This window comes from Metopolophium dirhodum, chromosome 2 (assembly GCF_019925205.1).
Source record: "Metopolophium dirhodum isolate CAU chromosome 2, ASM1992520v1, whole genome shotgun sequence".
NCBI lineage: Eukaryota > Metazoa > Arthropoda > Insecta > Hemiptera > Aphididae > Metopolophium > Metopolophium dirhodum.
The window spans coordinates 42,375,816-42,484,686 of NC_083561.1; the positions used below are offsets into that span (position 1 = coordinate 42,375,816).

General features: G+C 27.4%; 13 protein-coding genes and 1 long non-coding RNA gene across 30 annotated transcripts; 6 read left to right on the top strand and 8 right to left on the bottom strand.

Moving 5' to 3' along the window:
* Window positions 1–3,662: 3,662 nt before the first annotated feature.
* Window positions 3,663–6,517, bottom strand: LOC132938112 (putative aldehyde dehydrogenase family 7 member A1 homolog). Its single transcript, XM_061004787.1, has 7 exons — window positions 6,343–6,517; window positions 6,069–6,285; window positions 5,789–6,006; window positions 5,498–5,713; window positions 5,058–5,420; window positions 4,774–4,980; window positions 3,663–3,959 (listed from the first exon to the last, which is right to left on the bottom strand). Exons 1-7 carry the CDS (start codon window positions 6,514–6,516, stop codon window positions 3,747–3,749), a joined length of 1,608 nt encoding a protein of 535 aa, XP_060860770.1. The 5' UTR covers window position 6,517; the 3' UTR covers window positions 3,663–3,746.
* A 32-nt stretch (window positions 6,518–6,549) lies between these two features.
* On the bottom strand, window positions 6,550–11,257 carry LOC132938113 (U4/U6 small nuclear ribonucleoprotein Prp31). The gene is made up of 10 exons (XM_061004788.1): window positions 11,020–11,257; window positions 10,288–10,417; window positions 10,024–10,221; window positions 9,754–9,958; window positions 9,262–9,431; window positions 9,040–9,197; window positions 8,828–8,968; window positions 8,611–8,760; window positions 8,308–8,532; window positions 6,550–6,926 (listed from the first exon to the last, which is right to left on the bottom strand). The coding sequence occupies exons 2-10, from the start codon at window positions 10,415–10,417 to the stop codon at window positions 6,816–6,818; spliced, it is 1,488 nt and encodes a 495-aa protein (XP_060860771.1). The 5' UTR covers window positions 11,020–11,257; the 3' UTR covers window positions 6,550–6,815.
* A 126-nt stretch (window positions 11,258–11,383) lies between these two features.
* On the top strand, window positions 11,384–16,873 carry LOC132938117 (alpha-ketoglutarate-dependent dioxygenase alkB homolog 4). Of its 2 annotated transcripts, none has more exons than XM_061004796.1 (4): window positions 11,384–11,402; window positions 15,827–15,928; window positions 15,988–16,206; window positions 16,265–16,873. In XM_061004796.1, exons 2-4 carry the CDS (start codon window positions 15,827–15,829, stop codon window positions 16,829–16,831), a joined length of 888 nt encoding a protein of 295 aa, XP_060860779.1. In that variant the 5' UTR covers window positions 11,384–11,402; the 3' UTR covers window positions 16,832–16,873. The 2 variants fall into 2 exon arrangements, with proteins under 2 accessions (XP_060860779.1, XP_060860778.1); XM_061004795.1 differs by lacking the exon at window positions 11,384–11,402 and adding an exon at window positions 12,648–12,671.
* LOC132938110 (DNA helicase MCM8-like) lies at window positions 12,614–15,826 on the top strand. Its single transcript, XM_061004784.1, has one exon. The coding sequence runs from the start codon at window positions 12,614–12,616 to the stop codon at window positions 14,942–14,944; it is 2,331 nt and encodes a 776-aa protein (XP_060860767.1). The 3' UTR covers window positions 14,945–15,826.
* A 141-nt stretch (window positions 16,874–17,014) lies between the features above and the next one.
* Window positions 17,015–23,922, bottom strand: LOC132938118 (CD63 antigen-like). Its single transcript, XM_061004797.1, has 5 exons — window positions 23,629–23,922; window positions 19,892–20,080; window positions 19,610–19,780; window positions 17,486–17,710; window positions 17,015–17,412 (listed from the first exon to the last, which is right to left on the bottom strand). Exons 1-5 carry the CDS (start codon window positions 23,689–23,691, stop codon window positions 17,347–17,349), a joined length of 714 nt encoding a protein of 237 aa, XP_060860780.1. The 5' UTR covers window positions 23,692–23,922; the 3' UTR covers window positions 17,015–17,346.
* Window positions 23,923–25,584: 1,662 nt separating this feature from the next.
* On the top strand, window positions 25,585–58,238 carry LOC132938116 (uncharacterized). 6 transcript variants are annotated; one of them, XM_061004791.1, is made up of 6 exons: window positions 25,585–26,071; window positions 28,122–28,231; window positions 28,392–28,795; window positions 35,454–35,624; window positions 50,361–50,567; window positions 50,632–51,085. In XM_061004791.1, the coding sequence occupies exons 2-6, from the start codon at window positions 28,138–28,140 to the stop codon at window positions 50,713–50,715; spliced, it is 960 nt and encodes a 319-aa protein (XP_060860774.1). In that variant the 5' UTR covers window positions 25,585–26,071; window positions 28,122–28,137; the 3' UTR covers window positions 50,716–51,085. The 6 variants fall into 6 exon arrangements, 4 of the variants coding, with proteins under 4 accessions (XP_060860774.1, XP_060860775.1, XP_060860777.1 ...); XM_061004792.1 differs by lacking the exons at window positions 25,585–26,071; window positions 50,632–51,085 and adding an exon at window positions 57,961–58,238 and having other exon boundaries at window positions 27,953–28,231; XM_061004794.1 differs by lacking the exons at window positions 25,585–26,071; window positions 50,632–51,085 and adding an exon at window positions 54,535–54,719 and having other exon boundaries at window positions 27,953–28,231.
* Window positions 37,099–41,279, bottom strand: LOC132938108 (transcription factor SPT20 homolog). Its single transcript, XM_061004782.1, has 2 exons — window positions 40,921–41,279; window positions 37,099–40,829 (listed from the first exon to the last, which is right to left on the bottom strand). Exon 2 carries the CDS (start codon window positions 40,760–40,762, stop codon window positions 37,640–37,642), a length of 3,123 nt encoding a protein of 1,040 aa, XP_060860765.1. The 5' UTR covers window positions 40,763–40,829; window positions 40,921–41,279; the 3' UTR covers window positions 37,099–37,639.
* On the bottom strand, window positions 43,781–47,217 carry LOC132938122 (uncharacterized). Its single transcript, XR_009663874.1, has 3 exons — window positions 46,963–47,217; window positions 46,713–46,897; window positions 43,781–44,175 (listed from the first exon to the last, which is right to left on the bottom strand). It is a non-coding gene; the product is annotated as an uncharacterized LOC132938122 (long non-coding RNA).
* On the bottom strand, window positions 53,153–55,679 carry LOC132938119 (zinc finger HIT domain-containing protein 3). Of its 3 annotated transcripts, none has more exons than XM_061004798.1 (4): window positions 54,631–55,679; window positions 54,494–54,567; window positions 53,633–53,772; window positions 53,153–53,499 (listed from the first exon to the last, which is right to left on the bottom strand). In XM_061004798.1, exons 1-4 carry the CDS (start codon window positions 54,655–54,657, stop codon window positions 53,324–53,326), a joined length of 417 nt encoding a protein of 138 aa, XP_060860781.1. In that variant the 5' UTR covers window positions 54,658–55,679; the 3' UTR covers window positions 53,153–53,323. The 3 variants fall into 3 exon arrangements, with proteins under 3 accessions (XP_060860781.1, XP_060860782.1, XP_060860783.1); XM_061004799.1 differs by having other exon boundaries at window positions 54,494–54,548; window positions 54,631–55,658; XM_061004800.1 differs by lacking the exon at window positions 54,494–54,567 and having other exon boundaries at window positions 54,631–55,472.
* LOC132938106 (kinase D-interacting substrate of 220 kDa B) lies at window positions 56,727–77,225 on the bottom strand. 7 transcript variants are annotated; one of them, XM_061004776.1, is made up of 31 exons: window positions 77,025–77,225; window positions 72,471–72,759; window positions 69,730–69,861; window positions 69,561–69,659; window positions 69,360–69,458; window positions 69,095–69,292; window positions 68,938–69,036; window positions 68,657–68,848; window positions 68,482–68,586; window positions 67,617–67,715; window positions 67,110–67,551; window positions 66,795–67,002; window positions 66,584–66,715; window positions 66,349–66,497; window positions 66,146–66,278; window positions 65,856–66,081; window positions 65,604–65,783; window positions 65,324–65,518; window positions 65,003–65,267; window positions 64,775–64,940; window positions 64,431–64,710; window positions 64,182–64,352; window positions 63,941–64,114; window positions 63,722–63,878; window positions 63,526–63,611; window positions 63,278–63,428; window positions 59,008–59,078; window positions 58,802–58,924; window positions 58,609–58,743; window positions 58,267–58,529; window positions 56,727–58,208 (listed from the first exon to the last, which is right to left on the bottom strand). In XM_061004776.1, the coding sequence occupies exons 2-31, from the start codon at window positions 72,741–72,743 to the stop codon at window positions 57,950–57,952; spliced, it is 5,262 nt and encodes a 1,753-aa protein (XP_060860759.1). In that variant the 5' UTR covers window positions 72,744–72,759; window positions 77,025–77,225; the 3' UTR covers window positions 56,727–57,949. The 7 variants fall into 7 exon arrangements, with proteins under 7 accessions (XP_060860759.1, XP_060860758.1, XP_060860760.1 ...); XM_061004775.1 differs by lacking the exon at window positions 77,025–77,225 and adding an exon at window positions 73,888–74,037; XM_061004777.1 differs by lacking the exon at window positions 77,025–77,225 and adding an exon at window positions 73,380–73,517.
* Window positions 77,226–77,335: 110 nt separating this feature from the next.
* LOC132938111 (uncharacterized) lies at window positions 77,336–81,842 on the top strand. 2 transcript variants are annotated; one of them, XM_061004785.1, is made up of 9 exons: window positions 77,336–77,623; window positions 77,689–77,716; window positions 78,032–78,176; window positions 78,384–78,655; window positions 78,711–78,892; window positions 78,957–79,131; window positions 80,406–80,610; window positions 80,678–81,651; window positions 81,713–81,842. In XM_061004785.1, exons 1-9 carry the CDS (start codon window positions 77,520–77,522, stop codon window positions 81,776–81,778), a joined length of 2,151 nt encoding a protein of 716 aa, XP_060860768.1. In that variant the 5' UTR covers window positions 77,336–77,519; the 3' UTR covers window positions 81,779–81,842. The 2 variants fall into 2 exon arrangements, with proteins under 2 accessions (XP_060860768.1, XP_060860769.1); XM_061004786.1 differs by having other exon boundaries at window positions 77,338–77,623; window positions 77,689–77,787.
* LOC132938121 (cytochrome c oxidase assembly protein COX16 homolog, mitochondrial) lies at window positions 81,790–82,364 on the bottom strand. The gene has a single exon (XM_061004801.1). The coding sequence runs from the start codon at window positions 82,161–82,163 to the stop codon at window positions 81,864–81,866; it is 300 nt and encodes a 99-aa protein (XP_060860784.1). The 5' UTR covers window positions 82,164–82,364; the 3' UTR covers window positions 81,790–81,863.
* A 149-nt stretch (window positions 82,365–82,513) lies between these two features.
* On the top strand, window positions 82,514–88,454 carry LOC132938109 (NFX1-type zinc finger-containing protein 1-like). Its single transcript, XM_061004783.1, has 8 exons — window positions 82,514–83,041; window positions 83,134–84,832; window positions 85,139–85,222; window positions 86,306–86,571; window positions 86,636–86,770; window positions 86,844–87,108; window positions 87,165–87,360; window positions 88,182–88,454. The coding sequence occupies exons 2-8, from the start codon at window positions 83,140–83,142 to the stop codon at window positions 88,282–88,284; spliced, it is 2,742 nt and encodes a 913-aa protein (XP_060860766.1). The 5' UTR covers window positions 82,514–83,041; window positions 83,134–83,139; the 3' UTR covers window positions 88,285–88,454.
* A 5,660-nt stretch (window positions 88,455–94,114) lies between these two features.
* LOC132938114 (A-kinase anchor protein 10, mitochondrial) lies at window positions 94,115–98,139 on the top strand. 2 transcript variants are annotated; one of them, XM_061004789.1, is made up of 8 exons: window positions 94,115–94,293; window positions 94,520–94,739; window positions 94,807–95,125; window positions 95,239–95,362; window positions 96,470–96,609; window positions 96,673–97,047; window positions 97,610–97,686; window positions 97,748–98,139. In XM_061004789.1, exons 2-8 carry the CDS (start codon window positions 94,610–94,612, stop codon window positions 97,897–97,899), a joined length of 1,317 nt encoding a protein of 438 aa, XP_060860772.1. In that variant the 5' UTR covers window positions 94,115–94,293; window positions 94,520–94,609; the 3' UTR covers window positions 97,900–98,139. The 2 variants fall into 2 exon arrangements, with proteins under 2 accessions (XP_060860772.1, XP_060860773.1); XM_061004790.1 differs by having other exon boundaries at window positions 94,267–94,399.
* The last annotated feature ends 10,732 nt before the right edge of the window (window positions 98,140–108,871 follow it).

The window sequence follows — 108,871 nt, forward strand, 5'->3', positions numbered from 1 at the left end:
ATAAGCACTTCGATAATTTGACCATAGTTTATTAAGTACATATTTAAATATAATGTACCTCTGTAATTTTTAATGCAACAATAAAATAAATTATAATAATAATCATCATCGTCAGATGAAAACGTCATAATTTTCAGATAATTTCGATGATTTTTATTTGTAACTTTGTTTTTAACAATATAAAATTGTTTAGAAATACAGCTCGAGGGGGCCGTGAAAAATAAATAATAAATAAAAGTAAATAACAAAATATTGTTTTAAGCAATACAAATTATAATTTATAATAATTAATATGAGCATGCTGCATGCAATAGGTGTAAACTATAAGAAGTACCTTTTGAATAATTTAGTTTAAGTCAATCTTTTTCTATCAGTGTACCTACCTACTATCTAAGTGGCATTGTGGCTATGCTGGTGCCTGACATATGTATGAGTATATGTAGGTACATACTAACGTCTAACACTAGTAACACTAGCGCCTTGCTGAACTTATGAATTATGATACCATTCTACCATATAGGTACGTAAACAATAGCACTGATAAGTTGAAAATTGTTAAAATAAATTAGAATTATCCATACCTACATAACAATAATATTGAAATGTCAAATGATTTGTTGGTAAACAAGCAACGGCATACTTATATACAGCCTTTGAGCTTTACAACTTACAAGAGTCAATATTTTCCTATATTAGACACTGACAACAAAGCCTTATAGTTGCCGCCTTGCAAGTAAATAAAACTCCATCATAGATATGACAATAATGTATAGTTATATACTTATATAAAATAATAAATTTAACTCAATAACTAATAAGTAGTAAGTGACATGACTCAAGTTAAAAGAAATAATACACTGTTGACTGTTGTGCTTATCAAATAAAAATCATTGGAGCTTAACCCAGTATCATATGGCCATTTACCAAGAAGCAAGGATTCCTAGATATATGTTTTATCCGACTATCATTGCAATTTTTTAATCCCATTTTAATTTCTGAGCCTCAGAACGAGGAATGTATTGATTATATTATAATAATGATGTGTGTTTGTATGTATTTTTTAAGTTCTTCTTTTTCCTTTTTGTGCCTCATCACTAGAGACCGGAGTTAATCACAATTGTGCTAGAGTCCTAGAAAACCAAAGTGTAAAATACACCGTGGGGGGAAAAGCCCCCCACACCACCCTAATTAGCGTCACTGAAATTTAATAGTCACAAAAACTTAGCTAAAATCAAGTATCTATACTTCAAATACTCACAACAATTTAATTTGACTTTCTTGTAGACATTTTTTTTTTGATAAAAGAAGACAAACTTATGAGCAATCTTGTATTAAATTTTCAAATCTTAGATTTAAAAAGAACAATTTTTACGAATTTATAACTTAAAATAATTTTCACATTTTCGTGTATCATGTCAAAATACGAACTTTAAATGCTTATAAAAAATAAAATTGTGACATGTATTTTTAATATTTTTCAACTGAAATTGTAACAATATAATAGGAGCCTTGTATTATGTTTTTAACTAACAACATTTTATTGATATTTATAGAAACAATTGAAAACTAAAGATGTCCGTAAACAGCTCAAAACAAGTTAAACATTTTGAAAATTGTATCGTGTAAGGAAAATGCTAATACAATGCTAAGGTATAAACATTCAGTGAAAATTGCATGTACTTCATTCTACAGCCATTATCGATTTTGCTTAAAAATTACCGTTTTTTCCCGGTGCTTTTGAAAACTACTGAGAATTTTTACTTTTGATCACACAGTACGATGCAACTAATATAACTATATTATAAGAATAGGTAGGTACGCCAATACCCGTGCCTATTGAAATATAATAAAATAATATATAATATTATGATGGGCCATAGCCCATAGGGGCGTTATATAAGCTTGAAGCTAATATGCAATAATCAGATAAGCTATAAACAGCACGCACATTTCTTCCGCGAAAACTATGACCAATATTACGATAAATTCGTACCTACTTGGTACATCCACGTATATTATATTATTATAATATAATAATCATTACCTATTAATTATTTTAAACATTTTTTTTTCTTTGTGAGGATTTTGGTTTTAACTACGAGCCGATAAGGAGGGGCTGAAGAGTAAAACCTCTTAGGGGGGCTAAATACTAATACGGGAGGGCTAAGCCCCCCCTAGTTACGCCGATGTGTATATGAAAATTTCAAAAATTTCAATTAGCCATAACTTTAAAATAAGTCTGGGCTGCCAAATTCAGACTTCCCCATCGTTTTCAGCATGCTTAACTACATAGGTACGTAAGTACGTTAAAACAAACAAAATTGAAAAAAAAGGTTGTTCAGTAAAACAGAAAAGTTTCAAACACACGATAAAATATTGAGTTGTACGAATGCGTGCATAAAACACCGAAAATCGTTAACTCTGTAAGGCTATAACTTAAAAACTAATGATTTTCGGCAATTAATTTTTACAACATTGTTCTTATTAACTCGTTGCAATACATAAGTTTCCAAAAAAAAAATTTTAAAATTAACGTAGATTTGTTCCCAATAAATTATTATAATTATATGTAAGTACATAATATTAATATATTATATTCGTAGTGTCCATAGAGAGGGGTTGAACCCCCTGACCATCCCCTCCTGGAGCGCGACCGTCGACTATGAACCAAGGTAGTAACCACATTATTATTTCTTTTCTTTTCTTGAAGCAGTATAGACGCATAGTTGTTATAAATACAGACACACAGTGTTGAAAACAAAACTATGTTAAACAAAAAAAATATAAATTTCTGTGATTGTTCAAAGTTAATATTGATCAACATATTATTAATCCTCTAAATCCTATAAATTTTAAATTATTTTTTATTTTTGAAGCAAGTTTAATTTTCTAGATCTTTTAATTTAAAATCCATATAAGCACCTCTTATAATATTTATAAGATTCATTTTACAATAATCAATTTGCTTCATTAACAGGACATTAGAATAGTTTTTAATTATTATGCTATGTTGTGAAGGCCAATTTGAATAGCTATTGTGAGCTGAAATTAGTCTACTCATGTGTTTGTTTTAAAAATATTAAATATTTATACCTTAAGAATACTTTATCTGAAAAATTTGTAAGAAGATATGTAGGATTTGGAATGTATTTTAGAGGATGTCAGCGCACTATTTGTTTTCTCTCTGGCCCACACGGAACATAGACAAAACGCATTTACGCAGAATCATTTTTTTTATGTTTTTAAGTAATCTTATAGTAAAATCACCCATTACAAAAAATATAAAGAATAATAGTTTTGAAAGAATGACATATCGAATAGTCTAAATACTGTCTAAAAACAATTTAAACATAATTTAAATTTACATCTTTTTGTTTATTTGAAAGTCGAATACCAAGTCAAATAACAATAAAATATAAAATTTGTCATTCCCTCAAAAATATTATTCTCTATCTTTTTTTTTAATGGGTGTTTTACTCTAACATTACTTAAAAACAGAAAAAATGATTCTGCGTTAATGTGTTTTGTTTATGTTGCGCGTGGGCCAGAGAGAGAAAACAAATAGTGTGTTGATATCCTCTTAATATAAATAATATCAAATTAATATATAATTGGAATTGGAATAACATATTATGCTTATCATCTATACAAATAATATCATCTTGGTAATTGAAAATTAATTATAATTAAATTATTAGTTAACATTTTAAATTTAAAATTAAAATACATATATGTATTCAATTGTATTATTCAAATTTAATGCCCTGAGCCAATGTTAATCCAGATCCATGATTAATTGTAATTGTTGATCTTCTCATATACTGTTTCCAAGAATCTGAACCAGACTCTCGTCCACCACCAGTATGCTTTTCACCACCAAATGCACCACCTATCTCTGCTCCATTTGTTGGTATATTAACATTAACAATACCACAATCTGATCCTTTGTGGCCTGTCCACTAAACAAAGAAATTAATAAATTACAACTATAATTTATTAATTTGTAAATTGAACAGTTTTAACTCTTATAAGATTATATAAATATACAAGATGTTCAGTGTTCACGCTAAGAGTTATCACTCAATATTTCAACTGGATGACCATAGATTGGAATGAGGTTTTCACATAAAGAAATTCAAAATACACATTTTGAGAAAATTTCAAAATTTTAATCCCTGATATAAAATTTTTTTTGAACAGTAATGCCAATTTTTTACTTCAGATTTTAATTGATAAAGTTAGAATAAATGGAAATTTACAAATAAACAGTAATAAATAAAATATTTACCATATTCATTTTACAATCGAGACGAGATATCACTAATATACTATTTATATTTTGGTAATTAAACACGTTTATTAATAAAAAAATAAAAACATTTTGAATGCGTTAGTTTTAATAATTTCCATTACCTTTAACTGTTGTTAAACTTATCTATCATGATAAAAATAAAGAGTAAAATTGGAGTACATTTTGAAAACTAATTAGTGTTAAAAACAGATAATTTGTAAATTAAAATTCCAACTTATTTAATTAATAACCATGTCAATTTTGCAATAAAAAAAAATGTACACGAAAAAGTAAATAATGGTGAAACATTTTAAATATTCTCAAAATATATAATATACTATTATCTCTGTTCTCCCTTTTACCACCCGTTTTAATGCAGTCATCTAGCTTAAATATTTTATCACAAACACTGTATATTTTTTTCTTTACATACAAATAACATTAATATCATATATATTTTAATGTAGGTACATTATACATACTTTGAATACTGTGCCAATATCATTAGTGAAGATACTAGATGATAATCCTTGATCTACACTATTATTCCAAGCAATAGCTTCTTCTAAAGTATCATACTTTAATACATAAACAATAGGAGCAAATGTTTCACGGCGTACTACAGGTGAATCATACTTTAAACCTGATATAATGGTAGGTTCAACAAAATAACCAGATCTATCTAAAACCTATATTTAAAATTTAATTTTTAAAACTATATTACATCATTGTAATGCTAATACTTCATAATAAAACAAAACATTACTTTTCCTCCAAATTCTATTTGTCCTCCAGCCTCAATAGCATCAGATATTGTTTGCTTAAAATTTTCAACAGCTGTTGATGAATGCATAGGACCATAAAGAGTAGTTATATCAAGCGGATCACCTAATCTTTTTAAAACATTAGAATATGCCTTAACTAAGTTTACCAAAACAGTGTTATAAATCGATTTATGCAAAATTAATCTTCTAGTAGTGGTACATCTTTGCCCAGCTGTTCCACAGCATGCAAAAACCACAGATTGTGATACCATTTCAAGATTAGCATCAGGAGTAACAATAATAGCATTATTACCACCTAATTCTAATAATACACGACCAAATCGTTTCTGCACTTCCACACCAACCTGAATTAATATATTTTCAATAATATTATATAAATATAATAAGGACCAAAACTAATAAAATTAAAATAATCACTAACTTTTTGGCCAACAGAACTACTTCCAGTAAAAGAAACCAAATTCACCCTTTTGTCATTAACCATTGATACCCCGATATCAACATCACCAGTACATAAAGATAAAACAGCTCCTGGAATATTATTTTTTTCTAAGACTGATGCTAATATTTTTGTAGTTGCGATTGAAGTAAGAGAAGTAGTTGGCGCTCCTTTCCATATTACAACATTACCACATATCTATAATTTATGATAAGTAATTTTAATTTAAATATAATCTAAAAAAAAAAAACTATAACCTAAAATAAAGAATACCATGGAGATAGCACTATTCCAACCATAAACTGCAACAGGAAAATTAAATGCACTAATAATCCCTACTAGTCCCAATGGATTCCATTGCTCCAACATAATATGATTTGGTCTTTCAGAAGGAAATATCGAACCATTAAACATTCTTGACAAACCAACGGCATAATCACAAATATCAATATACTCTTGAACTTCGCCGATACCTTCTCCCAAAATTTTTCCTACAATGTCGATAATAAGTAATTAAATGAAACCATAATAAAAACCATGTTTATGATTTTACCCATTTCCAATGATACCAATTTTCCAAGTGGCTCCAATTTTTGTCTAAACGCACTGCCAATTTGCCTAACGACTTCACCACGTTTTGGAGCAGGTATATCAGACCATATCTTCCAAGCTTCAAGAGCATTTGACACACATCTATCATAATCTTCATCATTACCATTACGTACTGAAGCTATTGGTAGACCATTTGCTGGACAAAACGATGTAGTAATCTGCAGAGTATTTTATAGACATTTTAAATAATTCTTAAACACTAATGTTATACTAACATTTCCATTTGCATCCCATTGTCCGTCATACACACCTACATTTTCTTCGTTTAAACCAAGTTCTTTGAGAAATGAATATTTACTGTCATTTATTAAAAAACTACTGCTTTTTCTAAGAGAGACATACTTCAGAAACTTAAGATGTTTTAGAGGACTAGATTTTAAATAATTCATGGTTATTTAAACTTTTAAAGGTATACAATAATATAAATGTTTTATCTTGGATTATATTAACAGTACATAGATAATTAAACACTGTTGAAAAATAACTTATTTGCTAAACTTGTTACATCGATATTTGTTTATCTTATCAAAAACAGGTTATCAGTAAAATATCCTCTTAACCTTTGCATGAAGAACACTGTTTATTAAACTCATAATTATTTGATATTTTCACAATTAAGAGATAATTTAATAAAAAAAATAATAATAGTAATTTATATCATACATGAAATGACATCTTTTAGGTTATATTATTGTTTATTATGTACGTTAACAAAACTTGCAGTATTGGAAAAATATCTAGCTGAATTTATTCCAGAATTTTTTGTTTCAGCTGCTTGTGGATTCACTATTTCTAATCCCTAAAATAGAAAACACAAAATTATAATTTAACTATTTATACGAATTTACATTACTTAAACAAAAAAAAATGGCTAAAATATTAAAGCAATAATTGAATTCATTCAAGACGATTTATTAGGCATGACTTTTTATAGAAAATTTTCATTAAATATTAATACACATTAATAAAACATAACCAAATGCTTTTGAGAGTAGAATAAGAAAACATAACAAATGTTTATTAAATTACTTATAATTATAATGACTAAAAAAAATTGACAGTTAAAAGAGATACCAAGAAAAGATCTGACATATTTATTATTCAAGACCCTGTTACATGATCAAGTTTGAATCAATTATTTACCTATAAAGCGAACAAAAAAAAAACATAGTGGTTCACCCTGTAAATGCAATAAAATTATCATACTATCTTATCTTAAATTATTGTTTTTTTGTTCTTCACAGTTCATCGAGTAATACACAGTATTTTTCTTCAACTTTTTAGAGGACAAAATACAATTATTTTCATTTTAAATCATCTGTGCATTATCAAGAAGTAATTAATGTATTTTTGACTTTTAAGAGACATGAATTGGTTCCGTCTTACAAACACTTAATATAGCAAATTGTATGACAGTTAATTTGACTCTATTATGTTTAATTTTATAGTGAATTCACCTAAAACCAAATTTAGAAGTAAGAATAGTGGATGGCATAGAATTTTTTTAAATATTTTAATATCAATTTGTCACCCCACCGAGTCATCAATCTATAAATCTGCCGTGTATTATTGGCACGCCCCTGCACACAAGTCGGCCGCTGTTTGCATATCTTATTGTGAAGTATAGTTATAACTTATGAGCGTTTTAAAATATTGTAAATGCTCATAACTAGTTTTAAAATTAAAATATAAAAAAACCTACGTCATCCACTAGATAATATTCTTAGTTCTAAATTTGGTTTAAGTAAATACACTATAAAATTAAACATAACAGAGTTAAATTAACTATTCAGAATGTACAATTTGCTATGTTATGCGTTTGTAGGATGGAGGTCGGAGACAATGCATGCGAGTATGACATCCTCTTAAGGGGATTCCACCCGACACACTGTGTTAATGATGCACGGTGAATAATAACACTTAAATGTATGAATTAAATCAATCTTTATTGGCACAACTAGGGGGGCTTATTCCCCCCCCCAAAAAAAAATAAATATCCCTTATTGATTTAGATTTAAGCCCCTTATGGGTTATTTTAAATAGTTTTGTTATATGGGCTGTAGCTCCCCCCCCAGAATTTGAACCCTAATTGCGCATATTTCAATCTTATATCCCTTGGCATCTTATCATAATATGCAATCTATTTTAAAAATGTAATGGCTATTTAAAATACAACTTACTTGAAGAGGAGTGAAGGCCACACTAGATGCAGTACCAGATACTTGTTTTTTAACTGAAGTAGCACCACCCCATGCTTGCTGTTTTTGTAAATTTTTTTGAAGTGTCTTTGAAATTCGCACTTTTGTTTTTTCATCAACTTGTGCATGACGAATTCTACCAGTTCCAGACTTTCCAATGGTTCCTCGAGTATAACCTAAGTCTTCTTGATATGCATCATCTTCAATCTTAATTTAAGAAAAAATATGTATGTTATAGATGTAATTAAAAATGAATTGCTTTTAATATTTTTTTGTAATATTTACATCTGCAAAATTCATTCTGTTTGCTTGTTTACGTAGCTCTGTGACAGCATAACGTTCCTTCATTTTGCGTACTCTTTTTCCGCCTCGCTTCTTTCGACCCGGGTCTATAGGCTTGGGTAGAGGTTTGATAAATTTAACTGGAGGTGGTTCCTATACATTTTAAATAATATATAATTTTTTATTTAAAACAAACAAATACAAAATATTATAAGACAACCGTTAATTTGTCCAATTTTTTTTCTATATCTTCTTTTAATGTCATTCCTATATGTCCATCAAGACTCTCATGTGCAGCATCAACTCTTGCAGCTAATGTACTTTTTGTTGCAACAAGCCTAGCTGCTTTTCTTCGTAAATCCTAAAGAATAATTAATTTAAATTAAGTGTAATTTGTTAAATTGAATGTATAATTTAATAACTATTTCTTACTGGTGGATTATTTTGTACTAAAGAGCAATGAAAAATAAAACCCGTATGTGGCATTGCGTTGACTTGTGAAAAACCAGATAAAAGTCTTTTTTGAGAACCTAATAATAAAACATTACATGCTGGCATTTTTGATAAATTTGTCAAACCTCCAGCTACACCTAGAAAAATATTAAAAAAGATATTACTGATCTAAAAAAAAATATAAAAATGTATATATATTACCCATAATTTTTGCAGCTGTTGATGCACCAACAATAACAGAAAGATTAGGCGCTATGTATGTCATTCTACTCTCTACGTATTCATAAACTTTCAATTTTAATTTATTAAGGTCAATAGCCATATCACAAGCTTCACGGACTTCAAATAGTTCATTTTCATTTAAAAATTGTCTAAAATACACAAAATAATTAAAAATTGTATACAATTTAGGCTGAATAAAAACAACCTTAATAATTAATAATATATAACAATATTCTATAGTTTGAGATTTAAAATAATGTAGAAATTGTATAAATAATAAACATGCAGAAATTGTACCTTGCACAAGATAAAGAATTACAACCGAAATAGTATATAGTTTGTCACATAAATAAATACAGCAATTTGTTTAATTTAATAACAAAAGAGATTATGATATTATGCTAACTAAGTCAGTTTCTTATAGCTTTAAATAACAACTTTAAATACATAGCATAAAGTTACTAATTTTACCCTTGTGTAGTTGATGCAGTAACAGAAACAACCATAATAGTAGCTTGAGTAAGAAACGTTGGAAGTACTTCATTGTTTTTAGATTGTTCAAGAGTATTACCTAGTTCTTTAACTGTCTGTACATATTCTAATGGGCCGACAACTAAAGATTCTAACTCTGGAAATCGTTTTGAATATTTATCTCGAACAAATTTATGTATGATGACTGAAAAAATTGTAACAATTAGTTAATATACGTTTCTCAGTACATTAGATTTTCAAATATCTTACGAATTTCATCATCAATCTCTACAATCAAATTGTTTGCATCCACAATTAAGAGGTATTCGGGATCAGACTCAACAGGTCCTAATTCATCCTCAGTTCTCCTTTGTCTGCTCTGAAATACATCAATCTGCTGCATTATATTCACTAAACGCACTGAATCCCGTAACTTTGCAAGATCACGGATTTTGGCATTTTTAAAATCTACAAAAGGATTCAAAAAAATAATAATTTCTATATTATATGCACTATATATTTTACAAAAAATACCAGTTTGTTTTGGAATCAAAGCGTTATCTGGAAGATTATGAGGAGTCTCCTCTTGTATGACCACCATTGGCTCACTATCATCGTAGCCATCTTCTTCCAAATCAGCAAGTAACTCTTCTGCTAGAGACATCTTAAATTGTTTTTTAACATTAAAAACTGAAGAAAAACTTCAATATTAATTATTAGTTATAACAACTCATGATGTATTATAAGATAAGTTTTTAATTATACTCTATTCAAGTACACGGGTTTGCGCATATGCTACTGACTGCTGCATGTTGCCGGACCCCCAAGATTGATCATTCGGAAACAATCGTCCTTTCCGTTGTATGTTCAGAAACGATTATTACCGACCGTCCGCCGACGTGTACAGTGTCAATATTACCGCCGCTGTCGCTGTGCATAAGTGGTGGGGAGCCATGTGCGGTCATGACGTGTTTTCCTTTGGCGATTTGATGTACTCTTAAGTTGAATAGAGTATAGCATTTACTTATTACAATTATATTTTTGAATTTTTCCTAAGTTATGTTGGACTTCTGAACTATACCCTACTATTTTATCATGGCTGATTCCCAACTATTTATATATGAATATGAACAAATGTCAACATTTCCTACTTTATAAACAGCGGCCGACTTCGACATCGGTCACAACATTCACAACTGTAGGTAGCATAAAAACAGCTACCTATATAGTTAAGTTGTTGTATATATATTCTAACATGGTACTTACTGCTTGTAGTTAGTAGGTTGCTAGAGAGGTACACGTTGATTGCTACTTGCTATAATTTATAGTATAGCAATAATGCTCTGCGGCGGAGTGGTCCATTACTCCATTGTTGGATTATTATGCGTCGGCAGCGTCGCTGCCCGCTGCAACAATGCGTCAACGCGTAAAGTGCAAACTGCAAAGCCGTCAATGGCGTATGCAACTGGAAATTGGAATAAGCATGGAATAGCTGGTATTTGTAAATAAATAAATTATCAATGTTTTGAAATATTCTTATCGCTATTTATCATGGAAAAACCACTTGACCATAATAATTGTAATCCTATTTTTTTTTTTTTTTGAAATTATCCGAAATTTTGAAAAAACACGGACTACGATTTGAGATAGTTAAGTATAGTTAATATAGATAGAATCTTAAATCGTGACACGGACTTGAGTATAATAGATTAATTAAGTCAGTGATATAGAATATAACAAATTACGTAATTGTAGCCTGTAGTGTACTAGTGTGTAGTTACTAGATTGCAACATATTACATTAGTCTGAGTCAGTTAATACTTCATTCATATTTCTGATTTCATTTCATAGTACCAATAAGGATATCCATCTACTCAGTATTCAAAATAACTTTAATAGAACATTTAACATTTTTGCTACTGGTAAATATCGAATAATTATATGGTATACAACATAACATAAGAGCACTGTAAAGTGTAAACTACTTACTTCTTTAGAAATGTTAGTTTTTATGTCAAATTAATTTCTAAAATACTTTTTTTTTAGATAGTAATTTATAAATTGAATTTGTGCTGTTTAATTCCAAAGTAAGTATACCTATTAAATTAAAATATGATGTACAGAGTTTTTTTGAAAAAAAATCATTTCAGAGGACGTTGCATCCGCAACTGTTGTCTCCGTCTTACACATGTAAGATATGGCAAATTTTCGTTCACCAGTTTCAAAAGCGTGTTGTTAGTTTTGATAGAGTGAATTGATCTATTATCAAACTTTAAGGTAAGAACATTGTCTGTGTTCTCTTGTTGGTATTTTACGTTATTTTAAAATTTAAGTGAATTATGAGAATTTTAAAATATTAATATTTTACTTATAACTCACATTAAAATCAAAACATCGTAAAAAACCAACGAGAGAACTCAGATAATGCACTCACCTATAACTTTGATAATAGGTCAATTCACTCTAATATCAAAACTAACAGCACAATATTGAAACTGGTGAAGTATATAACAACATAATTATGCGGGTGTGACGTCCTCTTAAATTGTCTATTATATTATTCAATATTTATTGATATAAATGATTGGTATTTTTAACTGACAATTAAAATGTACATAATAATAAGTTAAATTAAAACTACATTTTTATTAGGTAGATAATATATATTTTCATTATTAATTTATATTGTTTAGTGATTGCATTTAATTTTATATATGTCGTAAGATACCTAATTGCTTTCATGTATTCTTAAAAAGCTTACATAATGAAAAATAATTTTTATAATTTGTATTCATATTTATGAAGATTTGTAATTAAATTAAATTTTGATTACTTTCAGTTTATTTTGTGGAATACTGTTATGAGTAATCCTAATCAAAATAAATGGAGAGGTGGTGGACATTGGAAAAAATATAAAAGTAAAAATAATCAACAAAAAAATACTAAAAATATTGAACCTGATATGAATATTAATAATGAATATTTTCAAGAGTGTCCATTTCACGGATGGCAGCTTTATTTTCCAAATGAAAAATATGATGAAAATAGTATAGCCGTAAAATGTATTTTGGCTAGTGTATCATTTTTAAACACTCATGAACAAAATATTTCTATTGAACAACTTGTAGAAAATAAATCATATCTTTTAAATGTAGATTCTTTAAACCAAGATGAAGATTTCACCACAGTCTGGTCACATTTTTGGGATGATTTAACAAACCGCCCAAATTACACATTGCAGTGTTTAGGACTTGCTATTCATCAGTATGCATTGGAAGAATTAAATAAAAATATTCGTGATGACTGTACTAAGTTCAAAAATTTGCCAATTATTCATCCTAGAATTATAAATTTTGGTCCAATTTTTCATTTGAAAAATTTAAGAGCTGATACAGATGGAAAACTAATTTTAGTTCATGGAACTGTAATAAAAGCCAGCAGTTTAAAATTTCAATGTTTGTGGTTGGGATTTTCATGCAATACCTGTGGCTCAGTTCAAAATATCAAACAACCTGATGGTATATTTTTAAAACCAAAACAATGTAGCAATGCGGCATGCCGTATACGTTCATTTTCTATTTGTAGAAATTCACCTCTTACTCAAACTATTAACTGTCAAACTATTCGAGTTCAAGAATTACAAAGCGATGACCAGAGAGAGAGTGGTAGAGTACCCAGAACCGTTGAATGTGAACTCACAAATGATTTGGTTTATACTTGTATACCTGGAGATGTTGTTACTGTAACTGGTATTGTGAAAAAGAAATCATGTAATACTAGTAAACAAAATGCTCAAAGTAAAGAATCTAACATTTTTATGCAATATGTTGAAGTAATATCCATACAAAACAATAAAAACCAGTCTAAAGGAAAGGTTACTAGTACTGCATTTAAATTTACAATGAGAGATTATTACTGTATCCAAAAACTCCATTCAAAACCATATCTCTTTGAACTTATGGTAAACTCATTATGTCCAGGGATTTATGGTCATGAAATGGTGAAAGCTGGTATGTTGCTTTCACTATTTGGAGGAAGTAACTGTAATTTCAATCAAACACGTGGAGATATTCATATTTTAGTCATTGGTGATCCTGGTCTTGGAAAATCACAAATGCTTCAATCTGTGTGCAACATTTCACCACGGGGTGTGTTTGTTTGTGGAAGTACATGTTCATCAGCAGGACTAACAGTTAGTTTGACTCGAGAGAAAGGTATTGATTTTTCTTTAGAAGCTGGAGCTGTTGTTTTAGCTGATCAAGGTGTGTGTTGTATTGATGAATTCGATAAAATGACTCAAGATCATAATACATTACTAGAAGCTATGGAACAACAAACAATAAGCATTGCAAAAGGTGGAGTTATTTGTTCCTTACCTTGTCGTACCACTATAATGGCTGCTGCAAATCCTATTGGTGGACACTATGACCGAGATAAAAGCGTATTAGATAATTTGAAAATGAGTCAAGCAATGTTATCTCGTTTTGATTTAATTTTTCTACTTATAGACACACCGGATGAGTTGACTGATAGACATCTTACTGAACATGTGCTTAATATACATACAAATAAGGTGAATCAAACCCAGAATATAAACAGTTCTTGTGAAATTCATAGTTCGCTGAAAGAGCGATTATCACAATTTAGTAAAAACAGTGACTATATTTCTCAATCAGAATTACGTAAATATATTGCATATGCGAGAAAATATGTTTCGTCTCCAACACTGTCGAATGAAGCCAAAGAAATGTTACAACAGTTTTTTATTGAACTACGAACTAACAATTTAAGCTATGGTATTCCAATAACTGTAAGACAATTAGAGTCATGTATTAGACTTGCACAAGCACGTGCTAAAGTAGAACTTCGAGAAGAAGTGACTGCAAAAGATGCATATGAAATAATTGAACTGCTTAATTTTAGTCTTGTAAAAACTCAATGCGATGAATTTAGCGGATTTGGATTCAAGAAAAGTGTGAAAAAAACAGGGATTCGAGCACAATCACGGAAATTATTAGCTGAGTTACAAAGACATGGTAAAACAGAACGAATGTTTAGTATAGATCAAATGAAGTTATTTTCAAAACAGTTAAACATTGCCACTTTAGATTTCTACAACATTGTAGACTTATTAAACAATGAAGCAATTATAATTAAAAAAGGAAACAATATGTATGAGTTAAAAGTTTAATAGATATTGATATTGGAATAAGTTACGGCCTTTATATTTTCTAATTATTTATATATTTTTTGTCTTATTATTAGCTTACTGCAATTAATTACTATGTTTAGATTAACAAATTAAGTTAAAATCTAAGATAAGTAAATTGTATTAAATAGTTTTTATGTTATTTTAATTTATATTATATGCAATGAAATATGTTAATGGTTATAGCACTTTCTGAATCTGAATTCTTGATAATAAAAAATAATGTATTCATCTTTAAACACTATATTTGCTGTTAGTACCTATTTTATGTTAAACAATATCTGTTTGGTTTTTAATTTTTTTTAATATTTAAGTGTACAATACAATTTAATTTTTATCTAGTTGCTATTATGTTTTAAATTTAAGGATTATTTCCAATGTGTTCAATAAATAAATTAAACTACATAGCCACATAGGTATAAATTATTAGGGACATTGGATAGGGTGTACTCATATTATTGTACTTGAAGATACGGTAAATTAGACTTATATTTATTACCATCGCATTATAAATTAATATTCTTCAAACAAGATAATTTTTAAATTACTAATTATGTTAAGTTGAAATTAAATTATATTGTATAATTGTTTTTCAAATTTCAATATTAATGTCTATAAAAAAAAATGGCGATTGGTGCTATAATGCAATAGACAATGCAATAAGTCTAAATACTTAATATAAAACAACTGTTTTGATGAAATTTTTATACTCTAGATTTTTTATTAATTGTGTAGTAATTATCTATCTGAAATACTAAGATGTACAATTTGTATTTAATTTATTATCCAATTGTATGTTCAATAGTTAATGTAAAATACAATGACATAACAATTCTTATGTTTACATTTGCTATAATGTTATAGATGGACAGATCAAAACTGTGTGGATGTAAAGGAGTTAGAACTTGTTTTGTATGTGAAAAAAAATTTAATTTAACACCTACTATCAATTCTGACAGTTTAAAAGTTAGTTACTATACACATCTTTATTTGTTATTTTATTTATTGCATTGTTTGATTTTTAGAAGTTATCAAATGCATCATATTGTTCTTACTGCAATTTACTATGGAGTGGTTGGAATGCATATGAATATAAAAACCATCCAAATCATACTGGTACATCATACTATTTAGATGGCATTTTTATTGAACATGAATTTATCACGGAAGAAGAAGAAACAATGCTAATGAAGAACTTAGATGCTATGCCTTGGGATGTATCACAAAGTGGTCGAAGAAAACAAGTAAATACATTTTGTTTTATTACTGTTAATTTAAATAAAATTATAAATATATTTTTAGAACTTTGGACCTAAGTGTAACTTTAAAAAGCGTCGTTTATCAATGGGCAATTTTAATGGTTTTCCATTGTCCACAAAGTTTGTTCAAGATCGTTTTGATAAAATTCCAATTATGAAGAATTATTTTACAATAGAACAGTGTTCATTGGAATACAGACCAGAAATGGGTGCATCAATTGATCCTCATGTAGACGATTGCTGGATTTGGGGTGAAAGAATTATAACATTAAGCTTACAATCTGATACTGTACTTACTTTAACTCCACACAACATCAAATATAGTAATCAGTACAACATAGACTATATACCAAATGTCAAATGTTTGCCAATTCCAGTAAATCGTGTTAATTATCCAATTGATGTTGTGCGAATATTAATGCCAAGAAGATCACTTTTAGTTTTATATGGAAAACCTAGATATTTATGGGAACATTGTATACTCAGAGAAGATATTCATGAAAGAAGAGTATGTATTGCTTACAGAGAATTCACACCACCTTATTTAAAAGGCGGAGAAAAGTATACTGAAAGCTGTGATATATTACAAAAAGCTAAATGTTTTTGGTAAAAATGTAATATTTTATTTAAATATAATATGTGTTTTTCATGATTTTAGTTTATAATTTATTATCAAGAAGTTAACAAGAATCAGTAAAACATAATATTATGTCTTACAAATTATAATTATTATAGCCACTAGAACACCCCTCTACATTCCAAATCTATGAAAAATGTAATTGAATACAACTTACATAATATGATATTATAACTTATAAGTAATTAAATTAATAATTAATTAATTTCTACAAAATTCAAATATCCATCGACCATCTTATACTAAAACATTTTTAATGTAAAGATAATAGTTATAAACTCTCATTACTGCTTGATATTTATTATTTTAAACTTATTTATACATACAACACATTTACATATATTAATAAAATGTATATCATTGACAGATAAATATAATATCTTCTAATGTATATATTATTTATCTCTTAATATTTTTATAAAAAAAGTATTTATTAGTTGAAAAATAGATGCCAGGTTGGCATTATTGTTTCAATGATACGCATGATTTTAAACTTGTTTATAACTTTTTTGAATAGACTTTGACAATGAACATGACAGCATAATACCTACCAACTAAAAAAATGTATGTTAATGGGTCGAATAATATTGTTTTATTATATTTGTTAATAAATGATATTCATCAAACCTGCAAAAACGCTATTCCTATAGTAACACCACTTAACGTACTGGCATTTTCTTTTACAATTTTTGATAATGACTCATAACATGGTTGCTGGTAAACAGTTGGTTCAGATGCTGTACAATTCTGATGATCTATTGCTCCATCATATGATCCACAACAAGACATAGGTAATTGGTTTTCAAGTATGGGATACCAGTCATCCAATTTCTCAGCTCCACAACAATGTAACTTTTTTTTAAACAAAATCATTAATTAATTATAAAAATAATATCATTGTTTGATCTTCAAAATAACTGTAAGTAGGTATTATTGTTTAAAAATGATCAAATTCAATTTAATTTCTATAAAAAGGCGTATTTAATTTCAACTTTCCATGCATCTTATTTAGATGTTTAACCCCTAGAGCTTTGGCTCTGTAATCGAACAGGATAATAACTGACTAATAAACTACAATAATATACTATTTCTGGATATATACCTACCTATCTATATTAATAAAAGGCAATGATTGTGTGTGTGTGTAAGCTATTCATAGCCAAGTCTATAGGCTATCGCACTTCTGAAACTTGATACATAGATAATCATATACCCGAGGATGTACTCCTCGGAGCCAAATTTTAAATTTTAAAGAGGGGCTCACAGGGATTTATTGGTTCACGAAAAGTATAGAATGAACATTGGTTACAGGATATAAAATAGTTAGGTATCACAATTGGATATAATTTTTAGCCCGTATTTTATATTTGGTCAAAATAACCTAAATTAATGTGTTATTGAGTTGTTTTGATTTAACGAAGTTTAAGACAGTGCAGTACTGGTCACGGACTAGGTACGTTGTGCATAATCAGCTATAATTAATAAATATATATACTGTATAAAATCATGCCTAAAACTAAAGGCTCTCATTCAAATCCATAGTTTTAGACAGATTTTCTTCAAATGTTCGTATAGATCCAGCAAGATCCACGCGTAGTGTCATGCTCATAGGCTACTTTTATTATTTGTTTTTTTACTTTCCAACACATAAATGTTGAATATAATTGACCTACGAAAAACTATTGTTTTATATATATATATTAACAAATCTGTGCAGTACTGTAGCTTACATTTAACAGAGTTTAAGTGGGTAAAATCCACGGGCATTTAATTTGTCACTGGTAGGTATCGACGCGTTCAGGATCAGCTACTATAGCTAGCATACAGATAATATATTTATATATTTGTAAATTATAGTCGTTTTACTACCTACCTTAAAACTAATCCATAGGAAAAAAAGAAAACAGCATTGTAAAACCTTAACATTTTTTCAATTCACGCAAAATTTAAAAATATATTTGAAAAATTTGTTTTTATCAAGAATCATACTGAAAAAATAAAACGTTTTGATATTTAAGTTTCATTGATATCGATTGATTTGAACTCTTCAGTCGACGATTGTGAATAAATATACCTTTGTACCTACCTATAATATTGGGAATAATTATGGGACATTAGGACCTATATAGTATATTCAATTATATTCATACCTGATACCTACTTAATGTGTACATATTTGTTGTACTTAGTAGTAACCACTAGCTCGAGTAGGTCATAGATAGGTTCTTACAAGACGTGTACTACTCCATCGTCGATTTTTAATTATACAAAAAATCTAAAATTTTTACTTTATAGAGAAAAAGAATCTAATTTGTATTGTATTATTGTAAATGTCAAAAATAATAATTTAAAAATAATTACGGTTGAGAAATAAGCATATTAAGACCATAGACCTTATACTCAGTATAAGGTCTATGATTAAGACCAAGAACTACTATAGCCATAGGTATATATCTACTAAAAATTATTCAAAATAAAAATAATAGTGTCCTATATTAATATAATATTATTGAGATTATCATAAAATTAATATTTGTTATTTCAATAAGGGTGGGAAACTGGGAAATGATCATTATTCATTAACTCACTACGGAAGTGAACACTATATCTATTATTGTCATATATTTTAAGAATTTTAAACTGCAAAATTAATTTAATAATTGTCTAAACAATAAACATGGTAGGTAGTTTATATACCTATACGCCTTTTCATTGTTAAGCGTAAAAATGCATGTAAATGTTTGTCATTACAGATGTTTGAAGTCCGTCCCATATATGTGTTATGTGCGTTGTTTTGTTATAAAACATCATAGTTTCGTGTAGTTTTGATGTCACTACAGAATGAGTTTTTTCCAATAATATAAACCCAGCTAAACCGCCTACGATTTCCATTATAAAACACGATGCTAAAAGAAATCCGAACTAAAATAAATAAAAATATTATATTAATGAAAAATTAGTATAAAATACTTATACAATTTAGACTACAGCAGCATGTATTAACTATAAGAAATAGGCAACTATCGCACTTACGGTGATCATCATACAATTGTTTTCCTTAAATGTGCCACAGCATCCAAAAAATGATACTGTTAGAACTGCGAGACCAACGGCAATCAACAGAGACGGCACAGTAAAATAGTGCTCTGTTAAAAATTGTTCATATTGGTTGTAAACGTTACGAATTGATAATCCAAGGGTTAAAAGTAAAATTCCACTCAACTAAAAAATTTAAAATATTTTTTTTTACATAATATGTGTTTTTACTTTTAATTATAGTTAAAATTAACTTTTTCGATCGCCACATAACAATTTTAAATTTTTTTTTAAATCTATTGTCATCTATGAGTAATGAATAATATGGCATCGCATACCTAACTAAAGTTTGTTTCATTAAAATAGTTCACTAAATATTACTTCCGAATAAACTAGATTGAAATAGGAATTATTGAGGAAAATGGAGGATACTAAAATACTGGGCCAATTTCCAATATTTTAACCCTTTTAGAACATAATTATAATTTTTATTTTTTGAATAAGTACACAATAATTAGATACAAAAAAAATATTTTTTCAAATTTAATATTAAATATTTTTTTTCAGGCAACTGATGAGTAATTACTTTTTCTATCTCAAAAATTGATTGACTCAGCAGCTTATGATTTAAACAAATACGTGTTTTTCTTAATTTTTAAAAAATTAAAACCCCTTTACTTGGTCATATATTTCATTATTTTTAGTAATAATTTGATTACATGTACGAGAACAAAAGTAGAATTGTAATTATAATCCTAATCGGTCATATCTCTTCAACAGGATAGCTGATAGGTTACATCCCACATGGAGGGGGAGGGATAGAAAGTTTATTTAAATACATCTGTTTTAGGTAGCTTATGCACATTATGATTTATAGATACTATAAATTATAATACTGCTATATAGTATCCACAGCCGTGTCTATAAATCAGTAAATTTTTGAGATTGAAAAAAAGTTTATTCATCAAAATTGCCGAAAAAAAATGTTTTTGAACTATAAGTAATATAATAATAAGTGTTACAGTTAAAAAATATAAATTGTATTGTGCACGTGCACACTGAGAAAGGGATAACAATTTGAAAATTAGCCTTACATTTTCATTTAAGTATTCTCAATTCTCCATGTTCCTCAAGAGTTCCAATTTCAATTTAAAGTTATCCAGCTGAAATATTAAGAATATAAAATGCACTAAGTGAAACACACTGTATACCTATACAAAAATAACATATATTTTGACTATAGTGATACGAATAAAATTAGGTATTGATTTAATTGTTCAATCCAATTATAATTAGTAATTTATAATTTATATTATTATATTATAGCTACCTAACTATAAAAGTACCAACTACCAATAATTGCAAAAACACATAAAATACAAAATAGTATTTTGAAAATAGGTAGGTACCTACTCAAGATAAATGTGTAAATATAGGTACATTACTAATACCTCAGTAGGTAACTACTAACTACGCCCTACCTAAATAGTAATTATCGCCTATCCAAAAGTCAAATTAGTTATTAGTTATTACACATATCAAAGAAATTAAATTAGAAATCATTAACTTTCAAAATATTAATTTACCTACGTATAACGTACGTCAGATACAACCATAGACTATAGTATACATTCTTGATAATATCTTCTTTTATTTTGATACTTAATGATAGGTAATTATTTCAAATCTTACTGATAATTTTGGCAAGACTACGTGTTAAATATTAATGCATTTTGACACTTTTAACCTTTGAACAAATGTGTAGATATTGTATTTATGTATCATGTATGCTTTGAGTGCGTCTAAATATTTAATTTGTTATTGTTATTAGTAAAATTAAGAAGTTAATATGTTTGCAATCCGGTAATATTTGTATTATCTTATACAGATTGCTTTAGTTTAAAATTATAAATATTGCAGCGTAGGCACCTTTAATCGGTATTGCGCATTGGCACAGTGATCCGAACGTATATTTATAGATCATTTAAACGCAATTTACTTCATAATAAAAATCGTATACATAGGTAGATTAAAACGTATTTAGGTATGATATTTTTATTACATTTGTATTTCAAAGGAATATTAAAAATAAATTATGCATACCATAATGTATTAATAACATATGTAGCCTCGCTACATGTAGGTAGGTATATAATATATCCTACTATATTAGTATACTATCTATACATTACGTATTAGTGGTATTACCGGCAAATTGTATACGGCAAATTAGCTATTATAATGTACCTATGCACGTTTTGTTGGGCAATTTATTTACAAAATACTAAAACAAAATAATTAGGTTACAGATATAAATAAGAATAATCTATATGGCTATTTATGGCTTCGTAAAAAAATTTAATTTGTGATTTTTTTAGAGAAAAGTGGTATAATTGTTGTATTACTTTAGATGGCAATTTCTATTTTTAGTTAAAATTTTTGACACAATACTTTTTTTTAATTATTGATTTATAGCAATAACGTTTATTGTACGAATACAATATACATGTCTATTAATAATTATTTTAAGTTTAAGTAAAAGAGTGCATATTATAATTATAGCTGCAGGGGATTGCCGTACTGCATTACACCATTTCGTCAAAGTTATTTCACATAATATATGAAACTATATTATATTTAAATATATTTTCATACATTATGTGGTTATATTATGGTTATAAATATTATTAAGTAGCTAGTTCAAACGTTCAATAATAATCGATAAATGTCCAAAAAAATATTCTTTGCCAGAATATGAAATTATAAACAGTGGTTTTCGTTTGAAAAAAGTATTCAATTTGAATAAGTAGTTCACATAAATTGGCTGACAAGCGATGAGTGTCCTACATTTAAAAATTCCTTGTACAAATAATATGATATTATAAGCATAGACTATATAGATGGACGCGGAGAGGATAGGAAGTAGATACGTGAGGTACCCAAATGAGTACCCTTAAATAATTAAATATATATTGGAGTTGTATAGTATGTATAATAATTATGATTTATGAAGGTAACCTAACCAAATATATATTTATATTATGGTATCATATAAGTTCTAGGTACATATAGGTTAGGTTAAATACCTATTTATTGTATATTAATTATAATAATTGTTTTAATATAATTTACTAATAGTTCTATTATAAGTACTAAGTAGTATTATTAGTACCTACCTAGGTAGTTTACAATTAATTCTATTATAATATTCGTTGTATTATATATTTATATTAGATTATGTACATAATATGATCACATATATATGTGTGCATCAAATACAGTGTACACCAGTGGCGGCGGACCCATCAGTCAAGGGGTTACCCTTCTTTTAATGGGTGGGCGGTGGTTCCATTGTTGGGTGTCAGAGCTCAGAACCTCTGAAAAATGAGGTTGATTATAACTCATAATAATATGAATTATAAATGGTTTATTTTTTAGAATATTTTAAGTTGTAACTTGTAACGGTAGAATTCGTCTAAGCCGTATGATATATACCTATACTCTGTACACTATAACATTAACATAGTGTTTAAGCCACGATAAAATATATACATTTATCATTTATTTAATAAATCGCAGTTTAAACATCCGTTTAAACATATTATATGGTTACCTAACTATAATAGTAATGTACAATGTACACATTAATTCATAAGCTACATATATAGGTACAATAAAATATAGATTTTTTGCTATCACAAAAGTTTTAAATCAAAAGTATAAAAAAAACTCACAAATATTATCAAATTGAAGACAAATAACAAGTATTTGATTGCTAATGACGCTTTATTCAACATGATTTTAGTAATCCGGTGATATAGATAAATATAAGATAATTTATTGACTATACATAAATATAATTGTAATGTTTAAAAAATGGTAGGTAACTTTCTAAAGTATAAAATAACACAGAGTTTCTTTCATACAATAACGATAAACAATATGAGTATATGACACGAAAAAGTGTTATCGCATGGCACGTTATTCCTTCTGTTTTGAGTATTTAAACAAGTGTCATTCGCCAACTGCATGATAGTATTATAATATTATACATCATTAACTTGCATCTAGACTCATTGCAGCTGCCAACAAAATAATATATTTTTTTTTGTTTATTACGTACATAATATGTACATTGTACATACGTACTATATCTACTTAATACTTATACATAGACACACTGCAGTTACGTATATTATGTAACATATTTACGTGTAGACGTGTAGAATTGATTTCAATGTCTACTGCAGACAAGTATCGTTGAGTACCTACATTATAATTTATACATATTTTATAATGTTGGCTACTCGTCATTAGAAATAGGTATATACGGGGTGATTCACCAAGAAAAATCACTCCTAATTTTTCCTTTAATAATGAATTTATTCAAATTCTGATTTTTAAACTCAAATAAGTAACACCATATTTCTAATTCTTGAATTTTATTGTATTACTTAAGATGATGTAGTAGTGTCGTACCCGCATGTATTGACTGCCTCCTACACACGTACATGGCAAATTTTAGTTCACCAGTTTCAATATAGTGTGATGTACTGATGTTGGTTTCGATATTAGAGTGAATTGACCTATTATACAATTTAAAGTTAATATTATTATCTAGGGCCACACGTAGGCTTTTATTAATATTGTTATTTTTAAGGGTCCCGGTGCCGGTTTTTCAAATTTTCCACAATTCTATAAAATTTGAAAATTAAATTTTATATTTTAGTTGCCACCTCAATTATAATACTTTCCCACTAAACTACTAACCGATACCTATTTAAGGGGGGTGGTTAATAGGGTGTATTATATAAAAAAAAATGACTTTACGGGCATAACTCTCAAGCTTAGAATCGTCAGATTTTGATGACTATTTTTTTATCTGAATGAAGAAGACTTTCTACAGCCCGCATCGATCTCTGATTTTGTATTTTATTTTAAATAATTGTGTTAAAAAATTTGTAAAAAAATGCTTTTTATCTTGTATTTTTTTTAGACATATTATAAAGTTTGAGAATAAAATATTAAAAAATAGAGATCGATGCGGGCTGTAAAATATTTCCCTCTAGCAATTAAAAAAAAAATTGTAAAATTTGGTTGATTCTACAAGGCGGTATCGTTATTCCCGCTGAGTGTATTTTTGAGGACAAAATGGCATCGGCACCGGGCGTCTTAAATAAGTTATGATAATATGATCATTTAAATTTTAAATGTACAGTTTCAAAAAGGTCATAATTTACTACAAAACAATAATATCAATAAAACGTGGGGCCTACGATAATCATCTTACCTTTAAATTTTAAAATAGGAGAATTCACTCCAGTGCTTGGAAAATTCCTTTAAAAAGAAATTAGTTCACGTTCATCTTGTTAAAAAGGAATTAAATCGTTTGTGGCTTAAATAAAGAACATTTTTCGTTCCTTAATAATTGTATATAATTTGTAACAGTAAATTGTTTAATTATGTCATTATTATTTGTTTTTAAAAGTTTTAATTTGTTTATTTCATAAAGTTAAGACCGATCAGACCACCGTAACTCAGTGGCGTATAAAAAGGGAGGAGGAGGAGGATAGAAAAAAAATATATTTAATTAATATTATAAATTAGTCGCAATAAAATGCCGTATACCAACAATACATTGGGGGGGGGTTGAACCCTTAACCCCCCCCACCCTATATACGCCACTTCCGTGACTGACTTGACATTTTGTAAACATTGTCTAAATTATCCTATATTGTCAGGTATCTTAAGGTATGTATTGAATTTCCCAAACGGCCCAACCGCATTCCAATCGCATAAACTCGTCCAAACGCAAATAACATATGATTGGAATGTTGTTATAACTTATAGTTACTACAGGTACATCATATGGAGGGATTAGGGAAGATAAACGAAATATTGTATTAATAATCCTCATTTAATTTTATTAACATTATGAAGGTCCCGCGCGTATAGTAGGCGTATTGCGTATACCTATAGGTATATTATACATTATATATTTATATGTATTACATTATGTATACAATGTACCTACATACCTATTTAATGATTAATGACTATAATAATATATAGGTATATAAAGAAGAATGAGTTTATTTTCGTAGTACACTAATACCTGCTATACCTGTATGATGGGAGTCGGACGTTAGTGCGTGCTTAGATAAATTCGCAGGTCATGTGAGTACAATTTTTTTTTGCAGCATTACAAATTAAAATTCTTTATTAGTTTAAGTTAGGTATCACTAAATATGGAATTTATAAAAAAACAGTTACAGAATTTGAAACAACGTATTTGATGTGTCAACCACCAATTGTTCAACCATATTTTATAATGTTGGGCCTGAATTATTGTTATAAAATAAAATAACCCTATTTCACCAAATTTAAGTCAGAACTTATACCTATATATTAGCAACCATAATAGTGACTATACTATAATAATTAATGGCGGCAGCCAATTACTAATAAAATCTATAATATATACCTAATATAATATAATATCATGTAATAAAAATGAAACTATGAAAGGCAGTTGGTAATCCATTGTTAATCGGATCACTTGAGAACGGCTCCACCGATTTGGCTAATTTTTCTTTCAATATTCGTAGTAAGGTTAAGGTTTTTATGGAAAGAAAAATTGGAAAAGTGGTTTAGGAAGAAGTGTTCACGCAAGAATTTTGAGATTTACGATGGAAATCAAATTTTTTTTTATATTTTATGAATTGTTTGTTTTCATTGGTTACATATATGGGTTGTATACTTGTATTGTTGTAATAGTAATAGTAGAAATAATTAGTTATTCTTTCTTTTACGTTTTGTATAATTCATAGCCCATAGGCGGAAATAGCGTTTGAGATTTGTGGGTGTTAAAACCCTACTTTAATTTAATTTTCTTTATTCATTTTTGGAGGGCTTTAGAGGCTAAGTGTATTTGGGCCTGTGTGTATTACAGTGAAACCTCTGAAAACCGGACACTCTCGGTCGCTGAAATTTTGTCCCCTTTTTCGGAGTTGTCAGCTATTGGGAGGTGTCACTGTCTATCTATATAATATGTATTATGTATAAATGTATTATAATTGTATATTATTATGCGTTTGTGCGTAACTGTGTCAATTTGAAATAATTGTATCTTAGAAAAGTAGAAACTGATACGTACAATATTTTTTGTCAATCCTGCATGCACCGATAGTTTAGTTTTCGATGACGGTTGAAGCGTTGGAAAACGATGATTTTCCGTCCAGCGGGCAGTAAAGTGGGAATCCCCAAAAATACCGGGTGGTAAAGTGGAATTCCCCAAAAGTACTGGGCGGTAAAATGGAAATCCCCAAGAATACTGAGCTCAGATATCACGGGTATGCTCTGAACAAACAGACACTAAAATCTATACTACGGTCCTCATAAAACATAAACTTTTGGTTACATCTTATATTCATAATATTATTATAACCTCCTTGCATGACGCGTAAACATTTTTCATTCATGAAATTGTTGTATATAGTATAATATAGTATAATAATTTGGTTGATGCATAGATCCCCGCATAATGCATTACCATTGCCTTGATCACATTTTTTTATTCTTATTTTATTTTAATATAATAATTATTATTATTTATACTGAAATCTATACCACGGTTCTTACAAAACATAAGCTTTTGGTTACATCTAATATTCATGTTATAACCTCCGTGCATGACGCTTAAAGTAAATAAAATCCAAACCGTTTCTTTCATGAAATATTGTTTTCGTAGAATAGTCTGGTTGTTGCATAGATCCTAGCCTGAATTACCTTTGCCGTGATGGCGCGATCAATGAACGCAGAGGCGTGTCAAAAAATAGTATGTGTGGCTCGTGCGGGAAGGCAATTTTAGTCTTGGACGAAATGCGGCCCTCACCCGCGGCTGAAATAGCTCACTTCCCGCCCTTGCCACACAATAAACTAATTAATAGTTGAAAAACTTATTTTGAATTTATCATAATTATATTTGTAATAATAATATACATAATATATTATAAAATATATAGTGATTTAAGTAGGTATTATATGTTACATTACCTATTCGCAATATAATGCTTATGTACACAAGTAACTATATAATATAAAATGTGTATTTTTATGTTTCTAAGTAACAAATAAGTATTATAGGTGCCTAACCTAGGTATATATAATTATTAGTCTCCTAATAAACAATTTAGTTTAAACTATATATTTTTTAATTGTTTACTAGTATATCTAATATTATCATGAGTGATGATGATTCAAAAACTTTAGCCCAAAATGACGATAATAATACAAATGACATAAATCAACAAATAGACACCGGTTCTGATCAAAATGGTAATTATAAAGTCTACCTAATTCTTAATAATGATCATATCAAATGTATACTTATATTTCTTACAAATCCAAACTAATGATCACTCGAAGGAGTAAGTAGGTAAAATAAGAGTCGTCGATGGTCGAAATATTTATAAATTAAAATATTTTTATTTCTCAGTTTCACAAAATCCAAATGACCCGCCAAACCCAAGTCCGCAATCATCCACATCTAACGTTGTCAATCAAAGGCGAACTAGTTTACATCCATTAGAAGAAGTAGAGCTCAATAGAAGAGTTAAAAGAAAGAGGACCTCGTCTGCTTACGGCGGACAACCTTTATCTGCGGAAGAAAACAATAATGAGGAGAATCAAAGTCAACGATCACCACAGCAGTCTACAGCCGATAATAAAAGTACGCATAACATAAGTAGATCCTCGTTGTTGTATGAAGGTTATAGTTCAGTGACGTCGATCGATAGCAGATACTTAGATAGCCGTCGTACAAACGAAAAATGGAAAGATATTGTTGTGTTCATGTACACTGAACCATCAATAATGTTTTATTCCAATATTTTTTTAATGGTAAGCATGAGCAAAATTATAGATATTAATATATTTTGTATAGATGAGATAGCTATAGGTAATCTTTTACGTTAGGTAAAATTACTCGAACAATGTCATAGTAATAATTTAATTCTGAGGGGATGGAATATTTGCAAATAACGCCCTCACACAGTGGCGTACGCAGGGGCAGCTAACAGCTGGCCCCTCCCATTTCCCGTATTATTATTACTTTAAAAAAATAAATATATTTATCAAGTTTCAACTGTCAACTAATAACTATAGTAAGCAAGACGTAAATTTCATATACGTCTTACCAGAATGAATTCATTTTTGAAAAAACATTGTATTTGCATATAAATTTGCCTAAAATTATCCGTAATTTTTCGGTAAAAGTATGAACTACTTGTATGAAAGACCTTGTATTACATTTTCTAGGATGGTATAACCAAGCTGGTTATCAAACAATTTTAACAAATTTTCATTTTTTTTCTCCAATTATTTTATTTTTCTACCGGAAAAGTTGAGAAGTTACAAACATTTTAAAATACCTAAAATAAACGTCTGAAATTATTAGACTGGACAAAATAAAAATAAAATTGTAACTAATTTTCAACTTATGAGGGATCTTGTATTACAGTTTAAAATATTAGATCCAAAAAGATAATTTTTTATGAATTTCTAACTCAAAATAATATGCACATTTTCGTAATTTATACGTATTTTGTCAAGATTTGAATTTAAATGCTTATAAAAAATATTGTATTTATTGATTTTTAATATTTTTCAAATATCATTGTGCCTAACAATATATTAGGAGCCTTATTGTGTTAAATGTTCAAGTTTTTTTATTCAACAAATACAATTTTATTGATAATCATAAAAAAAAATTGGAAACTGAAAATGTCCGTAAACAATTTAAAACAAATCAAAATTGTATTATGTATAGAAAATGCTTATATATAAGCAACCGCAGTGAAAATTTCATATATATACGGTCATATTTTGTTTTAGAGTTCCTACACCAAAAACCAAAATCAATTTTGTAGAAAACCTAAATTTTTGTTTTGTTTTTCCCTGCGTTACTTTTTATCCCTAAAGTACCAACTAAATCCAATTTCGTATCAGAAAAGATACTTTTGAAGAAAATCTAAGCACTTTTACTGTCCTAAAAGGTGATGACAGACACACAAAAAAAAAATCACACACACATCATTGTAAAATCAATACATTCATCGCTCCGTTCAGAAACTAAAATTGTTGGATATATATTATGTGCAAATATCCAATGTCATCATAATTTGAACTTACTGAGAAAAAATTATTACCTACGGATTTACGCTCAACTTTGTTTTATAATTCCAGTAAAATCAGCTTAAGAACTTATATAACTAAATAACTAATAAATTAAACTTTCAATTTTTTTGAATTGGCCTACATTTTTAGATTCTGAGTGGAACGATGAATGTATTGATTTTACAATGATGTTTTTTTATTTTTTATTTATTTTTGTGTCTGTGTACACAATTAGTAGTCGAAATAATGCTTCGATTTTCAACTTCAGTATCTTGTTTGATGGGAAAGTGAATGTAGTTGGTACTTTTGGAAGGTCAAAATTCCCAATAGTTTTCAAAAGCGCCCGGAAAAACAAAATAAAAATTAAGGAAAAACGTGATTTTTTACGCAAAATTGGTTTTCGACAAAATCGATTTTGACTTTTGGTGTAACTCTAAAACAAATGATCATAAATACATGACATTTTCATTGAATTAGCCTTTTCTATACATGAAAACATTTTGAAAATAATTTTACTCTCTTTGAGCTGTTTACGGGCGTTGTCAATTTCAATTTTTCTTAGTTTTTTTTTGTATAAATATCAATAAAATTTTATTTATTGGGTAAAAAAGCGTGAAAATTTAATGCAAGGATCCTGATATATTGTTGCAATAGCAGTTGAAAAATATTAAAATACATAGGCACAATTTGTTTTATATGCATTTAAAGTTCGAATTTTGACAAAATTTATCAAATTTCAAATTTAATAATTATTTAATCTAAATTTGTCTACTTTTATCAACAAAAAAAATGTTTACAAGAAAGTCAAATTAAATTTTTTTGAGCGTTTGAAATTCATATTTTTACAACATTTGATATTTAAATATCAATAATTTAATAATTATTTTGTAGTTTTAAATTTATAAAATGTTCAACTTTTATAGCTAAGGATTGAAAATTTAAAACAAAATTCTACGTAAATGTAAATAGGTTATATATAAATTACTTTATTCACAATAATATCATTAAATATACTTGGTAATATCATAGGCTGACTGACCGTTTTCGCTCAGAATCGTTTTTCTTATACAATGATATTATATCATTGAATTCAAATTTAACACGATCCATTACAGTGACCCACTTTTAACCTACTGCACAGCAGAGTGACATCCACTTACCCACCTTTTTTAAATTAATATTTCTAGAAAAAAAACTAAAAATAGGTGGGCAAACAACTCTGCCATACAGTAGGTGTTGATAATTAGGTACATTTAATTTGAATTCCATGTTAAATCATTGGGTACGACGTACGAAAAACGATTCTGAGTGAAGAATAGTATAACTTATGATATTATTGTTATTCAAATAATTTAGTTTCCTACTGGTAATATTCAGTAGGTTGAATTAATTTTCGTCTTAAACATTTCATTTGAACATTTCATTGTACCTATACATATAAATATAACATCATTGTGTGCAATATACAATTATAATATTATACTTTAAAAGTTTCAAGTACCCCGCGAATAATTCATTAAATATTTCGTCCAAATGTGAACTTGAGGTATCTATGAAAAAAATCTGACATGAAGTAAAAAACTGTTCTTTAACATATTTTTATAAATTGTTCTAATTCTTAAATTTTTACACTCATATATTATTCAGTTTATAATTCTTAGATATTATTGTTTTTTGGTAAGTAATTGTAAAGAAATAGGTAAATACATAATTTTTTTTATTATGCTTTAGGCATCATGGCTTTGGCATGTTTCTTCACAGATTAATTCGGCTTCTTTACGATCACAAAAATAGGGCTAATAAACACCTTTAAAAAAAAAAAACGGATATTCTCAACTATTTTCTAATTCGAGTAAATAATAAATATACACAGCACCAAATATTAAAATCAATATATTTCTTCTATAACTGATTCTCCTCCATTGTGTTTCAATTTGTTTAGATATTGCAACATGTTTGCTGTAAATTAACTAGGCAAGTGCTACCTATTAACAATCAAGCCAACCGAATTCGTTGGCACTGATAGTGAGGAATACTGTGGTACCAAACTACTGTTGAATCATCATGAAAAAAACATTTTTCGTTGCATTCACAACCAAACCGTGTTTGGAATTAATTGTAAAAAGCATGATTAGTATCAACACAATTATTGCTGTTTGCGCATACTCATAAGTCATAATTTGAATATATATTCTCGTAACTACACCGTCTATAAAGAAGTTTCACTTCAAAAATCACATAATAAACATCATATTAAACTAATATAAAATAAATATTAATCTAAAATATTCATAGACAATTTTTCACAGAAAATCAATATTTATACATCATACATGTTTTTATCGGATTTTGGAAATGAATACTTAATTGTTACTAAAATTACTGTAACCAATTTTAGATTCTGAGCGAAGCGATGAATGTATTGATTTTACAATAATGTGTGTTTTTTTTTTTATTTTTTTTTTTATTTTTGTGTCTGTCATCACCTTTTAGGACAGTAAAAGTGCTTGGATTTTCTTCAATAGTAACTTTTCTGATAGGAAAGTGAATCTAGTTGGTACTTTAGGGGGTCAAAAGTAAAAATTTCCCAGTAGTTTTCACAAGCGACGTGAAAAACAAAAGAAAAATTAAGGAAAAACGGGAATTTTTACGCAAAATCTGTTTTTGAGAAAATCGATTTTGGTTTTTGGTGTAACTCTAAAACAAATGACCATAGGGACATGAAATTTTGACTGAATGTTTATATTAGCATTTTCTATACACCATAAAATTTACAAAATATTTTGACTCTTTTTGAGCTGTTTACGGCCATTGTCAGTTTTCAATTTTTTTAGTTTTTTTTTCTATAAATATCAATAAAATTTTATCTGTTGAGTAAAAAAGCTTGAAAATTTAATAGAAGGCTCCTAGGTTATTGTTTCAAAGGCAGATGAAAAAAATTAAAAATCCTTAGTCACAGTTTTTAATTATAAGCATTTAATGTTCAAATTTTGACAAAATACGGAAAAATCACGAAAAATAGCAAATTATTTTGATGAGAATTCATAAAAATTTTTCTTTTTAAATCTAAGATTTGAAAATGTAATATAAGATTACTCATAAGTTTGTCTACCTTTATCAAAAAAAAAATGTCTAGAAGAAACTTAAATTTTTATGAGCGTCTGAAATTTATATTTTTACAACATTTGATATTTACTCGATTACTCATGTAACAATTTTCTTATTTTATTGTAATTAAAAAACGAATGACTGTAGATACTTGAATATTTCACTGAATGTTTATATTAGCATTTTCTATACACCATAAAATGTTGAAAATATTTTGACTCTTTTTGAGCTGTTTACGGGCGTTGTTAGTTTTCAATTTTTTTAGTTTTTTTTTCTATAAATATCAATAAATTTTTATTTGTTAGGTAAAAAAGCGTGAAAATTTAATATAAGGCTCCTGATATATCGTTCTAATAGCAGTTGAAAAATATTAAAAATACATAGGCACAATTTTTTTTTATAACCATTTAAAGTTCAAATTTTGACAACATTTATCAAATTTATAATTTATTAATTATTTTGTGGTTAAAAATTTATAAATTTTTAACTTTTATGGCTAAGGATTGAAAATTTAAAACAAGGCTCCACGTAAATAGGTTATATATAAATTACTTTATTCACAATAATATCATCAAATATACTTGGTAAAATCATAGGCTGACTGACCGTTTTCGCTCAGAATCGTTTTTCTTATACAATGATATTATATCATTGAATTCAAATTTAACACCATCCATTACAGTGACCCACTTGTAACCTACTGTACAGCAGAGCGACATCCACTTATCCACCTTTTTTATTTTTATATCCCCTGTTCTGAGAAATATGTACTTAACTATACTTAAAAATATGTTTATGATAAAACTTTCTGAATAGGAAGCTGGTAGTTAGATATATCATATTGATATTATATAAGATAAACAATTCTATAACTAAGATAGTTTTAATCAATATTGTAAGTTAGTCACCAATTACGAAGAAACATAAGTGTAAATATTATTTATTATTTTCTTTTAGATATGTTCAATTATTTTAATGAAAACATCTGACAAATATCTATCAAATTTGGATATCACAAGAACGTTTCTCAACTTAGAAACAAATAAGACAATATTTTTTTGTTTATATAGCGGCTTTTTAACGATGTTGTCATGTATTTGTGCATTATATACTGCTTTAACTATACGAAGACAACTTTGCTATTGTGTAGGCAAATTCACAAATTAATATAATAGTTAAAAAACTATTTCATTATATATTCATATTATATCAATGAATAAGGTACCTACTGAATTAATTAATCAAATCATTTAATTTATTATGGTAGTGTATATAGTATACATTTATGTATAATATACATATATAACTGTTAATAAGTAAATAATTTTTAATAAGCAAACAAGTTATTTATTTAGTTTATATAAACATCACTGACATATAGTGTCAAAAATTTATGATTAATTTTATGCTATATTTAATGATCAATTAGTACGATTGTAATGAAAACCGTACAACATATTATATAGATTGAGGTATGGATTTTTCTTATATGTAGGTAATAACGTAATATTCAATCTACATCAAATCGATACAATGAGCATAGATATGTAATATGTGAATAAAAAAAATCATAACAAGAAAAACTCAGAAAAGTGATAAAAGAAGGTAGGTTTTCCATTGATGGAATTATCTATTACCTATGTGGCTATGTGTCAATGTATGTTTATTAATCATTATTCATTATGGTTCTGATCATGGTACTATTTACACTTCAGGCGTATATGAGGATTACCAGGAATTGATAAAGTCATAAAAAGGATAAGTTTGGAATTAATGGATTTGGATGAGATAATAAACTATTATGTAGGTCATTTTTATAAAATTGACTTCTTTGTTATATTATAGTTTTTAATTTTAGATTTGTGTATAAATGTATAATGTTAAGTTTGGTAATATGTAGGAAGCCAGGAAGGGGCATCAATTAGATATTCGAATGCAACGTTTTGAAAAGAGTGAATTTCATTTGTATTTTATTTGTTTGCATTCCCCCAGGCCACAGCTGAAGATTTAAGTCCATATAAGACCAAATGGATAGCCTCATAGAAGAAGTGATAACTCCCCCCCCCCCCAAAATCATACCCACAAAGATAGAGGTAGACCATTTTTTTAGTTCATACATAATGCATATACTTATTACTTTTCAGCTTTCATTGATTTTGTTTTTTCATTAGTATTAATGATTATTATTTAGTAGGTACCTATTACCTTTCCTATATTGTTATTAATAACGGTTAATCTGCATTAATTTATACTTGTGTATTTTATTTAAATATAGATTAGCGGTGTTATGATAATTAGTGCAATATTTCAGCTTGGACTTGGAATAACAATGATCAATAGAGTCATCGATCAACATACTATGGTAAAAAAAGAAATGAAGTTGAGTTTTTTAAGTTATGGCATTCAATCAGATGTCACACAACGTTGGAATTCATTTCAGTCGGAGGTAATCATCTTGAAAATCTATATCTAAGTTAAATAGTTAAAAATAATATTAATACTCAGTTTTTTTTATCATAAATTAGTTATTTATTTATTATAATATATATTGTCTAGTAGGAGTATAAAAAGAAGATCATATTATATTCTTGAACTGAAAAGGCAAAAACAAATATCTTCAATACATAAATATTAGGTATACATTCACAAGCCTTATCAATTTTGTATATATTGAAACTATCACAATTCATAATAATTGAAACAAATATAATACACATATAAATCTTTGCACATTATACAGCAAGCTAATAAAAATATTATTTAAAACTATATTGACGCCTAGACAGCTAATATAAAATAAATTGTCATAGTGATATTAATTACATGTTAACGGTCATAATTACATATTTTAATAATTAGGTGTTATACATTTCTGGTATTAAATAATATGTAGTAGGTAATGAGTAAAATAAATAAAATAAACAAGTACAACTGTAAGAATAGGTATTTAGGGTAAATACTCAAATATTTAATATTCTTAAAATATAATTGTTTAAAACACATCACAAATGATAGTTGAATAAGTTTAAAAAATAAACCTACTTTAATCACAAACAGTATTAAATGTTTTAAAGTATGATTCTGGTTTAATTAGTTCTATTTTAAAATATGATTAAGTAAATGTTTACTTAAATAATTAAAATACATTTTAAATAGTATAGTGATGTTTAATTAGAAGAATATTTGAGTATTTAATACAACATTTTATAAATAACTACAGACTATATTTTTTATACTACCTGTCAACCTGTATCAAAAATTTGAGTTTTTATTTTTAATATAACACTCAGAAAACCATAAACATGAGCAATTTAGAGATATGAAGAACATTTAAATTGTAACTTATAAGACTAAAAATGATCAACAAGTTAATACGTTGACTGCAACAATGTTGTTATTGACTACAATTGTGATTAGAATATTAGATGCCAGCGTGTTTGTGTAATAGAAATAGGTAGACCGACTATTTAAATTTAGTAAAAATATCTTATGACAGAGATAATGATAACAAAACTGGTTAATGGTTATAGCCATTTCCAAGAAAGAGTTTTATACAATAACATATTGTATTTTACTCTCTTATTAATTGTATTATTTATAAAATATATTTATTCTCAAACATGTCTCTAATAAGAGAGTATACACATACATATTTTTATACTCTGGGTAATACTAACAAATGTCACAATGATATGTTTATCATGTAGAATTTAATTTAATTTTTGTATTTACCTAAGTGTTGCTTGTTAGTATAGTAATTTTATTAGATAAATTATATTTTATTCTAATATACAATCAAAAAATGTCTTTTATACGAGCTTTAATAATATTATACTGGGTATTATACAAAATAATCAGTTGGAGTGTATATTAATAATTATCATTATTTTTCAGCACACCTAAAAAATTATCATTAACAATTTAACCAATTTTTTTTTATTCAGTCAGTTCCAATCTTAAAGTAAAGTTTACATTTAAATTCGCAAACAATTGCACATCACAAAGCAAGGACATAATGTACCTCGTTAAGTCGTATACCATAAATAAAAAAAATAATCAGTATTTTGACTTAAATTTTGAATTTTTTTTAATTATACACAGTCTTAAAAAATAAACACATTGAAAAACAAATCATCATTATTTTATGAAAAGTATAAATGAACAAAATATAATATAACAGTGTCCTTCTGATTCATAATCTAAAATACTCAACATTTGAATATTTTTAACTATGGGCTTATTTGATTTGAAATATCATCATACTCAAAAAAATATAAAAGTACATACCTAGCTACACAGTTAGCTATTAAAATAAAATGATTAAACTCAAAGTCTTTACTAATATTACATTGTACAAATCAAACTAATAAAGATAACAATCTGTACACATCACTGTTTTTTTTTATATATTTGGCCTAACATATTAGTATTTTATGGTTTACCAAATAGTTAAGCTTAAGCCTATTGATTATGAGTAGACTGACCATTTGTAGATTTTTGTTTTTCACGGTTATATTGTTCTAACATGTCTGGTGGTACAAGCATCCTAAGATTAGAGTTTTCTGTTTCTAGTAGTCCAACTTTATCCATTAGCTCTGCAATCTTCTCTTTTAATACTTCTACTTCTTCACGCACAGCATACATAAGATGGCTTTTGACCAAATCCATAGCTTGTTCAATTTTGTTATCGATTGCTACAGTGGTAGTTGCATTATTAGTGGTTCCATTATCAACATCTTCAGTGTTATTGTCTTCTTTTTTTTTGACAGTTTCTACAGTTTTCATTGAAGGTTTGTATGGAGCCATTTGTTGTTGGGAAGGAATGTAACAATTTTGCATACTGTTAGCATAGTTTGGGTTAATAGGCACATGTTGTTGCAGTGAATATGTCATTTGTTGTTGGGACATAGGAATTGGTTGTATGTTATTTTGTGGTATAACAGAAATTTGAGGTTGCTGCATCATATTAGATTGACCCACTGGCTGTTGCTGCTGTATATGCATTTGAGTAGACGTAACAGTATTGGTTGGAATTTGCATTACGGCTTGATTAAGTTGCATAGCGTTCAAACTTTGTGCCTGTGAATAACTTGGCTGATGCATGATGGGTTGATTATTTTGCATTGGCAATTGTTGTGACTGAGATTGCATCATTTGTTGAGGTTGTTGATATTGCTGCCCAGCTTGTTGCATGTGTTGTGGCTGAATTACTTGTTGGTTTTGAGATTGAGATACAGACATTTGGGAATTTGATTGACTTATTCCCAACTGCTGATTTAGTACTTGATTTTGTTGAGGCATACTTTGATTTGGTTGTAGAATTTGTTGAGACATTGGTTGACTAGGTTGGCTAGTTTGTGCTAATTGTTGTTGTATTTGTTGTTGGGGTTGCTGTTGCTGTTGCTGTTGAACTTGTTGGTTTTGTTGATTTAACTGTTGTCCTTGATTAAGAGTTTGCTGAGGAATCATTTGCCCTGTATGATTTATTTGTTGATTATTTTGATGAATCATTTGACTCTGACTAATCTGTTGTTGTTGAGGAATCTGCTGTTGTTGAGGAATTTGTTGAGACTGAGGCTGAATTTGAGTTGTTTGCATTTGTTTAGAATGTTGTAATTGTGTCTGTAGAGGTATCTGTTGGCTCTGTAGTGTAATTTGTTGAGGTTGATGTGAAATTTGCTGACTCTGCTGAGCTATTTGTTGCATTTGATTTGACTGAGGCATTTGTTGCGGTTGATTGGTAATTTGAGTAAGTTGATTGATATGATGAGTTTGCTGAGGCAATTGCTGCTGGATTTGTGAACCTTGTGGTCCTTGTAATTGTTGTCCAACTTGTTGCATTTGTTGAGGGGCTTGTTGTTGTTGCTGTTGCTGTGAAGAAGATACTTGCTGGACATGTGTTTGTTGGGGTTGTGGTGTTTGTTGCGGCTGTTGGATATGTTGCTGAGACATTTGTTGACTTTGTTGAGGAACAGACTGGGTTTGTTGAGGTTGACTAGGCTGAGAAATGGTTGGTTGATGAGACAATTGCTGATTTTGTTGGACCATTTGAGATTGCATTTGATTTTGTTGTACCATATTTTGCTGTGGACTAGGCTGTTGTTGCATTTGTTGCACAGGGGGTGGCAATTGTTGTTGGTTCTGTTGAAGTTGTACGTGATTTTGAATAGGTATTGACTGAAATTGCTGTTGGCCAATATGTTGATTGGACATAGACACCGTAGTTGAAGATTCAGAAGTAACATTTTGAGACTGGACTGGTGGGGAGTTATAATATTGAGGAACTTGTTGATTAATCATTTGATTTACTGATTGCTGTATAGGTGCACAGTTAGGTAAAACGGATTGATTCTGTTGAACAAATGATTTTTGAAATTGTGCTGGCATGTTATGCTGCATAATTTGTTGTTGTAAATTTGCTTGTGACATAGGTTGATATTGTTGTGGCATTGTTTGAGTGACATTCTGGTCTACAGAATTTATATGTTGAATAGACTGTGGTTGTATTGATGGATTTTGATTTTGCATAACATTGATAACTGGTTGAGTTTGTTGTAACTGAGATTGCATTACTCCGGCATTTGCGATCACTTGTTGTATCTGCTGAGACTGTAAGCTGGAATGTGGTGGTAGACAATTCTGATTAATATTATTATGCTGGGCTGGTAATTGAACTTGGGTAAGACTCTGTGGCTGTGGTGCTTGCACAGAAGTTGAAATTGGCTGACTCGTTAAAACTGGAACTTGCATATTAGTTTGTAAACTTTGACCAGGAGATACACAAGCACTATGGATAGGAGTAGTTACACCAGATGATACAATATTATAAGTAGAAATTGGATTTTTATAATTATCAGAGTTATTACAATTACTGGTGTAAGTACTGACATTATTAGTACAGACTCTGAACTCAGGACTTTCATTATGGCCATTGTCCAATGGCTCAGTATCCAAGTCATTTGCCTGAGAATAAGCCTTGTTATCACCATTTACCATGATTATTTTATTGGTACCTGATTGTTGTTGATTCATTGAATGATCTAAAAAGTCCATACACACCCAACGACCGCGTTTAAATGGTTCTGTACTTTCAATTTTCACCACTTTGAACCTCTCATTTCTATTTTTGTTTTGAAGACCATTCAAATCGCACTCATTCTTTTGTGAATTAGCATCAATGCCATGCATATCTTCATTCTTTATGGAACCTAAAGAATGGCCACCATCTGAATTGTCAACAATAGCCAGACCATATTGTGAGCTAGTCGGTATGACTGGAGCAGAACTGCCTAGATCATTAGAAGACGTATTGTACATAACCATGTTGTCAGCATAATTTTGCAATTCAGCTTCATGCCTGTTATCTACTGTTCTGTGATCGTGAACATGTGAGTCGGTGTCTGGTGAATCTTCATCATTGTCATCGTTATTTGGTTCTGTGATACTAGTGATTTCAAATGACGTCTTTTTGGCTACACAATTATCACTTGAAGGTGGCTGTATGGAATTTACATTTTCCACACAATTTTGTTTGAGATCAGACTGCACATCATTGGCCTTTTGATCCACACTACCGTCATCCATAGCGATATGGTTCAATAATCCTACAATACCCCTATAATGGAATTACCTAGGCTGGAAACGTGGCCGCCTAAACACGAATTGTTAACAATGTATCGGTATATGAATATATTATTACAACGATTTTAAAGTGTAAAATACAAAATATGTGCGTTACATACTTTCATTGAGTTCATGTGCAACATTGTGTGGCGGGAACAACATACGTCTGCGACAAGTGTGGAAAAAATCCGAAAAAAATATCAAATCGAAACGGACACGAACATACGCGTACCACCGTTGTCTACGGCCGACTGGTTTCGACATCAATCGGACACTACGGTCTGCGGCGCGTACACTGCAAGCGTCAACGTTGCGATCGAGTGCAGCGGATGATAAACTGACGGCATCGAGAAACGAAACGGCAGAATCGTAATTATTCGTAGATCGTCGTCAATTTAGACTTTTTCGCGTTTCACAGACGCAGACGTACGTACTGCAGCATATTTCCACGAAAACACGCCTCATCGATGAGGAATGTGCGGAAAAAAACAACCTCGACCTTGCGAACATATGGCTCGACGCTTATCAGATACGGCGTACGGTTTTTCATGGAACCGAATTCTGTGATGGAACCATACGTCATGATAGAATAACAGTTATTTTATCATGGAATATTAGAACAATACACGGAACCGTTTATAGCACAGAACAATAGTGAGAGAGAGAAAACAGTAAAACGACAAAGATAACATCATTTTCAGAAATAGATTGCGACCATAGATATACCTATACTAGTATAAGCCATAAGGTCTATGATTGCGGCTTAGGCACAAATCACGGTTTCTATCTTAAACCGTGGCACGAATGCACGATTATAAAGAAGGTTTTTTATGATCATAAATCGTGACTTTGGAGTTTGGATCATTTATAATATTAATTATTATACTTGGTTTAATATATATAATGTAGGTAATTGGCTGGGCCTGAAGATTATTTAACATTTTTTGGATATGATTGGATGTTTTTTAATTTCCCTATTACCATCCCTTAATAATATTATCGACTTATTGATACCTGAATAAATATATTTATTACTTATATTAAATGTATGATCATAAATTCCATCATGTAGCCATGTAGGACTGCAGTAGCAAAGAACAATAGTGGTAGTGCAGTGGTCTCAAACACGCGGCTTGTGGCCCGCCAATTTGTTATATTTATTATTATTAGGATTGTACTATATTCAAAATTGTAGGATATACCAAAAAATAAAATTATAGTAAAATATGGCCCTACTTCCTACTAGTGCTTTACGCGTGTGGGGAAAATTTGAACTACTGAACCGTAACGACCTGACCGAGTGGCGATATTATAATATAATAATTAATAGGTATTTTAAATCATTGTTTTTTGCCGTGTTATTATATTAGTTTATAATCAATCCACATTCCACCTTGCTCCTATCGTGTGGTAGTGGTATGTTCAGGACCTGGTTTTTCGTACATGTTGAGTTTTAGCAACCCATTGCAGAATATTGCCGTAGGTACTAAATGTCTAAATCTATTCTGTGGAACGGGCATTGATTAAATATGTTTGTATGTTTAATCAATATTATGGTACTATCCTACAGCTGTGGTCCATAATATTATATTAAAGAATACAGCTGATTTATAAAAACATTTAAAACATCAAAAGAAATAAAAATTTCGTTATTTAATTTATCAGGCCATTGGGAATTTGGAAGTTTTCCTGGTTAGCCAATTCTTCAAATAACTATTTAAAAATAGTATTTTATGTCAATAAAATTATAAAAACAAATTATAATGATAAATACATTTTCGATTTTGGTTTTTGGTGTAACATTAAAAAAAATAAACGTATATACATGAAATTTTCACTGGTTGTTTATATTTGCATTTTCTATACACGATCAAATTTTCAAAATATTTTGATTTGTCTTGAACTGTTTAGGAACATTTTCAGTTTACAATTTTATTAGTCTTTTTTTCTATGAATATAAATAAAACTTTATTTGTTGGGTAAAAAAGCTTGAAAATTTAATACAAGGCTCCTACTATATTGTTACAATGACATTTGAAAAATATTAAAAATCCTTAGTCACAGTTTTTTTTATAAGCATTTAAAGTTCAAATATTGACAAAAATATGGAAAAATCACGAAAATTAGCAAATTATTTTGAGTTGAGAATTCATGAAAACTTTTCTTTTTAAATCTAAGATTTGAAAATGTAATACAAGACTATCCATAAGTTTGTCTACCTTTATAAAAAAAAAAATGTCTACAAGCAAATCCAATTTAACTTTTATGAACGTTTGAAGTTCATATTTTTACAATATTGGATATTCACTCGATTTCCTTTTAGCGGTTTTGTTATTTTATTGTTATTCAAAAACAAATAACTGTAGATACATGAAAATTTTACTGAATGTTTATATATTCATTTTCTATACACCAATACTATTTTGAAAATATTTTGACTCTTGAAGCTGTTTACGGACATAATTGTCAGTTTTTAATTTTTTTAGTTTTTTTTCTATAAATATCAATACAATTTTATTTGTTGAGTAAAAAAGCGTGAAAATTTAATGCAAGGCTCCTGATATATTTTTACAATAGCAGTTGAAAAATATTAAAAATACATAGGCACAATTTTTTTATAAGCATTTATAAATGTAATAATTATTTTGTAGTTAAAAATGTATCATATGCTCTTTTATAGCTAAAGATTGAATATTTAAAACAAGGTTCCACGTAAATAGGTCAATATATAAATTACTTAATACACAATAATATCATCAAATATACTTAGTAATATACTAATATCATAGGCTGACTGACCGTTTTCGCTCAGAATCGTTTTTCTTATACAATGATATTATATCATCGAATTCAAATTTAACGCCATCCATTACAGTGACCCACTTGTAACCTACTTTAATATAATTTTATATTTTTATATAATAATTAATATAAGGCACAACAGTAGATATAACGTGTTGAATCGCACATTTGCACATTTATTATTATGAAAACACTTAAACATGTTTTCGCAGTATCTATAAATATTATAATATCATATTCGATATTATTTTCGTCGTGTCGTACAATTCGGACGGCAGCCTATATAATACTTTCGGCAGCGACGGCTGTTGTGGCTTTATTATACTATAATATTGAGTATGTGATGATTTCTATCGCACAATAATTCGTGCGGTCTATTGACTATTTATAATAAAATTATATTATATTATTATTACTATTATCAACTAGGGGGAGGGTGTTAAAGGCGCCAAAAAATAGTTTCTCTCAGGGTGCCAATACTTCTAGCGCCGGCCCTGCGCCTACGCCACTGCATATCAGGTAGGCATACTACCTACGGTAAACAGCAAATGCATTACATAGACCCAGGACCCCTGAAATTTTTAAAAGTATATTAGAACAAGAGTTTTTATATTTTTACGTAAAGTGTCTGTAGGTATATAAGCACTGTTATCGACAACTTTGATTTGCTGTGACTTTTGAATGTTAAGTTTCCTCAAATTGTTTCAATCACTTTAAATCAGTATACTAGTACACTTTTTTGGGGGGGGGGAAAAATTGAAAAAAAAAGGTGGGTAGGTGGATATCGCTCTGCTGTACAGTAGGTTACAAGTGGGTCACTGTAATGGATAGTGTTAAATTTGAATTCAATGATATAATATCATTGTATAAGACAAACGATTCTGAGCGAAAACGGTCAGTCAGCCTATGATATTACCAAGTATATTTGATGATATTATTGTGAATAAAGTAATTTATATATAACCTATTTTAAATTTTCAATCCTTAGCCATAAAAGTTAAACATTTTATACAATTTTAACTACAAAATAGTTAATAAATTACAAATTTGATAAATTTTGTCGAAATTTGAACTGTAAATGCTTATAAAAAAAAATTGTGCATATGTATTTTTAATATTTTTCAACTTCTATTAGAACGATATATCAGGAGTCTTATATTAAATATTCACCCTTTTATACCCAATAAATAAAATTTTATTGATATTTATAGAAAAAAAAACTAAAAAACTTGAAAACTGACAATGTCCGTAAACAGCTCAAAAAGAGTCAAAATATTTTCAAAATTGTATGGTGTATAGAAAATGCTAATATTAACATTCAGTGAAATTGTCAAGTATCTACAATCATTCGTTTTTTAATTACAATAAAATAAGAAAATTGTTACACGAGAAATCGAGTGGATATCAAATGTTGTAAAAATATAAATTTCAGACGCTCATAAAAATTTAATTTAAGTTTCTTGTAGACATTTTTTTTTTGATAAAGGTAGACAAACTTATGAGTAATCTTATATTACATTTTCAAATCTTAGATTTAAAAAGAAAAATTTTTATGAATTTTCAACTCAAAATAATTTGCTAATTTTTGTGATTTTTCAGTATTTTGTCAACATTTGAACGTTAAATGTTTATAAATAAAAACTGTGACTAAGGATTTTTAATTTTTTTCATCTGCCTTTGAAACAATAACCCAGGAGCCTTCTATTAAATTTTCAAGCTTTTTTACTCAACAGGTAAAATTTTATTGATATTTATAGAAAAAAAACCTATAAAAAATGAAAATTGACAATGTCCGTAAACAGCTCAAAATATTTGGAAAATGTTATGGTGTATAGGAAATGCAATCATAAACATTCAGTCAAAATGTCATGTCCCTATGGTCATTTGTTTTAGAATTACACCAAAAACCAAAATCGATTTTCTCGAAAACAGATGTTGCGTAAAAATTCCCGGTTTTCCTTCATTTTTCTTTTGTTTTTCGCGTCGCTTTTGAAAACTACTGGGAAATTTTTACTTTTGACCCCCTAAAGTACCAACTAGATTCACTTTCCTATCAGAAAAGTTACTATTGAAGAAAATCCAAGCACTTTTACTGTCCTAAAAGGTGATGACAGACACAAAAATAAAAAAAAAATAAAAAAAAAACACACATCATTGTAAAATCAATACATTCATCGTTTCGCTCAGAATCTAAAATTGAAAACTGACTATTTGAAAATATAAACATTCAGTAAAATTGTCATGTCTCTACAGTTATTCGTTTTTTAATTACAATAAAATAAGATAATCGTTTTATGAGAAATCGAGTGAATATCAAATGTTGTAAAAATATGAATTTCAAACGCTCATAAAAATGTAATTTGACTTTCTTGTAAACATTTTTTCATTGATAAAGGTAGAAAAACGTATGGATAGTCTTGTATTACATTTTCAAATCTTAGATTTAAAAAGAAAAGTTTTTATGAATTTTCAACTCAAAATAATTTGTTAATTTTCGTGATATATATTTGTCAATTTATGAACTTTAAATGCTTATAAAAAAAACTGTGACTAAGGATTTTTAATATTTTTCAAACGTCATTGTAACAACGTAATAGAAGCTTTGTATTAAAATTTCAAGCTTTTTTACCTAACAAATAAAGTTTTATTGACATTCATAGAAAAAAAACTAAAAAAAATGGAAACTGAAAATGTCCGTAAACAACTCAAAATAAGTCAAAATATTTGGAAAATGTTATGGTGTATAGAAAATGCTAATATAAACATTCAGTCAAAATTTCATGTTCCTACTGTCATTTGTTTTAGAGTTGTACCAAAAACCAAAATCGATTTTCTCAAAAACAGATTTTGCGTAAAAATTCCCGTTTTCTCTTAATTTTTCTTTTGTTTTTCACGTCTCGTTTGAAAACTACTGAGAAATTTTTGCTTTTGACCCCCCAAAGTACCAATTAGATCCACTTTCCTATCAGAAAATTTACTGTTGAAGAAAATTCAAGCACTTTTACAGTCCTAAAAAGTGATGACCGACATAAAAAAAAAATAATAATAATAATTGTAATCATTCATCGCCGTCACAGAACAATATTATTACTTATTATTAGATACATACCTATAGCTTCAAAACTTTGAGAAGAGACTTCTTGTAAAATTTCTTGGTCGTCCCCACAATTGGGGCGTCAGATTCATCTGTGACTTATCAGTTGTGGTAACCGTTGTGATTATTGCCATTTGCCAATCGTGTTCTCAATTCTCAATCGGTTTTCTCAATACTAAAAACTACTGCTTCGGCGGCTCCTAAGACAAGAAAATTATAAACAACGATTCAAAATTGAAATTAATTATTTTGCCTTAATAGTTACTTGAATGTTTTCGTATTGTTTCCGATGTGCAATTATAAACGCTACGAAAAAAAACGATGACTAAAAATACCCGTATGCCATATAACCGTATTAATGTCATGACTGTAAATTGTAATTACCATATTTGGAAATCGTTATTTTTTTCCGTTCAGAAAATGTAAGCACATACCAATATACCATTTATTACGCATATTGCATTGTAGTGTTGTACACAAATTTACAGCCGCTATTGTTGGTTTCACTCAAAATTATGAAGTTCAATATACGTTTATCAGACTTATATATGTTGTACCGCATGTGTATGTTCAACCCGTTTCCTGATATAATATGCAACCCTATTCGGGCCCCCCAAATGTAAGAAACATTTCGTGGGCGCTGGAGCAATGCACTAAGCACCACTGAGTACTGTGGTGCTTAGTACTGACTAGTGACTAATTATTTATTATTATAAATATTACAATATCGTTGTTTTATTCAACGAGAAAAAAATTGTGTTCTTTTTTTCTCATAAATTCTATACTTCTATTGCATTTAAACAGGGTGTATTATAATTTTAATCTTTGTAATAGGTATTAGTACATACATTTACTAATTAGGTACGACTACTAAAAAGTAAAAATAAATACTAGGAATTCGTGACTATTCTTCTACACTAAGTCACAGTACCTACACGATACATATTAATTATAAATGAATACAAATATAAAACAAAAACAATTTGTTATTGAATATAAGACCACAATTATCTACCTACTACCTACATATTGTATTCAACATTTTTATTTTTATTTTCCTATGAAAAATATGTACCCAGTAAAATTTAATGTGAACGCTTAGTCTTTAATTAATGTAAATTAGTATACAGCTTATTTTTAATGATCAACAATTTACACTCAATTAACCTTATATAAAAGAATGTATAAACTATAAAGTATAGACATGTAGTAATTATTGGGATAATATGTAATATATACTGTTGTATAAAATATAAAGTTAGTTGGCTTTCGCCCTTTTGACTTAAAAAATGTGGCCTATAAATAAAATATGTATTATAGTAATACGCAATTACATTTTTTTATGATAATTCATAATTCACTCGAATTACCAAAAAAAAAAAAATTGCTTCATTAAAATGTGCAATAGGTACTTACTAGTTTTATATCAAATATTGAACTGTCATTTTTATAATATTATAATCTATATTATGATGTACTTATAGATACTTTAATTTTATGATAAATTTAATTTAAGTACTTTATTTGTACGACTGTACGAGTAAATTCCGTAAATAGTATTGTATTCATATTATCATAACTAAAAAATAAAAATTTTAAATATTATATTCACAAGACATATTTTTAATTAAAACAGGTCCTTGATTTTTTAATATCTTTTTTAAAATTGACAGATTAATTATTTATAATTACTTATAAATAATATATTACATCAAAAAATCTATATTACGAAGCCTTGTATGCACCAAAAAAAAAAATCGTATTATAGAGAATTTTACTAAACATAATTAAATAAATATGGTTCTACTTCGGTTCTCAAAAATATTTCGTTAAACAGAAAAAATTTGTTGATTGAAAGTTCGTAATATGGACGTTTTACTGTATATTTGTGATCCTACCTCAACAGTGTTCCCCTATGGCTACTTAATTTTATGAATTATACATATACGTATAAATATTACGTTTTACTATATAATATTATTTAATATTTTTTAACTGATATTAATATATATTAGTGGTGTGCCCAGTGAGTGGGGGTTATGCTCCACCAATTGTCCAAACTTATCCACCTATATTTGTGTCTTTGGCATTAGCACCACAATCAATTTAAATGTATTATTACCAAGGATTTTGTAGCATTAGCATAATTCTTATTAAATGCCTAAGATATAGTATAGAGTAAGCTTAACATTTGTTTCATAATTCAAAACTGAAATTAAACATTTTACTTTGCATATTTTGATTTTTTTTAGATTTGTTATTTCTGGACTTTTTTAGATATTTTTTGCATTTTGACCCATTTTTAATTAAAATTGGTTATATTTAATGGAATAATCTTTTAATAAACGTGTTTTTGATTATTGAATAATTTTAAATGTAAATACCTTAAGATTACGTAAAATTTACTGACTACACTGACGCGCTGACGCATCATTTCGTAACCATTTTGGTTTTAATTTTAAACTTCTGTGACAATCTGCTGATTTTGATGGGCCTCTTTTACGTCATTTTCGACTGCGATTATCATCGAACGAGTGTTGAAAGCGTCAGCCGTCAGCCGTTAGGTAAAATGTATAATCTTTATTATAATAGGTACAGTCGACTAATAGTGTACTCGTACAGTCGTACCTACTACCTAGTGGCTAGTATTTACAATCTACTAATTAGTAATTACTATACTAGTTGTGTTTTCGGTTGAGAGTGTTATGGTTATTCTTTGTCTTCTTGTGCTTAACTTTGTTTTAAAATTCCATATATTGTTTTTATTGCATATATTTAACGAGATTTAAAGTAATATTATAGCGTGTATTTTTTAAATTTTAAGTGTTCTAATAACTCTGATTATTACTTATAGCACCCCTCTCAGTTCCCCCCCCCTCATTGAAAATTCCTGGACACGCCACTGATGTGTATATTCCTGCATAAAAATGTCTGTAGATTATGGATTTTAAAAAGAATAGATTCTTTTTATAGAGTAAGTGCTTCACATCTATAAAGGCAAAGCTAGAAGTAGTGTTCAGAAATATGAGTGTAGTCTTATGAGGGCTTTTTTTTTATTAAATTTGAAAAAATGCACTTCTAAATTCAATAAATGTATTGAAATAAGATTTTAACATTTTTAAAAACTGCGTAAATATTTTTCTTTTTAAATATAAAACAGTTTATTTACTGCCAAATCCGTATAGATACCAGAAAAGCCTAGAAATGCCTGACGCCCTGACAACCTCTTCAAAGCCCTCAGCCCAATCCAAAACAACACCAACAAAATTATCGAATTTCTATAACTTATTGATATGTTCAAATCAATCCAAAGAAACTATTGTATTATTTATATGTAACTAATATATTTTTGGTGCAAGCTAATAACCTAGTAGTTAATAATGTACCACGAATAAAAAAAATATTAAAAAATTAAAAACTAAAATAAAATAGTTACTATTTTTTATTCATATTTAGTTGTGAAGCTGGGTTGCCCTTAAAAGTTAAGACGTATATTAAAGCAGCCCTTTCATTGAATATTATTAGGCCATGGCTAAGCCTAGTTATTCATAAAACCAACTTCCCAATTTTTGCAATATTAGATAGATGTAAGTGTTGATATGTTCAAAAGTTTTGTTTATATTATTTATTGTATTCGGTATAACTTATTAAATCTTTTTTTAGTTATCATGTTGTGGATTACATGGTGGGAATAGTTACAAATCAAAACAATTACCAATTCCAGAATCATGTTATAAAGAACAGCGGAACCTTAAACAGTATGCTAAAATAAATAATTGTCATATGGGTTGTTTTGATAAAGTGAAAAAACTTGAGGAAAAGTTTTTGGATCCAGTCATCATTCTAACATTTTTATGTTCGTTTCTACAAGTATGAAAAAATATTTATCAATTTATCACTTGTAATTTTAACATAGGTGCATTTGTTAATGCAGATGTCCAATGCTATTTTGATTTTGAATTTGTTAAGACCTAAACCAAACCCAAGAAGATACCACGTTGCTTATAGAATGACATAATCTAGCAAATAATAAAAATATTTTGTTTGTTAATATTTTGGGAAATAGAAAGGTTAGAAACAAAAAAAAATTGCTTTCCAAGTCAGGGATCGGCATGTAAACTTTCTTGATTTTTAGTTTTTAGAAATTTATTAACTGATACCACACCCAAGCGGCCAAGTGGTATAACAATTTGAATCCAGAAAAATGTCGGTGTGAATAGCCATTTTTATTTTCATTTAGTGAGATAGATCTCCGAAACCGGAGAGTGGATTTCGTTGTTTGGATTCTTATTAGATTCACATTGGTTATGAGAAGTACAGTGAAGATTTTCAGAACTTTATCTTTAATAATTAATTCACTACAGAACATTAAAAAAAATTAAAACAAATTTTATTTGGCGTTTTTTGATGTTTTTCAGCTTTACAGCTTTATAGTGAATTAACAATTGGAGATAAAGTTCTGAAAATCTTCACTGCACTTCTCCTAGCCAATGTGAATCTAACAAGACACCAAACAACAAAATCCGTTCTACAGTTATGGACATCTAACTCGCTAAATGAAAATCTAGCAAAAAATAACTCTTTTTTTATCGGTAAAAAATCAAATCATTTTTTAAAAAAAATTTTAACCTTACATTTAGTATCTACTTGATAATCCCTTTTTAATGAGTTATCAGCCAACTTTCTAGCTATCATAGTTTAGGAGAAAAGTTAAAAAATAGAAATTTTGGGACTGTTCACGCCGACGTTTTTGTGGATTCCAATGGGTATACCACTTGTATGTGATATCAAATCTCTCATTAATATTTTATATTAAAGCTAGCTAAATTACCCACCTACTCATCATTACTGAGTTACATTTTTACTATTTTCCTATTAAGACAAATTCTTGAAGTTTTCAAAATTCAAATTTTTTTTTATTTCAATTACCATATTTACTTGATTAAAAATCAAGGAGTACATGTTTATGTCTTGTAAATTTAATACATTCATGGCTACCCTAAAAATCTAAAAAAGTATAATGAGGTTGCTATGGTAACCTAATTATACCACAGAATATATGAAATATATAACATATATTCTGTGATTATACTAACCTAGGTTGCTAGGTGCAACCTAGAATTTTATAATATTAATTTCATCTTTGTTCTTATTTGTTGTCATGGCAGCTTTAACGTGTAATCGATCAGAAAAATAAAATAATATTTTTGGCTCCCAACCTCGACACGATGACGTCACAGTAACGCTTTCCGTGTTGCACAAAATTATAGAATGACCCGTAAGACATATACATGTCAAAATTATAAATAGTCAACTATAAATATTAATGAAAGAGATAGCGCTTTAAATACTATATATATATAATGATTTATAGATAATATTAACTGTATCTTTAATGGAAATTCAAGTGATGAAAGACCACCAATAACATTTTTTCTTTTAGATATCCAATAGAATTATATTGTAATACAAGATTATTTACATCAAAACATGAAGAAAGTGCTACCCAGCCATTAATAGTTCCATTTTGTATTTTTTCTGTCTTTAATTATTCATTAAGAGCATCTCACAGTCTACATCAGTTCCTTTTCAGTCTTTATGGTTTATTCCCAGGAACTGTACTACTGACTAGATTTTATATTAGATGTTTGGGATGAGAAAGGAGTTAAATTACTTGTAGAATGTTATTGCTTCTGCATGACTGCATGAACAGTTTTAGTTTGTAAGTCTGTGTGTAAATTAAAATTGGAAATATAATATGGCACTAGTGATAGTGCATAGGATTTTGTTTTGTAAAATTTGAATTTTGTTTGAGATTAGACTTCTTGCCATCCATTTAGGATTATGCTACCCTTGGTACACATTTTTTTCAATGGCCTTTTCCCCAACGGTTTTTTATAGTGAACATTTTTCTCAACCATAAAAACACTTACAACACATGTGTCATGTGTCATGTGATATAATGGTAATAGTATCATGCAGGTATCGTAAGTACTCTCAGAAGCAACAAATAACAAAATAATCAAAGCAAACTGTAAAATGTTTTAATTTATTTTTTATCTATTTTTAAGAGTTAACATAACATTAGAAACAATATTTCCTGAAAAAGACATTGATAAGGGCCGCATATTATAAGATGTAGAGATTGAATGCACAGAATAGCTTTGTTTATATTAAGATATTAATAGAATGTTTTGTTGAACTTGATTTGCCTAAATCATTATAAATCTGTTTTCAAAAAAAAGCTCCCACAAAAAGTCTACATAGCCTTAATTAAAGATCCATAAATGAATAATTTGATATTTATTTCAGCGTGTTTGTTGAATATTAATGTTTTGATCAAGAGGAGATGCACATCTAAGGTGTATTTTTTTATTCTTTTAATTTTATGGTGGTCAGACGAGACGATGAGCAATGGTTAGGCTAACTCAACTTATAATATAAATTGAATACAATTATTACATTTAAAAATTCTATATTATATTATTATAATAATTACAGTTTTCAGTCAATTTTTTCTTTGTGAGTAAAATTATTAATTAAGTAAACAAAATATGTTCTTAAAACTATTAACTTTTCAGTTGTTATAATTTTCCAATGATTTATTGATTATTTAAGTTTAAACTTCAATTTACATTTTCGTCCCTTACAATTTCCAAACATCTTCTAGCAAATTCTTCAAATATAGGTTCAATCATAGCTTTTTCCAATTCTTCATTAGGATTAGTACTGTTGTCTATTTTTTCCAATAGTTTTTGTAAAAAAGAATCAGAAACTAATTCTTTTAGGCGATTGTCATAACCTAAACACAAAAAAACAATAAATAAAATATAACACCCGAGGGTACACCTAAATTAAAGTTTGGTTAATCCTTAAATGGTTAAGCCTTAAATATTAATAAGAATTAGATAAAAAGTAAGTTAAATCATACATACAAAGTAAATTTAATTTTTCGGATGGAATTGTGTCTTCAGTTGGATACAGTTGTACATTTTTTAACATTTCAACCGATGCATCTTGGTTGCTTGTTGTACAATCACCTGATAGATGATTTTGGTAACATGCAACAGAACAACTGGAAAATAAGAACATTTTTGATTGGTTTATAAATAGCAATTATTCAAATACATGACACAGACATTTAGAAATGGCATTTAGTAAATTGGAAATATCACCACTATTTTTTATATCATGTTTTAATTTATTTTTGGTACTACTGTTCTTGATCTCTGGTGGACAATTATCCAATGGTACCCAACTTATGATATGCTTTGTGTCACATAAAGTACATTTTTTAATCACTATTTGCAAATAATATCCTAATTGTGGTAAATTTAGATAAATATTGAATCAATTTTATTGAATATTGAATTTTTGAATACCTAATAATAAATACCGTCTTACTATGTATGAAAATCGATTGTTCCATTAATATTAAAATATACGATAAAAAGTAACAAAAATATGTAATAAAATAAATAAAAATAAATCCAAATGATATTTATTAACGTATAACATATTTGTATCAAATTAAATTTTAAATACACTAATTTCTTACAAATATGGATTGCACAAAGTTCCAAGCAAGTATAAGTACTAGTTACTATATCATACACATACCACATAGATATATTGACATATTGCAGTGTACACAGTAAGCTGAGCTAGTGAATTTTGATTATATTTTAGCATATACTTGCAGTACTGACATAAATATATTAAAATAATTTAGTTTTTAGTATTTGGTTTGGGAATATAAGTATCCATCTATTTTGACCAAATACTGTTTTACCTACTTATATTCGGCAAATATTTTCTTAACAATTGATATTTCCAGGATGAGCGAGTGATCTAACCCAAAATCAAGAAACTATATAAAATATATTGAAGATAAATATTTTAGAATTATTTAAAAGTTAAATTTGATACTTACTACTTGACGTTTCTGCATTTTGGACATTTATATTTGGATTCATTAATTTCGCAAATATGACACTTCATTACAATTTTAAGCTTAAAAATGTGTATTAAGTTAATCAGGTATTACTTAGTATTTTAAATATTAATTATAAACAAAAACTAATAATGAGAGATATCTGAAATAAAGAAACATAATAAACAAATAATATTTCCTTGAAATGCCTTGAATCTCAAAAAAAAAAACGTGTTTAACTTCATAAAAATTATTCTTATCTGTTACTTCTAAACGTGGATGATAAGGAATAACGATAAGAAATTGTGTATTGGTATTTGGTATTAGATAAGTAAATATATTAGCATCATAATAATTCTATCATTATCCTTACTCCTTTGTCTATAAAATTATCTAATTAGATCATGGCTCTAATCATTGCAGTAAATCGGGAAGCTTAGCCCCCCTCAAAAGTCCGTTAATCTTCCTCCTTTTTCAGTTTTGTAGGATCGAAGCTCCCCTGCTCACATTGATGTTATTAACGTTAGCCCCTCCCCCTGAAATTGTTTAAATAGTAAATATCTACTATATAGAATAATGTATAGTATATGAAGTCAAGAATGTCTGAATGATTGACAATCGTTGTTCAGCTTCAGTACTTTTAAAGGAGTAGTATCGTAGTGATTAGGGTTGAAGTGGGGAATTATTCAAAATTAATATTTTAAACTTTTTTTTGAAGACTTCATTCAGCTTTGAGCAATGAAAAACTGCATTAAATTTGAACTTTGTAAAAGCTTTATAGTAGGTTATCATAATTGCATATAAATATCGGTTTTCAAATTGAGGATTTGATGGAACAATAAAATTTAAACATTTTAAAGAAATAAAACAGTTTATAGTTTCTATTTATTAATACTTATTTTTAAATTAGTTGACATTAAGAGGATACATGGAAATAAGTCACCTTAAATAAACATTTAATTCATTTAAACACCATAAGGAGTATAAATAACACAAAAATGAGTTTATTGCTTAGAAAATCACATATAAAATATCATTATATAAGCTAAATATAAATACAAGGTGATGTTTTTTTTTATAAAAAGTCATTACACTCATTTATTTGAAACATTTAAATTAAGGTACAACTCTTAAGTATTATATTTTTGAAGAAAATTGTTTTTTTTTATTGTAACCTATATTTTTAATTTCATAATTGAAATGTGATTTTTCTGAACAATTAAATTTATGAATAAAAAATACTGTAATATTTTATGTGTATATAATATATGTTCAATTATTAAATCAAATATTTTTTTAATGATTTATGATAATTTAGAACTAAATGATCAGTATGAAAACAAAATAATGAAAATTAGTTTTTATGCCAAAATGTAGTGTTGTAATACTTTAATTTATGTAAAAGTTTACTCAAATGGGACTTCGAAAAAAGAATCACCTTGTATTATATAACGTTTATATAATGTTCCTAGTTTTCTACAAACTTATTTAAACAATACAATACATTAATAAGTTATAAAACTATAATTAAATACATTCAATTGTTTCAATCTAATATGAGAAATTACAGTTTATTTTATAACTTTGAAATGGTAATATGTTACCAAAGTAAAGGAACATTACAATTTTTAACAAAAAGGAATAAAAATAAATAAAAATAAAATATCTTTAACAGAGACTCGTGTTGTAATAATTTGAATAAAAAAAATTGAATATGTATTGTAAAAACTACAATTTTTAATTACAATTTAATAAATTTATAGATTTAAAAGGCACAATAATTTGTCTACTTATACCGAAGTATAAGATAGCCGAAATTCATTTATTTTTCTATTAATAGTAACTATAATACTATTTTAAAATACTCATAAAATCAATTTTATATTAATTAAAATTAAAAGGAAATTCATAAATTATAATAGTTAACTAGTATCACAATGATTTTATACTAAAAATATTCAAAGATCTAATAAATATCTTAAGAATTATGAAAGAAATCACATTAAGTATATCTCACAACTAATGTAAACAATTATTAATGCAGATTTAACAATGGATATGTTTCATAAGCCCTAAAATCTATAATTCTTTTTATTATGGAATATAATCTAATACTAAGACAGTCTAGAGTATTATTTTAATGTTTAAATGATTGAATTTGATATTGCAGAATAAATTATTATTAAGTAACTATAAGTATTTTATAAATGTGAAAGGTTTGTAAAAATATCCCAATAATCATAAAAGATTTTAACTTTTACTAATTTTTAGTAAATTATCTAAAAAAATTGATCAATTAAGAAAAACAATATGAAAACTCTTTTTTTTAAAACGTGTCTATAGTCATAATGTAATTATATACATATATAAATTTATATATATTTAGTAGATATAAAAAAATAAACAGATATAATTGGTTCATTACGATTATACACATTTGAAGTATAGCAGTTTAGTCACGTATACTAAACCTAAAATTAAATTTGTATACTAGGCACATACATTATTTAAAGGAATATTTAATCTAATCACAATCAATATAAGTTATAATAATTTCTATTTAAAAAGAATGTCAATCTTAATAATGAATTATGGTTTTTAGTTTCATACTTCATTATTATTTCTTGTTGGAAGTTATAATAACATTTTAATATTTGATGGTATTTACAGTTGATAAGTTGATAAAATATACTTTTCATTTGCTCAATTGTATCTACTAAATGTTCCAATATTTTTATTTTAAGTTTTTAAATTAAAATTTCAAACAATAAAATCATTATTTCTGGTGAACTGAAATTTTTCATTATTTAAATTTATGAATGTAAAATACCAATTTAAAAAAATTCTAATATGTTTATATTGTACAAAATGACAATAAATAAATATTTTTTAATTTAGCCTCAAAAATAACATTTGCTAAGACAGTTCTACAAATGTTTCTTTAAGGCTACATCAATGATTTCTTTACAGAATTTAAACTTTTAAAGTATAGTTGAATAAAATAATAAATAAATAATAAATTGAATTAAATGTTTTTGGTAGTGTAGTATGAATATTATGTGTGCAGTACTGAAATAAAAAATTTTAAGTTGTGTAATATGAATATTATTTGTGCCATACGAAAATAAAAATTTTAAAGTTAGGCATTTGAAAAATATGAACACTAAATTAAAATATAAAATTAGTAATATTTAAAAAAAAAACTAACATAAAATAATTTAAATTAGAATGTAAATGAGCTTAAAATGAAATATGTATTACAATATAGTCAAATAGGATTAACATGTTTGTAATTCAATCATACTATAGTATTTAGTATTTACACCATAGTTTCAGGATCGTTCCAGTCATACGGATGGCCTAATATGCTGATATCGCTGTCAAATGATACTCTCCTAGATCCAGATTGTATGCTATTAATGCCACGAAGAAGATCTATATCTTCATCAAATGAACAACCTCCACCTTCAGATCTCAATTGCAAAGATTCAGTACTCTTTGAAGATAATTGAGAAGTCAAAGAATGTTGAGAGTTTTCTTTATAGTACATGCCATTAAATGTATACACTTTGTCTGATCTAAAACAAACTTTATGTCAATACTTTAAATTAATTTTAACTAGATACCTTATTTTACCGGTCAGTATTTGATTGTAAGTGGTCAGATTGTGGTGAAGACATATCTGACACTAAAGGAGTACTTTCATCATCACTGCTTGCAGTCGCACAGACTGCTGAAGAATGATTTGTATCTTGTGGTGGACTCGTTGGTAATTTTTCATTGCTGCAAACTGGTGATATAGTGACCGCGGGAGGTTGTTGCACCCAACTTGTACTAGCTACTAAGCAACTTAACATACCAACTGAGCCTGCAATACCTTGTTTTACAATTCCGCTAGTCTAAATATAGGGTTTTAATCTCATTATTAGCAATATTTGATAACAGATTACTTTTACATTTCACAAAATTTGAACATACTTGTACAGAATTTTTTGTTTCCGGTATTATGTCTGCATCATCAAGCCTGTTCATTACTAATGATGCTGGTCTTTTAATGGATTTAAGCAAATATGGTTTACCTGCTTTTTCAGTAGTTGTTGTTACAATACATGTCTAAAAATTAAACAGTAATTTTTGTATTATAAATTATTAAAATATTGATAAAACTAACTTTATAATCAATAAGATTTTTTCTAGAAGCAATTGGAGTATTGTTCAAAGAATTTGCTGAAACAGAATTGTTTCCCTCATATTGAAATGCTGGATATTGAACAATACTATGATGAGGTGAATTCTGGAAACAAAAAATAGAAAATGGCTTATGCAATCTTATCTATATTAAATATAAATATTGATGAGTGACAAATGATTTATTACCTGAAGTAAAAATGCATCAACATCTCCTCCATTATCGTTACTCGAAGTTGTACTACAAACGGACCCATCACCTATAAAATCAATTGAGTAAAAATAAAAGGGACAACGACTATAGATGATTTTATAGCACTTATTGGCTCACTTCGTGCACTTCAGTGTAGTATAAAATGTTATATTGTTATTTAAAATATTAATGCAATGCTAAACATATCTCAAAAATAAATAATTTTAAGTAGAGCTCAGCTTATTATTGTGTTGATGTCGTTTTTAAAATCGTCAAACTTTTCATAAACAAGATTTTAAATATACATGTCAAAAAATAATTTGTGATTTTTAAAATTGTAAGAATAGCTTATTTTTATAAACTTTGTAGTACAGCCCATTGTTAATTAGAGAACAATGAATCAAATTGTTTGCTATACATACATGTTGAAGTATTTTATATCATCAATAAGTGTTCAAAAACTTGACAACTTTAGAGCAAATGTGTAAGAAATTATACTTAATTATTTAAATTTTTATATTACAATGAAAATTAATAAAAAAAAAAACTCTCTAGGGCATTTATATCTATTTTCCATTTATAATGAATCTAAAAGCAGACAATTCATAAACCACTTTCACGGCTTTATTAAATGATTTCCAAAACAAAAAGCACTAAGTAAAACCATTATTATCTTCAATACAATAAATAATCTAAAACTTAAACACAGATGGTTAGTTAAATATATTATGAATATCTATATGAATTCTACATTAATACTTAATATAAATCTGAATTCCGGATGTGCATAATTATCCAATTAAAAACTGATGCATCTATGTAAAAATAATAATAGAGCAATTTAAAACAGCTAATGGATATATTAGTTTTATAATTTTGAATCTGTAGACTTAAGTGATCAAATACTATGTGTTATTAAAAGCGTAATGCTAGTGTACATATTTATACTATACACTATATACTACATAATAGGTAGTAAGCAATATAAATAATAACAAATGAATTTCAGCCATTTGAACATAATATTTTTCTAAGCAAGTGAAGATATTAAATATTATCTTTAAGCTTTCAATATTTTACATTTTAATATTTTTTTATAATTACATATACTTACGAAAAATAATATTTTTGAGCAATTAAATAAAATTAAAAATATAAAACAAATAATTAATAAATAAACGATTTATGCAGCCTTCAAATCGAGTCATGAAGATTATAGATACACTATTTTATTCATAATTTAGTTGACATAGTGATAAAAGAAAAATGTTAAATTTTCTTACAAAACAGTTAAAAATGTAATTTCAGATGAACAAAATCACTTAAAAATAATACACCGAAAAAATAATAAAATATAACCATAAGCGCAATTTCAGTTCATGGTCATGGAGCAGGAATATTATTTTGCTAAATATAATTTAATAAATAATAAGGAAGTTATTTTAATATTTGTTGTCATATTAAGTTTAAGTGACATACATTTGTTTAATAACAATGGATTTTCTCTTAAAATGGAGGTAGTATGTATTTTTTTTTGGTTATCAGTTAAAATATAATTAATTAGAATTAAATATAGTAATGACAAATTTTGAAGTCATAAAAAATATTTATATGTAGAATATATAAAATTACAATGATAATATTATAAAAGTGAATATAATAAAAAATATACATTATTGTATTGTTAATAGTATTTTAGGTACACTGATAAAATAATTTATTAAAAACATTGTGATAAATCTATTAAATATTTTAAGAATCAATAATCTAATAAATAATTTATCCTTATTGTTCTAGGAAGTTCAAGATTTTAAAAGAGCATTACTATCCCACAAAAATGTTTAAATATGGGTTTTATATTTGGTTTTTTTATAGGTGTAACTGGTATAAGACACAATATTTAATAAATACTTAAATATTATCAAGATAATTATATGAAATATTTAGTGTACATTGTAAATATATAGATAATACATTAAAAAAAAATAAGAGGGAAGGTAGGTAAACGCTCAGCTGTATAATCGATTGAGTAGGAGTTGAGTATACCTCATCATTAAGTAGGTCACTGTAATGGATGTGTTAAATTTGAATTTGAATAGTAAATTGTTGCATACAAAAAAACGATTCAGAAAGGTCACGGTATTTATATTCAGCCAATATTTCTAACAATTTCTTACTTTATAATTATATTGCTATAACACATTAGTAATTATACTCCTTAATATGAACAAGATGATAAATCATAAATCAATGGATTAAAAAAGAGAGCAAGACAGCTATAATCTGTCAGCCTATAATACTAAGTATATTTTATAATGTATATTCATATTGCTATTATACTAATTTATTTTATTATTAGTAATACAATATAAACCATGAATAGAAAGAAGCTTAAAATTAATTCAAGTACTTTTAAATTTTCATGGCGTGTAATAAATTATAATAATATATGTTAAAATGTCAAGTTCCTGCAAACACATTTTTAAATTATAACAAAATAACTAAAATCAATAATCTTTGAATAAATATTCAAAATCGTTAAAATTTGAACTTAAAATGTCTATAAAAAAAAGTAGAAAAATATATTTTGGGTTTCAGTAAAATATACTTATAAGAAATTTTATTTTTAACCTTTAGGCATACAACTTAAATATGTTATAAATTCTTATAAAAAAATTTTGTCTGTATTTTTATATTTTTAAATCACTAAAAGAACAAGATATTATATTGTAAGATCTTTAATTACATTTTTATTTTTCAAGCTTATTGAACATTTTTATCACCACTTTAAAAAATTCAAAAATATCATTGCTTATAAACAGGTTAAAATTAGTCTAAATATTTTTATTGATTTTTATTGAGTATACAACATGATAATTTAAATTACAGTGGAATGTTTCAAGTTACTACAATAAATATTAAAATACTCATTGAATTCAAAAATTTTAACTTTAGACATTCATAACAAATAGTTGTGGAATTACACTCTACCTTTTTTATAATTCTAATAAGCAAAACTTAAATGGAACCTTGTCTCATATTTTAAAATCTTAGATATGAATATTAAAATAAGAAATAATTAGAAATATTTTGCGATTTTGGTGAATTTTGTGAAAAAACTTAGTGAAACTTAGAAATTTCTAACCCTCTTAAAAAAATATTTTAGGTTACGCTCTCCTTTTTTTTATTTATTCAAGTATAAAACAACTTATGAATTTTATTTTAGACCCCTTCCCCCACCCTCTCCAAGTACCAACTAGATACAGTTTGTTACCAGAAACCACCCTTGAAGTTGAATATTTTTCTATTAAAAAAAATTTACATATCGTTCAGTTAAATCATTTATTGCTCCACTCAGAATCTAAAATAATAATAATTAACTATGTGTAAACAGGAATTTATGTCAGATATTCAGCAGATTCTCATAAACTTAGTAAAATTTTATCAGTAAAAATTGGAAATTGAAATTTTTGTAAAATAATAATTTTTTACAATAGGTAATTACAGGTAAAAAACTAAATGATGAAATAGTTTTACTTAAAGTATAAAAACTACTGTACATTTTTATTTTTTTATTTAAATCTAGACATAAACATTTTTAGTATATTACATGCTCAACTTTAATCCTATGCTCACTAAAATTCTTTTTTTTACATTTCTAACAAACAATTAACTTCAGTCAAATCTAAATATAAAAATAATAATCGTTTTAATAAATAACAAAATATGTCTCAAATTTACATTCATAATTTCAAACATTCCATGCTGAAGTTTAAACTGTAAGTTGTGGGAGAATGATTATAAAGTATACCTTTATTGAGTTTACAATGAGGGGATTCAACCCCTACAACCACCTATTGCTTATATTACTTGTCACACTGTCAAATGTATTTATTGTACTGCAAAATTGTACAAACAATAAATATTTGAGCAAATAATTATTGAAAAAAAGTATGTTATTGATAATTTATTTCATTTTTTAATAAAATATACATAAACAATAATATTATTTTATTCAGATAATCGAGATTAGGAAAATACCACTTAACTAGGTCTAGTTATTAAATTAAATAATATGAAATAAAAATTGGAAAATCATGATGAAATAAAGTCATGCACATGCTAAGATTCTTCACCATGCACTCCAACAATATTAATTTGTCTCGGATATTTTATTTATATCTACAACTACATAAGGATTGCATTCTCCTGTTTTAAAATTACTATTGTCGAATTCATTCTGACTTTGTTGTCGCGTCTGCTCACCTGTAATTATGTCGATAGGCTGGTGTGGTACTTGTAAATAGGTAGCTGCTGCTATGGTACCTTGTTCTTCAGATTCTTCTAGAACATCTTCACATGCTTCTTCGTTAAGAGTTTGTAATGCACCACAAATCATTTGTTCTTCTAATGTTACCTTTATTTAAAATATATTTTTTTTAAATAATTTTACATGATAAATAAAAATAAAAACTTCATAGTTCTATAGTTAATTTTAAATTAAAATTATTTACTTGTTTTTCAACTGATGACACTTTTGACCCTTTCTGATCTTTATCGTTTAAAGTTCCTTGCACATTATTGTTATTATTAGAAGATCCTAATATTTAAATATTTTAATTAATAACATATAATAAAATAAAATTATCATAAAAAAAATATAGTGGGTTATAATTTTATAAAATTTTACGATAACAAATATTTCTATACCTCTTCTTTCATGCGAATGATTTTTAGAGCTACCCGATCTTGTGTGTTTAAAATTAATATTACTGTTGGTTTCATTATTTATTAAGTACTCTTTGTCTCTCAATGCTAATAAAACTATACGGAAAAGTTCCCAATCTCCAAAGTTCATTTTTAATACCTGAAAATCAAATATAATACAATACATTTGTACTGGATTAAATTAAAAGTATCTATAATTACATTTTTTAGTTCGTTTAAATTGCAATGTAAGAGTACACAACCAGTAAGATTATTATCTTTGATTATTTGTGTATATTTTGGAATGTTTGACTCTTGCAAATCTCTAATCCTTGTTAACAACTTACAAGTGTCATCTACACTTAAGGATGACAGTTTAATGTTGTTAAATTCATCCTAAAACATTTAAATCATTTAAATAGGACAAAATAATTTTAGTTATATATCTGTTAGTTATAATTACGGATAATGATGAAATGGAAAAATTTTGAAGTTGGTTTGGTAATTCATCGTAAGTTGTATGCCATCGATTTTGAACTTGTTGTTGATTCCACAATACGGCTGATTGTGGTTCATTTAACATCAATGACGTTGGTAAAGTTTCTTGTTGAAGTGATAGTTTAGCTCCCATTTTCTTAAGTTAAATTATAGGTTGTTAGCTGTTAGTTATAATTTAAATATATGTATATATATTTTAAAGAATTGAACTAACCTGTCTTCTCATAAGTTGATTTTGAACTCTCCGTGTTTGTAGTTCATTGTGTGTTATTGTTGGCCTAAAAATAGTGGAATCTTCAGAGTTTTGCATCTCATCTTTAATAACTTTTCTTAAATATGGATCCAGATTGATTGTAAATGGTAAGAAAATTCTTAGATCGCTAACCAATAATGTTGTTCGGTGGAAAGAAAGAAAAATTTCAAATTTTTTCTCATCTTTGTCCATCTCCATTAATGGATCAATGTCTTTAGAGAATTGTATTTGACGACGTACCCTATTGGTTTTAATTTTTGTTAAAATAATGATTCTTTTAATAAATAAATTAAAATTAATGTTACTTTTCATATAAAGTTTTTAGTGACATGGAATCATCAATAGTATCCTCATTAGTATCATGAAAAATAATCATCCAAGATATTCTATAAGGCCATTGTTCTGTAATATTTATCCAACTAGCTAAATGATACCAATTAAATTCCAACTGAAATGCTTTTAATAAACGGCCTAAAACATGTAATAAATTATTAAAGTTATTTGATTAAATTATATTATTAGTTTTTACATGCCTGTAATATAAACAATATTCATTAAACGTCTCATACTTCTAGGATTTACATCACTAAAATAGTCATCAGTCAACAAAATTTTAGAAAGATCTTGTGGACCACCTAATCTATGTATGTTGCTAGCTATGCTACTTGCAATACTTTCACTGGATTTTAATTTATTCCTTGTAGAATTGATGTTGCCTTTGCTTCGACTAAGTCCACCAGAAGAACCCATTGTAGGTTTTAAAGTTGTGGACTCGTTAGATAATCGCCGTGTTGAAGCCTACAGTTAAAAATGTAATTAGTAAAACAAACTATTTTAATTTAAAAACTATTTACCGAATGTACCAATCCACATTCATCCATTTGATTTGTAACACTTTTACGATGAGATTGAGATGATTTTTGAGCTAATTTTACTTTACGTAAACCAGAATTTTGAAGAAAAAATGGCAAATGAACCATATTTTTAAGATAATCATGTCCAGAAAAATTCATGTCACTTAGTAATCGTCGACTATTGAGTTCAATTACCTACAAAAAACCAAATATTCCATTTGAATTATTAAATGTTCTTTATAATTTATATATTTACGTATAAAAAGAATTATGTTTAAACCTGAGAAATTGCATGGGGGTCAATAGCTAAAACAACTATAAAAGGAGTATTTTGTTCTGAAAATAACATCCGTACAGCATCTAAAAGCAGTAATATTTTGTCCTGTTCACATGAGTCTAAACCATCAATAATTATTACCAATCTAGTTTGCTGTTGAGTAAATGCATCCAAACAACGCACCTTTATTAAATAAAGTCAGTATTTACTAAATAATTATCTCACAAATAAACAAAAAAATATTAAATACAATACCATTTCTGTCATTAAATTCACTTCAGTCCGTAATGCTTGAATAAATCCTTCAGATTTTAATGTATCTAATCTTGATGTCGCTCTCCTTAATTGTTTACGTTGTGAGAACACTAATGACTGTAGTAATTGACTGAATGTATATAAATTTCCTATCAATAGTAATAAAATGAACATCCCACAACAAAATAGTATAACATTTCCAATAGCTTTGTCAATTGAAAGATCACTAAGAACAAAAAAAATATAAAATTAAAAAAATTAAGTAATTTCATGTTTAAACTTTAACTTACTTCATAAAACTTGTACCATTGTTCATAGCAATAATAAGTGTTACTAATAAAACACATAGAAATGACATTTCAAATAGTATTATGTTTGGCATGCAACATAATTTGCGCCATTTCCAAGGTGAAGTAAGTTTTACTAAAATTGATATGCATTATTAATAATTATTGTTTATAAGATATAAAAATTAACTAATTAGTTAACTAACCAGGTTTTGGACGAAAAGCTCTATATAAGCGGGTAGAAATTGATCCAAAATCTTTTTCTATTGAATCATATAATGAACCTATCATTTGAATAATCGTACTTTCCCCAGGTGTTGTACTACTTACACGAGTTTGGTCAGTAAAATAAAATCTAAAATTATTTAAAATAAAAATATATTGATTATTTAATTATTAAATTATTGATCTATAAAAACTTGATATTAAAATCATAAATACCTAATAGGTTGTGCTGTAACTGATGTCCCCCAACTTGAACCAGGTGGATGACAAAATATTATTTGTAGAATTATTCGGGCTGTAACTGCTTTTTGGCTCAAATAGCTGATACAATTATAAGCCCAATCAAGTCTATACAATTAAGTAATTATGTTTAACAATTAATAATAAAGATAATAAATAAGTGTTGTATAAAACAAATTATACTAACCTATGGCTGCCATAGTATACCATTATCAGGAAGAAAAATATACTAGTTAATAAACTAAATGTTGTGATAATTGCAATGAGTGATGACGATGACAGGACTACAACCACAGTACCAGCAATGAAACAAAAGTGAAGTGCCACACCCAATATTAGCCACGGGAATTGAAAAAATGGATCTGTCCATTGATGAGCAAAATTTTTCATTTCCTCTAAAAAGGTAACAAGCATTTATATTTTTATTCTTAATTATTGTAATTAATTTAACTACTTTAATAATGTATTAGAATGAAATTATTTTACTATGCAAACTGCTTACCTCTTAATTTATTAAGTAGAAATGATTTTCCACTACCCCACTTAGCATATAACCCAACAGTAATTGGCATTGATAAAGTAGGTTCACTAAGCATATCAGCCAGTGCACTGCTGTAAAGATCGTATCCCAGTAAATTTTCATTATCTTCATTAGTATTAAGACGTCTCGAACCAAATATTTGACTAAGAATAGGCTTTTGAGCATTGACATCCATATTATATGGTGTTTCACCTGCTCGATTTGGTCTGTATAAAAGCTGGCTGTTTTTAGGATTTCTTAACAAAATTTCAACAATTCCTCTAGCCCTAGCTCTCATAGCAATATGTAATGCAGTATCTCCACGTTTGTCTGTAGCTGGTACACGAGCACGCTTTTCAATTAAAAGTTGAACAGCTTCAGCATTACGGTTTCTAACAGCTCGCATCAAAGGCGTATCACCATCCTTAAAAATAAAACAAAATTAAGTACATATTGAATAGATTTACATACAATTTGTGTACTATTTACTTTTGTTGAAATTTCTAAATCAGGATTTGCACCAAGTAATAACTTAATTATTGCTGTATTTCCTTTTTCTATAGCAATATACAATGCAGTTTTCCGTTCCTATAATTTAAACAACTAGTTAATATTAGTGCTTTATCAGGATAAAGTAACTAAACAATAAGGGTTTAAAAATAATCTGATATTCTTTGCATTATGCGTTAGCTCTTAATTTAGAAAATAAGTTAGTGATTTAGAAGAAAATCTGAAAGTTATAAAGTCAAGCTATCAAAATGTAAAATGTCTGGTGTAACAGTAAAATTAGTTGCAATTTTCTGAATATATACATCCTATAAGTTGATTAAGAGTAGAGATGGGAATAATGTATCAGTTCTCTAAACATAATTTAAATATTAATAACAAAATTTGTTTTAAATTTGTACAAACTAGACTCAATTCTCAACTCTAAGATTCAAACAGTTGTAATTTATCTACTAAAGGATATTTTGAAAACTCCGTGGTATGTTACCAATGCCAAACTACATTCCAATCTGAATTTCAACATACTCAACAAAAGCATATACTCAAGAAGATTTCAATCAAAACTACAAACTCAAATAATTTACTTATTAATCAAATCACTTCATAACTCTACTAGACGATATTGTGTTAGAACCCTCCATAATTCAAATTATTATCAATTTAACTCAGAAATTTAAAATTGTTAAACTTCTTGTGATCTTTCAGTCTCATAATTTTTCTATGTATTTTACCACTTGTATAGATTGTATATCAATTAAATAAATAAAAAAAAAAAAAAAACTTAAGTGATTAAAAATATGATTGTAATATTAAATTCAAATTAATGTGAATTGTATTTTATTTATACTTTTCCCATAACATCAACATCAGCATATTTTTTAAGAAGTGCTTCCACGATATTTCGATGTCCTCCTTTGACAGCATGTATAAGGTTAGTATCTGAACTACGATCCTAAAAAAATTTAAAATTAACGATTTTAATTAAAATTTAATTTAAATATGTCATATCAATATTTATTTACTTGTATATTGATATAAGCTCCAGCATTTAAAAGAGAATTAGCAATATCATAATATCCTTCTTTACAAGCAATTGTTAAAGCAGTACATCCATCTTGGTCTAAAGCATTGACATTTGGCTTACGTTCAAGGAGTAGGTTTACTACTTCGGTGTGATTACCCATCGAAGATACTAATAATGGAGTCCATGAGTACTAAAAACAAGTCAACAATTAAATAAATACATTTTTATATTTAACAATACAATATTTTAGTTAGTTGTATGTATTTAAATTATACTTACCATTCCTGCAGTGTCAACATTAGCTCCAGCTCTTAACAATGAATCAACGAGTTCTACATCGCCTTTTCTACATGCCCATACTAATGCAGAAGTCCCATACTACAATATAAAACATATTACTACTTTTACATAAAGTTTTTAATGGTTTTATGTATACCTTGTCACCAACATTGACTTTAGCACCACGTGCTATTAAACTACAGGCCAACTTTGTATGTCCTCTACCTGCAGCCCAAACTAATGCAGTAATATGAAAATTTCCATGAGCATTTATGTCAGCCCCTCGGTCCAATAACAAATTAGCCAAGTTAGTGTATCCACAGTAACTAGACCAAATAAGTGACGTCCACCCACCCTAATATACATATACATATTATAAACAAAACATTTTTAGATTATCAACATTGAAATAAAATATATACCATATCCCGGTGTTCAATATCTGCTCCATGATCTAATAATTCAGCGCATATATCAGTATGGCCTTCTTTGGCAGCACAAATCAGTGCTGTCCAATTATCCTGGAAATTATCAATTCAATTTTCACATTAAGTTTAAAATGTTATGGCATTTAATATTTTTAAAATTAATTTCAAGATAATATAATGCTAAAAATTAGTTACATTATCTTCAATGTTCACATCTGATCCATGATTAATAAGCTCTCTAAGAAATTGTAATTTCCCTTTAACTGCAGCATAATGTAAAGCCGTAGCTCCATTCTAAAAAAAAAGTAGAAATATAATCAAAATTAGATAATGAAAAGTATTAATCACATTTAATTGGCCTTACATCGTCACGATCGTCTACAAGAACACGGCGGTTTTCAAGAAATCCTTGAAGACCTTCTAAATTATTTTCTGAGATGTAATTATGTAGAGCTCTGTAGCATAACGACACCATTGAATCACTAGTGTGCAAATTCTACAAAAATGTAAAAAGTAAAAAATTAAAATGTGATATTTCATTTAGTAAATAAAAATATAAATTGATTTTAAAACCATGATTATTACAGCATGAATAAGCAATCAAACTCAATCAAAAAATTCTAAAAAAACTAAAAAAAACAAACAAATACAATAAAAAATATATTATGTTATTTCAAATCCTGAGTGACAATATTGATTTTACAGTGTTTTTTTTTTTAATTTTTTGTTTTGTGTCTGGAGACACTTTTTTTAATTGATTAAACATTCTGATCATCAACTTTGAGGGAGGTTTCTGGAAGAAAATTGGATCTATTTTCTTCTTTAGATGATCAAAAGAAGAAATTCCTCAATAGATTTTAAAATTATAAGGAAAAAAAATTGTGACCTACTCAATGATGATGTACACTCTATACCTACTGTACTGCAAAGCGGTTACTTACTTGATGGCTTTTTAAGTATTGTTTCATATCTAATTAATTAAAATTATTAAATAACATATTATGAAACAAAAATACACCAATCAATATTATCATTATCATATATACTTTTTTAATATTCGATAATTAAAGGATGTTAAAATTAAAAACAAACAAATTATAAATTCTATAATAACTGTATTATATATTATAAAAAAATACAAACACAATAAATTATTTTTATTCAATTCCATAAACCAGTTAGAGGCAATTAGAGATAACAATGCATATGTATTAATATACATAATGCTATAATGGATAAATCTTTTAAAAAAAAAATGTAACCATAGTAAGTTATTTTTATTATGTATAAGCTTGGAAGTTATTACCCTAAAAAGCTTAATAAAATTGATTATGAATCAAAGATGAATTATGATCATAGTTAAGATACAAGTATACAATAGTTCCTAGGTTCTCATTCACTATAAAACACATATTTTATAACATCCAAGTGAATTTAAAAGTTTTACAACTATAAATTTAAGATGGAAGTTATCATATTTTTAGATTTAATTTTTTTTAATAATATATTTATAATTCACAAATAAAAGTATAATTGCAGAAAAAATGTACTAAATATATTTATGTAAAAAATTGCATTAGAAAAACTCCATGAATAAATGTATAAATGCATACAACAGATTTGCTGATTACTCAGCAATAAAACGGACAGCCAGAAAAAAATACACAAATTAAATCACTTACAAGCCCTAATTTTGTGTTTTTTTTTGTTAATAACTATGATATATTGATAATTTGATGTGTTACAAATTTAGAAATACATGTTGAATTCTATGTAGCTCTTCTTTATTTGATTCTATATTAAATTGTTTTTACATTAATTTATTAAGTGATTACGATTTTTTGTTTTACCGTAAGCAAGAAAAAGATCTTTTATGTACTACAAGTATTACCTATTTTATTTGTATCAATAGAATTTATAATACAAATTAAATTTGTAAAAAAAAAATGCACATTAAGATACACAATTCAATTTTATCATTATTTATTTAATACATTTTTCCTAAAAAAACTAACAATACATTTCAACAAATATAATTTAGGAAAATATCACTTGTTCAAAGTTCATGTTTCTTGAAAATGCATAGAATGATTGTTATATCATGTCTATATAAGATTAGTCTGTAGATACTTGATAAATCAATTTTTTGCAATATGTCTTAGTCATATTATTACTTGTATAATAAGTTAGTCTATACCAATGAGTCAATATTGACAGCTTGAGAAATGGCAGTAGACTTCAATGATAGGAACAATACAGCTATCTAGTTGTTATAAATATATCAAAGGTTTAAGCTTCAAGTTTTTATCCTGTACTCTTGATTTTATTATTATATGGCTTTAGTTATTAAGTAAGTAAGTAAGTAAGTAAGTAAGTAAGTAAGTAAGTAAGTATTAATAATTCATTTAGATAAATGTAAAAAATGCATATTTCATAAATCATAATTAGACATTAGGAATAAATTTTAAAAAAAAAATTGAAACAAATTTTTCCCAATATAGCTTAAGAGCAAATATTGATTAGCTAAGACAAACCTCCACTAAAAAATTATTTAGCTCTTATACAAATATATAACATAAAAATAATGTTTCTCGGTTTTTGTTGAAATGACCTAGCTCCACAAAATGTAAAGCATGTTTCAGTCAATGCCAATATGAGGGTTTAAAAAATTTACTTTAAAAATAAAATTAAAATGTTTATTTATACATACTAATTTTTTCGAGCATAAATAGATACATATTTAGATAATTTTTTTTATCTATATAGGTAAGTATCAAGTCACTATATTCTTGGATAATAGATCAAATGCTAAATGTTATATTTGTAAAATAGACCTAAAATAATATGTTTTCAACAATTTACATCTTTGTAAATAATATAATTTGTTATAATATTTTTATTAAAATAAAATAGGTAAAATATTACATTATATTGTATAACGCTGAGTGCTGTGTTGAAACATGAATAATAAATGATTTAGATTAACTACATATTATAGAATAAAAAGTGAAGCTTGGCTAGTTTAAAAAATATTATTATTAGGTGTTAAATATCAGAAAATCGGTGTTTTAGTGAGGCTGGTGTTAGAACAATATTTCTACTGACCGCCGATGAAATTTTTCTGAAATTTGCAAAGCTGAATCTTTTGTTTGTATTATCAGTAGGTGGTAATGGGCTATCATCATATAATGGACCAGTGATAGAAAATGATGGTAAACGATTTGACAACCCGGTAAGGAAGCCTTGGCTACGTGATCTTTGAGGCCGTCTCAAATCACTAAACTCATTGGTCGTTGGAAGTTGTAAACGTAAAAATGAGAAACCTCGAGTGTAACGAATGTTGACAGGTACACTTTGACGGTCTTCATTGTCTGACATACTTATATAATTGGATCTGTACGAAAATGTTGTTACTTAATGTATAAAAATTATCATGCAAATTCATAACAATATTACAATTATTACCTGATACTAAGAAATGTATATCAGATATCTAAATAATTTTTAACTAATAAAAAATAAAAATAAAAATGTCTGGGATGATACATACAAGTTATATTAGTTATAACATCAATAAAAACTTAACATTATATTACTTTTTATTTGTTCTAAAGAAAAAGAGTAAGAAAATTATTTATATATTATGTCACCAATTTCTTTTATCTACTTATTTTCAGTATATATTAAATCTGATACAAATCACAACTTAAATATAACTTCATGTTTCTTATATTTTTATAAATCTTGTATTTATTTAAGAATTAAAATAGTAAAATATTGATTATGTATGAGTAATTGACGCTTTTAAACAAATCAAACATAATTTTACATTAAAAAAAAAAATAATACGCTACTTTTAATAAATAAAAATGTTGCTTAAATGGAAAATAATAAATTATTTTTATTACCTAGTTATAGGTAATGTTTTTGTTATTGCCAATGTTACTCAAAGTTGGATTTTTATTTTCATAAAATGTAATAGGTATTATAAATATTTAAAAAGGAAGTACTTACTAATTTTAAATATATTAAATTATAAAAAGAATTATCATGGTCCATAAACAATTATTTTTGTATTAACAGCTTATGAAATAATAAATAATGAACATTTTTTCACTAATTACAGCAACAATGTAAGTAAAATCAATTATTTATGTTTAATTAAGTTTTAAAAATGTTTGAGATTATTAAATGCAATATGTATATATATATATGTATTATATGTATTATATTACATCCAAGTACTTATTATTAATTGTTTAAATAGCAAAATTACATAATCTCAAAACCAATTTACATTATTTATCAAATTAATATATTTTATCAGTTTATCCACTTAACTATTTTATTTGCAATAAAATAGGTAATCAACAAAACCTATTGTACATTACACAAATATAGGTACATATTATACACATTTTTCCTCATTCAATTATATTTTACCCTAATAATTTCTTTTTCTATTCTGTTATTAAGTACAGATTAGTTTTTAATATTAGTACTATATGTAATGCTATGTTACCTGGGTATCGCCATTGATTCTTTTCAAAAAATGAAAATAACTTAAAATGCTTCCATAGCTTCTGCTCACATTATAGCTCAGTGACAATGGTAATAGTTCTACAGAACTATGATTTGATTTAAATGTCCACTGTAGCCTAGGCATAATTAACTCAAATACATGACAAAAATACAGCTTTTAGATATTGTAATAAAAAGAAAATATTTTTTTTGTTCTTAATATAGATTATAGGATTACAAATATTGTCCTTCGATTAGATAATCAAATAAATTAGGAACTTTTCACTAGGAAATAATATTATGAAATTGTATTATATGTTTATTATTACAGGTGTATGAAACACTTATTGGCTGAAAACTAATCGATTGATCATTGGAATGCCCCCACTGAATGACGTTTTACAATATACCTATTTCAATCAAAATTTCTTTATCAATATCCCTGAAGAGGTGTGCCTATCAAACTATACATACATTATACATATTTGACTATTTAATCTAGGTATTATTATTAAAGTAAATAATATATGATGACATCATTCAAAAGATATAGGCTATTGTAAAATCTATTAACCAAACAAAATGTACTTATCACTTCTAATTAACTAAAGGTAAAGTGTTTAATCCATTAAAATTAACATTTAACTATCAATGCTTTATAAAATACACACTTTATAATTTATAACTGAATAATCTGCAAATGTTTCATAAAGATAATTATGGCAAATTTTGTACCATCTTACATGTGCACATAACATTTTTAAATTGTTGTTTATAATAAGCTGATAAATTCTACAAAACACATTAATGATTATTATTGAGTAGGATATAGTTGGAAAATAGGTTTATGTTTATTTACGATTTAATATCTACCCAATATTATTTAATTAATAGCTAATAATATGCTTATGGTAATTAAGACTATCACTTTCTATGTATAAGTATAAAATCAATACAAATTAAGCATTTTAATTTGTATTTATTTAATTTATCTAAAACAATGTCTTTTGAAATTATTATTTATTATTAAATTATTTTTTATTAATATCACATATTATATCATACTTACATTAATTAGTCTATTCGTACGCAAACATTTATTGTGGCAAATCATTATGAAATGCAACTATAATAATTTAATATTACATGTAACTAAATTTTATAAAAAGTATAAATTAAAAATGTAGTTCAACAAAAAATAATATACATAACATTGTTTCTAAGTTTCCTTTATTAAAAAATTGAGGTCAAGTGCAAATGGCACTTAATGTATATATATAGAGTTTAGGCAGAATAAGTACATTTTATAAATACCAAACAAATCAAATAAATATAAAAAATACATTAAAAATAATTGATTTAAAATCGTAACTATTAAATTAGAATTGAGCCAAAAAGACATTATCATAAAAGGTAAAAACTATAATAATTAAACTAACAATTATCATTCATCATTACAACAACTAAAATCTACATTATATAATTTTGTTTTCTATTCATATACTACCTTGCAAATTTAAATTTATAAAATAGATGTTTATAATTATTTTTAAACTGATATTAATGTTAATAGATGTTAGAATTTTAACAGAGCTTGAAGCTTGAAGTTCAATTGACAAATATTTCCAAGTATTAGCTCTTTATATTTAAGATTGAATACATAATACTATGGTTCTTAAATATCAAAAATGCAATTTTTGATTTCAATAATTTTCAAGAGAATTGAAAAAAAGTTAGTAAAGTCAATGGGATAAATATATATTAAAATGTATAACCCATATTGTTATTAATGAATAATGATCATATTTTTCATACTTTTTTTGGTTTGTTTCCATAAGCAAAAATGTGGTGTAATTACTAATGGTGGGGGGGGGGGGGGGTGACCTTAATGCTCATTACACATATATCCTTATAGACACTAGATACACTCACATTAGTATAAACTCTAACAAGACAACTTACAAAGTTTTACCAACTAAACAATTTGACTTAAATATAAAAACACTTAGGTGCCTACTCTACAATATTTTAAAAGTATTCTAAACAAAAACTATGAAGTTATTCAATTAATTAAATTATAACTAATTTGATATATGATAAATATTGGTTAATAATAACAATTTGTTAAAAAATATATTATATTGTTATGTATTTCCACCAAACCCAATGTGACAAGGATGACTGTTGATACAAAACCGCTGAAGGTTAATATTAAACTTATGATCATTTGCTATTGAAAATACATTTTACAAGTATGGCAATTACTACTTAAAACTTTGGGGGAAGGGTGGGTCTAGTCCTCTCAAACCCCTCTTCACAATCATCACCTATATCTGTATCTCTGAAAAACCTTCCGATATCATACTTCAAACTATGTAATTGGCAATAAGAGTAACATAGTTTGGAACTACATTTAATATTAGTGACTTGAGGTCCAAATAATCTTAAAATCCAGTTTCCCGGTTGTAGCCTAAATAGTTTTTTTTATATAGTTCATAAAATTAACACAAACTATACTTTTAAGATTTATAAAAATTTAAAAGTAAAACACATGTAATAAAAATAGATTTAGTATTTTAGATAAAGTAGATAGGTTTTGTAATTTAAAAATGGTTGTCAGTTCTTAAAGTAAAAAAAGTAAGAATTTAATCTTAATTCCTAATTAGTATAAACACTATAATCACCTTTTTATCTTTTTAATGTAAATTTCAGACAATCAATTATTTTAATTTTAATGAACCTTGCATGGAAAATAATTAATGATTATATATATATATAATATTGAAAACAATGTACCTATATATTTCTTTTTTCAGATAAACTGATAGTATTTTTTGGAATATTACCTAAATTAATTTTAGTTATTTACATAGTAAGTGCTTGGATTGCATATTTACACGTTTCTATAGATAATACCGTTAAAGTAGGTACCTTGTAATAAATACAATATTTGGTAAATGATTAATTAAAGAAAATTCAAAATACATGAATACCATGTATTAATTAAGTGTTCATTATATAAATTATAAATATTTCTTTATAATCTATTTTAAGATATTTACAAATATAATGTTCAATATTAAAATATATACTGTATATACCCATTAAGGTTTATGTTTAAAATAAGTAGGTACTTACTTTATTTGTTTAATTCAAGAAACATGATCCCTTAAAAAGTGTTTTGGAATGGCTAATATATCTTAAATAAATCAAACTGTCGATCAAAAAAAGTGCATCTTACTTATTAATAGGACATTAATTACATTGAATACTTTTTTTATAATAATTGGTACCTATCAAAAAATGTAATGTGTATAGCGTATGTAACATAATAAATAGTATTATAGTATTAGAAAAATAATGATAATTTCCTGGAAACAGTTGTGACTTGTGAGATAGCAAAGTAGTAATTAGTATTATAAGGAAAAACAGCTGTTCAGTTATCATACAAAATATGCAACTACAGATACGAGTTAAAAAAGTTGAAAATTTTTTTTCAGACTTAAGTAATGCCAACAAAAACAAATAGTAATTTGTACTTAGTTATAATAATTGTAAATTTGTAAATTGTAATTCAAAATACGGTATCTGGGTACCTATTTTTATTTTACTAGAATACATTTGGTATTGTATATGCTTAATAATACGATAATGGATCAATGCCAGATTGATGGTATAGAGGAACTCAAGATTGTTAATGATGTTCATCTTGAGACTACTAATAATAATATAATGAAGTAAGTAGCAACGTAAAATCGTAGTATCTATCCACCTTACACTAGCTACATTGTTTGTTTTTCAGATCAATCAAACACATAACTATCAAAAAGGTACATTGAAAATAATTTAAATTGTGTAAAATAACCTACTGTTCAGTGGCGCACACTCAAAAATAAATAGGGTAGCATATTGAATCATTACCTCTATTTTAGCTTATAGACTAATGGATATAGCCTACAATTATTGAATAGTTTAATTTCAATATTTTTGTTCATAAAAGAAGTTTTATGATGTAAATATTTTGGGGCCAGGAGTCCACCTAACCACCCACCAACAAAATCAGGGGTAGCCGCTGCTACCCTTGAATCCTCCAAATTGCGCCACTGCTACTGTTACATTATTTGTAAATTGTATACACTTTATAGAACACTTCAGAATCAGATCATCGTACTCCTAAACGCAAAAGTGATATTTCTAACTCAAATATTTTGAAGAAAAAAAAAAAATATGAGACCGCTTTGGCTGCAATTTTTCCTGAAAATGACCAGTCATACTCACAATATGCTCAAGGTATCATTCGTTTTTATTAATTATGTTTATTTTGATATTTAACAAAAATATTTGTTTTTTTTTCAACAAAATATTTAGGTAAAAAAAAGAAAAGAAAAGAATTAGCTTATATAGTTACCAGTTTTTTCTTTGTAATTTTAAAAGATTTTTTTTCAGACAAATATGTATTATTTTTAATATTTTACTGTATAAATGTTTTTTTTATAGATTATGCTGAGGGATATATGAAAAAAATGCGAGAAAGATTAGATGCAGAATCATTTGATCTAGCCATAAAACTTTTAGCATCTTTTGGGGACGCTGATGATAGCAATATTAATCTTTTATACGAACAAATAACAGAAGTATTAACGGATAAAAACGATGATTTAATCTATGAATTTTTAGGATTTTTACTTCCAGGACAAGCTTTATCAATTGGGAAGTTCACAGATTATCTAGAATTAACTAGAATAAAAGAATTTATTAGAAAATTACAAGTATGTGACTTATCTATGTTGAGTAATCCTTTTATTGATTTTTAATTTTTATTAGGTTTGCATGAAAAAACAACCAACTCAAGTCCGTAAAATATTAAACAATTTGTTTCATTTATCAAAAAGTGAAAATATTACTCCATTAGAAGTACATACAGCTATGCTTCCTTTATTAAAAAGTAATCCAATTTTAGTTGATTGTTTTTTTCAATTAATTCCAACCGAACATCCTCCTGAAAGGTATGCAATATCAGTTTTGCATTTTAATTTCTTGATGTTACTAATTAGTTGAATACAATTTTAGCTTTTTTTCTGACGATAATTGGGAAGACTTGGATATTGATCAAAGTATTAACTGTGGAATAGATTATGAAGAAATAATTCCATCAGATTCGGAAGATCATACACAATTAAATATTTGCCATTGTATGTGTCATAAACCTGGAGATAATGCACATTGTAGATCCTGTGGACTAAAAGTATTTATACTTTTTTTTAACATTTAACTTAAATTTTTATTTGTTTATATCTTATTAAAATTCTCTTTAAGAGGACGCCAAACCCGCATGTGTTGTATCCGCCTTACACACGTATAAAATAGACATAACACGTTTATGAAATCTGAGCTCAATTTTGGTGTTAAAATAAAAACACCTATTACAAAATTAAAAGATGACAATATTTTGGGGGCAAGATGTTGAATTTTTTTTTAAATAATTTAAATTTTTAAAAGTTAAAGGTATTTTAAAAATGTTGAAATGTTTGCTATTTCTAAATATTATAATGAATGTTATATTGGGTATAATGGAATAAAACACAACAACTTGCCCTCAGTAATAGAAATATTGTTACAATTTATTTTTTACTCTAGAACCAAATTGAACGATTTATTCTCAGATTGCGTAAATGTGTTTTTCATTTTTGTACGTTTTATACGTGTGTAAGACGAAAACGATACATGTGGGTGTGACGTCCTTTTAATTCCTGTAATATTTTTCATTAGTTACCATGGTTTCCAGTACCATTGATAGCATTACGAAAATATTTTTAAACAATATCTTATAGAAACTTCTAGAGACATTGTATTTAATATTAAAATTGATTATAAATAGTAAATACTTGAAGTATTTATAATCAATGATATTAATAATTATAGTATTATTGAATTTTTTTTTATAGAAATTTAAATTTGCATTATTATATTTCTACTTAAAAAACAGATTAAATAAGAAGCCCATAATTGTTTTAAATTGTAAAACCTATATGGAACTATGGAAGATAAAATGTTTAACTTAATTAATTAGGATGGCATTATTAATTATTACTATGACAAGTTAGAACTGAGATTGGATAACAAATTTTATATTACTGACACTAAATTAATTAAATATTCTTCTATTATTTCAAAATTCTATTGGGTGATCTGATGTATTTCATAAAGCTTATATTATTTAACATCTGTTGTTTAGATGTGTTCACCATTTATTATGTGCATTTAATTTTAGACTCATTATTTATGATTAATTTTCGTTAACTAAAAATATTATCCTTGTTTATAAAATATCAAGTCATTGCTATATTCTGTTAATTCTGACTATTAAAATGGTATAACATTAATTAATAATTATAAAGTATTTCATTCAGTAATAATTCACCATTACATAAATCAAATACTTTTTATATAGGTACAGTTAATATTATTTAAATTGTATTAGTTAAGTAATACAAAACTAAATTCCTTTTTTTTTTAAAGTTTTTTAAAGGTCGTATCTATTTTGATACTCTAGAAGGATTGAAATTAGCAAAAATAAATTTTGAAGGAGCTGACTCATCTATTGTACATTCTAAAATTGATAAAACAAAAGAAAATACTACAGTCAAGCAAAAAAATAGAAAGAGTTTGATTAAAAATAGTTCTCCTGGCTCAGCAGAAGATATTAAAGGCAGCACAGGAACAGGTTAGTTGTCATTTTACATTTTTACTTGTGATTATATTTTTCAAACTTATATTTATTACATTTATAGAATCTGAAGAAGATCTGATTGACGTGAAACCAAAAAAACGACAAAAATCAAAGGTAGTGCAGTCTCTTAAGCTTAAGTATAAAAAAGATGAAAATCCTAAATGTAAAGATGAGCAAGAACCGTATGTTGAAACAGGAAAATCTATTGTTCATGTTACTAATGAAGAATTGAAAAGTAGTGAAATGGTGTTTTTTTGTATTCCTAAAGCAGAATCTAGTGTCAAAATTATACCCAAAAAGAAATTAAAAGTTGACATTAAAGAAAATGCTATACTAAAGGATTATGAAATTATAAATCAAATCGAGTCTGAAAATTTAGATAATTTAAATTCCGATGTAATTGAAAAAAGTATGGAAATTAAATCTGAGGTCTTTTCGGATAAAAATTATATTATTGATGAACCGAAAGAAATAAAAAAAGAATTACATTTTTTACCTTCACCTGTGACTATTGATAATTTACCCGATGTAGACTTTAAATGTGAGCAACACCAAATACCAAACCAAATTAAAGTAGAATTTCCCAACAATATTACTAACAGTGATCTTTCTGAAAATTGTACCCAATCAGCTGATAACATACACCAGAAAGGTTTGGAAGAATCAAATAACCTTAATATTAAAAGAGAGTTTGATGAAGACTTCTGTAGTCTTAGCAATGAGAAACAATGTGATGATCAAAATATCTCAACTAACTTAACAGACTGTAAATTGTTTGCTACTACAACATCTGATATCAATACAACAGTACTACATGAAAATATAACAATAAAAAGTGAAGCTATTGATAATTTATCTGAATGTTATGTTCATGTAAGTGACAAACGAGACAATAATGAAACTGAAAAACAATTGATAAATAAATGGACAATAGATGAAGATAAAATTATACTACAAACTTGTAAAAGAGTTGAAGACATTGAAGTATTATTGGAGACAATCAATAGGCGAATACCACAGAGATCAGTATCTGAGGTATGACTATCTTTATGCATATTAAACATCATGTAATAATAATGTATTCTTTAATTTACAGATACAAGAAAGGTTTACAACTTTGATGACTTTACTTGAACAGATGATTGAAGTAAAACAAAATTAGCATAGCTGATATAATATATTATAACACATTTATTTGTTAAAATAAAAACATACTAAAACAATTCCTTAATAGGTATAGTTTTATTTCAGTCTTCAAATCCAGGTGGTCTTGGTATTCTTTTATTCTCATAATTGTCAAGATTAACTTGTTCTATAAGCTTTTTATACTCAGTTTCTATTGTGACGCTGCCTCGAGGTTTCATTTCAATGCCTTGTTTTCTAAGTTCTTCTGGACTGATGAACTTAACCTTCCGATGATCATATCGAATCTGTGAAAATTCTCTTAGACCAAATGATCCACCAACAACCAACAACATAAATGGCAATCCAAATCGAATAAATTTGTTTTTTAAAAAACTGTCAAGTGATTTTGATAAATTGTCCATTGTTATGCATTTATTAAACACATGTTTATTAGTGTTTTCTTAAATTTACTAAAATTATATTTTAATATGAAGCACAGATTAATAGATAAACATAAATATCAAGAGCGCGATTATGTTGAATTGTTGAAGCCTGTAGAGTCTGGACTCTAGAGACGAAATTCTGTGAACAGTGTCAATACTTATCACAACTACGACTACCTATAGTAATATAAAAAATTTAAATCGGTAAAATATTATTATCTTAAGTTGACGATTTATGCGCTCAATGATAAAAAGTTCAAGTCTAAACAGCTGTTGTAAAAAATATTGTTGATAACCACAGATTTCTAGACTACATCATTGAACCACAGAATATATTTCATATGTGATTGAACTATATAATTATATATGTTCAATGCAAGATACGATTATAAAGAATTCTTTTGATTGAAGAATTCTTTACAATCGTGCTGCAGGGCATGACCAAATATTGTGTTTATTTTGTCATGATGCAGGGTAACCGCCGTAAAATCTTATCATTTTTTGGACTAGGCTTATCAGTCCATAACATACGTTCGTGATAATAAAACTGAATATTCTGTGATAATAACGTTCTAATCACGATACGAAAATCGTAATAGTATGATACTAAGTTCTGAAATTATGAATGAGCTTTCTTTGGCTATAATGACATCATGCTTTGTAATAATTAATATTCACTATTATAGCCATTAGGCAATAATAGACGTTTAATATCGATTGTGTTGATTGTAATTTAAATTTCTAATTGATATGAATTAAACCAAAGTTTTACCTATTACTATAAAATATAGTAAATTTCTTAATATTTAAATTTTTTAGTTACTTTTAAAAATCAAAATAAACTATTACAACTCTTGGTAAGTTAAAGTACCTATGTAAATATTTTTAACCTAATTTATCTAACTACTGTTATCAATATTCATGACATTAATTTCTAATTTTATTTTAGACAAAAATGGGAGAGCTTCCTGGAGAGTTCTATAAATCATTCAGGACACAATACATTCATCCAACTATAAATGATATTGACTACGTAAAACATTTACCGTTCAACCTTGACAAAGGCCCATACAAGTCTGAAGACCATTATTTAGACACACAATTTCATCTTTTACGTGAAGATTTTATTCATCCATTAAGAAAAGCTGTACAATATTATCGTAAAAATAAAACTACAGTCGGTACTAACATGGTATGCAGTAATGTATTATTTGATGGTTCTAGGGAGTTTTTTGCAAACAAATTAGGTTTTATATTTAAATTTGATCCCAACGCATACAACATAAATTTGTTTATAAATGGGTTCTTATTACTATTTTCTAAAGATGATTTCAACACTTTCTTTGCTGGACTCGTGCTGAAAGATGATATAGAATACTTACAAAAGGGGATAATATTAATAGAAATGCTTGATAATATTGACATAAGACCAAACACAATTTTATCAATGGCACAGTGTGAACAATTTTATGTACCTTACAACTGGACACTTAAAGCTCTTCAACAGATGAACTCACTTCCATTGAAAGAGTATATAGTTTTTGCCACAAACAAACACTGTGCACCTGATTACTTAAATGACATTAATTATCAAAAGTATGATATTGATGATTACAAATTTAATATTTTGAATGATGAAGAATGGCCTACAGAAATTTATCTGCAACAAGAGAGCAGTCAGTATGAAGCATTTAAAGCAGCATTAACCCATAAATATGTTTTAATTCAAGGTGTTCCAGGTTCAGGCAAAACATTTATTGGTCAACGAGTTGTAAAAGCTATGATTGAAAATTTATATGTAACAGGACGGCTAAATAAACCTATTGCTGTTATTTGTAGTAATAACCTCGCATTAGATCATTTTTTAGAAGGTATTTTAAAAATAACTGACAAGCTGGTCAGAATTGGTAGTCAATCAAAGTGTGAAGCTTTAAAGAAGTATAGTTTAAAGAAGATAGTAAAACTTAACAAATTAAAAATAAATGATGGCTTGGAAAAAAATTTAAAAGTTAAAGAGCAAACTATTTTAGATTGCTGTGAGAAATGTGATAAATTATATTCTGGTATTTTGGATTGGAGTATTTTGAAGACTGTAGTACCAAAAGTGGCATTCGACACTTTTATAGATTCTTGGGATTTTCTTAACTGGCTATTTCATCCATATCCTGTTGACAAGATGTTTAAAAAATATAAAGTAGATCATGTACAAGGCTCTCAACATTGCCTCATTTTAGATGATATAAAACAACGTTTGTCAGAACTGACAGAACAAGTTGCTGAAGGCAGTGAATATCATTCATTAAAAATCAAACAACAGTTGACCATGCTGAAGAAATTTTATGAATACTTTGAGTACATGTTATCTTTTGATAACTCAGAAGAAAGTCCAATCGTTGTGGACGATATCCATTTAATTCCAGCTGATCAAAGATGGGTGTTGTACTATAAATGGGTACATATAATTGTTAATGATTATAAGAATATTTTAGTTCCAACATGGCATGAGTATAATGACTTATGTAAAAAACTCGATGAGGATAGATTGGCACAAACTATGAATTTATTAGACGATATTTATGTAATTGGGCTTACCACTACTGGAGCAGTAAAAAACAAAGATTTATTAGAACGTTTAAAACCTCCGATTGGTAAGTACATTTATAAGAAATAAAATTATATTCAATTTAATTCAAAATAATTATAACCATGATTTTATTTTAATTGAAATAGTATCAAATATTTTAGTAATTTATTGTTATTTATACTATTTCCTAATTTACTACTGTTCTCCAATTATAATATTAAAGGCTATTTTTAAATTAATTTATTTTGATAAACGTGTTTATTCAAAGAAATAGATATATTACATTAAAGTTTAAACTTAGTAGCATTCTAAAATACAAATTGATAAATTAATTAATTTTAATTAGGTTATGTACTATTATTTTGTTTAGTTATTGTGGAAGAAGGAACAGAGACATTAGAACCATTCATAGTTGCATCATTGACTGAGCATTGTCAACATTTGATTCTAATTGGTAAATTTTTATAAAGTGTTGTTTTTTTTATTAAATTTTTTATTAGTTAACTAGCGGCAACAGGCCATTGGGTAGTTTTTAACTCTGAGGAGGGGGGGGGGGGGGTATTATAGGTTAAACATGTGTGTTTGTTAGTTTGGCAGATTTTTTAGTGGGCACCCGTAGGTATCTGCCATGCCCGGGTTGGGGATGGCGGAACTTCTCTCTGGACACCATGACTTGCCTGAAGAAAAATGCCGCCCGCGACCGAGGTTTTGAACCTGTTTATTATTTTTTAGCTTTTAACCAAGTTAAGTTTTATTTATTCATAGTAAAATTAATGAATTTATGTTAAGTATCATCATTGGTTTTAAATACTCTAAGGAATGGTACAGTTGTAGAATGTTGTAAAAAATATATATTTTTTATACATTTAATATTCAAATTGTGAGCATAGTTATTTATTTAGTTTGTCGACTCTAGAACAAGGAGTAATTTAAATATTTACAAAGAAGATAGTTAATGTATAAATATAAATATAGTTAATTCTAACTTTTTCCAACTAGTTTTGGGATAAAAAAAATAAATATTCTTAGGGCCACTGAGCGTGTGGCATGACACGAGCACCTTTCTTTTTACAATCAAAAATGTAATGTTATGCAATGGCAGTGACATGTCCCTTTTTATGAACTTTACTGAAAGTAGAGAAATTAATATTCACTTTATTAGCAAAGCAATTTACTCTACGTAAAAGATGCTTAGATTGTATTATAATTATTTGAAATTACTTGGGTAATGTATGCTTAAATAAAAAATAAAAATTTAATAATTTAATTATTAAGAATTGTTATGTCTTGTCAGCTAAAACAAGTCCACAAGCTAACCATGATTACTTAACCTGTTATCAAATATAATTTTATAAACGAATACTACCTATGTAATATGTCGTTGTTTCCAAAACATTTCTTTACTAATTTATAACTTTTGATCATTCTTTTTATAAATAAAAATTAATTTAACTTAAGTTTTATTTAGAATTCAGCCTACCTAACAAATAGGTAGTATTAATTAATTGTTTATTAACTTTTATTTTAATTATTTTAGGAGATCATAAGGTAGAACGTCCAAAGACATCATCATACACGTTGGCAAAAACTTATAATTTTAATCAAACACTTATGGAACGAACAATAAATAATGGTTTACCTTTAAATAGACTTATTAAACAATTCAGAATGCGACCAGAAATAATGTCATTAGTCCTACCATCCATTACTGATCAATTGGAAAGTAGTGAACATACGTGTAATTTACCAAATGTTATTGGAATAACAAAAAATGTGTACTTCATTGATCATAATATTACAGAGGTATTAATTTATAATTTATAATTAGTATTTTATTATTTTTAACTAATCAAATTCAATTAACTAGGATAAAAGTCACATAAATGTACATGAAGTTAAATTTGCAATTGGACTTGCTCGTTATCTTTGCTTACAAAATTATAAACCAGAAGATATAATGATTTTAACAACACATAAAGATCAAGTTTATGAACTTGTAAAGGTAAATTAGTTAAAAAAACCCATAATTTTAATTTAAAAGTATTTTTAATTTATATTAGAATTTTAATGCTTAGCTTAAAGAAGAATCTTTACTTATTAAAAACATAAATATATCATCTGTGGATAATTGCTCACTAACTGAATGTGAAATAGTAATACTATCCACTATACATAGTACTAAAGGAGATACAGGATTTTGGAAACATGAAAATCGGATATGTGTGGCTTTAACAAGAGCAAAATCTGGATTATACATTATTGGAAACATAAGCAATCTTATAAGCCAATGTGAACTGTGGAATAGTGTAAAAAATTCTCTTCAAAGTCTATGCTCCATTGGTATATAATTAATATTTAAATTTGTATTTATTTATTTAAAATTGAATCTTTTTTAGGAAGTGAATTAACTCTAGAGTGTTCAATACATAAAGGAACATTATCAAAAGTCTCCAAATCTGAAGATTTTGTGAATCGAAAATGTCCTCGTCCTTGTCTGCAGCAATTAAAATGCAATCATTATTGTCAAAGTATTTGCCATACACGTGATCGTGAACATATGTTTATGTTTAAATGTAGAAATATAAACTGCAGGTGAGTTGTATAGAGAACTATACAAGAATATTACTATATTAGTATGAATTTATAAAGTATATTATAATTTATCTATAAATGTAAAAATGAATGTTTGTCTGTGTGTGTATCCTTTATGCATTCCTAAGGGGCTGGACTGATTTTGATGACATTTTTGAGTGTGATTGAGTAGTTCCAGGGATGATTAAGATTCACAGACTAGGTAGGTTAAACCCGGGGAGGTGTTCTAACAGAGATTTTATGATTTACGATGGAAATTTTTGTTTATAAATGGTTGCTATTTGTTATGGGAGAAATAGTTGGTAAAAAAAAGTATTTATTATTTTATTGGTTGCTATTGGTTAATCGGGAATATCAGGTACAACCATGCATCAAATCAAATTTTTCGCACATTCCGATGTAATTGGATTGCCTACCAGGGTGGCTAAATTTCACTTAGTGCAGCAAGTTGTACCCAAAAAGAGTTTAACAGTCACAATTTTTACGGGCAACAAAGTCCGCAGGATCAGCTAGTACTTTACTATTTATATAATTTCCATTATAGTAATTCTTCAAAGAGATTCATTGAAGATAATGTTTAATTAAAAACAGAAAAGTTCAAGTTTGGTTTTTCCACTATTTAATAATATTATATTATAATATATAGACTGTGTATAGTTTTTAAAAGTCAAGCCAAAATTAAAACAACTTCTATTACAGAGTTAAATGTCCCTTTTATAACATACTGTATGTAGTAAATAGTGCTTACAAAATAAATTCATATTATAATATTTACCTATAAAAACAAATAGTATTGTAATTTTCTATGATTTTTTTTTCAGATCATCTAAATCTCTAATCCGCTACCCATTAAAAGACATATTTCTACTATTCTGGGAGTACAGCAAAAATATTATTTATGATGTAATTAGTCAACCAATTTAAAATATTTTAACCATGGTATTGATGCTAGATTTTTAGTAAAATATTTTTAACCTAACTGAGTAAAATTCAAGTTTTTCTTGTGATAGCTAATCAATATAACCTAGTCATGCAATGTATAAATGTATTAGATACTGTATGTATTAATAAAATGTTCCTAAAATGTATGCTTATTTAATGTGTATGTTTATTTTTTATAATAGCCCTAATTGGGGGACGGAGTGGCCGAGCGGACTAAGGCGTCGGTTGTGACGCACACCGGTGCTGGTTCAAACCTCGGTTCATGGGCGGCATTTTTCTTCAGGCAAGTCACGGTGTCCGGAGAGAAGTGCCGCCATCCAACAAAAACAAACAGCTAATGGCCATAGTTGCCGGGTTTCACAATCAATAAATAAAAAAAAAATATAGTCCTAATTAACATTAAGTATACAAAAGAATGTTAAAAAATAGGTGACCAACCTACTACAATAATCTTTTTTTGACTATCCACATATTATCTTTCTATTCCAAACAAAAGTTGCATTGTATTGTGCTTATACTACACTTGACTTAAGAAGCTAATACCAATCAGTGACATACACACATGGGACTATGGGAGGAAGGATGCCCCCCTTACCGTTTGTGTTTTTTTACTATACGTATAAATAATAGATATACAAAAGTGAATATACTATAAAAAAAATCAGTAATGATCTGCTCTACATTAGGTATATAGAAGAGAGTCACTGTATAACATTTTAAAATCTTAGATATAAATAGAAATTTTTTATAAGAATTTCTAACAAAATAATTTTCAAATTATAGTAATTTTTATGAAGTTTGTCAGCATTCTAACTTCAAGTGTTCATATAAATTATTCTGAATTTATTATCACATTAAAAAGTTTCTCATGCCTATAAAATGTAATAGCTCAAAAAAAAAGTCAAAATTGTATTATTTAAGAAAAATGATAATATAGGTAAACATTTGGTGAACATTTCAAGTAGGTCTGTCTATGGTTATTAGTTATTTTATAAAAACAAAATATCAAAAATTGTTTCAGAAGAAATATTTAGTTAGTATACGGTTTGTTTTTTACGGAATATCCTTAAATTTTGTAACAATTAAATTGTGACCATATATTTTTGATATTTTTAGCTATGAACAACTAATGAAAAACCTTGTGTTTTTTACAGAGCCAACATTTTTTTATCAACATTTATAGGAAAAAGAATATATATACATACAAATATTTTAAATGTCTATAAATAGCTCAAAAAGAGAGTACATATATTTTTGAAAATTATATCATGTATAAAAAATACTAATATTAACATTTAGTAAAAATTTCAAGTACTTATGTACGGTTATTATAGCTTTGGGCTTCAGTCCAAATTTTTAAAAAATAAATAATTAATATAACAGTACATTTTAAATGGTAAGGTGGAAGATTGGAAGACGGGATAAGCCGACTAGCGTCTAGAAATATCGATTTGACTGAGAGTCTAATTTCCCAAATCCCAAGCCGGCCGGAGCTCTCGAATCTCGAGCAGAATCTGTCGTAATCGTCGTTTTACCAGTGACACGGATATAGAAGGTAGGATGAAGAACCTTGGTTGGTGGCACCTCCAACAGCATCGTAGAGCCTTAACAGCCTTTCTACGAATTGTCTCACACGCTCTTCATAGTTCATCCCCCTTCACGGGACACGGACAAGATGTACTCTACCGACTTGTAGATCACTGTTGGATTTTTCAGCCTCTTACAGAGCCCTCTTGGTAAATATCGATGAGAAGGTCCGAAAAAAATGGGTCCATAGAGCATATTTTTGACCGTGGTTTGGAGCCACTCAGCGGGCTTTACTGCTTTAGTATTTGAAAAGGTCGAAACGTGTACGTCAGAACTCTTTGCGTCCTTTACGGCTCTCAAGCATTGGAACAGAATGTGACAAATAACAATTATTGCTGGACCAGGTAAGTACAAATTATACGCGATTTGATTTTGGAAAAAATAGTTTAACCTACCGCGTATGACTAATAGCAATATAGGTAATTAATATAATATATAAAATAAGTACACAATTCTTAGAAATATAGGCTGAATATAATACTGTTTCCACCCAGATTCGTTTTTCATCGCATACAATATGATTTATCATTGAATTCAAATTTACGCCCCCCCCCCCCCCCCCCCGATTTCCGCTAATTTTTAGAGCGGGGTTTTATCGATTCCGCCGTTTTAATATCAATTCCGCCGGTTATTTGTAAATGATGATTCCACCAACTGCAGTTTATCAAACAATAACTGATCTATCAATTATCATTGTACAAATTTTTTTTTAATTAACAGTATAGGTACAAGATACACACAGTTTACCATAATAGCAAATGTATTTAGTTTTATTTAAATAAAAAGATTTCAAAAAACAATTCAAACATATTGTCGTCCACAACGGATAATATAACCCAATTTATACATATTAGGTATGTTATGGCAGAAAAAAAACAATAAAATACAATGTAAAAGTTGTTAAAATAATATTACTCAAATATAGCCATATAGGTACCTATAGTGATTGTTATTTTTACAAATTTAAGTAAAATTTAGATTCTGAGCGGAGAGATGAATGTATTGATTTTACAATGATGTGAGTTTTTTAATTTTTAAATTTTTTTTTTTTGTGTGTTATCATCTTTTAGGACAGTAAAAGTAACTACTTACATTTTCTTCAACAGTACCTTATCCTAGACCCTATAGTAATTTTAAAAGCGCCGTAAAAAACAACATAAATTAAGGAAAAACATGAATTTTTCCGTAAAATCGATTTTGGTTTGTGGTGTAACACTAAAACAAATGACCGTAGATGCATGCAATTTTGACTTATTTATACAATAATTTTCTATACACATAACATTTAAAAATATTTTTAGCTGTTTACGGACATTGTCAGTTTCCAATTTTTTTAGTTTTTTTATTCTATAAATATCATTAAAATTTTATTTGTTGGGAAAGAAGCTTCAAATTTTAACAGAAAGCTCTTAATATATTGTTTTCAAGACAGATGAAAAATATTAAAAAACCATAATCACAATTTTAAAATAAAATACGGAATACGACAAAATACGGAATAATTTGTTCAGAATTCATAATAGTTTTTCTTTTTATATCTTAGATTTGAAAATCTAATACAAGATTGCTCATAAGGTTATTTACCTTTATCAAAAAAAATTTCTACAAGCAAATCAAATTAAATTTTTATGAGCGTTTGAAGTTCATATTTTTACAACATTGGATATTCACTCGATATCTCATGTAGCGATTTTCTTATTTTATTTTAATTCAAAAACAAATAACTGTAAATACATGAAAATTTATATATTTTCTACACACCATGAAATTTTGACTTTTTTTAAGCTGTTTATGGACAATTTATCTAATTGAATATTTAATAGTTAAAACTGTATAAAATTCTCAAATTTTATTGCTAAAGATTAAAAATTTAAAACAGAATTCCACGTAAATAGGAAATATAAATTATTTTATTCACAATAATATTATCATAATACGTGTTTTTTGTATATTTTTTTTCCAACATTGGGCCTGGTTATGTGAGTGTGGCTGAAATAAATTCTTGTTTAAAATGCGACCAGCTGCCTATAAGCTCGTAACAATTTTAGACGTAATTTTGAGCCAGTGAATATGTTAACGGGCCGCTTAGAAGTGAAAATCCCGATGGACCTATGCATACGAATCCGGCACTACGTAGGTCGAGGTACCTATCTATAGCAGCTATGTTGTAATTTATCTCCCATATACTCAATACGAATTGATCAAGTATTATTATTGTGTATACGAGCACAGTGTACACTGCACAGTTTAGTAGGTATTTATATTTTAAAAAGGCTGTCTATGACATAAACACATATACTTACTATAACTATTAACATTATAATTTTTAACCCTTTCATTCGATCACCTTATCACTATCTAACATCACTGTAGATAGAGCCTTGAAAGTCCCGGACTTCATAAAATGTAAATAGAATAATATATTATGGTGATCTTATAGTTTATTTTGGTAATTGAAATTCCTAGGTACCTAATTGTTGTATTGAATGTTTAATGAATATTGAGTACAATAAAATATAAATAAGGTATCACATGCAATGATGACAATGCTGTAGGTACCTACCAATTGAATTAACAATATTTAATTCAAATTTTTTTCAGAATTTTTAACCTCTGATTAATGTAAAATTACTTATAAAACCTATCTACCTACCAATTAATATTACGCATATATTTTTAGGGAACAAATTTCAAAAAGGAAGGTATTTAACATCATAATTCATCATAATTCATATTATAGTAGATAATTATATCATTGTTCTATGAATAGGTAACAACCGTAGGTATCATCAATAATAAAAAATAAAAATAAATCTTCTAGGCTCTGGCATTGTATACAATTATGACGTATTTATGACTTACCTACATAGGTAATAGTGTAATACATATAACATATTAAAAACATATTTTAATTACGTGCCTACATTTTTAATATATTCATTTGTATGTTATCGTGACTTATGAGATATCGTTTTGACATATTTAAATATACTTTAACATGTTGTCACGTAGGGCACTATAATAATAGCCTAAATAGGGTCTAGGACCACTAATATATTATTCAATAATATTACCATTTGGCATTTGCTAATCCATTGCGACTATATTTTGTTACTGAAGTTATCAAAAAGATTAACCACCGGAATAATTCCGTGTTTCCGGAATGCATGTGAACGTTCTGAGATTGACGAGATTAACAATGGTTCAAGGTCTAATAACTTTAAATTATTGTCCGTCACCGTGAAATATTAAATATGTTGTCCTATGGAACATGAGTTTGCTTTTATGATATATTATAATGTTAAAAATAACGACCAATGGGCAATGGGCATGATTGCATGAATAGTTTTAATAATTTTATACAATATATAGGGTACCATACCTACCTAATAAATTAAATTACCTATATGGCTGTATAGACATCTGACATATAGTTTGGTATGTATAAACTATAAAGTTTATTTATGTCGTATAAGTAGTTATAGGTACCGATGGTACCGTGAATTAAGATATCCATATCTTATGGACTTGTGGTACATTGGTGCTATAGGTACAAGGTACCATATGCTAATTTTTGACTAGTTGATAGGTTTATGGTAGATACCTAATAGGAAGTAGGAACTATATACAACTATACGCTACGTAATAGACGTACGAAAACCCAGTTATTAAATAATTAATAGGTATATTAATGTGTGTATAATATGTACATATACCGTATACTGTATATAGGTACAAACAAATATTATACCTTATTTACCTATATTATATATATATATTAGTAGGTATATTAAGTACATATTATAATATAATTCAAGGCATAATCTTCGATAGTTATTTCGTATTTTTGTTGTTAAAAATAATATCGTCATTGAAGTTCGATATAGTTCAACGATTGAATATCTAGGTAGTAGGTACCTACTGAATTATTAATACTTGAATTAGTGTTAAAAACAATCAAAGCGTGCATGGAATACCGGCGTGTATTTAGTTTTAGTGTTAACTATTAAATACTAGAATATTACTATATTAGACATTACTTAGTAATTAGTATTTTAGCATGCACGATGGCACGATTCGCGTATACCTACAAATTTACTGAACAGTGAACTGCAACCAATGACAATTATACTTACCTACTATTACTTACTATATAGTTACTATTGTTCTGTGTGCTGTGGTTGTGGTAGGGGTTGCTGATGGATATAGAAATATATAGTTGTAGTTGTATGGGTATCTAACAGGTGTCAGATGACGGTATTGATACATTTATCATTTTGGTTAGGCTTGTGAGTTGTGATAAACACTACGAAATACGAATACATAAAATTTGATAACAAGACACAAGTAACAACATCCTAGTATCGTACATGGAGACGGATAAATCAAGCATAATTTTGAAAAGTAATGATAATAATTGCATTTTAACTTAAAAGTAACATTATATATTTAAGTACCTATTTATGTTAAATATAATAATGATGTAAATCAACTACATTGAAATCGAGTTGTTAGTTTTCAAAGTTCTATACATATTTCAATAAACTATCCTTTTTTGTTATAATATTCACATGTATATTTTAATTAACAAAGTACCTAATGATGTATTCATTTTTGTTTTTATTTTTAGCGAATCAGGCTTAATGTCTGTGATGAATAATTCTATGTCTCAAACCATTTAAATCAATTGAAGCTAGACAAACTTAACTAATATGATACGATGCTCAATTTTTGGAAAACAATTCAATCTAAAAAAAGTTCAACATCATCGGCTAATATCAATAACGTTGGGCTGAGCACTATCGGTGATGGACTACTGCCTCTCAAAGATTTTGAATATGGCGAGAGTGGTATGTAATATTATACTATTCTTTTTGTAAAGTAAAAGTATTTACTTAGATTTTTAATTTTCAACAGATCTGTATGCTTTGGAAAAATGTAGATTATCATTGCATTTCAGTGAGGCATTGGTGTTGGATAATAGTGCACTGTTATCCATGTTTAGACAATTTTTAGACCACAGAAATTTATTATCACTTTACCATTTATACATGGCATTATTGGGTCGTACAGATATTGAAGATGAGTTATTACGTACAAATTTATTAAGAAACATCTCAGTTCATCGGATTCATTTTCCCGATCAATTAATAGCAAAAATTAATAATCATAGTAAACATTTAGATATTGGAGATTTAAAAGAAGTTACAGATAAGGTTTATGTAATATTACAAGAGTAAGTATCCTTATTACAACATATATTTACTGCTTTATAGTTATAGATAGATAGATGCTAAAGAAACTGTACATTGTACATAATATATTATTATATAATTTTATTATCCTTAGGTATTGGAATAGTTTTGTCCAGACTGATATGTTTTGTAAATACCAAGTAGATGTCTTAACAGGTGGACAAGTTACTCTAGGTGATATACTGCTTTGTGATGGACTTCTTTCTTATTTTATGGAGGTATTATGATTACATACATGACATTCATTTTAATTAGATCTTTATCAGTAAACTTTTAAATGATTTATTGAAACATTAAAAATATAACATTCATCTCTTTGTGTAATTTCAGAATTTAGACTACTATACATATATTATGATAGTATATACTTAATTTTGTTATGTCTAATAAGTAAAGACCGGATTTATATTCTCTTAAAATACCTTAAATATGATGCTTATATTCTCGAAAAAACCTTAAAATATGCAAAATATACAAAAAAAAAAAAGCAAAAATATTCAAAAATAATCAATAAACATCATTATATTTACTTTAATATGCATTAAAAAAATTTTTTTTTTCAATTTTATATTAATAGTGAGTTAATTATTAGGTATTTAAAGTTGCGTATTCTAATGGAATATTATTGCACTTTAGTAAGAGTTGGAAATGATAAAATAATATTAAAATTAAAAATAAATACAAATTTGTTCTCACAATTTACGAAATATTCCAAAATATGCTAAATGAGTTAAATATTCTCTAACCCATAAAATATTCTCAAATATGCAAAAAAAACTTTTTTCTACGCATTCAGAATTGAACAATCATCCACATTTTTTACTTTAAAAAATAAAAACAGTTAGTTTTTAATTTGTATAATTATTGAGAAATATATTACAAAAGTAGTTAAATATTTTGTTTGTAATTAAAATAATTGTTGTAACTATACAAATGTTAATACGCATATCAGTTTATTACATAATATTCATGAATTTATAAGATTAATATCTTAAACAAATATTTAAACTTGCACAATTATTATATTTTATTCATATTAAAATGATTATTTTATGTCAGGTTCTTAACTGCCTACTATTATTATAAATTATAGTATTTATAATCATTATCATCGTGACAAAAAAACATCTTCTCTAAACGACACACATTACAATGATTGATGTTTAATTTTATAAATAATATACTAACAACTATTACAATTATAAAAGAATTATACAATATAGTATTTAACTAATTAATTTAAAAGTAATTGATTAATTAAAATATTACTCTTTAATTGTAATTATAGAACAAATAAAAATTGGTGTTCTTGTTTTTATTTACAGTTTCTTGATAGTGAAGGGTGTAGATCTATTGTTGAGTTCTGGTTGGCAGCTACAAATTTTAAAAGTTGTGTTGAACAATTAAAAAGTTCTTCAGTTAACTATGAACAAGCACAAAGTGATGCTATTAGTATTTATGAAAAGTAATTGAAATTCATTATTAATTAATATATTAAAATTTTGTTGTAATAAAAAATTGTGAACAGGTATCTTTCTCTTCAAGCCACATGTTCACTTGGTTTCACTGATCAAGTAAGAATTACTGTCGAAGAATCTATATGTCCAGCTGACATACAAGGCCAAACTGTTACAACAATTAGCCAGTGTTTTAGATCTGCCGTTTTAGTGGTCCTAGCATTTTTACGTCATAGATGTTTAATGCCATTCCTATCATCTCAACATTATGTACGTTATTTGTCCGAATTAATAAAAGCTGGAAATTCCTATCAATCTCTATCTCAAGACAACGAATCATCTAGTTCCTCAGTTTCTGAGTATAGTACTAATTCAAAACGATCAATGTCTTCTCTTTTACCTTATTCAGCCAGTACAGATTCATTATGGAGAAAAAGACAGCAAAGGTGAGTCCAACTGTAACTTTTTTAATTATTTAATAGTATATTATACGTTATATGGTAAAATATCTTAATATAAAAAATATGAAAATAGTTTATTGAAAGTTGTGTTGTATAAAGTAGAGGCGTTTAACAATTTGTTCAACTAATTCAATAATTTATGTTGCACTGTATTTTTTTTTTATTTAAGTATGATGTTTAAGTGAAGATGTGAAACTGAATAAGATAAAGGTAATTTGTATACATAGCTTTTTGGCTAATATGGATTGTAATATTCGAAACCTTTTTCATATAATTTAATAATATATATAAATAGTTTAGTTTAATTGAGAAGTTATAAATTGCATTATCCAAAATTAAAATTAAAATCTAAATCCTGGTTCTAAAATAAAAAAATTAATAACTTAAATTAAATTATTAAATTTATAAAAACAAAAGTTAATAAAAAAAATTGTACTGCGTTTTATTCCAATTTAATGGTTGTGAATTGATGTGGTTGATCACATGTTCTAAAAATTATTATAATTGCTTTTACCATCATACATGCTGGATTTTTTTTATCTTTTAGTGGTTTAAGTTTTGGCCGAGTTGATGAATATGGACGTTTCGAGAGGAACATAGAACCAGATCCAGATAAAAATAAAGGTATGTTAAATTTGTATTTAAATTTTTAATAATCACATGGATTATTAATATTATTTTTTAGAATCTGGCATCAGGAGAATGATGAAAAAATTTGTGAATAAAGAGGGTGTAAAAATGCAAGAAGATATGGCATGGCAAGTAGCTGAAATGATTGTAAAAGATGTAACAAGTGTGACAATGGCAAACAATGATGAAGATTTTGGTGCAGAATAAAATACTGTAAAAAACTATACAATAGTTTATAATATAATATGTTATAAAAATAACAAAAAAATATTTATTTATTAATAGCATGTAAAGAAAAGACAGGTAATTAATTGTGAGTGAACGCGCACATTTTGTAAAATCTTTACTTACATTGATAATATTTTTATATTCATTACAAATATTTATTATAATTTGTTAAACTATTAATTGTTATATGATTAAATATTTAATTTATATGATGTTGCATATATTAGTACCAATTTTTATCCTAAGCATTTATGTTAAAATTTTGTATTTTATTTATGTATTCTCAGGTTTCAAGTATTAAAATTATTTTTTAAAATGTTGTACTTTTACAATTTAAAATCAAACCAATTTAAACCTTTTACCAATTTACCATGCAATACCATAAACTATATTCTCATTAGTCATTACACTCAATTACATAGGTATTTAGTCTATTAAACTTAAGGAGCTTAGTGCCAATATCATTGTGTCTACAAAACTACACTCTATAGGACTAATGGTCCCGTCCTGTAAAATCTACCAAATTTGATAATTTTTTTTTTAAATTAACGTTTACACGCCAAAATGAACTACGTTTATCAAACTTTATAATATGTTATAAAAATAAAACAATTTTAAGATTGTTTTTACAAATTAGTTTATACTATTATTTGAAATAGAATTATAAACCAGACTTCAATGCCGTCTGTAGGAAGTCTTCTTTCAGATGACAAAATAGTTATCGAAATCTGAAAATTCTCTAAGTCCTGATAGTTTTTCCTGTGAAAACATTTTGCCAGAGACAGTACACCAATATCAACCCCTTCTATAAAGGTATTCTGCAGTAGATTAGTAGAAAAGTATTATAATTAAAGGGGCAACTGAAATATAATTATCAAATTTTATAGAATTCCAAAAATATAGTTATAGTTATAAATATAGTAATAACAATTAGTTATAATTAGATTTATTTATTTATAATGATTGAAATTAGGGACATTCAGATTTTCTTTATAAAAATACTTAATAGTTTAATTTTGATTATAATTACCAAGGTTTGGAGCTGTGGGCCTAAATTTTTTAAAATATACCCAATGAATGTGCGTTAAAAAAAAATATTAATCAAACAACAATTATACAGACATCAAAATTCTAAAACACTATTTTCATTTATACTTAGCAAAACCACTGGTTAAGCAAAATATATAATAATGGTGTACTCGAATCCTCCTCAACCTTTGGGAAAATAGAATAAATAATTTACGGATTAAGAATTGGACACATCTGCCCCCAAATACTTACTTAATAGAAACCTGAACACCCGATCTGACAAATTGCCATTTATTTGGAGTGAAATTTACTGTCTAAGGTCTAACTCATTATCAATCCCGAGGGGGGGTTATTTCGAAAAGTAGGTTTATACTGAGAATGTTTTACTTATGACTCCTCAAACTTCAAAGTAACAACTAAATATAATTTGGTACCAAAACAACCACCAAAGTTGAAAATCAAAGCATTTATTACTGCCCCAAAAGGTGATTGCAGACAGAAAAAACACTGTAAAATCGATTCTTTCATTGTTCCCGCTAAGAATCTAAAATTCAAAGATAAATACATTTAAAATTTGATAATTAGTAAATTCACTCTAATATTAAAACTAACAACACAAACTTGTAAGACGGATAAAGTATGTTCGGGCATCCTCTTAAATAATGTTATCGAATTTATGAATACAATATAGTAAATATAGGAAAAAAATCAAATGAAAAAAGGCATATAGGTATATATAGCAAAAATCTATATGCATTAAAGTAAATTTTTTTTTAACACCATAGGGCACAGATTTTAAATAATATATTGTATTTTGTAAAAATTAATTCATTTAAAAAATATAATACGTAATAATTAGAAATAAAAAATATTATTTAGAAATATAACTATAATAAGTAGGTAATAAACTAATAATAAATAATAATTTTGTTGGATTTCATCAGTCCATAAGTCAATTGGGGGGAGTGTAGGACCGGCTTTAGTATAATAAATAACAATTGTATAAAAACATTATATCATAATAAGTCTCGTTTATTTTTGGTAAAATTGTAAAAAATGTTTAATAGGTAAGTAAGAATAAAATTTTAAATATAATTGCGTAGGTAAATATACAACATAAATGATTTGTTCGCTTTGAAATTTTCACAGGATTATGTAACCATTTTGTAACCAAATATAAACTAAAATTTGAGATTCTTGAATTAACTAAAATCCCGTGAAACCCGATTCAAGATGGCCGGGTGCCAGCTAGACGTCACCCTAGCTGCTAGGGCCTAGCACCTCTGTAGTCGGTATCTACCCTTCAAAATGATTTGTTTGATTTGAAATTTTCACAGGGTCATGTAACCATTTTGTAACCAAATGTAAACCAAAATTCGAGATTCCTGACTCAACTGATTTTGGAAGATCTAAATTATATTATATATAGTATCTAATTGATACATCAAACAATTTTTAATAATGAGGGTGAGTTGATGAATAACTCAACCCTATCAAATCCAAACTTATATCCAAGCCGAATAAAAAATTGTTTTGCCTTTTTTTATTAATAACGTTCATTTTTATAACATTGTGTACGTATCAACGTGTTATTTGTGGAAACGGTAGCATAAACGAAATTGACTATGTTGAACTGGTGAAGATGGACTAATCTTTAAATGATAATCATGTGATCGAAAGTCAACAAATTAATCTGTCTGGGAAATACTGTACGTTTGTACCTTTGTCTTACGAAAATTATATTTTTGAACATTACGGAAATCGATGTCATAATCGATAGTAGGTACCTATACACGTAAAACTATCGATATATTAATTAATAAGCTAGGTAAGCTATGGGAGGCGATTCGAATCGACCGTTTGGGTATAATAGAAATTGTCTTAAACTGCTACTACAACAGTAGTACCGTATACTTGCATCAAACAAAAATCCTAATAATTTAGCCAATGATATTAATATATACAATTATACAATGCCACCTAAACCATAATTTAAATAGAAAATCTATATAGGTAAATGAAAGTGACTAGGTCTAAATAAATTTCATCTTGAGTTGAAATGAATGCCCTCAGCTTCCACCTATAGTTTATTGTCTATACTATATATATTCATGTCAATAGTATATACATACAGTATTAGACAGCTGTTGACATTCTTGCATTCTTGCATGGTCAGTTATTTTGCCATATATCAGCCCATTCATAAATAGATTATTAAACATTTTCTATAATAATACAAACTCTGAGTAGCTTCACTTTGAAATTTTAATTCAGTTTTACAAACAAATAAATGTTTTACAGTTTGTCTTTTTGCAAATTGTATTAATTTGTCGACAAGATGACAGGCTACAGATCACAGCGTGATGTTGTTACGCCACTCGTAATGCTGATGTTATTTATTTAGTTATATCATAGATATTATATAGAACAACTATATATAATGTATATGTGATATATACATTTCCATTGGTGCAAATAGGGGGGGGGGGGGGGGGCTTGGGGGGACTAAGTCCCCCCAAATGTTGGTCAAGTCTACCCAGTTCAAAATCTAGTAATTAGTACTAATTTTTATATTCTGTGGTACTAAGCAATATGGCCTATGGGGAGGGGGGCTTGAGTCCCCCCAAAAAATTTAGCCAATTTGCGCCTATGCACATTTCTTGTCTATAGTAGTAAGCACGGTTAGTAAGACCGTGGTAGTAGGTATAGCTTATATAAGCTGTAGCTAATAGTTTTAAATCAAACACGGCGTTTAGTGTATGCAATATTGATACATACGATTGGCTGTTACGAGGACGTCACATCCGCATATGATGTCTCCGTCTTACAAACGCGTAACATACCAAATTTACGCTCTGAAATTCACGTCTTACGCCGTTAGCTTAAAAATTAGTGAATCGACCTATTATGCAACTTAATGGTAAGAACATTATCTGTGTTTTGTTGGAAGTTTTTTTTACGATGATTCAGTTTCTAAGTGAGTTATGAGCATTTTTAATTTACATTTTTTATACACGCATAACTCACTTAAAAACTGAATTATTGTAAAAAAACTTCCAACAAAACACAGATAATGTTCTTACCATTATGTTTCATAATAGATCGATTCACTCTAATTTATAAGCTAACGGCGTAAAACGTGAATTTCAGAGCGTAAATTTGGTATGTTCCGCGTTTGTAAGACGGAGACAACACATGATGAGGGTGTAGCGTCCTCTTAACCAAAATATTATAATAATAATGTATTACATACATTGATATTTGAAATATTATAGAGTATATTATATTATGGAACAAATTCCCATTAAGGTGGCTCCAGTCGATGAAAAAATGTGACTTTTAGACCAATAAGCTAGACAAAACTGGAGGAATTTGATGTGACGGATTTTATTTTTGAAAACGGATTAATATGATTGATTTGACAAGTTTACTAGGTTTTGCCAGAGGCCATTTTGAATATTTTTTTTTTCAGCTGTTATATCCAAGAATAAAATTATGATATTTTTGTATTTATATTATTCATCATGACACTATTAATAATTGGAATATTAAAAATTGCCTCTGGCAAAACCTAGTAAATTTGTTAATAAAACATAATCCGTTTTCAAAATTAAAATCCGTCAAACCAAATTCCTCCAGTTTTGTCTAGCTTGGTGGTCGAAAAACCGCTTATTTTAAATAAATGAAAAAAGTTAATTAATTAATTAATTAATCATAATTTAAAATCTCCGTCAATGCCTGAGCGTACGTAAGTTAATTGCCGACGAATATAAATAACGACCGATTTACCGGATGGACGGTGGTATTATGCGGGACTTATAACAGTAGTATTTCTAGGAAATATTGACCGAAAACGATTACAGATTAAACTCACTCATACTAATGTTTATTTACTTAACACACATTTACAAGTCATTATGTTAAATTGCCGGGATGGGGACAGTTAGGTACCGTGTTATACAGTAATCCCGCATAATACCACCCGATATATCGGTCGTTATTTATATTCGTCAGCAATTAACTTACTTACGCTCAGGCATTGACGGAGATTTTAAATTATGATAAACTTTTTTCAATTATTTTTGGTTTGACGGATTTTAATTTTGAAAAACGGATTATTATTGATTAACGAATTTACTGGGTTTTGCCAGAGGCGATTTTTAATATTCCAATTATTAATAGTGTCATGATGAATAATATAAATACAAAAATATTATATTTTTATTCTTGGATTTCACAGCTGAAAAAATAAATATTCAAAATCGCCTCTGGAAAAACCTAGTAAACTTGTTAATCAATCATAATCCGTTTTCAAAAATAAAATCCGTCACACCAAATTCCTCAAGTTTTGTCTAGTTTATTGGTCTTAAAGTCACTTTTTTGTTCATCGACTGGAGCCCCCTTAAGTCCCAAACCCTGATTATCGCTAAGACTGGTTAAAGGGGGGGGGGGGCAAGGGAGCCATGTCCCAAACCCAGGTATGTAAAGGGCCCATAATCTTCTTTGCTTAAAATTACATTGAGTGGTAATTTGTCTTTTTTATAGTGCTTACAAGGATATTTTTTTTTCTTGTTTGAACTAACGGGCGTTGGGGCCCGTCACCCGCCTACCACGTTCACCACAACGGGCAAGGTAAATGGGGGCATATGGTCATTTTTTCATTAGTTGGGGCTCACAACCATTTTGGCTCCTGGACCCCTGTTATCCTGAATCCGGGTTTGAATTTATACTATGTAAATATTATTTGAAAATTTTAGTAAGTTGTCTAACCAAAAATCTCCTTTGGAATTGAATATTTAGCATTATGACCCCCATAAAACTAAATCGAATGCGCCACTGTACCCGAGACGAAATTGGCAAGACGTATAGTAAAATATTAATGGCAATAATTGAAAGTTGTACGTGTACCACATATTCACATAGAGGCGCGTACTGGCCCACCGGGATACCGGGAACATCCCTCTAGAGGGTAGGCCCTCTTAAAAGTTATAAGACCTGGGCCCCCTACCAAATAGGTACATGTAGTTTCAGTTAAACTCAGTAATTTTATTATTTTTTAAAATAAATAATAATTATTTTAAAATTATTGAACAAATTAAAAGAGAAAATTCCATAAAGGACAATTAATAACGAATTTCATGGGTTGATAGATGATAATGCAATATTTGGTGTACCTACTACTAACTGTACTAGCTTTGATCATATTATACTAATAAGTAATAACTAATACGTAATAAATTCGTCGAAAAACAAATAATTTTTATTTAGAATGCTAGTGAACACTAGACGTTTAGACAAGATAGAACGGCAACGGGTACACGGTATACTCAGTCTGTTTCTGCTTAATATAATAAAGTTATTTATAAATATTGCTTGGATTAATAATAATTATCGACGATAATATTATTATTAACCTAGTATTAGTATTCGTAGTTTATTTCATTCATTTGAAATTCTTCGTCGGGCTTAGACTGTTTAGTAAGTTGTTGTCTTCAGTCTACAATTCAACATTTTTGACTGATTGCCATTCAGCCCAAACGGGTAAGTTTCTGATTTTAGATTCTGAGCGAAGCAATGAATGTATTGATTTTACAATGATGTGTGTTTTTTTTTTTTTTTAATTTTTTAATTTTTGTGTCATCACCTTTTAGGACAGTAAAAGTGCTTGGATTTTCTTCAACAGTAACTTTTCTGATAGGAAAGTGAATCTAGTTGGTACTTTGGGGGGACAAAAGTTTTCAAAATCGTCAGGAAAAACAAACAAAAAGTTAAGGAAAAACTGAGATTTTTACGCAAGGTTTTAGAAAAAACTCGATTTTGTTTTTTAGTGTAACTTTAATGTGTCCCCTTTTTTATTCTATACATTTAAATACAATTTAATTTAATGGGTTAAAAATTTGAAAATTGAATCAAGGTTCCTTAAAAGTTGTTATAATTGCAGTTGATAAATATTAAAGATTCGTAGGTAAATTTTTTTAATTATTTTGTTATAATTTAAAAATATTATTCGTGGAAGTATATTATTATATTTTATAAGTCTACACAATGACATTTCAGATTCTGAGCGAAGCGATAAATGTATTGATTTTACAATGATGTGTTTTTTTTTTATTTTTTTTATTTTAGATTCTGAGCGAAGCGATGAATGTATTGATTTTACAATAATGTGTGTTTATTTTAATTTTTTTTAAATTTTTTTTTAAATTTTTATTTTTGTGTCTGTCATCACCTTTTAGGACAGTAAAAGTGCTTGGATTTTCTTCAATAGTAACTTTTCTGATAGGAAAGTGAATCTAGTTGGTACTTTGGGGGGTCAAAAATTTCCCAGTAGTTTTCACAATCGACGTGAAAAACAAAAGAAAAATTAAGGAAAAACGGAAATTATACGCAAAATCTCTTTTCGAGAAAATAGATTTTGGTTTTTGGTGTAACTCTAAAACAAATGACCGTAGGTTCATGAAATTTTGACTGAATGTTTATATTAGCATTTTCTATACACCATACAATTATGAAAATATTTTGACTCTTTTTGAGCTGTTTACGGACATTGTCAGTTTTCAATTTTTTTAGTTTTTTTTTCTATAAATATCAATAAAATTTTATCTGTTGAGTAAAAAAGCTTGAAAATTTATTAGAAGGCTCCTAGGTTATTGTTTCAAAGGCAGATGAAAAAAATTAAAAATCCTTAGTCACAGTTTTTATTTATAAGCATTTAAAGTTCAAATTTTGACAAAATACAGAAAAATCACGAAAATTAGCAAATTATTTTGAGTTGAGAATTCATAAAAATTTTTCTTTTTAAATCTAAGATTTGAAAATGTAATATAAGATTACTCATAAGTTTGTCTACCATTATCAAAAAAAAAAAAATGTCTACAAGAAACTTAAATTAAATTTTTATGAGCGTCTGAAATTTATGTTTTTACAACATTTGATATTTACTCGATTTCTCATGTAACAATTTTCTTATTTTATTGTAACTAAAAAATGAATGACTGTAGATACTTGAAAATTTCACTGCATGTTTATATTAGTATTTTCTATACACGATAAAATTTTGAAAATATTTTGACTCTTTTTGAGCTGTTTACGGACGTTGTCAGTTTTCAATTTTTTTAGTTTTTTTTTCTATAAATATCAATAAAATTTTATCTGTTGAGTAAAAAAGCGTGAAAATTTAATATAAGGCTCCTAGGTTATTGTTTCAGAGACAGATGAAAAATATTAAAAATACATAGGTACAATTTTTTTTATAAACATTTAAAGTTCAAATTTTGACAAAATTTATCAAATTTATAATTTAATAATTATTTTGTGGTTAAAAATGTATAAAATGTTTATCTTTTATGGCTAAGGATTGAAAATTTAAAACAAGGCTCCACGTAAATAGGTTATATATAAATTACTTTATTCACAATAATATCATCAAATATACTTGGTAATATCATAGGCTGACTGACCGTTTTCGCTCAGAATCGTTTTTCTTATACAATGATATTATATCATTGAATTCAAATTTAACACCATCCATTACAGTGATCCACTTGTAACCTACTGTACAGCAGAGCGACATCCACCTTTTTTTATGTTTAATCTATAATAATTTATCAAAAACTATAATTGTTATTAGTATATTATTTATTTATTCAGCATTGATCATAATAAATAATAATATAATAAGATGCTCGTCGTCGGCTATATAGTATGAACAATATTTGGCGTTTATGCCGTTGTGTTAAATATTTATTAAGCCACATTTGAGTGCGTGCGGCTGATATTATTTACTTATAAATAAACCCATATCGAATTTAATTTTCATATAAAATCAAGGAGCACTAGGTAGGTATAATATTATTATCTTAAATTGAACTAATCCATATGAATATTCAGAAATAACTAAATTTTCCTTTATTTTAATTATTTCATTAAATCAGATCAAAATATCATATTAATATATTATCACCAACTGATACTACACAATCAAGATCACTTAAATAAAAATAATTATCTTAATATTGTTGTGAATTTATTCGTTTTTATAGAAATTATATTAAAATGTAGATTTGGTTTATTATTTAAGTTCATGTTAATTGTATAGTTTTTTTCTTAGTGTAAGAAAATGGGTAGATAACCTGGCTATTGTTATACATGGGACCCATTGCTATTAGTACATAGGCGTAGGGTGGTCGACTTTTTATATACGCCTGTATCAGTAAGTATATTGTGCATAGTAAGTGGAACCTAATTATATCCAGTTTTCCGGTAGGGAAAATGGACTCAGTACGCGCCTGTTCACATATAATATTATGATACTCAACTTGTTAAGTGGTTTTAGTTTTTCAGTCTAAGGAGTAGGAGGGGGGATACAAGTTATGTCAAAATATCAATCAAAATCAACCATTGGAAAATAAATAAATAATTTTTATATGAAAAAAAAAACAAAAATTTATGCGGAGGTCGAGATTGTACGTAAAACTACGATATGATACGTGAGACCATGCAGTGCAGCAATGATGGTTGGAATGGAGGGAGGATGTTGCCGGGGGGACGAGTATTACCCAATTCATGTCTGAAATTATCGTTGGAGCTATCATATATCATATATTATCTTATATATCAGTGGATGACTCTTTTCAACATCGTTCCAACTCACCGGACCCCTCTTTTTTCTTACTCTAATCCAACCACCATTTATGACAGTCCTTGACACTTTTCCCATATGCCCCGGGTTCACCATACGGCGATTTCGGGTAGTTCCACGCACCAGACCTCACAACGGTATGCGACGGTCGACCGAATATATATACTACCCTTGTAGCGCCTACCCATAACTTGTTAGAGGGAATGACAACCGTTCTGTCTATAGCTGTCTTTCGGATTCAGGCCTGAACGCCAGATAGCGCTGTGGCAAAGAAAATGTGCAACAATTGAACAGTCTTTTTTTTCCGTTAAAAAAACCGGAAACGGGTGGAAACTGTTTGTCACAATACTGCTACCAGGTCCCGTATCGTTTATTCACCAACAATTAATTACACTCAATAATTAGTTAATCAGTTAATAATTTGATCTATGTCAACTTCATAAAATTTTGATAAATGTTTAATAGAAACAAGATTTTCATCCATGTTAAGTACTTCAAATTTTTTAACAATATCAGAGAAATCTTCAAAACGGTGTTTCAATGTATTTGTAAATGAATCCAAAATAACAAAATATGTATTACATTTAAAATTTTCATCAGCAGACTCAATAATATTTTCAAAATTACTTTCATCATGAATTTTGTTTTTTGTTTTTTACGTCCTTGATTAAAGTTATTGTTGCCTCCAAACTGTCCACACAAATCAGTTTCAATACATTTTATTTTTAAAAAATGTTCCTTATTTCTTAAAGATGAACTATCTAAAAAACATGTTGAGACCATATCATGCACAGTTATTAAATCAATTTTAGAATTTTGTAAGTAATTTGATAAAATATTAACTTTTCCAAGTATATTCTTCCACAAAGCTAATAAAAAACTGAATTTAAAATTCATAATTTGAAAAAGTAACCCTTGTGCTTCTGAAATGGTTTTTAATTTTGTATTGGATAGTTCTCCATCTGAAATTCGATTTAATGAGATAACAATTGCCGGTAAGTTTATGTACACCGAGTCCACTACACGTTTGTGACTTGCCCATCTTGTTTCTGAAAGTTGTTTTAGTGTTACTACTAAGCCATCAATTTTTTTTTGTTCTGCTTCAAATATTTTTATTCTTGGTAAACTACTTGTTATAAATGTATACAATGCCTCAAGAGTACCAAAGAATGAAACTGCATTGATAGATGATCTAATAGAATCTATAAGCACCAAATTTAAATTATGAGCACAATAATGAATATAGTGCTAATGGTGACATATCTTTTATTATTGATTGCA

Excerpts from the sequence above, each read along its gene's own strand:
- LOC132938112 (XM_061004787.1), bottom strand. The coding sequence starts at position 6,516 with ATGAATTATTTAAAATCTAGTCCTCTAAAACATCTTAAGTTTCTGAAG. Across the intron at positions 6,286-6,342 it reads AATGGGATGCAAATGGAAAT|ATTACTACATCGTTTTGTCC; the intron begins GTTAGTATAACA and ends AATACTCTGCAG. Across the intron at positions 5,421-5,497 it reads GTAGTTCTGTTGGCCAAAAA|GTTGGTGTGGAAGTGCAGAA; the intron begins GTTAGTGATTAT and ends ATATTAATTCAG.
- LOC132938113 (XM_061004788.1), bottom strand. The coding sequence starts at position 10,417 with ATGTCTCTAGCAGAAGAGTTACTTGCTGATTTGGAAGAAGATGGCTAC. Across the intron at positions 9,959-10,023 it reads AGAGATTGATGATGAAATTC|TCATCATACATAAATTTGTT; the intron begins GTAAGATATTTG and ends CAATTTTTTCAG. Across the intron at positions 8,761-8,827 it reads AAAAATTGGACAAATTAACG|GAACCACCTCCAGTTAAATT; the intron begins GTTGTCTTATAA and ends TAAAATGTATAG.
- LOC132938110 (XM_061004784.1), top strand. The coding sequence starts at position 12,614 with ATGAGTAATCCTAATCAAAATAAATGGAGAGGTGGTGGACATTGGAAA.
- LOC132938117 (XM_061004796.1), top strand. The coding sequence starts at position 15,827 with ATGGACAGATCAAAACTGTGTGGATGTAAAGGAGTTAGAACTTGTTTT. Across the intron at positions 15,929-15,987 it reads TCAATTCTGACAGTTTAAAA|AAGTTATCAAATGCATCATA; the intron begins GTTAGTTACTAT and ends TTTGATTTTTAG. Across the intron at positions 16,207-16,264 it reads AAAGTGGTCGAAGAAAACAA|AACTTTGGACCTAAGTGTAA; the intron begins GTAAATACATTT and ends ATATATTTTTAG.
- LOC132938118 (XM_061004797.1), bottom strand. The coding sequence starts at position 23,691 with ATGTTGAATAAAGCGTCATTAGCAATCAAATACTTGTTATTTGTCTTC. Across the intron at positions 20,081-23,628 it reads TCTTCAATTTGATAATATTT|TTGAGTGGAATTTTACTTTT; the intron begins GTGAGTTTTTTT and ends TAAATTTTTTAG. Across the intron at positions 17,413-17,485 it reads TAGGAATAGCGTTTTTGCAG|TTGGTAGGTATTATGCTGTC; the intron begins GTTTGATGAATA and ends ACATTTTTTTAG.
- LOC132938116 (XM_061004791.1), top strand. The coding sequence starts at position 28,138 with ATGAGTGATGATGATTCAAAAACTTTAGCCCAAAATGACGATAATAAT. Across the intron at positions 28,232-28,391 it reads CACCGGTTCTGATCAAAATG|TTTCACAAAATCCAAATGAC; the intron begins GTAATTATAAAG and ends TTTATTTCTCAG. Across the intron at positions 35,625-50,360 it reads GGAATTCATTTCAGTCGGAG|TTATCATGTTGTGGATTACA; the intron begins GTAATCATCTTG and ends ATCTTTTTTTAG.
- LOC132938108 (XM_061004782.1), bottom strand. The coding sequence starts at position 40,762 with ATGGATGACGGTAGTGTGGATCAAAAGGCCAATGATGTGCAGTCTGAT.
- LOC132938119 (XM_061004798.1), bottom strand. The coding sequence starts at position 54,657 with ATGTCCAAAATGCAGAAACGTCAAGTA. Across the intron at positions 54,568-54,630 it reads AAATGCAGAAACGTCAAGTA|TTTCTTGATTTTGGGTTAGA; the intron begins GTAAGTATCAAA and ends TATTTTATATAG. Across the intron at positions 53,500-53,632 it reads CGAAAAATTAAATTTACTTT|GTTATGACAATCGCCTAAAA; the intron begins GTATGTATGATT and ends TTTTGTGTTTAG.
- LOC132938106 (XM_061004775.1), bottom strand. Across the intron at positions 69,293-69,359 it reads ATATTGAACACCGGGATATG|GGTGGGTGGACGTCACTTAT; the intron begins GTATATATTTTA and ends TATGTATATTAG. Across the intron at positions 64,115-64,181 it reads TTTCCATTTCATCATTATCC|GATGAATTTAACAACATTAA; the intron begins GTAATTATAACT and ends TAAATGTTTTAG.
- LOC132938111 (XM_061004785.1), top strand. The coding sequence starts at position 77,520 with ATGCTTAATAATACGATAATGGATCAATGCCAGATTGATGGTATAGAG. Across the intron at positions 77,624-77,688 it reads ACTAATAATAATATAATGAA|ATCAATCAAACACATAACTA; the intron begins GTAAGTAGCAAC and ends TTTGTTTTTCAG. Across the intron at positions 81,652-81,712 it reads CACAGAGATCAGTATCTGAG|ATACAAGAAAGGTTTACAAC; the intron begins GTATGACTATCT and ends TTTAATTTACAG.
- LOC132938121 (XM_061004801.1), bottom strand. The coding sequence starts at position 82,163 with ATGGACAATTTATCAAAATCACTTGACAGTTTTTTAAAAAACAAATTT.
- LOC132938109 (XM_061004783.1), top strand. The coding sequence starts at position 83,140 with ATGGGAGAGCTTCCTGGAGAGTTCTATAAATCATTCAGGACACAATAC. Across the intron at positions 84,833-85,138 it reads ACGTTTAAAACCTCCGATTG|TTATTGTGGAAGAAGGAACA; the intron begins GTAAGTACATTT and ends TATTTTGTTTAG. Across the intron at positions 87,361-88,181 it reads TGTAGAAATATAAACTGCAG|ATCATCTAAATCTCTAATCC; the intron begins GTGAGTTGTATA and ends TTTTTTTTTCAG.
- LOC132938114 (XM_061004789.1), top strand. The coding sequence starts at position 94,610 with ATGCTCAATTTTTGGAAAACAATTCAATCTAAAAAAAGTTCAACATCA. Across the intron at positions 94,740-94,806 it reads TTTTGAATATGGCGAGAGTG|ATCTGTATGCTTTGGAAAAA; the intron begins GTATGTAATATT and ends AATTTTCAACAG. Across the intron at positions 96,610-96,672 it reads GCTATTAGTATTTATGAAAA|GTATCTTTCTCTTCAAGCCA; the intron begins GTAATTGAAATT and ends AATTGTGAACAG.